Source organism: Melanerpes formicivorus, unplaced genomic scaffold (genome assembly GCF_026170545.1).
Source record: "Melanerpes formicivorus ecotype bairdi unplaced genomic scaffold, bMelFor1.0.p_v2 SCAF_212, whole genome shotgun sequence".
NCBI lineage: Eukaryota > Metazoa > Chordata > Aves > Piciformes > Picidae > Melanerpes > Melanerpes formicivorus.
The window spans coordinates 9,445-149,051 of record NW_027142564.1 but is presented as its reverse complement, the minus strand read 5'-3'; the positions used below and the strand labels follow the sequence as shown (position 1 = coordinate 149,051).

At 52.5% G+C, this 139,607-nt stretch overlaps 8 protein-coding genes across 8 annotated transcripts in view; 3 read left to right on the top strand and 5 right to left on the bottom strand.

The window, feature by feature from the left end:
• LOC137457938 (olfactory receptor 14A16-like) overlaps positions 1-544 on the bottom strand; it is a 933-nt gene extending 389 nt beyond the window's left edge. The window contains exon 1 of the mRNA XM_068169689.1: positions 1-544. This exon is cut by the window's left edge and continues 389 nt beyond it. Coding sequence (XP_068025790.1) covers positions 1-544 — 544 coding nt within the window.
• A 15,420-nt stretch (positions 545-15,964) lies between these two features.
• LOC137457940 (olfactory receptor 14A16-like) lies at positions 15,965-16,897 on the bottom strand. Its single transcript, XM_068169690.1, has one exon. It carries the CDS (start codon positions 16,895-16,897, stop codon positions 15,965-15,967), a length of 933 nt encoding a protein of 310 aa, XP_068025791.1.
• Positions 16,898-25,494: 8,597 nt separating this feature from the next.
• Positions 25,495-129,995, bottom strand: LOC137457937 (zinc finger protein 252-like; the record flags this gene model as incomplete). The annotated part of the gene is made up of 2 exons (XM_068169688.1): positions 25,495-26,604; positions 129,596-129,995. Coding segments are annotated over 2 exons (1,392 nt in total), but the record flags the coding sequence as incomplete, so codon positions are not given.
• Positions 57,020-58,018, top strand: LOC137457946 (olfactory receptor 14A16-like). Its single transcript, XM_068169695.1, has one exon. The coding sequence runs from the start codon at positions 57,086-57,088 to the stop codon at positions 58,016-58,018; it is 933 nt and encodes a 310-aa protein (XP_068025796.1). The 5' UTR covers positions 57,020-57,085.
• On the bottom strand, positions 66,985-67,887 carry LOC137457943 (olfactory receptor 14A16-like; the record flags this gene model as incomplete). The annotated part of the gene is made up of 1 exon (XM_068169693.1): positions 66,985-67,887. A coding segment is annotated over exon 1 (903 nt), but the record flags the coding sequence as incomplete, so codon positions are not given.
• Positions 98,431-99,342, top strand: LOC137457941 (olfactory receptor 14J1-like; the record flags this gene model as incomplete). Its single annotated transcript, XM_068169691.1, has 1 exon — positions 98,431-99,342. A coding segment is annotated over exon 1 (912 nt), but the record flags the coding sequence as incomplete, so codon positions are not given.
• On the bottom strand, positions 117,671-124,932 carry LOC137457948 (olfactory receptor 14A16-like). Its single transcript, XM_068169698.1, has 2 exons — positions 124,918-124,932; positions 117,671-118,612 (listed from the first exon to the last, which is right to left on the bottom strand). The coding sequence occupies exon 2, from the start codon at positions 118,601-118,603 to the stop codon at positions 117,671-117,673; it is 933 nt and encodes a 310-aa protein (XP_068025799.1). The 5' UTR covers positions 118,604-118,612; positions 124,918-124,932.
• Positions 129,996-133,707: 3,712 nt separating the features above from the next.
• Positions 133,708-136,413, top strand: LOC137457950 (endothelial zinc finger protein induced by tumor necrosis factor alpha-like). The gene is made up of 3 exons (XM_068169700.1): positions 133,708-133,721; positions 134,693-134,782; positions 135,928-136,413. The coding sequence occupies exons 1-3, from the start codon at positions 133,708-133,710 to the stop codon at positions 136,409-136,411; spliced, it is 588 nt and encodes a 195-aa protein (XP_068025801.1). The 3' UTR covers positions 136,412-136,413.
• The last annotated feature ends 3,194 nt before the right edge of the window (positions 136,414-139,607 follow it).

Sequence of the window (139,607 nt, the reverse complement as noted above, 5' to 3'; positions counted from 1 at the left end):
TCTGGGGGATTTCACAGAAGAACTTGTTCACAGCATTGCCCTGGCAGAGGGGCAGGGAAAATGTATTGGCTGTGTGCAGCAGAGCATAGAGAAAGCCACAGCCCCAGGCAGCTGCTGCCATGTGGAGACAAACTCTGCTGCCCAGGAGGGTCTCATAGTGCAGGGGTCTGCAGATGGCAACGTAGCGATCATAGGACATGGTGGTGAGGAGAAAATACTCTGCTGACATTAGAAATATGAAAAAGAACAGTTGGAGAACACATCCTGCATAGGAGATCTCCCTGGTGTCCATGAGGAAATTGTCCATGGATTTTGGCACAGTGGTGGAGATGGCACCCAGGTCAAGGAGGGCAAGGTTGAGGAGGAAGAAGTACATGGGGGTGTGGAGGTGGTGGTCCCAGGCTATGGTGGTGATGATGAGGCCATTGCCCAGCAGGGCAGCCAGGTAGATGGCCAGGAAGAGGCAGAAGTGCAGGAGCTGCAGCTGCCTTGTGCCTGGGAATGGCAGGAGGAGGAAGTGAGTGATGGAGCTGCTGTTGGCCATCTGCTGCCTCTGGCCATGGAGACCTGTGCAAGGAGGGAAAGGCAGTGACAAGTTAGGGCACACTTCTCTCAGGCTCATCATAACCTCCCTCCCTGAGCTGCATGAAGAGTGGATCAGCTCAGTCCCATCACAACCAACCCATGTCAGAGTTCATCACAGCTTCAAATGCAGCAGGGAGACAGAATTTTGCCATGAAGATTTCCTCTGGTGTCAGAACAGAAAGTGACCAACAGCCCAATCCCAGGGAACAAGAGTCCCATTGTGGTGGATTGAAATTTCCCCCCAGCATTATCTTTGCCAGAGAAGCTCAGTTAGAAGCAAATGAAGCTGTATTGACAAGCAAGAGCTACACTCTACAATGGAATGCAATGAACAGGTACAGAACATACAGGAGTGACAATTGACCAAATGACACAACCCCTTCCAGGTCAGAGACCAGGGAAGCTGTTCCACTGCCCCTAAACCCTAACCCCCTGTTCCAAGAGAGAAAGGAGGAGTGGAGAGAGAAAAAAGCCAGCCAAAGCAGGTCATCTCTCCTGAGCGAAGCAAAACAGCTGAGATCAGAAGGGAGAGAATTGTTATGGCACAGCTCCTCTGGTTCCAGATATTTATCCAATGAATCTGTTTAGAATACTCTTTTCTTTTCCTTTTTTCACCCAATAGTGATCTATATATTTTGTTTCTACTTTTCTGCTCAAAATCTGTAACCTAATTTTCAAGGCATTGCCTAAAGCCACCACACCCATGGAGAGGTGGAGAAAGAGGGAGCAGGCCTGCAGTGCTGCAGAGACAGTGAAGGGAAGAGAGAAAGGCAGAGGGGCTGGGGGTGAAGCCTTCTCCTTACCCAGCTCTGCTCACTGCTGCTCACAGGATGGAACTGAAGGGCTTTGGTCCTCCTTCTGTGTTCACACTCCAGGAGCCTTCAGCTGAACATCAGCTGCCGAGATGGAGATGCCTCCAGGATCTATGGCTGCAGTGACCTGCACCCACAGACTTACCAAGTCTGTGACTGCAGTGACTTCTCCTCTAGTGAGCTCTCAGCTACCCTCCCAGTCCTGGCCACCTTGAAGCTCTCTCTGCCTTCCTCATCTCCCTGAGATCCTCTGGCAGTGTCCTCAGCCCTTCTGTGCTGTGCAGAGGAGCTGCTCCTGGCCAGAGCTGTCTCCTGAAGTGCTTTCTGCTTGCCAGCAGATCCCTCCGACCCAGGAGCCTGGCCTGGCTCAGCACAAAAGGACCAGCCAAAGGCATTTAATGGAGCCCTCTGGTGGCTGTGTTTCCAAGTCCACGAACCTCAGAGACTGAGAAGCTGATGAAACCTCTCCAGAATTGAAAGTCAGATTCAGACTCTGAACTTCATTCTACTGTTAATGGGTCCCAGTTAAGCACACTGGGGAAGTTTCCCCAGGGTCTGGTTAGAGCAGAAGGAGACAGTGGATGCAAGGGAAGCATTACTGGAGGCACTAAAGCATCTCCAGGCTCGGGTGAGAGCAGAGAACTGAGGCAGTGCTGACAGGTCAGGACGAGCAGCTAAAGGTGGCTCTGCTGCTGAGGAAACCTGGAGGGGATTCATTGATCTAAAGGGCCAAGCCCTGACCCCAGCCCCTGGCAAGACAGATCCTGTCCCTCACCTCTGGCTCAGGTCTCTGATTCACCCTGTGAAATAATTTTTATCAGATGCTTTGGGCAATAAATTCCTCTCCAATTATCTGCAGAAACCTTGGCAATAATTAGAGGTTCAGCAGTATTTAATGAGCCCCATGGAGTATTTGGGGCTGATTACATCATCCTTAGGTAGTGCCAGGAGACTCTGCCAAGGTACTGCCAAGAAGCCTCTCAAGAAGTCCAAGGCAGAAGAAAACTCCAAAGTACCTTGAAGCACTGATTGGCCTCACTGAGGCTTGTTACTGACAAAGGCTCCTCAGGGACTCATTAGAGCAGCTTGTTAGAGGCCATGATTGCAGGGAGACAAAGGCAAAGTACAGGGGAGAAAAACTTGCCTTTGGTCTAGGAAGCAGAAAGGCCAAGCCCTGAGCACTGCCCTTGGACTAGAAGAACCTCAAAGCCAAGTTTCTCCTCACAGGCTTTGGTGGCAGAGGCAACTGCTAAAGCCAAGGGGACAAAGACCTTGGTCCTGTTGGGCCTCGGAGCCTTGCCAGAGCCCTTGGCCATCCCTACTGCAGTCTCTCCTACACTATCCCATGCCTGCAGCTCTTTCCCTTCAGGCTGCTGATACAAATCTTGCTTCTCCTCCCAGTTCTCCCCCTGCCATTTCCATCCCTTCCCTGAGCCTTCTCAGCTCTGCCTGCCATTTCCTGACACATCTGGATGGCCTCATGCATAGCAGCTTTGCCCTTTGAGGGACATTTCTTTGGCCTCATCTTCACTCTGAACCTTTCAAGCTGCACTTTGTGAAGCTTTTGGTCTCTTCCCACTCCCCAGAAGAGCTCCATCCTCTCTGAAACGACTCTTCAGCCATGTGCACACTGCTATGGCAGTGCCCTGAGCCTCCATTCAGCAGGCTGATGCAACCCAGGTCCGTCAGCCTCTCCACTGAGATGTCAATCCCCATCCTGGCAGATCTCCTCTGTAGTCTCTGAAGTTCCTCCCTTCCCTGTCAAACTGCAGAACCCCACACCTAGACACCAAGCATACAGATGTGGCCACAACAGTGAGGAGCCTGGGGGAGGACTACTCCTGTGTCTGGGTGGCCACAGTCCTCCTGCCACAGCCCAGCTGCAGTTGGCCTTCTTCCCTGTGTGAAGGGTCTGCTCTATCCCAGGGTATTTGGAATGCTTCCTTCCAGATGCTGTGGTGCCTTTCTGACTGAGGATGAGACACAACAGAACGTCCAGGTCCAAAGAACAGGCAGAGAGTTTTTACTGGGGTGGGGCACAGTCTGTCCAGGAGTGGGAAAGGGGATATAGGTTGCGTGGGGAAGAGACAGAGATGAGTGGTTGGAAGGCTGCAGGTGGGCACAATCTGTACTGGGAAGGAGTCCTGTTATGGCTGTTATTAATATTTAATAGTTGGCTGTTGGTGACAGAGAATGGAGTCAATATGGATGACCAATATGATCAAGTATTTTTCGTTTATTAAGGGAGCTTCTCCAGTTTATATAGACTCGGAGAGCATCGTTGGCATCGCTTCATTGGTTCCCCACGCGTGACCACACATCGTACTGTTATAGATTATTGGTCAAACTACTAATAACACGCGAGGCTGTTGATGCAGGTGTGTGTCCTGTTATTCCCAGACAACTCTGTGTTTATAGCTACCAGTGCCCTGCTTTGGTTACATGCTGCAGGCACAGCACTCTTTTGCTACACTGCTAGCCACTTCTGCACTTACACTGAGCATGGCCTACCACCATGTCAGGCTCTAAGCCTATACTGACAGATTGCTAACACTGCTAATTGCTATGATTGCCTCAAATCCTCCTTTTTGTTTTTGTGAGCAATCTGGTCATGGGAGTTGTTCCCATCCCATACAAGATACTCTTTGCATACACAGAAGCAAGCGAGTTAAAGCTAAGCTGTATAGCAAAAGCAAGAGTTCTGTAGCACAGCATATCTAACAGACTGGTGTAACCCATACAAGGCACAAAGCTTAAGTTGAACTAGTTACAATGTTCTAACAGAGTTGGCATAACACATGGTCAAAGATAACAAACCTTGTAAGGAAGAACTTAGATCTTAACAGTTCCGATCTTTACATTTCACTCTTCTTAATGACACAGAAGACTTTATGCCTGAACACATTGCACACAGAGATTAAGACACAAATCCAATCCTCAGCACTGTCTTCTACAATCTGCTTTAAGGGTATGTTGCATCTTTATTTTTCTAGGATAGTCAATAATAATGAATTGTTTAATGTTAGCAAGATTTTCTTTAATCTGTAAAGGTAGATCTGGCCAGGCTCTAGCTTCACAGACAGAAAACTTGCAGGCAAACAGCAAGAGCAAAAGAGCTTCATTGCTTTGCCCAATATAAAATTACACATGATAATGTGTTTTTGCTCATCCTAGTAATGCTGATCTTTTGATGCTTTGTTTTTGCTGAGGAAAGGTACATATAAAATGACAACTTGAGAACACAATATGCTTTAACCATTCATTTTTTGGTGACATATCTAAAATCCCCCCTTTTTTTTGTTGTTGTGGTTGGTTTTAAGCTAAAATGTAAATGCATGTTATAATTCATTTTGATTTTCCCTTTAACTATGTAAAATTATGGCAAGCTGGTGAGGTAACACACAAATCCATATGAACATTTTCTCTAATCACACAACAATCAAGCAATCGTAACATTCAGTCCTAATTCAGAAGGATTTCTTTAGTAAATTCTTCTGATTGGTGCCTTTGATCTGAGATTATCATAACAGTTACTGTGATCGATGTTCGACTGCATGGGAAATGCTGTTCGTTCATATTCTTCATTCTTCTGCTGTTGTTTATTGTGATGATTGCAGTTGACATGGGGTAGTTATTTCTTGCTGGTGTCACTAAATGCCCTGAGCTATAAAATATGCATTGTCTTGTTTCAATTTTTGGTGTAATTTTTGTTTATTTGTCCTTGATATAATTAAATTATTATTATTATTATTATTATTATTATTATTATTATTATTATTATTATTATTATTATTATTATTTTGGTTTTTTTTAATTCTTATGTTAATTTTTGTTCTATTTTTATTTTTAACTGTTTTTAGTATTTATTAATTTTATTTTTTAAAAAATATTTTTAAAATTAATTTTATTTGAATCCAATTTTTTATTTAGTTTTAATTTTTTAAATTATTTTTTAATATTTTAGACTATTTTTTATTTTCATTATTTTTTCCTTTTTTTGTATGTTTGTTGTATTTAATCTAGTTTTTAAATTGTAATTTTTTATTTCAAATATTTTTACAATTTTATTAATTTTTAAAAAATATTTAAAATTTTTTGCAAAATCTAATTTTTAATTTTTATGTTTTTTATTTTATTTTTATGTAATTTTTAATTTTTACTGTTGTTTTATTTATTTATGTTTAAACTCTAATTTTATTTTTTAATTTTAAGCTCATTATTTTTATTTATTTTTCTTGATTGTTATATAATCTATTTTTAAATTAATTTTTAATTTTCAATTATTATTTTTCAATTGTTTTTTATTTTAGTATTAATTTTTTTAATTTAATTTTTTTCCTTATTTTCCATTTTAAATTTTGGTTTTGATTTTTTTTTTGTTTTAATATACTAGTCTTTATCTTAATAATCCTTATTTCTTTGCTATGAATCCTTATGTTTTTTGTTAATAGTTATTTTTTGTTAGTAATTCTTATGTTTTTGGTTTGTTGTTGTTTTTTATGATTTTGTTAATTTTTAATTTTCTTTCTTTCTTTTTTTAAATTTTTTTAAAAGTATTTTTTGTTATTTTGTACTTTAGTTTTGAATCTAATTTTTTTGTTATTTTGTTTTTTTTATTGTACTTTTTGTATATGTGATTTTTTTGTTCTTGTGTTATATATTTGTTTATGTTTCTTAATTTTTGTGGGCTTTTATTTTACAATTTTTGTTATACTGTTTTGTATATTTTTTTCAAAATAGTTTTCTTTTTAAAAAAATTTTTCTAGTTTACATTTTTAAAAATTTTTATCTAGTCAATGTCTAAGAAGGAAATAGAAAGATGTTACATTAGCTAAGGAATACTTTTAAAAATGAATACCTATTTACTGCAAACCTTAACTATGTTACATGGAGCTCCTTTGAAATGCCATGGCAGACAACTAAGAAGGTTCGAACCAAAAGAAAATCTTACAATGTGAACTCATTGCTCAGTAGGTATACCTTGCTGCAATTACTATGTACTAAGTACCTGTAAATACCAAATGCTTACTATTCATTATGCTTACTAGGAAAGCTTAGCAAAACTCTAAATAACAAATCTCTGAAAGACATTACAATCAGAAATGATTAAATTAGCACTGTTGCTTTAAATCAGAGCAGAGCTTTGGTTGGCAAGAGTCAGAAAATCAGATAATCCTCCCTTTTCTAGGGGTGGGGGTAGGGGTGGGTTGAGGGTGGCTAGCAAGGTGTGCCCTAGTTGCTATTGTTTCCATATGAGGGTCTTAACGACTTGCAGCTTATCTTGTCTGAGCAACCACTGCTCCACCCATACTTGAGTATCTGTTTTCCATTTTAATTTTAGGGTTGGTTGCTGACCAGTAGCCGATACATAAAAGGAACAGTAGTGAGTTTTGCTCCTAGCTAACTTAAGTCATCTCAGTCCAACAGAGCAACTGGAAGGGTTAACACATACGGTCTTACAGTGATTGATTTGCCACTGGCTCTTTGCTAACCTTTTAAACCCATGACTTCAGAATTTGCCATGAGCAATGGCTAGTGACCATTCCATTTATGACAAGGTATAATAATGACATCATCTCCAGTATCCACAATCATTGACAATTGTATAGTTTGTCCAGAAGGGTGTCTGACAGTTGCAGTCTGTTCCAGTTTTCCCTTTTGGATTTCTAGGGCCAATAAGATATTAGGCATAGTGGTGGAACCAGAGCCTTCTTGCCCTCAGATCCTGTTAGAAGTTTTAGGCACTCAGGACTCAGATGGTATTAGCTGAGCAATTTCTGTCCCAACAGGAATGCTAACAGGAGGGGTAATCATATAGAGCATAATTTTCATAGCCCAGTCTTAATCAGAATGTGTTGAACCAGGAGTTACAAGGATGCCCTGTCTAGAGGTAGACAATCTGCCAATTAACAGAGCACAGAGTCTGTGACCCAGAGGACCGAGCTGATAGGACTCGACAACGTTTTGTGGATTCACGAGTGATATCCACTGCTCTTGACAGGTCTGCTCCGCCCTGCCAGAGGTGGCTGCGAGGTGGGGGGGGGGGTGTGTGGGGCGTCCAAGCACCCGGGTTTGGTGTTGTCGCGGGGGGATGTACTTGCTCTGCGGGAGCAATTTCCCTGCCTATGACAATCTGGAGTAAAATGATTAGGTCTGTGACAGTGAGCGCAGCACTTTCCAGTCTGTGCAGCATTCAGGCACTTTGATTTAAGGCACCCAGGTTTCCAGAAGTATGATGTTTTCCACCCAGGTTGTTTCCCTTGTGCGGTAGTCATACTGGTGGTTTCAGGACTGCTTCTATGGCCGTGGCTAGATACATTGCTGTTTATCGATGCGTCATTCATTCTGTTGTCATGAGACAGTGGAACCTGTTGATAAAATACTAAGAACCTGTTTAGTTTCTTCATTAACACTGTCAAATGCCAGAACATCCAGTATTTGTACCTTCATATCGTGAGTCAAATCTGGATTAGTATTGAATGCCATATGTAAGGTATTGACAAAGGAACCAAGTGGAGCTGTTAGACCCTGCTGAGTAGTGAGAAGCGCAGGATCAGATTTATTGTCCTGGATTCTTGACCATTGTTTGATCACTATATCCTAAGTTAGTTGTAAAGCCTTATCAGAAAGTTGCAATTGTTGATATCACAGTGTAACTAAGGTTGGAAGAGACCTCGAGGATCATCGAGTCCAACCTATCAACACAGACACCATGACTAGACCATGGCACCAAGCGCCACGTCCAATCTCCTCTTGAACACCTCCAGGGATGGGGACTCCACCACCTCCCTGGGCAGCCCATTCCGATGACGAACAACTCGCTCGGTGAAGAGTTCTCTCCTCACCTCGAGTCTAAACCTCCCCTGGCACAGCTTGAGACTGTGTCCCCTTGTTCTGGTGCTGGTTGCCTGGGAGAAGAGACCAACCCCTTCCTGGCTACAACCACCCCTCAGGTAGTTACAGTATCACAGTATCACTTAGGTTGGAAAGGACCTCGAGTCCAACCTATCAACACAGACCCCATGACTAGACCATGGCACCAAGTGCCACGTCCAATCTCCCCTTGAACGCCTCCAGGGTCGATGACTCAACCACTTCCCTGGGCAACCCGTTCCAATGATGAATGACTCGCTCGGTGAAGAACTTCCTCCTCACCTCGAGTCTAAACCTCCCCTGGCGCAGCTTGAGACTGTGTCCTCTTGTTCTGGTGCTGGTTGCCTGGGAGAAGAGGCCAACCCCTTCCTGGCTACAACCACCCTTCAGGTAGTTGTAGAGGGCAATGAGGTCACCCCTGAGCCTCCTCTTCTCCAGGCTAAACAATCCCAGCTCCCTCAACCTCTCCTCATAGGGCTTGTGTTCAAGGCCTCTCACCAGCCTTGTTGCCCTTCTCTGGACACGTTCAAGTGTTTCAATGTCCTTCTTAAACTGAGGGTCCCAGAACTGGACACAGTACTCAAGGTGCGGCCTAACCAGAGCAGAGTACAGGGGCACTATGACCTCCCTGCTCCTGCTGGCCACACTATTCCTAATGCAGGCCAGGATGCTATTGGCCCTCCTGGCCACCTGGGCACACTGCTGGCTCATGTTCAGGTGGCTGTCGATCAGCACACCCAGGTCCCTCTCTGTTTGGGAGCTCTCCAGCCACTCTGACCCCAGCCTATAGCTCTGCATGGGATTGCCGTAGCCAAAGTGCAGCACTCGGCACTTGGACTTGTTGAATGCCATCCCATTGGACTCTGCCCATCTGACCAGTCGGTCGAGGTCCCTCTGCAGAGCCTTTCTACCCTCTAACTGACTAACATCTGCCCCTAACTTTGTGTCATCTGCAAACTTACTGATGACTGACTCTACCCCTTCATCCAGATCATCGATGAAGATGTTGAAGAGGACAGGGCCCAGCACTGATCCCTGGGGGACACCACTGGTGACTGGCCTCCAGCTGGATGTGGCACCATTCACAACCACTCTCTGGGCCCGGCTCTCCAGCCAGTTCCTAACCCAGCACAGAGTGTAATGGTCCAATCCATGGGCTGACAGCTTAGTCAGCAGTTTGCTGTGGGGGACGGTGTCAAAGGCCTTGCTGAAGTCCAGGTAGACCACATCCACAGGCCTCCCCACATCCACCAGGCGGGTCACCTGATCATAGAAAGAGATCAGGTTGGAGAGGCAGGATCTGCCCTTCCTGAATCCATGTTGGCTGGGCCTGAGCCCTTGGCCATCCTTCAGGTGCGCAGTTATTGCCGCCAGGATAATCTGCTCCATCACTTTCCCTGGCACTGAGGTCAGGCTGACCGGCCTGGAGTTTCCAGGTTCCTCCATCCGACCCTTCTTGTGGATGGGGACCACGTTGGCCAGTTTCCAGTCATCTGGGACCTCACCGGTGAGCCAGGACTGGAGGAAAATGATGGAGAGTGGCCTAGCTAGCACATCTGCCAGCTCTCTCAGCACCCTAGGATGGATCCCATCTGGTCCCATGGACTTGTGAATATCCAAGTGGCTCAGCAGGTCCCGAACTAACTCCTCATGGATTTCCAGGGTATTACTCTGCTCCCCGACCCCAACGCCCAGCTCCGGAGACCACTCGTCCTGAACTCCTGCCTTGCTGTTAAACATTGAGACAAAGAAGGTGTTCAGCACCTCAGCTTTATCCTCATCCTCAGTAACTGTGTTCCCCTCCAGGTCCACCAGGGAGTTCAGGTTCTTCCTGCCCCTCTTCTTATTGTTAATATATTTATAAAAATGCTTTTTATTGTCTTTGACTGAGGTGGCCAGCTTCAGTTCCAGCTGGGCCTTAGCCTCCCTAATTTTATTCCTACATAATCTAACAGCTTCCTTGAACATACCTCGAGAAGCCTTCCCCTCCTTCCAAAGGTGATACAGCCTCTTCTTCCCCCTTAAATCCTCCAGGAGCTGCTTGCTCATCCAGGCCGGTCGCCTTCCCCGCCGGCTCGCCTTCCGGCACATGGGAACCGCCAATTCCTGTGCCTTCAAGAGCTCCTGTTTGAAGTAGGTCCAACCCTCCTGGACCCCTTGGTTCTTAAGGGCTGCTACCCAGGAAACTTTAGGAATAAGTTGCTTAAACAAGTTAAAGTTTGCTCTCCGATGTCCAAAGTGAGGGTTCTGTTACTGCTCCTCCTTATTTCCCTGCATCTTGAAAACTTCACTAGCTCATGGTCGCAACTGGCCATTGGGATGTGCTGCCCAGGGGGGTGGTGGAGTCATCATCTCTGGAGGTGTTTAAGAAGAGACTGGATGAGGCACTTGGTGCCATCCTTTAGTTGATTAGATGGTGTTGGGTGATAGGTTGGACTCAATGATCTTGAAGGTCTTTTCCAACCTAATTAATTCTATTCTATTCTATTCTATTCTATTCTATTCTATTCTATTCTATTCTATTCTCTCATGAAAAGAGATCTGCCCTGGTCACTGGTGGTCCTGCTGCAGTGTGGGAAAGCACCAAAGGTGGAAGGCTGCTGTGTGGAATCACCAAAGCTGTTGAGGGAGAAGGTGAATGAAATCAGTATGCAGAGCTGAAAGCATCCAACTGGCTTTAGACATCACTGAGTGTCAGGGACTGAGCTGAACCTGCTGCAGTTATTCACACCATGCTGCATTGTGCTTAGGATATCTTATGTTACATTAAACTCTTCTCTCTTTGTCTCAGCCTTGAGCTTTGTCTATTGCACTTCCCCTCACTTGTGTGTTGGGGCAGCCCGCAGGTTAGCCCTTATGCTAAACCACTGCACCTTGGCAACTGCAAACTGGTTAATGGTGAAGGGCTGCTATGATCCAACCTTTTCATCTGCTCCTCACTCTCATGAAATGCTGACTGGCTGCTAAATTATAATCAGGTCATAACTTGTTGGGTTTGACACATCCTTGCAGAGAGGCAACCTGCTGAGAGAGAGCTTGTGCTGAACAGATGGTTCCAGAGGGCTTGGATTGCTGATGGAACTTTCTCAGGCTTGGCTTTGCTTTGCTTCCAAACAGTATCAGTTCTTCTGTGGAATTCTCTAAGGAGAGCAGGGAGGAGCTGGTGCCATGGAGCTGTGAGCTCCAGCTACAGAGTAGTGGAGAAGTCTGATGCAAGGAGCAGTGATGTAAGGCCCAAGTGGGCAATGGAGAGGTTGGGAGGGTGAGGAGAAAATTTGTGCATTGAGTGTCTGAGCTGCAGGGACAGACTGCTGGGGCGGTGTTACTTGATGAATTCTCACCTCTGCTCTAGACTGAAAAGTGATCAAATACTTACCTTTGACATAACCAAATGAGCTTTATTAGGTGCACTTGGAAATCTTGATGAAAATTAGAGACACAAATAGCTTCTCTGGGCACTTGGGGCTCATTACATGAACCTCAGATACTGAGAGAAGACTGAAGAAACTGCTCAAGAACTCAGAAGCAAAAGCTAACGTACCTTGAAGCACTGATTGGCCTCACTGAGGGTTGTTAGTGACAAAGCCTCTCCAGGGACTCGTTAGAGCAGCTCACTGCAGGCCATGAGTGCAGCAAGACAAAGGCACAGCTCAAGTGAGAAAATCTTTGGTTTGGTTTCTGGAGCACAAAGGCCAAGCCCTGACCAGAGCTCCTGGGTAGGGAGATCCTGTCCCTCATGTGTGGGTCAAGGCTCTTCTGGTGCACTTGGGTCTGGAGTTTGTGATTCTGAGTGGGGAATGGCAGCCCCCAACCTTCCTGGGGCTGTGCAAGGAGGCAGTGAGGACAGTGCCTCAGGACAGTGTCTCCTCCCAGGCCTTGGTGGCAGATGATTGCCATAGCCAAGGGAGCAGAGCCTATGTTTCTCCTGATGAATACCAGCCTTGAGAGTGTCCTTTGCCATCTCCACCACAGGTTGTCCTATGCTGACCCACAACTGCTTCTGCTTCGTTGAAGTCTGTAGACACTCATTTCACTTCCCCACCCTGGCATTTCCATATCTTCACTGACTTCTATCCACACTCACACTCTGCTCCTTGGAACACAAAGAGGACTGATCCCAGACTCCTGGAGAACTTCTGGTACCACAGCATTACCCTTTCAGTGAGGTTTCTTACTCCTCATGGTCAGTCTTCATGCACCCTCTGGCAGTTTTCAAGTCTTCTGCTGATTTGGACCCCCATGGAAATTTCCACCATCTGGGAAAGAACCCTTCAAGCAGGCACCCAACCCATCAGCCTTCCTGTGGCCTCACCATGAGCTCCCCAGGCTGCTGGCCTTGCAGCTTCTCAGATAGACCTTCTCAGATAGTCCTGCTTTGGCAGGGGGGTTGGACCTGATGATCTTTTGGGGTCCCTTCCAACCTCTAATGTACTGTGACACTGTGATAGACACCACCAAGCCCTGTGCCTGCTGCTGTCCTATCATGGACTCAGGCAGCAGAGACACAGCAACCAAAACCTGAGTCCCTTCCTGCAGTGAGCCCAGGCCCTTTGGCAGAGGGCATCTCACCATCCCTGTGCCAGCCAGGTGCCTTCTGCTGGCCTAGCAGAGATGCTGCCAGGTGGGAGCTGAAAAACAAATCTGCCAGCCAGGAGCCCAGGGCTGTCCTGTCAGCTCCTGCAGACACAACTGACCTCACAGCCTCTTTCCCAGACATGTTCCTGCTGTTGGCCAATCCCCTCCCCAGGAAGAAGTGACCTCACAGCACCTTCAGAGCCTTTGGCTTCCTACTGAATTGAGTTTCTGAGACACAACTGACCACATGATGCTATAGCCAACCACCACCCTCCTTGTGGCCAGAGCCTGAGCAGATCAAAGTTTCATCAAATCCATTTGGCAGATTTCCTACTTGGGGTTTGTGTGCAGAAAACTTCCTCACAGGAGCTGCTGGCTCTGTCCTGGTGCATTTGTGGTGGAGAACAGTGCACATCATGTTGGACAACAATCCAGCCAAAGGCAGTGTTAAGCAGATGAGGCCTCTCAAAGGCTCTCCCAAGCTGGGCCTCATCCCCAAACAAGCTGCAAAGGCTCTGGGTCAGATAGGGCAGGGAGTTGATGCAGACACTGCACAGTGCTGGCCCAAAAGCTTGCCCTGAGGGATGCCACTGGGAAGTGGCTGCCAGGAGGACTCTGCCCTGGTGACATTTAGCATCCAGGCTTGTATTAGACACACTGTGGCCATCAGGGACAGGGAGGTGATCATCCCCCTGTATTCAGCACTGGTGAGGCCACACCTTGAGTACTATGTTCAGTTCTGGGCTCCTCACTACAGGAGGGACATTGAGGTCCTGGAATGAATCCAGAGAAGGACCATGAGGCTGGTGAAGGGCCTCAAGCACACAGCCTATGAGGATCATCTGAGGGAGATGGGATTGTTCAGTCTGGATAAGAGGAGGCTGAGGGGTGACCTCATTGCTCTCTACAGCTCTCTGAAGGGAGGTTGGAGCGAGGAGGGGGCAGGCTCTTCTCCTTGATGACAAGTAAGAGGACCAAGGGAAATGGTTCCAAGCTGTACCAGGGGAGGTCCAGGCATAGGAAATATTTCTTCACTGAAAGGATTCTCAAATATTGGAATGGTCTGCCCAGGGCAGTGGTGGAGTCACCATCCCTGAGGGTGTTCAAGCGGTGTTTGAACCTTCAGCTTAGGGACATGGTTTAGTGTTGATCCTTCAGTGCTGGGCCAAGGGTTGGGCTGGATGATCTTTGAGATCTCTTCCAACCAGGTTGTTATGAAGGCAAAAACTGTGAGTTTATTGTCAACACAAAAAAATTACAAGTTTGAACATGGGCTGGGAAAAACTGTTTGGAGAGATGACCCAAAATGTGCAAACTGCCAGTGGAACAAAGTAAAGATCTCCCATGGACACCTAGGCTATGTGTTCCCCAAGGGAGACTTTCCAGGCTGCCAAGCTGCTTTTGTGTGGAGAGGGAGAGAAGCAAGCAAAGGCAGCAGGCAAACAGGCAGCCAGCAGCCCAGCAAGCCTCTCTCCATAGCAGAACTCCTTTTATGTCCCTGCCAGTCAGAGCTGGGGTCAGTTTCTGAATGAACTGGAAGGGTGAGTCCCAGACTGAGGGGCACCAGCAAGCCTGGCTCAAGGTCTGGCAGGGCTCTGCCCTGGAGTGGGAGCAGTTTGCACCTGCCACAGACAGATGGATTCTGGGATTCTGGGCTTGATCCAGCAGCTGGCTTCCCACCAACCACCTCACCCATTCCTTCAGTCCTGCTGTAACTAGATTGGCTCTTTGCCCTGTGCTTCTTCTTGGCTTTCTTGAAGATGCCTTTTCCAAGGAGCCAGAACCTCTCTGATGGCTCTGTGCACATTTCAGGGCACAGCACAGAAAGGGAAACATGAACAGACAGCAACATTTGCAATGAGCCTGTGCAGGATACTTGAGATGAATCTCACTGGGGCAGAGGGGTTTGTTCTGGAGAACAGAAACATCAGGGCTGTGTCAGATGTCCACACCTGAACTGGCCTCAAGGACTCCTAATGCACACCAGGATGCTCAGAGAGGATGTCTTTCACCATCACTCAATACAGGACTTGCACTGCAGCAGTCAGAGAGTCTCCCTGGCTTCTTGCTACTACTGCCAAAGGCTGGGAGGCTCCTCAGCTCTCCAGTGGCATGGAAGCTTAAGGGAATGTGTGATGGTGTTTGTGCTTACTCAGGTTCCTCTCACCTCACATGCATGCTTACATCTCATCTGTGCAATGCAAACAGGCACTGCTGACCTGCTGATTCTATGTCCTCCTATGGAGGGACAAAGAACCTCTCCAAGCTGTGGTGAGAGGTCACTGCTGGAAATGGTGGTTGTGAGGGACTAGTCCAGGATGACTGCACTGGGACAGCTTCCCCAGGGTTTTCAGTGAACACAGGCACAGATCAGACCCTCCTCTGCTGGTCATTCAGCTCTCTTTTTGGGTGGCCCGGCTGTGTGAGGACAATGCTGTGTGCCCCATACCTGCACACTTCCACACTTCAGCTGTTCCCTGGTGTTGTCATCTGTGGGACAGTATCTTGGCCATGCTCTTGAGGGAAAATCTGAAAGAATACCTAGGCCTTCAGACTCTGCCCTGAGCAGATCGCCTGTCTTTGTGGAACTGCTCTTTTGGAGGACAGAAGTGTCAGAGAAGTTCCTATGGCATTTCCCTGCCTGTGGTCATAGGACTGAAAACATACTATGTTTTCATGAGCAAGCTGCCAGAGAACCATGAGCAAGCTGCCAGAGCACTCAGGCCTTAAACCAACACAAGGTTTCTGAAGGAGGGTGAGGAAGTGGAAAGAGAACAGCCCTGGGAAAACAAGTGCTGGTGCTCCCTGGAACTGCTGCTGTGCTGGGACTCCTATCCTCCAACTCTGCACACTAAACCTTTTCCTAAATATCCAGAATTATCTTGGGGATGACCTCTGGAAAAAAAAAAAAAAGGTTACTGAAAGGCCCTTTATTTTGTTTAAACAAAGAAGGAGCAGAGGTCCTGTTACAAAAACTCTTAGAAAAGCAGAATGAATTAGGAAGGGGATGATGATGTAATAAATAGTTAAAATCCACCATCACCACCAAAAACTCCAGCAGCCAGGCTGGGCCCGCACTGAGTGACATCAGAACTGCTCTGCAGGAGAAGACAAAGAGTTTATTGCTTCTGAAGGCATCCAGGGATCAGTTGGCTTAGGGCAGCCTTAAGCTCCTGGTTCCTGAGGCTGTAGATAAGAGGGTTCACTGCTGGAGGCACCACTGAGTACAGAACTGACACCACCAGGTCCAGGGATGGGGATGAGATGGAGGGGGGCTTCAGGTAGGCAAAGATGCCAGTGGTCATAAACAGGGAGACTACAGCCAGGTGAGGGAGGCAGGTGGCAAAGGCTTTGTGACGTCCCTGCTGAGAGGGGATCCTCAGCACTACCCTGAAGATCTGCACATAGGACACCACAATGAACACAAAACATCCCACAAATGGAAAAGCACTAAAAGCACTAAGCCAAAGTTCCCTGAGGTAGGATGTGGAGCAGGAGAGCTTGAGGATTGGGGGAATTTCACAGAAGAACTGCTCCACAGCATTGCCCTGGCAGAGGGGCAGGGAAAATGTGTTGGCTGTGTGCAGCAGAGCATTGAGAAAGCCACAGGTCCAGGCAGCTGCTGCCAGGTGGATACAAACTCTGCTGCCCAGGAGGGTCTCATAGTGCAGGGGTCTGCAGATGGCAACATAGCGATCGTAGGACATGGTGGTGAGGAGAGAAAACTCTGCTGAAAGGAAAAAGGAAAAGAAAAAGAGTTGAGAAGCACATCCTGCATAGGAGATGTCCCTGGTGTCCCAGAGGAAATTTGCCATGGATTTGGGAAGAGTGGTAGAGATGGAACTGAGATCTAGGAAGGAAAGGTTGAGGAGGAAGAAGTACATGGGGGTGTGGAGGTGGTGGTCACAGGCTATGGTGGTGATGATGAGGCTGTTACCCAGGAGGGCAGCCAGGTAGATGGCCAGGAAGAGCCAGAAGTGCAGGAGCTGCAACTGCCTTGAGCCTGTGAATGCCAGGAGAAGGAAGTGGGTGATGGAGCTGCTGTTGGACATTGTCTCTGGGCATGGAGGACTGTTGAAAGAGGAGAAGACATCACACAGGTTAGGACACAATTACTTGAGACAATTCCATGGCTATTTCCCAGAAAATTCTCTCAGAATTACTTCTCTTTGGTGGAACTTTGTACACTCCCAGCTTCACAGCTTTGAAGTCATCCCAGCAGAAGGCAGCTGTCTTGTACTGTGAATCTGATGGTACACATAGGGAGCTCTATTCCGGAGCACCTCCTGCTCCTGCTCCTCTGTAGAAGAGAGATCCCAGAAGCTGTGGGATGTAGCAGCTTTACAAGCTGTAGGAACTGCAAATCCCTTGTCCTGCACCAGTGACTCACCACATCCAGGACTGTGAAGGTTTCTCCTCTTTGAGCTCTCAACACTCTCCCAGTCCTGGCTTCTCTGAAGCTCTCTCTGCCTTTCTTGTCTCCCTGAGATCCTCTGGCAGTGGCCCCAGCCCTGCTATGCTGTGCAGAGGAGCTGCTCCTGGGCAGAGCTGTCTCTCTTCAGTGCTGCCCATTTGGCAGTAGCTCCCTCCAGCCCAGGAGCCTGGACCAGATCAACAGCAGAAGACCAGCCCAAGGCATTTTAATGACTCCTCTGGTGGCTTTGGTATGGAGTCCCTAAACCTCAGTGACTGAGAAGAAGCTGCAGAAAACTCTTGGGAGGTCAGATGCAAACTACCAAGTTTGCTGGAGTGTTAATGGGTCCCACTGAGGACCATGACTGACAAAGCCTCTCCTCGTTAGAGCAGAAAACCAGAAGCAAGAACAACAACAGGGAGCTCTAGACATTGTCAAGGTTGCTCTGATGCTGAGCAAACCTGGATGGGTTTTGTCAAGCCAAAGGGCCAAGCCCTGGCCCCCAGCCCCTGGGAAGGGAGATCCTGTCCCTCACACATGGCTCAGGGCTTTGCTTTGTTTTGGCTGGATATTAACAAGTGACTCTCTGCTTTTCTCCTTTCTTCTCTTGCCCCTTGTAAGGGGGGGGAGGGGGGGGGAAGGAGGGAGAAGCTGTTGGCAACCCCCTGGTTTTGTCCAGAGGGGTTCTTGTGTTTATAAATTGTAAATATATGTAAATAATGTATATTTTGTACATGTTCATTGCATTGCATATTTTAGATTGTAGTTTTGCTTGTAAATACAGCTTCATTTGCTTTTAACTGAACTGGTCTAATTGATGTTGGAGAGAATTTTCAACCCACCACAGTTAGCCTTGCTTCCCACAGAGGAGGGAGGATGAGAGTTTTGCAGTGGGGCACTCATTCACAACATCATTCATTCCCTTATTCTCCTCTCTGTGCTGACTGGGTCCCTAGCAGGCTTACTGCTGCTTATGGACATTTGTGCTCCTGTGTCTATCACAAACCTTACACAATCTCTGCAAGGTCCCACTGGAATTTCTGTAATGGGCTTGAGACAGTTATTGGAGAGCCACTGCCATGACATTACCTTGCCAGGGGGGGTTGCTCACTGCCCTTCCCAGGGATACATGTTTTTTGTCAAGTATTGCTGTAAGCTGGTAAGGTCCTCGTGTGGAGCAGCAAGCACAAGTTCCTCTCCGACTCACTGCTTGCTTGCTATCTGATTCCTGCTGGCAGGGTGCAGTGGTTTGAACCACATAATCTGTATATTCCCCACTATCAGAATTCATGACTACTGCATTTGTGGCTGTGCACTTATGTCCCTGGAAAGGGGGAACTGGTCACACACTGTTTTTTTTCTGGTCCTTGAGCGGGCTGCTGCCTTTTGGCCTGTAACAGGATTCAGATGAGTATTCCTTTCCCTTTTCCTTCTGTTCTCTATTCATACTGGTATAATCTGATACCTTTGCAGCAGGGCAGAAAAATGTTCTGTGTAAATCAACTGAAAACCTTTCCTTTGCCTTTTTTTCCCTCTCCCTTTCTTATCTCCTGGTAAGGGGAGAGGAGAGAGTAGATGGGAGGGGGAGTGGGGAGAGAGCAGCAGAATTTAGCCCTTGTGCTAAGCCAGGAGTGGGGAGGGAGCAGCAGCATTTAGCCCTTGTGCTAAGCCAGGAGTGGGGAGCGAGCAGCGGAATTTAGCCCTTGTACTAAGCCAGGAGTGGGGAGGGAGCAGTGGAATTTAGCCCTTGTGCTAAGTCATTACTTTCCTTTGGCAACCAATGTGGGGCACAAAGCTGATGTCTTTATTAAGACAGCTGGACTTCAGCAAGAGAGTGCCAGGATGAAGTACACAAAGAATATGCTTCCCTTCATGCTAAGACATTTACTTTCCTGGCTCCAATACCTCTTCTGATGGCATTATATAAGCTCTCATACAAGCTCTCAAGCATTTTTTGGTTTTGCATGCCCTTTGATGACTGTGGTTTCTTTCATGATGCTTCATGGTTGCTTTCATGATGATGTATTTGTCACCCTGATGAAATGGCTTAAGGTTATCCTGATACTGAGTCTTCTGCTTGCTGTTTTGGTTTGGTGTAAGTGGATTACTGCACTGGTTATTTGGTTAGTCTGGTTTCTGCATACTGTGTCGTCATTTATAGGTAGTCTTACCCAACTGATGAATGGAACAGAAGAGGACATTTATTCACCTTTAGAGGGTTTCAGTTATTATTGGGACACCAACACCAGACTGCTTCTGATGCAGTGCCTCTTAAATATGTGCTTGGTCTTGGTCACAATATCACAAATTTTTTCTAAGAATGCTGTTTGGAGAATAACTGTGAGTGGCAGGGTATGTGGGAAAGTCTGGGCTAGTGTTTGAGCTTCTGGTCACCTCCAGTGTTTTGGAACTTCAGTCCTGAGCCATTGCAAAACCCTGGTGCGCTGATGAAATGTTTGATAAAAGGACCACAGTGTCATAGTATCACCAAGGTTGGAAGAGACCTCAAAGATCATCAAATCCAACCTGTCAACACAGACCTCATGACTAGACCATGGCACCAAGTGCCACGTCTAATCCCCTCTTGAACACCTTCAGGGACAGTGACTCCACCACCTCCCTGGGCAGCACATTCCAATGACGAATGACTCTCTCAGTGAAGAACTTTCTCCTCACCTCCAGCCTAAACTTCCCCTGGTGCAGCTTGAGACTGTGTCCTCTTGTTCTGGTGCTGGCTGCTAGAGAAAAGAGACCAACTCCCTCCTGGCTACAATCCCCCTTCAGGTAGTTGTAGACAGCAATGAGGTCACCCCTGAGCCTCCTCTTCTCCAGGCTAAACAATCCCAGCTCCCTCAGCCTCTCCTCATAGGCCTTGTGCTCAAGGCCTCTCCCCAGCCTTGTTGCCCTTCTCTGGACATGTTCAAGTGTCTCGATGTCCTTCTTAAACTGAGGGGCCCAGAACTGGACACAGGACTCAAGGTGCGGCCTAATCAATGCAGAGTACAGAGGCACAATGACTTCCCTGCTCCTGCTGGCCACGTTATTCTTGATACAGGCCAGGATGCCATTGGCCTTCTTGGCTACTATTCTATTCTATTCTATTCTATTCTATTCTATTCTATTCTATTCTATTCTATTCTATTCTATTCTATTCTATTCTATCAGGTGTACCTCGCCTTATCTTAGACATATAGCACATCTATAATCTCCAATATAATTAACTACTCGTTATCAGGTGTACCTCGCCTTATCTTAGACGTATAGCACATCCATAATGTCCGGCGAATCAGGGAGCGTCACCAGCATAAAGGCAGACAGATTAATCTCACAGAGACTAATCCAATAGCCACCATTAGTGGCACTGACAAGCAGGAGCATCTCCACAGTCCTTAAAAGCAAAATGTCTTCTTGATGGTGCAAGTGAGAGTCATAATGAATAATTGGTCGAGGCAAACATTCGGGGTCACCATTTGTAATAGTTTAGATGTTTTAATTACTTCGAACAATGCTTCCAGGACAGGATGTAAGCAGGCAAAGACGTTTATTATGTTGCACAGCAAGGTTCTCTGGTCTATCAGCAGGCACAGGTGTCCCATCTCAACTGGTCATTCTCTACTGGCATGCCTGTCATTAAGGCATTGTGGTGGTTTGAGCCTTAACTGGGGCTTAAAAGCTCAGATGGGGGCAAGGCTGAGAATCCTCTTCCCCAACAGAGAGAGCAAATCCACATAGAAATAATTTGGGTTCAGCTTGGAAGTAAAGAGGCAAAGGATTTTTCTTTAAACAGTATATATATTTATATTTATGTAACAATGACAGGCAGGGTTCAGAAGGGTAAGGAACAAGGATGGATGGGAGAAGGAGAGGAAAAGGAAAAAAAAAATGATGAGATACAGAACCAGTCCTTTGCAGAGTATGGAAACAGCAGGAAAGAGAGCAATGCCTGCAATTCTCCTCCATCTTATACCCCTGCTGGACAAGGAGGGGGAAGTGGAACAGACCAAGTTAGTTTCCCAGGGGAGGAAACACACCCCCCCAGGGAGGGCAAAAAAACTCTCAGGAGCCCTCCTCCCCTGTTTTTTTCCAGGATGGGCATAGCCCAACACAGGCTGACAATAGGTCAAAACAACAAAACAATGTTTTAACACATCCCACCAAATGCTGCCCAGCTTCTCTCAAAGACAAAACATAGCTCTCTCTAATTCAAGCAAAGGCAAATCTTCCCTATAGTCTTCTCAAGCTAACCAAAACCAGCCCTCTTCCCACAACCAACCCTTTTTTCCCCTGCACTTCTCTTTTCTCGGGCACCAACCCATTTTTCCTATGTGCTTTTTTCTCTCGGGCATCATCAACCATCTTTTTTCCTGCAAGTCTTTTTCCTCGGGCACCAACCCTTTTATTCTCTGCTCTTGTTTTCTTTCAAGCAACAACACATTTTCCTCTGTACTTCTTTATTCTCAGGCACCAACCATTTTTTCCTCTGTCGTTCTTTTTCCTTGGGCACCAACCATTTTGCTCTCTGCTCTTGCTATCTTTCGAGCACCAACACATTTTTCTGCGTACTTCTTTTTTTCTTGGGCACCAACCATTTTTCCCTCTGCACTTCTTTTCTCTCAGGCACCAACCCTTTTATTCCCTGTGCTTCTATTCTCTTGGGCACCAACCCCTTTTTCTCTGCACTTCTTTTTTATTGCACACCAAACATTTTTTCCTCTACTATCTTTTTTCTCAGGCAGCAACCCTTTTTCCTCTGTGCCTCCTTTCTCTCTGGCACCAACCCCTTTATTCCCTGCACTTCTCTTTTCTCAGGCACCCATTGTTTCTATTCTTTCTGTTTCTTTTTGCTCAGCCACCAACCCTTTTTCCCTCTGCGCTTCTTTTTTCTGGGCACCTCCCCTTTTATTCCCTGCACTTCTTTTTTCTCAGGCACCAACACTTTTTTCTCTATGCTTCTTTTTCTTGGGCACCAACCCTTCTTTCCTCTGGCCTTCTTCTTCCTCAGGCACCAACTCTTTGTTTCCCTGACCTTGGTTTTTCTTTGGGAACCACCCTGGTTTTACTCTGTGCTTCTTTTCTTCTGGGTACCAATCTTTATTTTCTGTGCTGCTTTGTTCTCGGGCACCAATCCTTTGTTCCTCTCATTTTCTTTTTGCTCCGGCACCAACCTTTTTTCCCTCTACACTTCCTTTCCCTTGGGCACCAGCCTTTTCTCCTCTGTGCTTCTTTTTTCTTGGCCACCAATCATTTTTATCTCTACACTTCTTTTCTCTAGGGCACCAACCCTTTTTTCCCCCTTCCCTTTTTTTTTCCCCTCCAGCACCAACACTTATTTCCTCAGCACTTCTTTTCTCCCGGGGGCCAACCCTTTTCTTCTCTGCACTTCTTTTTTCTTGGGCACAGACCCTTTTCTACTCTGCTCCTCTTTTCTCTCAGGCACCAACACTTTTTTTCTCTGAGCTTCTTTTTCCTTTGTGCACCAACCATTTTTCTTCTCTGGGCTTCTTTTCTCTCAGGCACCAGCCCTTTTATTCCCTGCACTTCTTTCTTCTCAGGCAGCAACACTTTTTTCTCTGCCCTTTTTTTTCTTGGGCACCAAACCTTTTGTCCTCTGCCCTTCTTTTCCCTCGGGCACCAACCGTTTCTTCCTCTGTACTTCTGTTTCCTCAGGCACCAACCCTGTTTTCCTCTGCACTTCTTCTCACTCAGGCACCAACCCTTTGTTTCTCTTTGCTTTTTATCTCTTGGGCACAAACACATTTTTTCTCCACACTTCTTTTTCCTTGGGCACCAACAATTTTATTCCCTGTGCTTCTTATTTCTTGGGCACCAACAATTTTGTTCTCTACTCTTGGTTTCTTTCAGGTACCATCACATTTTTCTCTGCACTTCTTTTCTCTCAGGCACCAACCCTGTTTTTCCCTGCACTTCTTTTTTCTTGGCCACCAACTCTTTTTCTCTCTGTGCTTCTTATTTGTCAGGCACAAACTATTTTATTCTCTGCTCTTTTTTTCTCAGGCACCAATAATTTTTTTCCTCTATACTTCTTTTTTCTCATGCAGCAATGCTTTTTTTCTCTGCACTTCTTTTTTCTTGGACACCAAGTCTTTTTTTCCCTGCACTTCTCTTTTCTTGGGCACTGACCCTATAAGTCTCTGCACTTCTTTTTTTGTGGACACCAACCCTTTTTTTCTCTATGCTTCTTTGTTATTAGGCACTAACCCTTTTTCCCTGTGCTGCTTTTCCTCGGGCACCAACCCTTTTTATCTCTGAGAGTTTTATTTTTGTGCACCGACCTTTTTTTGCTCTGTGCTTCTTATTTCTTGGGCACAAGCAATTTTATTCTCTGCTCTTGTTTTCTTTCAGCACCAACACATTTTTCTCTGTACTTCTTTTTTCTTATGCACCATCCCTTTTTTTCTCTGTACTTCTTATTTCTTGGGCACCAACTATTTTATTCTCTGTCCTTTTCCCTCGGGCACTCACACTTTTATTCCCTGCACTTCTCTTTTCTCGGTCACCAACACTTTTATTCTCAGCGCTTCTTTCTTCTCGGGCACTGAACATTTATTTTCTTCATTTCTTTTTTCTCAGGCATCAACCTTTTTTTCTCTTCGCTTTCTATCTCTTTTGCACCAAGACATTTTTCTTCTGCTCTTCTTTTTTCTCAGGCACCAACCCATTTATTCCCTGTGCTTACTTTTTCTTGGGCACCAACCCTGTTATTCTATGCACTTCTTTCTTCTCTGATCCCCTTTTATCTCAGGCACCAACACTTTTATTCTCTGGGCTTTATTCTTGGGCACCAAATCTTTTTTTTCTAGTGCTTCCTGCGCTTCTTTATTCTCAGGCACCAACCCTTTTTTCCTCTGCCCTTCGTTTTGCTCAGGCACCAACCCTTTTGTTCTGTCCACTTGAATAGAATAGAATAGAATAGAATAGAATAGAATAGACCAGGTTGGAAGAGACCATCAAGATCATCACATCCAACCCATCATCCAACACCATCAAATCAACTAAACCATGGCACCAAGCACCCCATCAAGTCCCCTCCTAAACACCCCCAATGATGGCAACTCCACCACCTCCCCAGGCAGCACATTCCAATGGGCAATTACTCTCTCTATGAAGAACTTCTTCCTAACATCCAGTCTAAAGCTCGCTGGTGTATCTTGAGACTGTGTCCTCCTGTTCTGGTGCTGGTTGCCTGGGAGAAGAGACCAGCCCCCACCTATCTACCACCTCCCTTCAGGTAGTTGTAGACAGCAATAAGGTCTCCCCTGAGCCTCCTCTTCTCCAGGCTAAGCAACCCCAGCTCCCTCAGCTTCTCCTCATAGGGCTTGTACTCCAAACCCCTCCCCAGCTTTGCTGCCCTTCTTTGGACACATTCCAGCAAGTCAACATTCTTCCTAAACTGAGGGGCCCAGGACTGGACACAGGATTCAAGGTGTGGCCTAACCAGTGCAGTGTACAGGGGCAGAATGACCTCCCTGCTCCTGCTGGCCACACTGTTCCTGATACAGGCCAGGATGCCATTGGCCTTCTTGGCCACCTAGGTGCACAGCTGGCTCATGTTCAGCCTACTATCAACCAGTATCGCCAAGGATGCTTTCTGTCTGGCTGATCTCCAGCCACTCTGACCACAGCCTGTAGCACTGCATGGGGTTGTTGTGGCCAAAGAGCAGCACCTGGCACAGAGAGCCTTGGCCTCCAACCAGATGGAGGGGAGAAACAAATTGGTTTGTTGGACTGCACAGAACCAATGGCCTGGCAAGTTGAAGCCATGAGAGGATAAAGCTTTAGTAGATACAGGTGCCCAGAGTGCTCTAACACCATCAAACCATGAGGGGTGGAACCCATCTGTGTTTCTGGTGTGACAGGAGGATCCCCACACCTGGATGTGTTGGAAGCTGAGTACTGGGATGCAAGCCACAGTTTGCTTTCACTTGGAGGCATGGAAGGAGTCACTGGACTCGATTGCCCCAGAGCTGGAAACACAGCCCCAGCATTTGCAGCAGGAATATCTGAAATAAAAGCAAACAGACAGGATTTGGGCAACTTTTGGGTTTTATTGAGACAATTGGTCAATGGACAGAGGATTTCTTACCCCAGGGAGACACAAAGCATTGGGGAAGAACCAGACAGACCCTGGCAAAGCCCTGCCCAGCTCCACTGGGAGGTCCAGCTGTGCAGACTCAGCACTGTAATTGTTCTCATTAGCAATAATTGGTGTTCCGAAGGGCAGGAGGTGTTTGTTGCTGCTGGTGTCCTCAGTCCCTGAGAAGTGCGAAGGAAAATGGGATGATTTTGGTTCTGGAAAGGCCTTCTCAGAGGGGTCAGGATTACCCAACAGATTCTAGGTGGATTTACGCCTCCCCTCCAGTGCAGGCTGCTCTCTGGTGTGGGTGCAGCGGTGATGGTTGAGGGATCGCTTCTCGCTGAAGCTCTTACCGCAATCACCACAAGTGAAAGGCTTCTCACCAGTGTGGGCGCGGCAGTGAGCAATGAGATGGCTCCTCTGGCTGAAGCTCTTCCCACAATTAGCACAGGTGAAAGACTTCTCACCGGTGTGGGTGCGGTGGTGGCGAATGAGAGCGCCCCTACGGCTGAAGGCCTGACCGCACGCAGCACAGCTGAACAACTTCTCGCCAGTGTGCACACCACGGTGCTCCGTGAGAGCTCGCTTGTTGGTGAAGCTCTTGCCGCAGTCAGTACAGCTGTAGGGCTTCTCACCATTATGGATGAGTTGGTGCTGGATGTATCGAGTACTCGTGGTGAAGCTCTTGCCGCACTCAGCACAGGGGAACAGATGCTCTCCAGTGTGGTTGCGGCGATGGATGGTGAGAGTGGAGTTGCGTTTGAAGCTCTTGCCGCAGTCCCTGCAGGTAAAGGCCTTCTCACTGGTGTGGGTGAGGTGGTGTTGCCTAAGGTGAGCGAGCTGTCTGAAGCGCTTGCCACAGCTGTCACAAGAGAAGGGCTTCTCTCCAGTGTGAGTGAGGCAGTGCTGAGTGAGTTGGCCGCGCAGGGTAAAGTGCTGACCGCAGTCTACACAGATGAAAGGTTTCTGTCCAGTGTGGGTGTGGCGGTGCTGGGTGAGAGCGCCGAACCGGGTGAAGCTCCGGCCGCAGTCAGCACAGGTGAACGGTTTCTCTCTAGTGTGGGTGTGGCGGTGATGGGTGAGATGACCGCGCTGGGTGAAGCTCTGACCACAGTCCACACAGAAGAACGGCTTCTCTCCAGTGTGGGTGCGGCGGTGCCGAGTGAGATGGCCGAGCTGGGTGAAGCTCTGGCCGCAGTCAGCACAGGTGAAAGGTTTCTCTCCACTGTGGGTGCGGCGGTGCTGATGAGCTCGGAGTTCCAGCGGAACCTCTTGCCACAGTCACCACAAACGAAGGGCCGGGTGCCAGGCTGCGGGCAGTGGTGCTTCACTAGCTCTGAGCCACCTGGGAAGCTCTGCCCACACTCAGGGCACTGATTCAGCTCTTTGGGTGACACTGAGGGACCTGCTCTGGCTTCATCCTCCTCCATACATTCCTCCCTCTCATCCTGGTCACCTTCATCATCATCATTATCCTCTTCATAGTTGTCATTCTCAGCATCATCCTCCATCTTCACCTCTTTTTCCTCCTCATCCTCCTCCACCTTGGGACTGCATATTGGCTTCTCCAACTTGATCTCTGGGTGCTGCTTCTCCTCCCAGCTCTTGTCTGGGTCCTTCTGTGAGGCCATACTGTGGCAGGAAGGGGTCACAGCTCTGCAATAGGGAAGATGGAAGCACCTGAGCCCAGGACCTCAAACTCTCAGATCCTGCCTGGGTCATGACACTCCCTGACTCCCAACACCCAGCTGGAGGAGAGAATGCAGAGGGGACCTCAAACCTTCAGTTTCTGCCTCAGTTTGGGCACAGACCTCTAATACCTGTGCTGAGACCCCAGGTTCCTGTGATCAGTGCCCTGAGGTACCCTGGGACTTACAAGTGGTCTTGTCCTACTCTCCTCAAGCCTGGTGGCATTGGAAGGGTGGTTCCTGGCCCAGGCCCTGGCCTTTGATCTCCCCTGGCTCAGACAATGGAGGCAGCAGCACTGACCAATGAAAGACCAAAGCACCTTCAACCTTCTCCCACCACCATCCACACCCCAAGCCCAAACATCACCTCCTGCTCACAACACACTCCCAGCAGCCTGGAGCATTCCTCAGCTCCCACAACACCTGATGTGCCTCAGAGCTCCTGGAGAGCTGAAATATGCTGCACAGGAGGAGGTGGCAGAGGCTGGGAGCTGCCCTGGGGGCCTAGGATCCTGCTGTTTCCCCACTCTGGGTTTCTTACCTGTTGGGCTGCTCCAAGGGGCAGATCTGCAAACTGTGCTCTTCCACAGCACACAGGGGCAGGGATAATGGAGAGAGGACTCAGCCCCTGACAGAGAGAAGCAAAGGGCTCAGAGGAGAGCACTGACCTGCAAGGGATGGCTCAGAACTGCCCAGGACCAGGCAGCACAGCTCAGCCCTGCTGGGGCCAGCTCCCAAGCCCAGCAGCACAGCCACAGCACACAGCCAGGGCTGATCAAGATGGGAGGCCTCAACAAGTGCAGACTCAGCTCCTTGCCCAGCACACAGTCCCTAGAACACAGCTGCAGGCCAGCAGCACAACACAGCTGCCTCTACACAGCCTCTTCCAGGCCTTGCCTAAAGCTTCTTCACACTGCCTGCCAAGGGCTCTGATGTCTGCAGCTGAATTTGACAGTACATCTAGCTCAGGACCCAGTTCTCCTGCCTGGCCTTGTCCCCACCACACCCACACTGTGCTCACCTTTGACCTGCACACACCTCTCTGCGGCCCACTCCCCAAGAGAAGATCACAGCAGCCCTCAGGACACACACAAAGGGAGCTTCATGACCTCTGGAGATACAGCAAAGGGGGAAGGGACTTGGGCAGCTTTTTGCTAAACCTCTTCAGCCCTCACTGGGATGCTGGAGGAGTCTCTGGCTCCTGCCCAAACCTCATACCTCCAGCACCCTTCACACACCTGCAGCCCAAAGAGACTCACTGGAAAGGGTTTGGCTTCCTTCTCTCCCTGACCATTTCTCTCAGCTTGCTCTTTGCAGATCTCCTGGAGCTGCCACTCCACATCTCCAAGAGAAAATGAGGTTGGATGGGAGGGCACAGTGCCCATGGGCTGCTGTTCATCTCCCAGCTGACACAGGCAGAGCTGCAGCACAATTCATTCCTTTCACCTCCTCAAATGCTGCCAGATTCTGCCATTTCCTGCACACACATTTGCCACCTGGGCCCTGGATCCTTTCCCCTTTTTTGGGGGACAAGGCCTAATTCCTGCCGGACCACTCCCAGGCCCTTCCCTCATTCCCAGCACATCCATGGCCCTGCTGCCTTGGCTGTCCCATGGCCCTGGGTCCCTCATCTCTACTGCCACTGCAGCTGGAAGGGTGGAGTGGGAAATGCTGTGGCTGAGGAAGCATCTAAGGAACTGGGCTGGAAGCAGCAGCACAAGAATGGAAGGGGCCTGAGACTAAAGGCTGGGATCAGCTGGAGGCCTGAAAGAACAGCACCAAGCCAAGGGGGGGTTACAGATGAGGGCTGGGGAGGGACCCTGCAGACACCTCAGCTAGCAACTGATGAGAGGAAGGGGGACAGAGAGGGAGTGAGACCTCAGGTGACTCCTGCCATGGGGGATGGCTGGGCTGTGTGGCTAGGAGCCCTGAGTGCCAGCTTGGGCTGTGCTGGATGTCAGGAGGGGTCAGGGCAGGAGGGTCCTGAGCCAGGCAGGGTTTGGGGCTTGGAGCTTCTGGGGTCAGCTGCTGCCAGCACCATTGGAGGTAGGAGCCAGGCAGAGTCACACAGCTGCTGAACTAAGCCCTCCCACCCCCTGCAGCCTTCACCCTCCATCTCTCCATCCAGTGCTCCATCTCCACTCACTTGCTGCCCTCTCAGAGTCCCCAGGGCCCCACCAAGTCTCCAGGGGCTGATCTACACAGCCAGTAGGGCCCAACAGAAGCCCCTGGATGACAGCATGGAGGAGAATCCCTGTGGTGGGTGGAAGGCACTGGGATGTCTTATACCAGAGAGTAGAGAACTCAGAAGGGACAGCAGAGTCCAGAGGGACACCACAAAGTGTCATCTAGCTTAGTTCATTCCCACAAGGCCTGCACTCAATCTCCACAAAGGAACAGCAGAGGATCTCCAATCTCCTTTGCCCTTCCTCTCTGCTCCCAGCAACAGCTTCTGGGATCTCTCTCTGCAGAGGAGCTTTGAGGCCTTGGCAATGCTGCCAGCTGCAGCCTGCAGCAGCCTGGCTCACCTGGGAGCTGCCTACCAGAATCTGTAACTGCAGCTCTTGGGTATGGGGGGAGGAGGGGCAGAGAGGCATGGGGGAGGGGGAAGGCATTTGGGGCCTGGGGTTCTGGCCTGCTTTGGTGGAGCTCTGGAGGAAGCTTTGGCCTAGGGAGGTTGCTTGGCTCCCGTGGCCCAGGCACACTATGGATTGTTGTGGATTGGATGCTTTGCACTGTAGGATGCAGCTCTGAACAGCACAGCCATGGAAACTGCCCAATTCTATCCAACCCTCTGGCCACAGCTTGGCATCAACTCCTTTCACAAGGCTCAGAGAGAGCCTCTCTGCCTCCTGAAACCTAAGGCAATACCCTGCAGAACAAGTTGGAGGAGCTCAAGGGGACAAGCTGCAGAGGGGGCCCAGGGCAACCTCCTGAGCTTCAACAAGAGCAAGGGCAGGGTCCTGCCCCTGGCCTGGCACAATCCTCACAATCAGGACAGCCTGGGGGAGGAGGGGATAGGAAGCAGCCCTGCAGAAAAGCACTGGGGGGTGCTGCTGGACAAGAAGCTGGACAGGAACAGACAGGGGGAGCCTGCAGCCCACAAGGCCAAGGCCAGCCTGGGCTGCACCAAAAGCAGCAGGGCCAGAGATGGACAGAGGCCATCCTGGCACTTGGCTCTGCTCTGCTGAGACTTCACCTGCAGCACTGCAGCCAGCTCTGGAGCCCTCAACACAGGAAGGACAGGGACCTGATGGAGAGGACACAGAGGAGGGACACAAAAATGATCAGGGGCTTGGAGCAGCTCTGCTACCAGGACAGGCTGAGGGAGCTGGGGGTGATCAGCCTGGAGAGGAGAAGAGAAGGCTCTGGGGAGACCTAAGAGTGACCTTTTGGTACCTGAAGGGGACTACAAGAAGGCTGCAGAGGGACTCTTTGAAGCCATTGCCTCTGGTCCTGTCCCTGCAGGCTTATGCAAACTAGAGCAGAGCAGATTGAGATTGGAGGTGAGGAACAAGTTCTGCACCAGGAGGCTGCTGGAACACTGCAACAGGTTGCCCAGGGAGGGGCTTGAGGTCCCAGCCCTGGAGAGGTTCAAGGTCAGGCTGGACAGGGCTCTGGGCAACCTGAGCTAGTGCAGAATGTCCCTGATGACTGCAGAGGGGCTTGGACTGCAGCACCTTTGCAGCTCCCTCCCAACTCAAACCACTCTAGGATTCTAGGAGTCTAAGTGCAGCCTCCAGGGAGAGCAGGAAAAAGATGAGGCAGAGGAGGACAAGGAAGAGGACAAGGAGGAGGAGAACCAAAATCCCTTCCAAACTCCTCCCAAACTCTGCCAAATTCCTGGAAAGCTCTTCCAGCTCTGCAGAGTTCATTCTGAAGAGAGCTGAGGGAGTTGCTAGGCTCAGGGATGTCTTGCACACTCTGCACAAATGCTCCAGAAGCTTTCCAAGTGCCCTCAAAACCAGCAGCACAGCTCTGCTGCCACACAATGCCAGGCTGCAAGGGACCCCAAGGCTCAGCTGCTCCAACCTTGCCAGCTGACACTGCACTGGAAAGGAGCTGGCCCAGCCCCCTGCCAAGCTGAGCCTTCCAACTCTGCCCTGCAGGGCAATCCACCGCTGCCCAGGGGAGAGGATTCCAATGGCTGACTGGCAGGGAAAAGCTTTTGCCTCTGCAGGGCACTGTGCCACTTCAGCTCAACTCTTGCAGCAGCTCTTTGAGATCTGCCTTTGGAGCACCACAAACACTGAAGCATTGCAGTGCAAAGCAGCTCAGCTTCAACTTCCAACTGCCTGAACTCTCACATTTTAAATTCAAGGCAGGGGCCAAGCTCACACCCAGCCCCCAAGCTCACACCCAGCCCCCAAGCTCACAAACCAGCAACTAAGTTCAGAGTCAGCTCCCAAGCACAAGAATCCAGATCAGAAATGCAGAACCAGACCCCAAACTCAAGAACCAGCTCCTAAGTTCACATCCAGGCCCCAAGCTCAAGAACCCAGATCAATAGTGCAGACTCAGCTCCCAGCTCAAGAACCAGCCCCAAGCTCCACAACCAGCAACTAAGGTCAGAACCAGCCCCCAAGATCCAGAACCAGTAACTAAGGTCAGAACCACTTCCCAAGCTCAAGAGCCAGCCCCCATGAGCTCAAGAGCCAGCAACTAAGGTCAGAACCCTTTTCCAAGCTAACACCCAGTCCCCAAGCTCAAAAGCAGATCCTGAGCTCCTGAACAGGCAGCTAAGATCAGAACCACTTCCCTAGCTCAAGAAATAGCTCCAGGCTCTGAGCCAGCTCCCAAGCTCATAACCAGCCCCCAAGCTCAAGAACCCAGATCAAAAGTGCGGAACCAGCTCCCAGCTCAGACCCAACTCCCAAACTCAAGAATCACCAACTAAGCTCACACCCAGCCCCCAAGCTCAAGAACCAGCTTGCAAGCTCCCAAGCCAGCAAGTGAGGTCAGAACCCCTATCCAAGCTCAAGAACCAGCCCCCAAGCTCCAGAGCCAGTGACTAAGGTCAGAACCACATCCTAAGCTCAAGAACCAGCCCCTGACCTCAGAGACAGGCTCTGAACTCAATAACCACACCCCAAGCCCAGAGCCAGCAACTAAGGTAGAATCCTTTTCCAAGCTCGCACCCAGCAACTAAGCTCAGAAGCAGATCCTGAGCTCAAGAACAGGCAACTAAGGTCAGAACACTTCCCAAGTTCCCACCCAGGCCCCAAGCTCCAGAGCCAGCAACTAAGAACAGAACGGCTTCCCAAGATCAAGAACCAGCTCCCATGCTCAGGAACCAGCCCCCAAGATCAAGAACCAGTTTCAGAGAATGCTTTGGGCTGGAAGGGACCCCAAAGAGCAGACAGCTCCAACCCCCTGCCATGCCCACAGACACCTTCCACCACACCAGGCTGCTCAAGCCCTCATCCAACCTCACCCTCAGCACCTCCAGGGAGGGGGCAGCCAGCACCTCCCTGCCCAACCTGCTCCAGGCTCTCACCACCCCCACTCCAAACTATTGCCTCCCAAGCTCCACTCCAAATCTGCCCTCCTCAACCTTCAATCCAGTCCCCCTCAGCCCATCACTCCCAGCCCCTCACAAAAGTCCCTCCCCAGCTCTCCTGCAGCCCCCAGCACCTACCACAAGGCTGCTCCAACCTCTCCCCACAGCCTTCTCCTCTCCAGCCTCAACAGGCACAACTCTCACAGCCAACCCCCACAGGGGAACTGCCACAGCCCTCCCACCACCCCCATGGCCTCCTCTGCACCCCCTCCAACAGCTCAACCTCCTGCCCCTCTTGGGGGCACCACAGCTGCACACAGCACTCCAGCTGGCAGCACACAATGCTGCCAGCACAAAAACCATTGCAGCAAAAGCCTCAAGCTGTGCTCAGCTGCCAAAACCAAAGGGACCTCAACTTGGCTACAAGAGAAAGGACCAAACTCAGCCAAGACACTGATCCAACACCCAAGGCTGCACAAAACAACCATCAGCAGAAGCTCCTCCTGCCCTGAGCCTTTCTGTGCTCAGGAGGCCTGCAGAGAAACTGAGAATCACTCTGCAACCCCCCAGGGAATCTTTGTGCCTCAAGAGCTTGCAGAGCACAGAGGCCTTGGATGCCACCACCCCCAGCACAGCCAAACCGCCCCACAGCTGACACCAGCCCCAGGCGCTCCCAAGCTCAGGCTCAGCACAGCACCCACGCCTGACACCCCCACGGCACCCAGCACACAGCCTGCCCACAGCTCCCCCCCGCGCCTGGCCCTCAGCCCAGCCGCTGCCCTTCAGCACAGCAGCCACCCGGCACCTGCCAGCTACCACACTGCCCACAGACATGCTAGAACTCCTATGTTCAGACTCAGAGTGAAGTACAATTATAGAATCAACCAGGTTGGAAAAGACCTCAGAGATCATCAAGTCCAACCTATTACCTAACACCTCCTGACAACTAAACCATGGCTTCAAGTGCCACATCCAATCCTCTTTTGAACACTTCCAGGGATGGTGACTCCACCACCTCCCTGGGCAGCACATTCCAATGGCTAATGACTCTTTCTGTGAAGAACTTTCCCCTCACCTCCAGCCTAAACCTCCCCTGGCACAGCTTGAGACTGTGTCCTCTTGTTCTGGTGCTGCTTGCCTGGGAGAAGAGACCAACCCCCACCTGTCTACAACCTCCCTTCAGGTAGTTGTAGAGAGCAAAAAGGTCTCCCTTGAGCCTCCTCTTCTCCAGGCTAAACAACCCCAGCTCCCTCAGCCTCTCCTCGTAGGGCTTGTGCTGGAGACCTCTCCCCAGCCTCCTTGCCCTTCTCTGGACACATTCAAGCGTCTCAATGTCCTTCTTAAATTGAGGAGCCCAGCACTGGACACAGTACTCGAGGTGTGACCTAACCAGTGCTGAGTACAGGGGCAGAATAACTTCCTTGCTCCTGCCAGCCACACTATTGCTGATGCAGGCCAGGATGCCATTGGCCTTCTTGGCCACCTGGGTACACTGTAGTGAAGTTTCACAAGTAGTAAAATTTCAAGCCAGAAGCCTAACATTTTTAACTATATGACAGAGCAACAGCCCAGAAATTTACATTTCAAGAGCCCTCTGGACATCACTTAAAACATTTTGGCAACAGTCTATCAAGTGGACCTTAAGAACATGAAAAATATTCTTAGGAAGCAGCTAAAGGGTAATTGAGAACATCTTTGCAAGCAATTTTAGAGGACTAGTACAAACTTAATGGCTATACTTTGTCATACTAAAATAACAACATTCCAGGTAAAAGGTATCATAAAATCATGACTTTGTTTTCAATATGCAATTAAAAAAATATATTTGCTGTAGTACACACACAGCAGGTGCAGCTCCAGCACCATCCACACACACATGCAGCATAAAGAGCCTCAACTCAAAGGGTTTTTTGTTGCCTTCTCTCCCTGCCCCTTTCTCTCTGCAGTTCTCCTGGAGCTGCCACCCCACATCCCCAAAGTGAAGATGAGGTTGGATGGGAGGGCACAGTGCCCAGGGGCTGCTGCTCATCTCCCAGCTGCCACATGCAGAGCTGCAGCACAATTCACTCCTTTGGTCCCCTGCAGTGCTGCCAGGTTCTGGCACTTCCTGCACACACAGCTTCCAGCTGGGCACTGGAGCCCTTCCCCTTTGGTGGGGGACAAGGCCTAACTCCTGCCTGACCACCCCCAGGCCCTTCCCTCATTCCCAGCCCATCCCTGGCCCTGGAGTCTTTGCTGTCCTGTGGCCCTGGGAGGGGAAAAAATTGTGGGGGCTGAGGAAGCCTCTAAGGGACCTGGGCTGGAAGCAGGAGCACAAGAATGGAAGGGCCCCGAGGCTAAAGGCTGGGATCAGCTGGAGGGCTCAAGCCAAGGGAGAGGCTTACAGAGGAGGGGTGGGGAGGGACCCTGCAGCCCCCTCACACAGCAGCTGATGAAGGGGGGCACAGAGAGGGAGTGAGAGCTCAGGTGACTCCTGCCCTGGGGTGTGGGGTGAGGTGTAAGGAGTGGTCTGAAGAGCATCATCTGCCTCATCACTGACATCAGGAACCAGGACACAGCCAGGGAATAGCCTGAGCACAGCCAAAGCATAACCTGGGCACAGCCTGGGCATAGCCAAAGCATAACCTGGGCACAGCCTGAGCACAGCCAAAGCATAACCTGGGCACAGCCTGGTTACAGCCAAAGCATAACCTGGGCACAGCCTGAGCACAGCCAAAGCATAACCTGGGCACAGCCTGGTTACAGCCAAAGCATAACCTGGGCACTGCCTGGGCACAGCCTGGGTGCAGCCAGGGCATAGCCTGGGCTCCCCCCTGAGCCTGGCCCACAGCCCAGGCACTGTCCTTCAGCACAGCAGCTGCCAGCAAAAAGGCTCCAACCCCCCAGAGCCCCCCGCAGAGAAGCCTCTGCTGCAGCCCAGCCCCCACGCTGCCCACGACCCCTGCTGGCCAAAGCAGCCCCCACAAGGCAGCAGTGAGCAGGGGAGAGGGGGGCCAGGGACAGCTCCTGCAGAGCACCAATAGCTCCTGCTGCAACACAGCAGCAACCAGAGGGAGTCTGCAGCTGGCCGAGCAGGGGGATTCAGCAGCACAAGGAACCCCACCGAGCCCCCACCTCAACCCCACCCGCGGCCCCGCAACCGCACAGACCCCTCCCAGAACAGCACAGACGATGCCCAGCGACCCTGCACACCTCTGCCCTAGCCCACAGCCCCCCCACGACCACCCCAAACATCGCAGACACCCACAGCCGCACAGAGGTCCCCACAATCACAACGTTCCCCTCCCCCAACCGCACAGACCCCAAACGCCAAGCTTGCAGAGCTCCCCCGGACCCCACAGACCCACCCCCACCCCGTACCCCACTGATCTCCCCCGGATCCCATGGACCCCCAACCACATATCCCCAGAAGCCCCCAACCAAACCCCACCGATTCCCCCTAGATCCCCGCAGAGGCTCCCCCCCCTCCCCAGCCCCACCGACCCCTGCCCCACAAACCCCTGCCCCAACCCAAGCGACCCTCCCGACCCCTCGCAGCTCCCCAGAGAGCATTCCCTGATCGCCATCCCACGACTCCCAACTCAGCCCCAGAGACTCCCTCACCACACCTGGACCCCGGGACAAGGGCAAAGCAGAGCAGCAGAAGGAGGAGGAGGAAGAGCTCAGCGCACAGGGAGCCGCCGGCCCCGGCAGGCTGCTGGCGAGCAGAGAGCGCTGCGAGGGAGACCCCGGCCCGGCCCCGCCGGCTGCTGCGGCCACGTGGGACGGGGAGCGGAAGCAGGGAGCAGTCTGGAACGGAAGCCCCGCCCACGGCCGGGCAGCCGCAGCCAATGAGAGGCGGCGGGAGCGCGGCAGCTCCTCCCCCTGGGCGCTGCCGAGGCCCAGCCAGGAGCTGCCCCTGCCGGCCGCGGCCGCCATTGGTGCTGCCCCGTGGGGAGCGGCAGCGGGGCCGGAGCGCGGGAGAAGTGCCGGAGGTGCTGGCGGGCGAGCGGCAGCTGCCGGCTGGTGAGCTGCGGCGGGGCGGGAGGGGCTGAGGGGGCCGGGGAGCGCTGAGGGCGGCGGCAGCGCAGCGGGGAAGGCTCTGGCTGCGTGGGGCTGCCGGGGGCGTGTGTGGAGTTGGGGGTCGGGAGGGGCGCGGGGGGCAGGGGGCTCCGTGGGGCTGGGGCAGGCTCGGGGAGGGTGAGGAATTGTTCTGTTTGGCTTTGGCCAGGGGCAGGGGGGTGCCGGCGGGGCTGGGGGCCGCGGGGTTGGCTCCTGAAGCTCTTGGCTGTTTGCAGTCTGTGCTGTGCAGGATGTGCATTGGGACAGCAATGGGGGGGGGCGGTGAGGTGTCAGAGAGCGGCCGGGAGGCACGGGGTCCAGAGTGCAACTCTCATCCCAGCCCTGCTGCCCGCACTCAGCACCAGGCGGGGCTGGCACTGGCACTGGGGGTGGAGCACAGCCCTGGGAGGAGAGGCTGAGGCAGCTCTGGGGTTGCTGAGCCTGGAGAAGAGGAGGCTCAGGGCAGACCTCATTGCTGTCTGCAACTCCCTGAAGGGAGGCTGTAGCCAGGCGGGGGTTGGTCTCTTCTCCCAGGCAAGCAGCACCCGAACAAGAGGACACAGTCTCAAGCTGTGCCAGGGGAGGTTTAGGCTGGATGTTAGGAAGAAGTTCTTCATAGAGAGAGAGGTTGGCCATGGGAATGTGCTGCCCAGGGAGGTGGTGGAGTCTCCATCCCTGGAGGTGCTTAGGAAGAGCCTGGATGAGGCACTTGGTGCCATGGTTTAGTTGATCAGATGGTGCTGGGAGAGAGCTTGGACTTGATGATCTCAAAGGGCTCTTCCAACCTGGTTAATCCTCTCCTCTCCCCCCCTCCTCTCCCCCCTCCTCTCCCCCCTCCTCTCCCCCCTCCTCTCCCCCCTCCTCTCCCCCCTCCTCTCCCCCCTCCTCTCCCCCCTCCTCTCCCCCCTCCTCTCCCCCCTCCTCTCCCCCCTCCTCTCCCCCCTCCTCTCCCCCCCTCCTCTCCCCCCTCCTCTCCCCCCTCCTCTCCCCCCTCCTCTCCCCCCTCCTCTCCCCCCTCCTCTCCCCCCTCCTCTCCCCCCTCCTCTCCCCCCTCCTCTCCCCCCTCCTCTCCCCCCTCCTCTCCCCCCTCCTCTCCCCCCTCCTCTCCCCCCTCCTCTCCCCCCTCCTCTCCCCCCTCCTCTCCCCCCTCCTCTCCCCCCTCCTCTCCCCCCTCCTCTCCCCCCTCCTCTCCCCCCTCCTCTCCCCCCTCCTCTCCCCCCTCCTCTCCCCCCTCCTCTCCCCCCTCCTCTCCCCCCTCCTCTCCCCCCTCCTCTCCCCCCTCCTCTCCCCCCTCCTCTCCCCCCTCCTCTCCCCCCTCCTCTCCCCCCTCCTCTCCCCCCTCCTCTCCCCCCTCCTCTCCCCCCTCCTCTCCCCCCTCCTCTCCCCCCTCCTCTCCCCCCTCCTCTCCCCCCTCCTCTCCCCCCTCCTCTCCCCCCTCCTCTCCCCCCTCCTCTCCCCCCTCCTCTCCCCCCTCCTCTCCCCCCTCCTCTCCCCCCTCCTCTCCCCCCTCCTCTCCCCCCTCCTCTCCCCCCTCCTCTCCCCCCTCCAACCAGGAGAGCCAACAGCTGCCACCTGCCCCAGGGAGAGATGAGGGAGCAGAGGGGAGGAGCTGGCTCTGCATTCTGCTTCCAGGGCAGCTGCAGGGATTATGGGATGGCAGAACAATTCACCATGGCCTCTGCCCACCCTCTGGCCACTGCCCAGCCCCTTGCTGCTCTCTGGCACTGCTGGAGGAATCATCTCTCTGGTCCTCAGCCCACAGCAAAATACTATTGACCAAAGGAGCTCCTCAGCTCTGGCACAGTGCCAGGGTCAGGGCATGGCTGACCTGCACCTGAAAGGTCTTCTCCAGCCACAGGCACTCTCTGATTCTTACTCCTTTAGGCTGGGAAGGGCCAGGCCTGGAAAAACATCCAGCTGGCTGTCAAGAAGGTGGTGCCAGGCTCTCTGGAATGGTGTCCTGGGACAGGACAAGGGGCAATGGATGCAGGCTGGGACACAGCAAGCTCCACCTCACCATGAGGAGAAACTTCTTGGCTGGAAGGGTGCTGGAGCCCTGCAGCAGGCTGCCCAGAGAGGCCCTGCAGTGCCCCTTGCCGGAGAGCTTCCAGAGCCAGCCGGATGCGTTCCTGTGGGACCTGCCCCAGGGGATCCTGTTCTGGCAGGGGGATTGAACCTCCTCTCCAGAGCTCCTTTCCAGCCCCTACCATCCCAGCAGTCTATGAGGCAATGACCCCAAGCTGTCTGACACCAAGCTGTGTGGTGCAGCAGACAGGCTGGAGGGAAGGGATCCATCCAGAGGGAGCTGGACAGGCTGGAGAGGTGGGCACAAGCCAACCTCAGGAGGTTCAACAAGAGCAAGGGCAGGGTCCTGCAGCTGGGTCAAGGCAATCCCAGGCACAAATCCAGGCTGGGCAGGGACTGGCTGGAAAGCAGCCCTGAGGAGAGAGCCTTGGGGGTGCTGGGGGAGGAGAAGCTCACCAGGAGCTCTCAGTGTGCACTTGCAGCCTGCAAAGCCAATCAGCTCCTGGGCTGCAGCAGGAGAAGTGTGGCCAGCAGGGCAAGGGAGGTGATCCTCCCCCTCTGCTCAGCTCTGGGGAGACCCCACCTGGAGTACTGCCTCCAGTTCTGGAGCCCCTATGACAAGAGGGATGTGGAGGTGCTGGAAGGTGTCCAGAGCAGGACCAGGAGGATGAGCAGAGGGCTGGAGCTGCTCTGCTGTGAGGACAGACTGAAGGAGTTGGGGCTGTTCAGTCTGGAGAAGGCTCTGAGGTGACCTCATTGTGGCCTTCCAGTATCTGAAGGGGGCTACAGGAAGGCTGGGGAGGGACTGCTCAGGATCTCAGGCAGTGATAGGACTAGGGGGAATGGAATGAAGCTGGAGGTGGGGAGATTCAGGCTGGAGGTGAGGAGGAAGTTCTTCCCCATGAGAGTGGTGAAGCCCTGGAATGGGTTGTCCAGGGAGGTGGTTGGGGCCCTGTCCCTGGAGGTGTTTAAGCCCAGGCTGGATGAGGCTCTGGCCAGGCTGATCTAGTGTGGGGTGTCCCTGCCCATGGCAGGGGGGTTGGAACTAGATGATCCTTGTGGTCCCTTCCAACCCTGACTGATACTATGATGCTATGACCACAGCCATGGGCTGGACCTAGTCAGTGCTGAGCAGCAGATATTTGTCTCCCTCACCTCCCTGCCAAGGCAAAGCACAGAGCTCCCAGAACCGATTCTATGGTTGCTCATGGAAACATTTGAAACCCAGGGTGGCTATAACTCAGCTGGAGTTTTAATGCTCACCTTAGTGTTTGTTAGGTGTGTTCTTGTTGGTTTGGGTTTTTTTTTCCCCTGGTCTGTATTTTCTAAGCCTTTCAATGTTCACCAGACAAACCCTGATGGTGGTGGCACTTCAGGTGATTTCTGACTGCATCTTCTGCCACATAAACAGCAAGAAATTAAGGAGTGAGCAAGGTGCAGACAACATGAAGTGGGAGTGTTGATCTGCTGCAGGGTAGGAAGCCTCTGCAGAGAGGTCTGGAGAGGTTGGGCTGCTGGGCTAAGGTCAGTTCCAGAAGGTTTCAGAAGGCCAAGCACTGGCTCTTGTGCCAGCATCACAACAACCCCGTGAAGGCTGCAGGCTTGGGGCAGCGTGGCTGGAAACTGCCCAGCAGAAAAGGGCCTGGGGGTGTTGGCAGACAGCCAGCTGAGCATGAGCCAGTGTGCACCCAGGTGGTGAAGAAGACCTCCACCACCCTGGCCTGGATCAGAAGGGCTGTGACCAGCAGGAAGTGATTGTCTCTCTGGCCCCAGCACTGGTGAGACTGCATCTCAAGTGCTGTGTTTGGCTTTGGGCATCACAGTATGAGAAAGTCACTGAGGTGCTGGAGCAGGGAGAGAGAAGGGCAGCAAAGCTGGTGAGGAGATTGGAGAGCAGGTCTGGTGAGGAGAGGCTGAGGGACCTGGGATTGCTTATTGTGAAGAAGAGAAGGATGAGAGGAGACCTCATTGATCTCTACATGGACCTGAAAGGAGATCAGAGTGAGGCCAATATTGGCCTCTTCTCCCAAGTAACCAATGACAGGACAAGAGGAAATGCCCTGAAATTGTACCAGGGGAGATTTAGGTTGGAGAGGAGGAAAAATCTCTTTGCTTCAAGAGTGCTCAGGCATTGGAGCAGGCTGCTCAGGGGGGTGGGAGAGTCACTGTCCCTGGATGTATTCAAGACATGAGTAGAGGTGGCACTCTGGGCCATGGTCTGGTGGTCATGGAGATGTGGGTAGAAGGTTGGACTTGATGAGCTTGGAGGTCTTTTCCAACCTTAGGGAGTCTGTCTGTGAAACCCTGTGGCAAACCAGCAGCACTCAGGGGCTGAGAACACAACTCCCATTGGGATACATCCCCAGGGCTCAAGTCTCCTCCTAAGGCAGCTCTGAACCCTCAGCTGCAGTTCAAAGGCTCTGCTTCAAGCAGGGCAATGTTCCTCCTGCCCACAGCTGCCAGCTGAATTTGGGGGTTTCCCAACCCAAACTCTTCTCTGATTGGATCAACTCTGCCAGGAGCAGCAGGTTCCACAGTCCTGATGCTTCACCTCTCAAACCCCCCAAATTCTATAGCTGCAGCTCAAGGGAGCTGACAGCTTTGTGCCTCTGGATTCCTGTTTCAGCACTTGGAGAACATTTTAACATTTTCCAAACTATTAGAACCTCCTAAACCTCCCTAAAGATGCTTTAAAAGCTCTGTTTGAGGACTTGAGGATTTGAAGGAGTTTTCTTGGGCACTCAAAATGCTTTGTAAAAAAATGGCTTAAAAATGATCCAAATCTCTCTGAAGATCATTCAAAGGGCCTGAAAAGAATCAAAATCTTGTAGAAAAACATTAAAAATGGCCAAAAAATAATCAAAATGTCTTCAAAACTCACTAAAAGGACCTGGAATGAGTAAAGATACTTCAAAAATCATTGAAAGGGCCTGGGGATAATGACAATACCTCAAAAATCATTAGAAAACCCTAAAAATGGTCTAAATATCTCCCAAAAAAATAATTAAAAAGGCCTGAAAATGATCAAAATGTCTTCAGTAATCATGAAAAAGGAGATGAAAATACTCAAACTATCCTCAGAAGTCATTCAAAATGCCTGAGGCTAAGCAAAGTCTCCCCAAAACCCATTAAAATCAGCCCAAAATGAGGAAAATAGCTTCAAAAGGAACGAAAAGGGGCTGGAAATAATCCACAGAGCTTCGGGAAATGATTCAAAGTGCCAAAACGAATCCAAACCAATTCCAGAACCTCATCCCCATGGCTGCCAAGCTCCTGCAAACTGATTCTGCAGAGCTCTCAGCCAGGCTCTGGCTTCTTGCAGTCTCCAACATCCTTCCGAAATGCTGCAAAAGGCTGAAAACTGCCGGAAAAGTCCTCAGCACCTGCTGGAAACTCTGGAAGGCGACAGAAAAACTCTTCCCGAGCCGTTCAGATCCCCTGGAGCTGCCCCAAGCCCCCTCGGGAGGCATCGAAATCTCTTTGCAAGAGTTTGGGAGAGGCTGGGAGGAGGTTTTGGGTTCCCAACCCTGCAGAGAATCCTCAGCGAAAAAACTCCTCCGAAGCTCTCGGAGCTCCTGGAAACCTCAGCGCAACCTTTCCGAGCTGAGCCAAAGCTCCTGGGAGCTGTGCGCAGCTGCTGGGTCAGAGCTGTTGCGGAGCTGCTGTGCCCCAGCCCTGCCCCCGCAGCGCAGCTCAGCCCAGACGGCGCCGCCCTGGCTGAGAGCTGCACCTCCCGGCATGCCCCGCGCGGAGCCAGGGCCGCAGCTCCCCGCTGGGACTTGGAGGCGTGGTTGGGGTAATCCGGCGTCTGTGATTGGCTGCGGCTGCCCGTCCGTGGGCGGGGCTTCCCCTGCGGCCCCAGCCCCCGCCTGGGCTGGGTTGCAACGTGGGCGGTTCGGGGCCTCCATTGCATTGCTCTCTGCTCGCCCGGGCTGCCAGGAGGCTGCAGGGGACGGCAGTCGGCAGCTGCCTCTGCTCCGAGCTCTTCCTCCTTCCTCTTCCTGCTGCTGTGCGCCCCTTTGTCCTGGGCTGTGGGGTAGGTGTGGGCAGGCGCGGGGCAGAGTGGGGGCTGCTGGGGTGGGGATCCCTTGGGGCTTGGGGGAGCGGCTGGTGGGGTTGGCATTGGGCTGCGGTGGGGCTGAGGGCTGTGTCCTGGAGCTGGGCTTGAGGAGGGCTCGGTGAGGTGTGGGGCTGGTGTGGGTGGGGCTGTGGGGGGTGGTTGTTGGGGGCTGTGGAGTTGTGGGGGCGTGTGTGAGGTTGGGTGGGGGCTTGGGGTCGGAGAGGGGCGTGTGAGGGGCTGGTGAGGAGCCCGTGGGGCTGTGTGGGTTTGGGGGTAGGAGTTGGTGGTGGTGGGGGAGGCTGTGTGTGGGTGTGGTGTGGGTCGGGGTGGTGAGGCTTGGAGTGGGGAGTGGTGGGGTGGTGCGAGGGGGTGGGTGCGGTTGTGGGGAGCTGTGTGTGGGTCTGGGTCGGGGTGGGTGTGTTTGGGGGTTCGTTGTGGTGCTGTGGTGCTGCCTCCCCCTGGTGGGGGCAGCTGCAGGCCCCCTTTGGCTGCTGCTGTGTTGCAGGCGGAGCCATTGGTGGGCTGCAGGGGCTGTCCCTGGCCCTGTGTCCCTGTGTCCCTGTGCTGGGGCCTGGGCTGGCAGCAGAGCTGAGGTGGCAGCGGCGCTGTGGGGGCTGCTGTGTGCAGGAGAGGTGGTGGTGAGCGTGGGGTGTGGCACTGGGCTTGTGTGCCCAGTGTGCCCAGCTTGCCCCTTTGGCTACTTGCAGCTGGCAGTGGTGCCCTGCCCCCAGCCAAGCCCGGTGGGTGCCCAGCAGCACCTTGGCAGCCTGGCTGGGAGCCTGGGGTGGTGCTGAGCTCTCTGCTGGTCATTCTCTGCCCTCTCTTTGCCTTCTCCCCTCTCTCCTCAGCTGCTCTCAGCCCTGCACAAGCTGCAGGACACCTCCTTGAGCGCTGCCCTTGCTGGGGGGGTCCAAGGAAGAGTCCAGGGGAGTCCAGCAGTGGCTTGGTGCTGGACTCAGCTTGGCTTGGCCATAGAGCACCTCAGAGCCTGGCCTGGCCTGGTCTGTGAGCCCAGGGCTTGGGGCTGGGGTGGCCTCCTGGGCAGGAGCCCCCATTTGGAGAGAAAGGCTACTGGTGAGAGGAGGCCAGGAGGTGGGGGGGGTACCCCCAGGGCAATGGGGTCCCCAACTTGGGTGGCACTGGAGGAGTGCCCAGCTGGAGTGGGGAGGGAAGAACAGGAGGGTCCCCAAATGTTGCTGCCCCCCAAGTCTTCTTGCCCCCAGGTCAGGCAGGGTCCCAAATGGCACTGCCATGGGCCCAGCCCCCCAGAATCCCTCTACAGTCCCCCCCAGTGCTGGGTCCTTGGGGGTGGGGGAGTCCTTTCCTGCTGCCTGGGTGTTGGGGACCATTGTTGGTTCCTTTGGGATAGCTTTGGGGTGCAGGGAGGTAACTGAGGGTGCCAGGGAGGCATTTTGAGCTCTCAGGCTGCTGTTGTGGTTTCCCTGGGGGCATTTTGGGCTCCTCCTGCTTGTGGCAGGGTGCAGCATGGGCTGCCTGGGGTGGCACAGGGAGCTGGGGGAGGCTGCTTAGGGGGTTCAGGGCTTTATTCCCCCCCAGACTGCCAATGCCTGGAGCTGGCTGTGCTGGGCCAGCAGCCAGGGGTGCTCCTGCCTCAGCCCTTGGGCTGGCAGCACAATGCCTGCCCCTGGTGCTGGGCCTTCTGCAGAGCTGGGCAGAGAGCTTAAGGAGGTGTCAGAATCACCCCAAACCCACAGCCCCCCTGCACAGAACACTCCTCCCACCCCTCCCAGACTGTGTTTGCTGGCTGCCAGCTTCTGCTTCAGCTTCTCCCCCTTAACCTTGAGCCTTTTGTTGTCCTGGCTGGAGGGGGAGGATCCACCCCCAGCCCCTCCTGCAGCTGCTGTTGGGTGGGGGCACAGCTGGGGACTCATCAGGGCCTGTGGTGCCTGGGTGGCTCCTGCCCTACCCAGTGTGCCAGGGTCAGCCAGGCCCCATCAAACCCCCAAACATTCCAGAGCCCCAGAACCCCCCAGCCCCCCCCCAGCCCCAGTGGATTCTAATCCCAGCCACAGCTTTCCCCCATGAGCTCCAAAGGATCCTGATTGCAACTCTTAGCCCCCAGGGATCCAATCCCACAGCCCCCATCAGAACCCCACAGATTGCCCCTCCCAACCCAGATTGACCACCCCCAACCCCACAAACCTCCCCAGAAACCTACAGCCCCCCCACAACTGCCCAGCCCCCATCCCATAACCTTACAGAGTGCTGCTGTACCCCACAGACACCACCAGCAGAACCCCAGCAGCTCCCAAGCCAAGCCCCAGGGGCTCCTCCCAATCTCCCCCCAGAGCTTCCTCCAGACCCACTGACCCCCAACCCCACAAACCCTTCCCCAACCCCGGGAATACTCCTTGCCCCTCAACCCCACAGGCAGCCTCACAGACCCCACCCCAAACCCCAGCCCAGGGCAAAACCCATCCCTAGAGGTTCCTGGTCCCAGGATCTGCCTCAGCCTCAGGGCTCTGTGCATTCCAGCTGAGTTTCTGAGCAGTTCTGAAGGGATTTGGTGACTTCTGAAGATGTTTTGGAGGAGTTTTGAAGATGTTTGGATGATTTTTCAGGCATATTTGAAGAGTTTTGAGAACACAAAACCTCCTTCAAACCTCCCCAAGGATCTTAGCAGTGAGATTTCAAAGGCTCTCTGGGTGCTATTAGGAACTTCTGGGAGGTTGGAGTGGCCAGCAGAGAGGTGTGCAGGGCAGAGCTGAGCACAGAGTGGGTGTGGTGGGGGCAGGGCCAGGGAGGAGAGCTGGGACCAGAGCAAGATCTGCTGGCAAATGCAGCTGCAGGCAGCAGAGGCCTGGGCAGGCAGTGGGAGGAAGCTTTAGGCAAGGCCTGGGAGAGGCTGTGTGGAGGCAGCTGTGTTGTGGTGCTGGCCTGCAGCTGTGTGCTGGGGGCTGTGTGCTGGGCAAGGAGCTGAGTCTGCACTTGTTGAGGCCTCCCCTCTTGAGCAGCCCTGGCTGTGTGCTGTGGCTGTGCTGCTGGGCTTGGGAGCTGCCCCCAGCAAGGCTGAGCTGTACTGCCTGATCCTGGGCAGTGCTGAACCATCCCTTGCAGGTCTGTGCTCTCCTCTGAGCCCTTTGCTTCTCTCTGTCAGGGGCTGAGTCCTCACTCTGTCATCCCTGCCCCTGTGTGCTGTGGAAGAGCAGAGTTTGCAGATCTGTCCCTTGGAGCAGCCCAACAGGTAAGAAACCCAGAGTGGGGAAACAGCAGGGCCCCAGCCCCCAGGGCAGCTCCCAGCCTCTGCCACCTCCACCTGTGCAGCATATTTCAGCTCTCCAGGACCTCTGAGGCACATCAGGTGTTGTGGGAGCTGAGGAATGCTCCAGGCTGCTGGGGGTGAGTTGTGAGGAGGAGGTGATGTTTGGGCTTGGGGTGTGGATGGTGGTGGGAGAAGGTTGAAGGTTGTTTGGTCTTTCCTTGTTCAGTACTGCTGCCTCCATTGTCTGAGCCAGGGGAGATCAAAGGACAGGGCCTGGACCAGGAACCACCCTTCCAATGCCACCAGGCTTGAGGAGAGTAGGACAAGACCACTTGTAAGTCCCAGGGTACCTCAGGGCACTGATCACAGGAACCTGGGGTCTCAGCACAGGTATTAGAGGTTTGTGCCCACACTGTGGCAGAAACTGAAGGTTTGAGGTCTCCTCTGCATTCTCTCCCCCAGCTGGGTGTTGGAAGTCAGGGAGTGTCATGACCCAGGCAGGATCTGAGGGTTTGAGATCCTGGGCTCAGGTGCTTCCATCTTCCCTATTGCAGAGCTGTGACCCCTTCCTGCCACAGTATGGCCTCACAGAAGGACCCAGACAAGAGCTGGGAGGAGAAGCAGCACCCAGAGATCAAGTTGGAGAAGCCAATGTGCAGTGCCAAGGTAGAGGAGGATGGGGAGGAAAAAGAGGACAAGATGGAGGATGATGCTGAGAATGACAACTATGAAGAGGAGGATAATGATGGTGATGAAGGTGACCAGGATGAGGGGGAGGAATGTATGGAGGAGGATGAAGCCAGAGCAGGTCCCTCAGTGTCACCCAAAGAGCTGAATCAGTGCCTTGAGTGTGGGCAGAGCTTCCCAGGTAGCTCAGAGCTAGTGCAGCACCACTGCCCACAGCCTGGCACCCGGCCCTTCGTTTGTGGTGACTGTGGCAAGAGGTTCCGCCGGAATTCTGAGCTCAGCCAGCACTGCCGCACCCACACCGGAGAGAAACCTTTCACCTGTGCTGACTGCAAACAGAGCTTCACCCAGCGCTCTACTCTCGCCCGGCACCGCCACACCCACACTGAAGAGAGGCCCTTCTCTTGTGACAGCTGTAGCAAGCGGTACAGGCAGATCTCTACTCTTAGGCAACACCACCTCACCCACACCAGTGAGAAGGCCTTCAGCTGCAGGGACTGCGGCAAGAGCTTTCAACACAGCTCCACTCTCACCATCCATCGCCGCATCCACACTGGAGAGCATCTGTTCCCCTGTGCTGAGTGCGGCAAGAGCTTCACCACGAGTACCACATTAATCCAACACCAACTCATCCACAGCGTTGACCAACCATACAGCTGTGCGTACTGCGGCAAGAGCTTCACCCAGGTGTCAGACCTCACAGTGCACCACCTGTGCTGACTGCGGGAAGAGCTTCGGGCTACTCCATCCTCTGACTTGTCACCGCCGCACCCACACTGGTGAGAAGCCGTTCACTTGTGCTGCCTGCGGAAGGAGCTTCACCCAGAAAGGGCACCTCAACAGGCACCGCTGCATCCACACCAGACAGCAGCCTGCACTGGAGGGGAGGCCGAAATCCACCTAGAATCTGTTGGGTAATCATGACCCTTCTGAGAGGGCCTTTCCAGAACCACAATCATCTCTTTTTCCTTTGCGCTTCTAAGGGACTGGGGACACCAGCATCAACAAACACCTCCTGGCCTTCTGAACACCAATTATTGCTAATGAGAACAATTACAGTGCTGAGTTGGCACAGCTGGAGCGCCCAGTGGAGCTGGGCAGGGCTTTGCCAGGGTCTGTCTGGTTCTTCCCCAATGCTTTCTATCTCCCTGGGGTAAGAAATCCTCTTTCCATTGACCAATTGTCTTAATAAAACTCAAAAGTTACCCAAATCCTGTCAGTTTGCTTTTATTTCAGATATCCCTGCCTCAATGCCCAAATTTTGGGGGCATTTGCTCCCAAGGGATGGTGTGGAGCTGTGTGCCCAGTTCAGGGAGGGGACAATGAGGTTCTCAGAGGAGTCTTCAGGGGCATCCCAGAGGCATTCTGCAGGGGCTTTCAGGTGATATTAGGTGTTTGGGATTTGGATGGTCCTAGGACTGACTTTTGGGATCTTTGGAGGGTGTAGGGGGAAGTTGATGGAGATCTTTGGAAGAACTCAGAAAGCTTCTGTTGGCTTTCCACTCTGGGGCTGGAACAGGTTGAAGAGCTGAGAAGAGGTTAAGCTGCCTGTTCCCCCCAAAACAGAAGGGAGGGAAAAATGGCACACACAGGAACCAAAAAACCTTCTGGGTTGAGATAAGGACTTGAGATAAGAACAAAAGAGTTGAATCCAAATGAGATCCCATAATGCACACTGACCTGAGGCTGTTTGCAGAAAGAAGCACAGCAGTGAGCAGCAGCAGCCAGTAGTTGAAACCCTGCAGCCCTCCCCCTCAGCAAAGAGCCAGCACCTGAGAGCCAGAACCCAAGAGCAGCAACCAGAACAGGAAGCCTCTTATGTTGCCATCTGAACTTCAAGCCCTGTAGTCCTTTGCTCCAGCCAGCACTGTCCCTGTGAAGGTGGCATGAGGCAGGATGGTGTGGAGTAATGGCAGCAAACTTTCAACTTAACCTTTGATATTCCCAAGCCCTCATTCTGTGCCATCTGCACCATGCCCAGCAGCAATCAGCAGCACACCTCAGGCACTGTCCATTCTCACTCCACAGGAGGTCGCTTTGCAGTACCCAGAGGGCTGCTCACTGCAGGTGCTCTGCAGCTCCACTCTGTTCCAGCACAGTCTGGATCAGTCCATGCCCAGTCCAAATGCTGCAAATGCTGGGGCTGTGTTTCCAGCTCTGGGGCAGTCTGAGACCAGTGACTCCTTCCATGCCTCCAAGTGAAAGCAAACTGTGGCTTGCATCCCAGTACTCAGCTTCCAACACATCCAGGTGTGGGGATCCTCCTGACACACCAGAAACACAGATGGGTTCCACCCCTTGTGGTTTGATGGTGTCAGAGCACTCTGGGCACCTGTATCTACTAAAGCTTTATTCTCTCATGGGTTCAACTTGCCAAGCCATTGGTTCTGTACAGTCCAACAAACCAATTTGTCTCTCCCTTCCATCTGGTTGGAGGCAGAGCCCCTCTAATTCTGCCTTGGGTCCCTTGCATCTTGTGAAGATGCTTTGGCAGTCCCTTCAGGAGGACCAGAAGCAGTTTCAACTTCCCTGCTCTTCTTAGCCCATTTCCCACTGGAAACTGAGGCAGCATCTCTAGGGGGACAATTCCCCTGTAAGTCACAGACTCCTGCAGCCAGGACTGGATTGGGTTTTCCTTTCCACTTCCTCATGTGCTCCCCATGGTCACACAAGTAAAGCAGAGGGTGTGCTGTGCCTCCCAGATTCTCTCCCTTGGACAGGGGAGCAGCTGCTCCTCATGGCTGAAACACAGGACTGTACAGGTGGGGAACAAAAACTTCTTCTGGAGCTGATGGAACTCCTGGGTCAGTTCCTTCACAGCTGAAACACAGGCCTGGACAGAGGAGCAGAGATTTCCTTTACCTTGCTGGGGTCTGCTGCTTGTTTCATCCACTGTTTCTCCTTGGTCATCTTCCAAAGCCAGAGATAAGAACCAAGCCAGCAGCCCAGGCTCTTCCTCTTGTTCCCATGGGGACCCTGATCCCTCCTGGTCCTTTGCAGGATCAGCTGCTTTCCTTGTAGGCTTCTTTTTCCCTACAGGGGTAGCTGATCCTGGCACAGGCTGCTTCTATGATGCAGCTGCCATGCCTGTGGCACTGTCTGTAGGTCCAGAGACCTTCTCTTGCCCCTGAGCCCTCTGCACAGAGATGAGAAGGGCTCGAGAGGCATGGGCCAGGCCCAAGCACATTGCAGTGATTTCTGTCTCTCAGGAACTCCCAGGCTGACAACAGACTTTCCCCAAACCTTTCCCCAGCTGGGGAGGATTTTGCACTTGCTCAGGGCTGAAATTCCAAAGCACCAGAGGTGACCACCAGCCTAAGAATTTGCCCCTTCCCTCCCCCACCCCCTGCCACTCCTCAGTATCCAGCATCTGGGCAGATCTCACAGTGGTTTCCTTGGGAGTGTCCTGGATGAAACCAGAGCAAGCTGCCCAGCAGTGGACAGCACAGCTCTGAGCCATTGCCCTAAGCTAACACTCAGCACCAGCAGCAGCACAAACAGGACTACAGCTCATCAGGCCCCCAAAAACAAATCCATCAACAATGTGAACACACCACAGGAAAGAAAACTTCTGTCAAACTCTCTTGACAAGCCTCAAGCCCTAATTGAATCCTCTTCTTATCTCTTTGTTACCACAATCCTTTTGTCTCCTGCCAAAATCTGTCCTCATTAAGGCAGCTGCTTTCCTGCCCCACAATGGGCTCCAGAAAAAGAATATAATGGGTTCATCTGAACCAGCAGCTTAAACTCTCTGCCTCCCCCAACACAGAACTCAGGGGAAAAGAACACCACACAAACCCGCTTTGTGTTGATACAGAAACAAATGAGGGAAGAGTTTCCTTAGCAAATCAGATCATCAGAATACAAAAGTACAGTGACCTCAGCCTGTGTGCAGAAAAGGCACAGTGGAAAGCAGCAGCAAGCAGAAGCAAGCAAGGCAAAAGCCCAAAGCAGGGAGCTGCTCCCCTATCCCTCCCTGTCCCACTGCCATCCTAGCAGAGCAGCCAACACCCAAAAAATCCCAGAACCCAGAAGCAGCAACTGGAACAGGGAGGCTCCCATGCTGCAACCTGAACTTCAAGCCCCATCATCCTTTGCTCCAGCCAGCACTTTCATTTCTGAGGCTGCCATGGCTGCAGCATGGTCTGGATAACAGCAGCAGAGTCAACTCAACCCATGACAATCAGGAGTCCCTCAAGTGAAATGGAAAGAGCCTCTCAGCTTCTGTGAACAACTTACACTGCTTTGAAGGCAGCTGGACTTGCCACATGGATGCATTAGCTGAGAGCCCAGAAGAGCCCAAAGGGGGCAGTGGAAGGTGACTTCAGAAGGATCCTTGAAGATGAAGCTCAGACTTCATGATTTATAGCTGGAGCCTTGGTATTTCCTGCTGGGATCTCCTTTGGATTCAGAGCCCTGTGACAATTCACAGGGTCACAGGATGTTAGGGTTTGGGAGGGACCTCTGGAGATCTCTGAGTCCCCCTGCCAGAACAGGACCATAGAATCCAGTGCAGGTCTCACAGGAACACATCCAGACAGGGCTGGCAAGTCTCCAGAGAAGGAGACTCCACAACCTCTCTGGGCAGCCTGTTCCAGGGCTCTGTCACCCTTACAGTAAAGAAGTTCTTCCTGCTGTTGAAGTGGAACTTCCTGTGCTGCAGTTTCCATCCATTGCATTTGTCCTATCCCAGGGCACAAGTGAGCAGAGGCTCTCCCTGTCCCTTCCTTTCTGACCCCCAGCCCTCAGATATTGATAGACATTGATCCTATGCCCACTCAGTCTTCTCCTCTCCAGATTAAACAGCCCCAGGCCTCTCAGCCTCTCCTCATCAGGCAGTGCTGCAGTCCCTTCAGCATCCTCACAGCTTCTGCAGCAGATCCCTGTCCCTCTTGACCTGGGGAGCCCAGAACTGGATGCAATATTCCAGGTGGGGCCTCCCGAGGGCAGAGTAGAGTGGGAGGAGAACCTCCCTGGATCTGCTGGCTACACTCTTCCAAATGCACCCCAGCATCCCATTGGCCTTCTTGGCCACCAGGGCACATTGCTGTCCCATGCAGAACTTGCTGCCCACCAGAACTCCCAGGTCCTCCATGGGGCTGCTCTCGAACTATTTGTTCCCTTGAGTGCTGTAGGGTTCACATTGCTCTCGACATTGCATGGTGCAGATCACCTCTAGTGAATCTGAGGCTCCCCAGAAATTGCCACTGGGTTCCTCTTAATCACATGGATCCTGTCCAAGCAGGCACTAGTGCAGGAGAAGGAACAGCAGGCTGGAGAGAAGGAGAAAGGGAACTGAAAATCTCATCACCTGAATCTAGAAAGAAAGCCCTTGGTAGCAAATGTCCATTCTGGATGGACACAGAACACAACACAGAGCTGATGAGAGCAACTGCTGGGAGTGCACCAAGTGCCCTGAGAACCCTAAGGAAGGGCTGGAGGGGGGAGGGCATTCACTGGAATTCCAATACCTGATAATACCTCTTGGACATACTGAGAATCACAGAATTGTCAGGGTTGGAAGGGACCTCAAGGATCATCCAGCTCCAACCCCCCTGCCATGGTCAGGGGCACCTCACACCAGAGCAGGTTGCTCACAGCCACATCCACAGCCTTAAAACCCTCCAGGGATGAGACTTCCACCAGCTCCCTGGGCAACCTGTGCCAGTGTCTCTCCATCCTCATGGGGAAGAATTTCTTCCTAACATCCAATCTCAATCTCACCGCTTCAAGTCTTGCTCCATTCCCCCATGGAGCAAGTCCTATCCCTACCAACACCCTAAATAGTCCTTCCCCAGCTTTCTTATAGCCTCCTTTAGATACTGGAAGACCACAAGGAGGACTCCTTGGAGCCTTCTCTTCTCCAGACTGAACAGCCCCAATTCTCTCAGTCTGTCCTCATAGCAGAGCAGCTCCAGCCCTCTGCTCATCCCCATGGCCCTTCTCTGGATGCCTTCCAGCCCCTACAGATCCTTCTTGTAATAGATGCTGCAGAACAGGACACAGAGCTCCAGGTGGGGTCTGACCAGGGTGGAGCAGAGTGGGATAATCACCTCCCTGGCCCTGCTGGCCACATTGCTCTTGATGCAGCCCAGGATACAATTGGCTCTCTGGGCTGCAGGTGCACACTGGTGGATCCTGTTGAGCTTGTGGATGAACACTTCTCTTAAGTATAATCCAGAATTAGAAGCAGAGGATGGGGATGGAAGAGGCTCCTGATCCAAAGAAGAGACATTCCAAATGTGTCCAGAGATGCAACCTAACTGATTAGCAAACATTGACTGCCTGAAGTCAAGGCACCTCTGTGGGAAGAACACTCAGGCTGTGCATCCATCCAGGCTGTTGCCATCCCATAATGAGGAATAAATACACAGGGTGGGAAGCACCAGGAGGAAAGGGAAAGTCTTGGAGATGTGGCAGTAAAGGCAGGAAAAGATTAACCCTCAGCTGGTCAGGAATCTGTGCCCCTGGGGCAGTGCTCCCAAATACAACTGTGGCTGATCAGTGAGAGACTCCAAGTTGGGTCCAAGGAGATGTGAAATGGCACAAATGAAACAATGCTGCAAAGGAAAGGGCCTCTGCTTGGCACAGCTTTGCCTGATGCTTTCTGCCTTGGTTAGGAGAAAGTGAAGCAGAAAAGGCCATGGTGAAGATCTCTGCTCTCCCAGTCCTCTGGAATAGGACTGCAGGTGCAGGATCAGCTTCCCAGGGAGGAGTGAAACAGGTTGCAGAAATAGCTGCTCAGGAGGGAATGGCTCCAGGCATGGTCTTTGCTTCACAAGGAGGAGTGGGCACAACACTGAACACAAGCTGTTGTGTTTCCATGGATGAGAGAGGAAGGACATCCATAGACATGGGTGAGAGATGGGAACAAAGCAGGATTGTGCAGGAAGGAGGAGCCAGCACAAGTTCTGCCCCATGAGGGTAGTGGAACACTGGAACAGGTTGCCCGGGGAGGGGGTTGGGGTCCCATCCCTGAAGAGATTTAAGGTGAGGCTTGACAGGGCTCTGGGCAACCTGATGTAGTTGAGGCTGTCCCTGGGAAGGTTGGACAAGATAACCTTTGGAGGTCTCTTCCAGCCCAGCCCATTCTGTGATCAGTGAGATATGGGAACCAAGCAGACTCTGCATGAAGTGCAAAAGGAAGACACCACCTGGGGCTTCTCAGAGCTCTGGGCCTGGCTATGGTTGTGGATTCCTGCCTTGGGCTTCAGTCTCAAGCAGTTGGTTGGAGCAATAACCCTGAGCTTGTTCCCTTTTGTTTGCATGGCTGTTAGAGTGCAGGGCATGTGTGAGTGCTGGTCTGCTTGAGGGAGCAGAACAGGGGACAGCAAGGACCTCTCTGGGAAGAGCTGGGGCAAATGTCACCTTCAAGAGCAGGCCCTAAGCCTCTGTCTTCTCCAAAGCTCCCATTGCAAGGACCAGGCCTAAGGCCTGTCTGCAGTTCATAGAGCAACACTGAACAAGACTTTACTGAGGTTCTTTTCCCTTCTTTCTGTTGCTTTTGGGAGACTCTTGAGTTTCTCATTCCATCAGCAGGGCAGGAGATGTTCTCCTCACCTTTCACTGCATGTTTTGAAATCTCTTGGGTTTGTCACCAGGCATTGGTTTGGTCACCAGCTGTGTTCAGACTTTTCCTTTCACCTTCTAATTGCAGAAACAGAGAATCAGCCAGGTTGGAAAATACCTCCGAGATCAAGTCCAATCTATTACCCAACACCCTCTGACACTTAAACCATGGCTCCAAGTGCCACATCCAATATTTTATGAACACTCCAGGGACAGTGACTCCACCCTCCCTGGGCAGCGCATCCCAGTGGCCAATTCCTCTTTCTGGGAAGAACTTTCCCTCACCTCCAGCCAAAACTTCCCCTGGTGCAGCCAACTATAAAACTGTAACAGGACTCTTTCCCAGTACAGATTGTGCCCACAACCAGGAAAGGCTACACCACCTGAAGCCCTCTAACCACTCCTCTAGGACTCCTCCCAGTACAAACCATATCCCCTTACCCACTCCCTGAGAGACTGGGCCCCATCACAGTACAAACTATCTGACTGTTCTTCAGAGATGGAGTTTCTGGTGTGTCCTATCCCCAGTCAGAAAGGCACCACAGCATCTGGGAGGAACCATTCCAAATGCACTGGGGTCAAGCAAACCCTGCACACAGGGAAGAAGGCCAACTGCAGCTGGGCTGTGGCAGGAAGTATGGCCACACAGACTCAGATGTTGTCCTCCCCCAGACTCAGCACTGCTGTGGCCACATCTGGACACTTGGTGTCTGGCTTTGGGAATGTCCAGACTGAAGGAATGGAGAGGAACTGCAGAGGCTGCAGAGGAGATCTACTATGATGGGGTTGACATCACTGTGGAGAGCCTGAGAGACCTGGGCTGCATCAGCCTGCTGAATGGAGGATCAGGGCACTGCCAGAGCAATGTGCACATGGCTGAAAGGTGAATTCAGAGAGGATAGAGATCTTCTGGGGAGTGGGAAGAGAACAAAACCTCCACACAGTGCAGCTTGGAAGGTTCAGAGTGGAGATGAGGCCAAAGAAATGTCCCTCAAAGGGCAGAGCTGCTATGCATGAGGCCATCCAGAGGTGTCAGGAAATGGCAGGGAAAGCTGAGACAGCTCAAGGAAGGGATGGAAATGTCAGGGGGAGAGCTGGCTGGGGAAGCAAGGTTGGTGTCAGCAACCTGAAGGGAAAGAGCTGCAGGCATGGGACAGTGTAGGAGAGGCTGCAGCAGGGATGGCCAAGGGCTCTGGCAAGGATGAGAGGCCCAACAGGACCAAGGCCTTTGTGCCATTGGCTCTGGCAGTTGGCTCTGCCACCAAGGCCTGTGAGGAGAAACTTGGCTTTGAGGCTTTGAGATTCTTCTATTGCAAGGGCAGTGGTCAGGGCTTGGCCTTTCTGCTTCACAGACCAAAGGCAAGTTTTTCTCCCCTGTACTTTGCCTTTGTCTCCCTGCAATCCTGGCCTCTAACAAGCTGCTCTAACGAGTCCCTGGGGAGCCTTTGTAAGTAACAAGCCTCAGTGAGGCCAATCAGTGCTTCAAGGTACTTTGGAGTTTTCTTCTGACTTGGACTTCTTGAGAGGTTTCTTGGCAGTAGCTTGGCAGAGTCTCCTGGCAGTACCTAAGGATGATGTAATCAGCCCCAAATACTCCATGGGGCTCATTAAATATTGCTGAAACTCTAATTATTGCCAAGGTTTCTGCAGCTAATTGGAGAGGTTTTTATTGCACAAAGCATCTGATCAAAAGTATTTTTAAAGGTACATTTCATTACTTTTCAGAGGCAAACCACAGTAAAACCTGACAAGGTCCCACCCTGGTCACTGCTCATCCTCACTCCCCACTGCACCCAGCAGAGCCCTGAGCAACAGGTGAGGGATGGGATCTGCCTTGCCAGGTGCTGGAGGTCAGGGCTTGGCCCTTTGGATCAATGAAACCCCTCCAGGTTTCCTCAGGAGCAGTGCCACCTTTAGCTGCTTGTCCTGAACTGTCAGCACTGCCTCAGTTCTCTGCTCTCACCACAGCCTGGAGATGCTTCAGTGCCTCCAGTGATGCTTCCCTTGCTTCCTAACCAGACCCTGGGGATACTTTCCCAGTATGGTTCCCTGGGACCCATTAACAGTAGAAGAAACTTCAGAGTTTGAAGCTGATTTTGACTTCTGGAGAGGTTTCATCAGCTTCTCAGTCTCTGAAGTTCATGGACTTGGCAGCAAAGCCACCAGAGGGCTCCTTTAAATGCTTTGGGCTGGTCCTGAGCTGCTGAGCTGGGCCAGGCTCCTGGACTGCAGGGAGATGCTGGCAAGCAGGCAGTGCTGCAGGACAAAGCTCTGGCCAGGAGCAGCTCCTCTGCACAGCACAGCACAGCAGGGCTGAGGACACTGCCAGAAGATCTCAGGGAGATGAAGAAGGCAGAGAGAGCTTCAAGGTGGCCAGAACTGGGAGGATGACTGAGAGCTCACAGGAGAAGTCAATGCATTCACTGACACAGTGAGGCTGTGGGTGCAGGACACTGCAGCTGTAGATCCTGGAGGCATCTCCATCTCGGCAGTGGACGCTCAGCTGAAGGCTCCTGGAGTGTGCACACAGAAGGAGGACCAAAGCCCTTCAGTTCCATCCTGTGAGCAGCAGTGAGCTTAGCCGGGTAAGGAGAACTCTTCACCCCCAGCCCCTCTGCCTTTCTCTCTTCCCTTCACTGTCTCTGCAGCACTGCAGAGCTGCTGCCTGTTTCATCACCTCTCCATGGGACATTCTTTTGATGGGTTTGGGCTGTTGGTCATTTTCTGTTCTGACTCCAGAGGAATCTTCATGGCAATTCTGGGTCCCTGCTGCATTTGAAGCTGTGATGAACCATCGGTGGTTGGTAGTGACGGGACTGAGCTGATCCATTTTTCATGCAGCTCAAGGACAGAGGTTACAATGAGGCTGAGAGAAGTGTGCCCTAACTTGTCACTGCCTTTCCCTCCTTGCACAGGTCTCCATGGCCAGAGGCAGCAGATGGCCAACAGCAGCTCCATCACCCACTTCCTCCTCCTGCCATTCCCAGGCACAAGGCAGCTGCAGCTCCTGCACTTCTGCCTCTTCCTGGCCACCTACCTGGCTGCCCTGATGGGCAATGGCCTCATCATCACCACCATAGCCTGGGACCACCACCTCCACACCCCCATGTACTTCTTCCTCCTCAACCTCGCTCTCACTGACCTGGGTGCCATCTCCACCACTGTTCCTAAATCCATGGCAAATTCCCTGAGGAACATCAGAGACATCTCCTATTCAGGGTGTGCTGCTCAGCTATTTTTCTTTCTCTTTTTCATTTCAGCAGAGTATTTTCTCCTCACCACCATGTCCTACGATCGCTATGTTGCCATCTGCAGACCCCTGCACTATGAGACCCTTCTGGGCAGCAGAGTTTGTCTCCACATGGCAGCAGCTGTCTGGGCCTGTGGGGCTCTCTATGCTCTGCTGCACACAGTTAATACATTTTCCCTGCCCCTCTGCCAGGGCAATGCTGTGCACCAGTTCTTCTGTGAAATGCCCCAGATCCTCAAGCTCTCCTGCTCCTCATCCTACCTCAGGGAATTTTGGCTTATTCTGCTCAGTGCCTGTTTATTATTTGTCTGTTTTGTGTTCATTGTGGTGTCCTATGTGCAGATCTTCAGGGCAGTGCTGAGGATCCCCTCTCAGCAGGGACGCCACAAAGCCTTTGCCACCTGCCTCCCTCACCTGGCTGTGGTCTCCCTTTTTCTAACCACTGCCATCTTTGCAAACCTGAAGCCTTCCTCCATCTCTTCCCCATCCCTGGATCTGGTGGTGTCAGTTCTGTACTCAGTGGTACCTCCAGCAATGAACCCTCTCATCTACAGCCTGAGGAACCAGGAGCTCAAGGCTGCCCTGAGCAAACAGATCCCTGGATGCTTTCAGAAACAATAAACTCTTTGTCGTCTCCTGCAGAGCAGTTCTGATGTCACTCACAGCTTGGTTTCTCTCTTTTTGGCTGCTGCTGGTGATGTTCCCCTTGTGAGAATGTTGTTTCCCCACCAGAGTGCTTCTTCAGACCATTTCTGATTCAGTGCTGTGACCCAGAGGCTGCAGACATGAGAGGCTGTGCTCCCTGGGTGTGCAACATGGAAGGAAAAATTCTTCCCATCTAGAAATTCATAGCAGAGTCAGAGGAGTCTTGTAAAACTTTATTTGAATAAAGGCAGAGTCCACAGGACAGCTCCCTGTGGGGGTCTCTCTCATTGCTGAAGGCACAGCTCCCCTTTTATACTACATTTCTGGGCACAAACCTCCCTCTCCCTTTCCCCACTGTCTCAGGTGCTCAGGATTTAGTCTTTCCCAAAACCCCTGCTAGATGTCCCCCTTCACATGAACCGTCCCTGCTTCATACATCCTATGCTCATTTAAATTAGGTTCTCCACTTCTCTGGGTGCAGAAGTTAACATTCAGTAGTCTGTTAAGCCTGTGCTCTGGCCTAAAAGTTCAGCAGTTCAGGCTGTGTTCAGTGTCTGCTATCTTGGGACAGACCCCTACTGATTGACAGCAAGGTTCAAGGGAAGGGACTTAGCAGAGGCCCCTTTGTGATTTGCATACACATAGAGAAGGTGAACTGCCTGGTTCCTCCCTTTCTCTTCCAACTCCCTCTTAGCCAATTCTTCCTTTGTAAAGACACTCCCTCCTTTTGATCCCATCAACCCCTCCTCTCCTTGCTTTAATAATTGTCTTCACAATATTCATTCATCATTAACTTAATCCTTTCCTCTTGGCTCATTTCTGATGTTGGTCTTATTTGCAGATACATCATACTGCTCTTTTTTATAGCCATTTCTGGCTCACTTCATATGGCTACAACCTGCACCTGCCTGACTGCAGGATGGATAAGCCATACAAACCAGGGTATCAGACATGGTAGAAAGATTAGAGCTGCTGTTGCACAAAGAGAGAAGAATGACACTCGTTTGACCCATGGCCCACCAGGCAACCAAGGCAATGTGTCCCATTCCAGTCCTTTCCAGGTATGGACTGGTCCATGAGCTGTTTCCCTGCTGTTGGTGGCTATATTTATTGCTGCCTCCCCATTGGCCTCAATCTTTAGGCACCAATCAGATGTATTAAACTTTCCACATCCACCTCCTTCCTCAGCTAATAGAAAGTCTGGAGAGTCCATTTTGGTGCATAGCCTCTCACACCTGAGTTTGGTGTTTGGCTAATAGCACAAAGTACTACTGCAAAGTAAAAGTACAAAATAACAACAATAATGATAATAATAAAAAAACAAATTATAAAAAAGAAAGAAAAAATATTTAATATAAAAAACAATTTAACATAATAATAATTTTAAAAAACCCAAACAAATAAACCCCATAAGGATTACTAACAAAAAATAACTATTAACAAAAAGCATAAGGATTAGTAGCAAAGTAAAAGTTTACAAAAATTTAAAATGAAAAATAAGGACAAAATATTAAATACAAAAAAGATTAAAAAGAAAATAAAAAGGGAAAAAATAAAATAAAATAAAAAAGGAAAAAATAAAATAAAATAGTAATTAAAAAATTTGATTATAAAATAACTTTAAAAATTAATTAATACAAGATTAAAGTATGTTAAATAAAATGCAAGAAAAATTAAAAGCTATAAAAAAATCAATAAATAAAAGTAGATTTAAAAGAAAAATAAAATTACCTAAAAAATTATTAAAAGTTATAGACCAAAAAATACAGATAACAACAAAAGAAAAAATATTTAAAAGGCATATTAAAAACATTAATTACATTTAAAAATTAGATTTTAAAAATTAAAATTAAAATAATTAAAATTAAAAAATAAAATTAAAATAACATTCAAAAATAACATAAAAATAAGAATAATATAAAAAAAAATTTAAAATGTTAAAAAATTATAAAACCAAAACAAAATAAAATTAAAAAATTAAATATTAGATTACATTAAAAAATTAATATATTTTTTAATTTATTAATATTTTAAAATTGAAATAAAATATTAGAATTTTTTTTAAAAGATTAAATAAAACAAACATACAAAAATAATTAAAATATTTTCTAAATAAGATCAAAATTAATAAATTTTAAAAATTGGATTAAAAATTAAAATTAAGAAAAAATGCTTTAAAAAATAAAATACTTAAAATTAAAATTAAAAATAGAAATTAAATTAAAAAATAAAAATAATAAAATTCAAAAATTAAAAAAATAGTTTAAAAATCTATCAAGAAAAAATCAACAAAACAAAAGAGAGGATGTATATTTTATAGCTAAGGGGGTTTAGTGATAGCAGCAAGAAATGTCTACCCCATGCCAACTGCAATCATCGCAATGAACAACGGCAGAGGAATCAAGGCCATGAGCACACAGCATTTCCCATGCAGTCGAACATCGATCACAACAACTGCTATGGTAATCTGGGATCAAAAGCATCACTCAGAAGAATGCACCACAGCACCGTGTGAATTAGGACTGGCTGTTATGATTGTTTAATTGTTGTGTGACTAGAGAAAATGTTCCTATGGATTTCTGTGTCACCTCACCAGTTTGCCTTAGTTTTAAATAGTTAATGGGAGAGTAAAATTTCCTTATAACACAACATGCATTCTCATTTTAGGTTAAAAACAAAGAAAGAAAGAAAAGGCCTAGACCATGAAGTAGCCCAGGGTAAGCCAGGGATGGATCAGGACAGAGAGAAATAGAGAACTGAGAAGTGTCCTTGGTGTGCTGCACCCTTGCTCTCCCAGCCTTGCACTGCTCTCCCTATGGCTTGGGGGTTTGTCACCTCCTGCCAGCTCAGTGCATCTGTGCTTGGATCACAGCCAACAGGGAGCTGAGAGAAAACTTTGGAGGTCAAAATCTTCAGGGTCTGTGCAAGTGGCAACAGATCCCAGGATGATTCAGCATCCAAGGTTCTCCAGATCAGAGAAACCCCTGATGGAAGTCAATGATCTCCCCCTCTAAAAACAGTGACCCTAAAGCCAGAGCCTTGGAGCTCTCCTGGATCACAGCAGCTGTGTCCAGCATCTCCCCCACTCAGACATCTCTCAGGCACAACCTGCACCAAGGGCCAGCAGCAAGTCAGACTTCTCCAGGCTCAGTTCTTTTGTCCTAAGAATGCCAAAGCTTTGCAAGGGTTTGCCCTGAGCTCCAGCAGAAGGAAACCAAACTCCAGGGCAGCCTCTCTGCCATCCTCCTCACCATCTGTCTTTGGACAGACACCTTTGCTGTCACCAGGGGCAAGGTTTCTATTTTGCACTGGACCCAGCCAGCTCTGTCCCTATGTTTGTGTGCTTTGTGGTTGCCTCCAGGCACTGCCATAGAAATAGATTTGAATTCAGGATCCCTTGCAGTCAGTCAGGGTCAGCTTTGTCCTTATCCACTCTGTCATTCAGAGGCTCTTGGATTAGAACACATTCTGCTGAATCACTTTGTAAGCCCCAGGTGGGCAGTGACAGCAATGGGGAGGTTGGAAAGGGTGAGGAGCAAAGTTGTCCACTCAATGTCAGCCCTGAAGGACAGATGTTCCTGCAAGTGCAGATGTCCTGCTGAGACAGCCTGGGTCAGTGTCACTTGGGGAATTATCATCTCTGCTCTGAACTGAAATGGAGTAAAATATTTTATCTTTGGCATAAAATAATTGAGCTTTGTGAGGTGCACTTTGAAATCCTGAAGAGGATTGCAGAGACACAAACATCTCCTTAGGGCACTTGGGACTCATTGCAGGAACCTCAGGTACTGAGAGAAGACTGAAGAAACTTCTCCAGAAGTCAGAAGGAAAACACAAAGTGCCTTGAAGCACTGATTGGCCCCAGTGAGGGGCATTACCAACAAAGCCTCCCAAGGGCTCCTTAGAGAGCTCAGTGGAGGCCATGATTGCAGCAAACAAAGGCAAAGTGCAGGAGAGCAAACTCTGGGTTTGGTTTATGGAGCAGAAAGGCTAAGCCCTGACCACAGTGCCTGGGCAGGCAGATGCTGCCCCTCATGTATGGGTCAAGGCTCCTCAGGTGCTGTGGGGTGTAGGGTTTGTGATGCTGAGAGAAGGACAAGAGGATGGCAGTCCCCAGCCTTCCTGGGGGTGTTTAAGGAAGCACTGAGGACCCCCTGGTGCCTTAGGAAGTCTCCTCACAGGCCTTGGTTGTGGATGACTGCCATAGCCAAGAAGGCAAAGCCTTGGGTTCACCTGATGACTTCCAGCCTTGCCAGTGATCATTGCCATCCCCACCACAGGTTGTCCTACACTGTCCCCCACACTGGGTTTGGTTTCTGCAGCAGAAAGGCCAAGCCCTGACCACAGAGCCTGGGCAGTCAGATGCAGAGTGGCTCAAGCTAAAGTTTGACCTCCTTGGCCTTGGTGGCAGAGGCAATTGCTATAGACAGGAGGAGAAAGACTTCATTCCTACTCAGGTTTCATCCTTGCAGGTGGTGCTACACTGCCCCATGCCTGCAGCTCTTTCCCTTCATGCTCTTGACACCCATCTTGCTTTCTAGCAGCTCTCACTATGACATTTCTGTACCCTCCCTGCTCTGTCTGTTCTCCATGGCCATTTCTTGAAACACAGAGCCAGGGCCTCTAGGACCACAAGGATCCCCTTTGAGTTTCCTTTCTTTCTCCTCAACTCTTTTATACTCTCAAGGGCAAGAAAGGATCTGCCTGGCCTCAAACCACCTCAGAACATCTCCACTCTGGACCCTAAAATTTGCACTCTATGGAGGTTGTCTTCCTGTCCCACAGTCACTGGAAGCTGCATCATTCCCAGATTTCAAGCATGTGCCCACTGCATCTGTAGTGCCCTGAGCTTGGACTTCACCAGGTTCCAGAAGCCCCAGTCCCTCAGGCTCTCCGCCCCAGTCCCTCAGGCTCTCCACCCCAGTCCTTGCTGATATCTTCTGAAACTTCTCAGTCTCTTCAAAAGTCCTTCAGAGCCAAAGTCCCAAAGCCAGACACCAAGAATCCAGATGTGGTCACAGCAGGGCTGAGTGCAGGGGAAGACAACTTCTGTGTCTGGGTGGCCACACTCCTCCTGCCACAGCACAGCTGCACTTGGCCTTCTGCACTCTGCTCAGCCTCTGCTCCATCCCAGGCCTTTGGCAATGGTTGCTGCCAGAGGCCTTTCTGCCTGAGCACAAAGCAGAACCTCCAGCTGTAAAGCAACAGCCAATGCACCTCCCTGCTGCTTCCTCTCAGCTTGGCAGGCACAAGGGATGGCACAGTCCCCAGCCCAGCCCTGGGCTTGCTGCTGGCCAATGACACAAAGGGATTGGAGTTTGCAGTGACCTCACACTCACCTCAAGGCCATGTGGCTCCTCCTGCCCTAGGAGCTTCTCAGCCATCCCTAATGTTCCAATGCTGGTCCAAGGCCTCAGCCTGCTTGTGGCCTGGCAACTGAGCAGGCACAGGATACCTCTCCAGAGCCTTCCAAGGCACGTCCCTGCTGCTGCCTTTCATCTTCTCCTGCAGCCAAAGCCAAGCCCTGTCCCTGATGCTGTCCCTTCAGGCAATCAGGTGGCAGGGAGGTGACCCAGTTCCAGGGCTCTTCCTGCAGGGGCCACCAGGAGCTTAGGGACAGGGAGTCACACAAGTCCCTTGCACATCACATGCCTTCTGCTGGCCTGCTGTGGACTCTGGCAGCTGGGAGGCCAAAAGCACAGAGCCCAGCCAGGAGTCAGGGGCTGCCCTCTCATCTGCTGCAGCAAGTGACCGCCCAGTCCCTTTCCTGCCCTCTTCCTTCTGCTGCTCTATCAGCTGCTGAGCCAGCAGTGACCTCCCAGCCCCTGCCCAGCCTTGTGCCTGCTGCTGTGCAGGAGATCCTGAGGCACAGCTGAGCTGCCCACGGTATTGCCACCCATCTCCACCCTGTGTCCATGAGCTGCTCAGACACAGTTCACCTCCTGCTCCTCTCCCATGGCCATGAGGCTGCTCTGTTTGCTCACAGGCCTGCCAGGGGCCAAGCAGAATCACTCAAGTGTGAGAGGGGATACCAAAGAGGGGTCAGAGCATAGGAAGGAGGTTTGGGACTGAAGTGTTCAGGGGCGGGCTGAGGCCTCAGGGATACCTTTGAGTGCTGAGGCTCAGGCTAAGGCTTAGGAGTGGCTTTGGTGTCCTGATGAGTGTCCTGGGCAATGCTCAGGTAAGGACAACCTTAGAGGGGTAGTGGCTGGTGTGGGGATGGGCTGAGGGCAAGGAGTAGATGCCAAGGGTAAAGGCTGGGGCCAGGGTGAGCAATGATGGCAAAATCATGGTTAGGGCTAGGTTTGAGAGAGGCTGAGCTTGGAGGGGTGAGATGAGGCCTGAGCTCTTATGAGATAGAGATGGGGACTGGGTTCAGGGGAGGAGCAGAGGGTAGGGGTAGGGTTGGTGGGGACAGCTTAGAGAGAGTGTAAGAGGTCCAGGTTGTACTAGGAGGGGATGGAGCTTAGTACTGTAAGGGTACCCACTCTTTGTTGTGAGGAGACAGTGGATCAAGCTCGTACTGGGAATGAGGCCAGTAGGTACTGAGGGAGGCTAAAGGAATCCAATTTGTACTGGGAAGGAGCTGATTTTGTACTGGGAGGAAGCCAGTGGATGCAGTTTGTACAGGGACAAGGTCCAGTATCTACAGGTAGGAGATAGGATGATGCAGTTTGTGTGGGATATGGCCCAGCCTGTACTGGGAGGACTTAAATCACAGAATATGAGGGGTTGGAAGCGACCTCCAGAGATCACCCAGTCCAACCCCACAGCCAGAGCAGGATCCCCCAGGACAGGTCACACAGCAACACATCCAGGCAGGTTTGAAAGTCTCCAGAGAGGAAGACTCCACAACCTCTCTGGCAGCCTGCTCCAGGGCTCCAGAACCCTCACAGAACAGAGGAGTCTCTTCATACTAGAGGTGGAACCTCCTGTGTTTCATCTTGCATCCATTGCTCCTTGTCCTGTCACTGGGCATCACTGCCAAGAGCCTGTCACCTTCCTCTGACCACCCCCTCTGATATTGATAGCCATTGATCTGATCCCCTCTCAGGCTTCTCCTGTGAAGCCCCAGGGCTCTCAGTCTTTCCTCACAGCAGAGATGTTCAAGTCCCTTCATCATCCTCATAGTCTCTGTTGGACTCCCTCCAGCAGATCTCTGTCTCTCTTGACCTGGGGAGCCCCAAACTGCAGGGATCCAGTTTGGACAGGAAGGGGCCAGGCTGTACTGGGGCAGGATTAGGGTTTCAGAGTGTATGGGGACAAGGCCCAGTGTTACTGGGAGAGGCCATGGGGTGAGCTTTTACTGGGAGGTGTAAAAGATTTTTCTAGGGGGCACCAAGGGCTGCTGTTAGTACTGGAAGTGGGCCCAGTCAGTACTGGGTTGGAACTAGAGTACAGAGTGAACATGTGGAGGGATGCAGTAGGTACTGGGAAGGCACCAGGGAATCCACTTTGTACTGGAATGGGACCCAGAGTGTACTGGGATGGAGCAAGATGATCCAGATTGTGCTGGGATGAAGCCATGTCTGCTCTGGGAGGGGACCAGGGGATTCAGCTTGTTTTGGACCAAGGCCCAGTCTGTACTGGGAGAGCTCAGAGAGGTTCAGTTTGTACCTGGAGGGGGCCCCAGTCTGAACTGGGAGGGCATCAGGGGTCCTGGTCTGCACTGGGATGGAATCAGGGTTTCAGGAGATGCACTTTGTACTGGGATGAGACTCAGACTGTGCTGGGAGATGGCAATGGGATCCCATTTGTACCAGGGTCAGGCCACAGCTGCACTGGGATCAGGATATCCATTTTGTGCTGTGCTGGGTACAGATGGGACTCGGGGGGGGTCCAAGGGATGCACTTTGTAGTGGCACAGGAAACTGTATGGGAGATGGGAAAGTGATGCAGTTTGTCCTGGGATAAGACCACATCTGAGCTGGGAGGGGTTCAGAAGATGCAGTTTGTACTGAGATGTGACCAGGTCTGTACTAGAAGGGGCTCTAAGGATCCAAATTGTGCTATGCAGGGACCAGAATGTCCTAGAATGTGGTCAGGAAATGCAGCCTGCACTGGAACAGGGCCCAGGCTGTACTGGGAGGGCATGAAGGTCCGCAGTTTGCATTGGGATGGATGCAGATGGTACTGGGAAGGAAGCCAGGGGATTCATTCTGTGCTTGGATGGGACCCAGGATGCAGTGCTAGAGGACAGTAGGATGCAGTTTGGACTGGGATGAGGCCACATCTGTACTGGGAAGGGGTTAAAGGACCCATGTTTGGACTGAGTCTCTACTGGAAGGGAGTCAGGGTATCCAGATTGGACACTGAGGAGGTGCAGTCTGTAATGGGAGAGGGTTGGGATATGAAGGCATGAGGAGAACTCCTGTTCTGATGGCAGTGCTGCTCTGGAGCACAGCTCTGTCCTACAAGCAGCCCTGGACTCTCCCTGCCTGCAGTCCCAGCACTGCCACACAGCAGCACAGTGCCCAAGCTGCCAGAGCACTCAAGCATTGCCCCAGCACAGAGGCTCAGCAGGAGAGGGTGGAAGGGAAGAAAGAGCAGCTGAGGACAGCCCAAGCTCTGGGGCTGCCTGGCACTGCTGCTGTGCTGGGACTCTGCCCCTCCACCTCTGCACACAGGCACTGTCCTGCAGCTCCACAGAAGCCTTGGAGGAAGGAACTCAGGCAAACAACTCCCTGCAGGGTCCTTTATTGTGTTGAACACACAGGGACCACAGCTCCTGATGTCTGCAGCCTCTGGGTCACACCAGACAGGACAACACTGAAGTAGAAATAGTCTGAAAAAAGACATTTGTGTGGGTACAACAACATTCTCACAAGGGGAACAGCACCAGCAGCAGCCAGAACTCCAGCAGCCAGGCTGGGCCTGCACTAAGTGACATCAGAACTGCTCTGCAGAAGAGTTTACTGCTTCTGAAAGCATCCATTGATCAGTTTGCTCAGGGCAGCCTTGAGGTCCTGGTTCCTCAGGCTGTAGATGAGAGGGTTCACTGCTGGAGGCACCACTGAGTACAGAACTGACACCACCAGGTCCAGGGATGGGGAGGAGATGGAGGAGGGCTTCAGGTAGGCAAAGAAGCCAGTGCTGAGCAACAGGGAGACCACAGCCAGGTGAGGGAGGCAGGTGGCAAAGGCTTTGTGGCGTCCCTGCTGAGAGGGGATCCTCAACACTGCCCTGAAGATCTGCACATAGGACACCACAATCAACACAAAACAGACAAAGACTAAACAGACACTGGCCACAATAAGCCAAAGTTCCCTGAGGTAGGATGTGGAGCAGGAGAGCTTGAGGATCTGGGGGATTTCACAGAAGAACTGGTTCACAGCATTGCCCTTGCAGAGAGGCAGGGAAAATGTATTGGCTGTGTGCAGCAGAGCATAGAGAAAGCCACAGGCCCAGGCAGCTGCTGCCAGGTGGGCACAAACTCTGCTGCCCAGGAGGGTCTCATAGTGCAGGGGTCTGCAGATGGCAACGTAGCGATCGTAGGACATGGTGGTGAGGAGAAAATACTCTGCTGAAATGAAAAAGAGAAAGAAAAATAGCTGAGCAACACATCCTGCATAGGAGATGTCCCTGGTGTCCCTCAGGGAATTGTCCATGGATTTGGGCACAGTGGTGGAGATGGCACCCAGGTCAAGGAGGGCGAGGTTGAGGAGGAAGAAGTACATGGGGGTGTGGAGGTGGTGGTCCCAGGCTATGGTGGTGATGATGAGGCCATTGCCCAGCAGGGCAGCCAGGTAGATGGCCAGGAAGAGCCAGAAGTGCAGGAGCTGCAGCTGCCTTGTGCCTGGGAATGGCAAGAGGAGGAAGTGGGTGATGGAGCTGCTGTTGGCCATCTGCTGCCTCTGGCCATGGAGACCTGTCCAAGGAGGGAAAGGCAATGACAAGTTAGGGCACACTTCTCTCAGCCTCATTGTAACCCCTGTCCCTAAGCTGCATGAGGAATGGATCAGCTCAGTCCCATCACTACCAACCCATGGCAGAGTTCATCACAGCTTCAAATGCAGAAGGGACCAAGCATTGCCAGGAAGATTCCTCTGGAGTCAGAACAGAAAATTACCAACAGCCCAATCCCAGGGAATGAGAGTCCCATGGAGAGGTGGAGAAACAGGGACCAGGCCTGCAGTGCTGCAGAGACGCTGAAGGGAAGAGAGAAAGGCAGAGGGGCTGGGGGTGAAGCCATCTCCTTACCCAGCTCTGCTCACTGCTGCTCTCAGGATGGAACTGAAGGGCTTTGATCCTCCTTCTGTGTGCACACTCCAGGAGCCTTCAGCTGAGCATCAGCTGCTGAGATGGAGATGCCTCCAGGAGCTACAGCTGCAGTGTCCTGCACCCACAGTCTCACTGTGTCTGTGACCGCATTGACTTCTCCTCAAGTGAGCTTTCTGCATCCTTCCAGTCCTGGCCACCTTGAAGCTCTCTCTGCCTTCCTCATCTCCATGAGATCCTCTGGCAGTGTACTCAGCCCTGCTGTGCTGTGCAGAGAAGATGCTCCTGGCCAGAGCTGTCTCCTTCAGCACTGCCTGCTTGCCAGCAGCTCCTTCCAGCCCAGGAGTGCGGCCCAATTGGGCAGCAGAAGTCCAGCCCAAGGACTTTTAATAACTCCTCTGGTAGCTTTTGGTGCCCTGTAAACCTGAGGGACTGAGAGGAAGCTGATGAAACCTCTCCAGAAGTCTAAGTCAGACTCAAACTCTGAAGTTTCTTCTACTCTTAATGGGTCCCAGTGAAGCATACTGGGAAAGGGTCCCCAGGGTTTGGTTAGAGCAGAAGGAGAGAGTGGATGCAAGGGAAGCTTCACTGGAGGCACTGAAGCATCTTCAGGCTCTGGTAAGAGCAGAGAACTGAGGCAGTGCTGACAGGTCAGGACAAGCAGCTCAAGGTGGCTCTGCTGCTGAGGAAACCTGGAGGGGTTTCATAGATCCAAATGGCTAAGCCCTGACCCCCAGCCCCTGACAAGGCAGATCCTGTCCCTCACCTGTGGCTCTGGGCTCTGCTGGTAGCAGTGGGGCGTGAGGGTGAGCAGTGACCAGGGTAGGACCTTGTCAGGTTTTGCTATGGTTTGCTTGCAAAGAGACAACTCCTGCTGAAAAGGAATGAAATGTCCCTTTAAAAATACTTTTTATCAGATGCTTTGTGCAATAAAAACCTCTCCAATTAGCTGCAGAAACCTTGGCAATAATTAGAGGTTCAGCAGTATTTAATGAGCCCCATGGAGTATTTGAGTCTGATTACATCATTCTTAGGTACTGCCAGGAGACTCTGCCAAGCTACTGCCAAGAAGCCTCTCAAGAAGTCCAAGGCAGAAGAAAACTCCAAAGTACCTTGAAGCACTGATTGGCCTCACTGAGGCTTGTTACTGACAAAGGCTCCCCAGGGACTCATCAGAGCAGCTTGTTAGAGGCCAGGATTGCAGGGAGACAAAGGCAAAGTACAGGGCAGAAAAACTTGCCTTTGGTCTGTGAAGCAGAAAGGCCAAGCCCTGACCACTGCCCTTGGTCTAGAAGAACCTCAAAGCCTCAAAGCAAAGTTTCTCCTCACAGGCCTTGGTGGCAGAGGCAACTGCCAGAGCCAAGGGCACAAAGACCTTGGTCCTGTTGGGCCTCTCAGCCTTGCCAGAGCCCTTGGCCATCCCTACTGCAGCCTCTCTTACACTGTCCCATGCCTGCAGCTCTTTCCCTTCAATATCTGGGATGAATGCACAAACAGATTTTAGAAGATGAATTAAGTCTACACAGCCTCTGAAGTGCAAACCCAAACCAATGTCTTGTGACATTGAGGGTGCAGGATATTATGGGTATGAAATAGGCTGTTTCCTGTGTCCACCTTATGCAGGTGGACCCTCTGGACACAGGAGGTGTAGCTTATGTGGCAGGAATAGAAGGCACCCAGCCTCCACTGCCACAGAAGGTGAAGGGAAAAGTCTGAACACAGCTGGTGACAAAACCAATGTCTTGTGACAAAGCCAAGAGATTCCAAAACAGGCAGTGACAGGTGAGGAGAACTTCTCCTGGCTAGCTGATGGAAGGGAAAACTCAAGGTTCTCCAAACCAACAACAGGAAGAAGGGACTCAGAGAACTGGAAAAACTCAACAGCTAAGGCTGTGCAGTGTTGGTGGCTGAGAAAAAAGATGACACCAAGATGTGCTCAAGCACCAGCCCTCAGCAGAGGCCTCTTGATTCATACACACCATGGCTTATATATTTTTCTTTCTGTGTCCATATGCCCTTTGTACTTAAGTTTAGGCTTGGTGTCCAGGCACCTCTCTCCCCCTTTTGGTAGCCTGGGGAGTTCTCTCTGTTTCTTCCTTTGTTGTTCACAGACTTTCTTTCCTGGAGTTGTTTCCATTCGTGATTCAAGGGCAGAGCTCTGCTTAGTTCAAGGTTAAAGCTGCCCATGGCCACCTGCTTTATCTACAATTCCTCCTTTTTGCCCAGGGCTCATTATCTTCTGCAGGGCCCTTTGCAGGCATGAGAATGAACAGGGCACTGCCAACATCAGGATTAATCCAATCAGCAATATTCACAACCCAGTTTGTAATACTCTTATGTCTATGTTTAGAATGATCACTTCAGTGTGTACTACACAGACCATCAAATTCTGCCCAGCCCTGACCCTGAGCTGATAACAAAGAACCAACAGCAGCTCGATTTTGCAGGCTGGCATGGCTGACACTGTCCTCATCAGTGGCTCATTCAAGCAAGACTTTTGATGTTTCCTTGTCTTGTTTTGCAACCCAAGATGCCAGTTCCCTTAGCTGAGCTGGTGCTTTGCTGTAGCAATTTGAAGCAAGATTACCCTGGCTGCTGTGTGTTCAGCTTTGTTCTTCATACCTCCATGATCATCTCATTCAGCTCTTAGGCTAAGCCTGCATGGCTTTAAGGCAAAGTGAGTGTGATTAAAGATCATATTACTAGATCAGCTCCAGATCTATGCTGCAGGTGCACACAGCTTTCTGCTTGTAAGGTCCCTGAAATATCTAATTCTTGAAGCTCTAATGAGGCCGAGAACAAATTATCATCCCACATGTTCTGGTTCTCAAAACACCTTACTGGTGTGTTACAATTTAATCTTGACAGGCATTTAAATTCCAGGTTTGATTTACTGCATGCAGCAGTGCTGCCCAAATGTTTTGCTATCCCATGGAGTTAGTTGGTGTGGGCTGAGGGCGTTGTTTCCATTGATCATGCTCTTCAGTAGGCCAAACACAACAAGCAGAGACCCACTGGACCCTGGCACCTGTGGAAACACAAGCATAGCCATGGCCCCAGGTCACAAGATCCCAGGGGCCTTCCCAATCCAGGGTCTGTAAATTGCCGACCTACACTGGGGCCTTTTCTGCCAAAGGATTGCTCACAGACTGCAATGACAAGAAATGAGTTACTATGGCAGGGTTCATACCACTCAGAGAGATGGTTAAATAATTCAGGGTATAGACAGCTTTCCACAGCCTGCTGTGTGGTGTCTCCCCCAACATTCCCTGTGGTGGTGAGAGAAAGTTCAGTTCTCCCCCCCACAGAGAAACCACGGCTATCTCAGTTGGAGAAGCAAAAATGAATATAAGCTGTATTTACAATCAGGATGAGATGCAGTGAATATATATGCAATATACAGGATTTACAATATATACAGAAATATACAGCAAAGAACATAACAGAGAAAACCTTTCCCTCCTCCAACGAGGAGGGTCTCCCCAACTATCCCCCCTTCTACCCATTCCTCCCTTTTGTCCCAGAAAGGGTTAGAGAGACAAAAGGTAATTATTAGGGAGGAAATTCTGTTGGCTCAAAGCCTATGCAAGAATTAGTTTCTTATCTGGTTAGTTGAAGGTCAGCACCCACCAGCACAGACAGAGCACAGCTGTGCAGAGTGTTATAGATGACTCCAGGTAAAAGTTTTTGGTAACAGTTTTATTGGCACTAAAAGATCATAAAAAGGTAATAAAAGGCAATAAAAGGCAAGCAAAGCAGCGTGCTGGGCTGGAGAGGGGACAAAACTCCACCTCCACAGCAGCCTTACAATAGCTTTCTTTATCTTACATAGTTACATCATCTACATAAACAAACTTATGCTAAATGGAAGGCAGGCATATGATAATGAGTCTTAGAATAGGTGGTCAAATCCCTTCAAGGGTCAAAGCATCCACTTTCACCCATGCTCAGCTGTCCAGGCTTCTTATCTGAAGAAAACAAATTCCTAGTTCTGAATGTTTATCTTTAAGACAGCTCCTTCTCAGCCGTGATGTCTCCAATTAACCAGACAGCATCCTTGCAAGTCTGCAAGATATGTTTCTTTCCCTTTACTTTCAAAACAGGCCTCACAAGATCCTGACCCTTAATCCCAGTGCACTCTAAGTCTTATAATTTTAACATAAATCACCAGTATATTCATCACACACTCATGCAGAATCTGCTTGGTTCCCATATCTCACTGATCATAGAATAGGCTGGGCTGGAAGGGACCTCCAAAGGTTTTCTTGTCCAACCTTCCCAGGGACATCCTCAACTAGATCAGGTTACCCAGAGCCCTGTCAAGCCTCACCTTGAAGATCTCCAGGGATGGGACCCCAACTACCTCCCTGGGCATCCTGTTCCAGTGTTCCACTACCCTCATGGGGCAGAACTTGTGCTGGCTCCTCCTTCCTGCACTATCCTGCTTTGTTCCCATCTCTCACCCATGTCTGTGCATGTCCTTCCTCTCTGATCCATGGAAACACAACAGCTTGTGTTCAGTGCTGTGCCCACTCCTCATTCTGAGGCAAAGACCATGCCTGGAGCCATTTCCTCCTGAGCAGCTATTTCTGCAACCTGTTTGCCTCCTCCCTGGGAAGCTGATCCTGCACCTGCAGTCCTATTGCAGAGGACTCGGAGAGCAGAGGTCTTCACCATGGCCTTTTCTTCTTCACTTTCTCCTGAGCAAGGCAGAAACCATCAAGCTAAGCTGTGCCAAGCAGAGGCCCTTTCCTTTGCAGCATTGTTTCATTTGTGCCATTTCACATCTCCTTGGACCCAACTTGGAGTCTCTCACTGATCAGCCACAGTTGTATTTGGGAGCACTGCCCCAGGTGCACAGATTCCTGACCAGCTGAGGGGTAATATTTTCCTGCCTTTTCTACCACATCATCAATACTTTCCCTTCCTCCTGGTGCTGCCCACCCTGTGTGTTTGTTCCTTATTATTGGATGGGGACAGCCTGGATGGATGCACACCCTGAGTGTTTTTCCCACAGCGGTGCCTTGACTTCAGGCAGTCAACATTTGCTAATCAGTTAGGTTGCATCTCTGGACACATTTGGAATGTCTCTTCCTTGGATCAGGAGCCTCTTCCATCCCCATCCTGTGCTTCTAATTCTGGATTATCCTTAAGGGAAGTGTTCATCCACAAGCTCAACAGGAGCCACCAGTGTGCACTTGCAGCCCAGAGAGCCAACTGTATCCTGGGCTACAGCAAGAGAAAGGTGGCCAGCAGGGCCAGGGAGGTGATTCTCCCACTCTGCTCCACCCTGATGAGACCACACCTGGAGCTCTGTGTCCAGTTCTGAAGCACCTATTACGAGAAGGATCTGTAGGGGCTGGAAGGTGTCCAGAGAAGGACCATGAGGATGAGTAGAGGGCTGGAGCTGCTCTGCTATGAGGACAGACTGAGGGAGTTGGGGCTGTTCAGTCTGGAGAAGAGAAGGCTCCAAGGATTCCTTCTTGTGGCCTTCCAGTACCTGAAGGAGGCTATAAGAAAGCAGGGGAAGGACTTTTTAAGGTGTTGGGTAGGGATAGGACTTGCTCCTTGGGGGAATGGAGCAAAACTAGAAGTGGGGAGATTCAGATTGGATGTTAGGAAGAAATTCTTCCCCATGAGGGTGGAGAGACACTGGCACAGGTTGCCCAGGGAGGTGGTGGAAGTCTCATCCCTGGAGGTTTTGAAGGCCAGGCTGGATGTGACTCTGAGCAACCTGCTCTGGTGCGAGGTGTCCCTGCCCATGGCAGGGGGCTTGGAGCTGCATGATCTTTGAGGTCCCTTCCAACCCTGACAATTCTGTGATTCTCAGTATGTCCAAGAGGTATTGTCAGGTATTGGAATTCCAGTGAATGCCCTCCCCCCTCCAGCCCTTCCTTAGGGTTCTCAGGGCTGTTGGTGCACCCCCAGCAGTTGCTCTCATCAGCTCTCTGTGTTGTGTTCTGTGTCCATCCAGAATGGACATTTGCTACCAAGGGCTTTCTTTCTAGATTCAGGTGATGAGATTTTCAGTTCCCTTTCTCCTTCTCTTCACTCTGGCGTTCCTTCTCCTGCACTAGTGCCTGCTGGGACAGGATCCATGTGATTAAGAGGAATCCACTGGCAATTTCTGGGGAGCCTCAGATTCACTAGAGGTGATCTGCACCATGCAATGTCCAGAGCAATGTGAACACTACAGCACTCAAGGGAACAAATAGTTAGAGAGCAGCCCCATGGAGGGCCTGGGAGTTCTGGTGGGCAGCAAGTTCTGCATGGGACAGCAATGTGCCCTGGTGGCCAAGAAGGCCAATGGGATGCTGGGGTGCATTTGGAAGAGTGTGGCCAGCAGATCCAGGGAGGTTCTCCTCCCCCTCTACTCTGCCCTGGGGAGGCCCCACCTGGAATATTGCATCCAGTTCTGGGCTCCCCAGTTCAAGAGGGACAGGGACCTGCTGCAGAGGCTGTGAGAATGCTGAAGGGACTGCAGCACTGCCTGATGAGGAGAGGCTGAGAGGTCTGGGGCTGTTTAATCTGGAGGGGAGAAGGCTGAGAGGTCATCTGATCTATGTTTATCAATATCTGAGGGCTGGGGGTCAGGAAGCAAGTGGCAGGGACAGCCTCTGCTCACTTGTGCCCTGGGATAGGACAAGGAGCAATGGATGGAAACTGCAGCACAGGAAGTTCCACTTCAACAGGAGGAAGAACTTCTTTAATGTATGGGTGACAGAGCCCTGGAACAGGCTGCCCAGAGAGGTTGTGGAGTCTCCTTCTCTAGAGACTTGCCAGCCCTGTCTGGATGTGTTCCTGTGAGACCTGCACTGGATTCTATGGTCCTGTTCTGGCAGGGGGACTCAGAGATCTCCAGAGGTCCCTCCCAACCCCTAACATCCTGTTATCTGTGACCCTGTGAATTGTCACAGGGATCTGAATCCAAAGGAGATCCCAGCAGGAAATACCAAGGCTCCAGCTACAAATCATGAAGTCTGTCTGAACTTCATCTTCAAGGATCCTTCTGAAGTCACCTTCCACTGCCCCCTTGGACTCTTCTGGGCTCTCAGCTAATGCATCCATGTGGCAAGTCCAGCTGCCTTCAAAGCAGTGTAAGTTGTTCACAGAAGCTGAGAGGCTCTTTCCATTTTGCTTGGAGGGGCTCCTGATTGTCATGGGTTGAGTTGACTCTGCTGCTGTTATCCAGACCATGCTGCAGCCATGCCAGCCTCAGAAATGAAAGTGCTGGCTGGAGCAAAGGATGATGGGGCTTGAAGTTCAGATTGCAGCATGGGAGCCTCCCTGTTCTGGTTGCTGCTTCTGGGATTTTTTGGGTGTTGGCTGCTCCTCTGGGATGGCAGTGGGACAGGGAGGGGTAAGGGAGAAGCTCCCTGCTTTGGGCTTTTGCCTTGCTTGCTGCTGCTTGCTGCTGCTTTCCACTGTGCCTTTTCTGCACACAGGCTGAGGTCACTGTACTTTTGCATTCTGATGATCTGATTTGCTCAGGACACTCTTCTCTCATTTGTTTCTGTGTCAACAGAATGAGGTTTTGTGTGGTGTTCTTTTCCCCTCAGTTCTGTGTTGGGGCAGGCAGAGAGGTTAGGCTGCTGGTTCAGCTGTACCCAGTACATACCTTTTCTGGAGCCCAATGTGGGGCAGGAAAGCAGCTGCCTTAATGAGGGCAGATTTTGGCAGGAGACAAAAGGATTGAGCTAACAAAGAGATAAGAGGATTGAATTAAGGTTTGAGGCTTGTCAACAGAGTTTGACAGAAGTTTTCTTTCCTGTGGTGTGTTCACTATGGTGATGGATTTGCTTTCAGGGGGCTGATGAGCTGCAGTCCTGTTAGTGCTGCTGATGGTGCTGAGTGTTAGCTTAGGGCAATGGTTCAGAGCTGTGCTGTCCACTGCTGGGCAGCTTGCTCTGGTTTCATCCAGAGCAATACAGGACACTCCCAAGGAAATCACTGTGAGATCTGCCCAGATGCTGGATGCTGATGAGTGGCAGGGGGTGGGGGAGGGAAGGGGCAAATTCTTAGGCTGGTGGTCACCTCTGGTGCTTTGGAATTTCAGCCCTGAGCAAGTGCAAAATCCTCCCCAGATGGGGAAAGGTTTGGGAAAAGTCTGTTGTCAGCCTGGGAGTTCCTGAGAGACAGAAATCACTGCAATGTGCCTGGGCCTGGCCCATGCCTCTTGAGCCCTTCTCATCTCTGTGCAGAGGGCTCAGGGGCAAGAGAAGGTCTCTGGACCTACAGACAGTGCCACAGGCATGGCAGCTGTGTCAGAGAATCAGCCTGTTCCAGGATCAGCTACTCCTGAACGGAAAAAGAATCCTACAAGGAAAGCAGCTGATCCTGCAAAGGACCAGGAGGGATCAGGGTCCCCATGGGAACAAGAGAAAGAGCCAGGGCTGCTGGCTTGGTATGGCTTATCTCACGCCTTGGAAGATGACCAAGGACAAACAGTGGATGAAACGAGCAGCAGGCCCCAGCAAGGCAAAGGAGATCTCTCCTCCTCTGTCCAGGCCTGTGTTTCAGCTGTGAAGGAACTGTCCCAGGAGTTCCATCAGGTCCAGAAGATGCTTTTATTCCCCACCTGTACAGTCCTGTGTTTCAGCCATGAGGAGCAGCTGCTCCCCTGTCCAAGGGAGAGAATCTGGGAGGCACACAGCACAGCACACCCTCTGCTTTACTTGTGTGACCATGGGGAGGATGTGAGGAAGTGGAAAGGAAAACCCAATCCAGTCCTGGCTGCAGGAGTCTGTGACTTACAAGGGAATTGTCCCCCCAGAGATGCTGCCTCAGTTTCCAGTGGGAAATGGCCTAAGAAGAGCAGGGAAGCTGAAACTGCTTCTGGTCCTCCTGAAGGGACTGCCAAAGCATCTTCACAAGATGCAAGGGACCCAAGACAGAATTAGAGGGGCTCTGCCTCCAACCAGATGGAAGGGAGAGACAAATTGGTTTGTTGGACTGTACAGAACCAATGGCCTGGCAAGTTGAAGCCATGAGAGGATAAAGCTTTAGTAGATACAGGTGCCCAGAGTGCTCTGACACCATCAAACCACAAGGGGTGGAACCCATCTGTGTTTCTGGTGTGACAGGAGGATCCCCACACCTGGATGTGTTGGAAGCTGAGTACTGGGATGCAAGCCACAATTTCCTTTCACTTGGAGGCATGGAAGGAGTCACTGGACTCACACTGCCCCAGAGGTGGAAACACAGCCCCAGCATTTGCAGCATTTGGACTGGGCATGGACTGATCCAGACTGTGCTGGAACAGAGTGGAGCTGCAGAGCACCTGCAGTGAGCAGCCCTCTGGGTACTGCAAAGCAACCTCCTGTGGAGTGAGAATGGACAGTGCCTGAGGTGTGCTGCTGATTGCTGCTGGGCATGGTGCAGGTGGCACAGAATGAGGGCTTGGGAATGTCAAAGGTTAAGCTGGAAATTTGCTGCCATTACTCCACACCATCCTGCCTCATGCCACCTTCACAGGGACAGTGCTGCCTGGAGCAAAGGACTACAGGGCTTGAAGTTCAGATGGCAACATGAGAGGCTTCCTGTTCTGGTTGCTGCTGTTGGGTTCTGGCTCTCAGGTGCTGGCTTTTTGCTGAGGGGGAGGGCTGAAGGGGTTTAACTCCTGGCTGCTGCTGCTCACTGCTGTGCTTCTTTCTGCAAACAGCCTCAGGTCAGTGTGCATTATGGGATCTCTTTTGGGTTCAACTCTTTTGTTCTTATCTCAAGTCCTTATCTCAACCCAGAGGGGTTTTTTGGTTCCTCTGTGTGTTATTTTTCCCTCACTTCTGTTTTGGGGGGAACAGGCAGCTTAATCTCTTCTCAGCTCTTCAACCTGTTCCAGCTTCAGAGTGGAAAGCCAACAGAAGCTTTCTGAGTTCTTCCAAAGATCTCCATGAGCTTCCCCCTACACCCTCCAAAGATCCCAAAAGTCACTCCTAGGACCATCCAAATCCCAAACACCTAAGATCACCTGAAAGCCCCTGCAGAATGCCTCTGAGATGCCCCTCAAGACTCCTGTGAGCGCCTCATTGTCCCCTCGCTGAACTGGGCACACAGCTCCACCCCATCCCTTGGGAGCAAATGCCCCCAAAATTAAGTCATTGAGGCAGAGATATCTGAAATAAAAGCAAACAGACAGGATTTGGGTAACTTTTGGGGTTTATTGAGACAATTGGTCAATGGACAGATGATTTCCAACCCCAGGGAGACACAAAGCATTGGGAAGAACCAGACAGACCCTGGCAAAGCCCTGCCCAGCTCCACTGGGAGCTCCAGCTGTGCCGACTCAACACTGTAATTGTTCTCATTAGCAATAATTGGTGTTCAGAAGGGCAGGAGGTGTTTGTTGCTTCTGGTACCCCCAGTCCCTGAGAACTGCAAAGTAAAAAGGGATGATTTTGGTGCTGGAAAGACCTTCTCAGAAGGATCATGATTACTCCACAGATTCTAGGTGGATTTATGCCTCCCCTCCAGTGCAGACTGCTCTCTGGTGTGGATGTAGCGGTGCTTCTTGAAGCTTTTGGTGTCTCCAGTCCTTGAGGCTGTGGGAGTCTACGGTGTTGGGGGTGTTCGGGGGGGGGCTGTGGGGTAGGCCAGATGTGTGCAGGGTCGGTGAGCGTCGTCTGTGCTGTTCTGGGAGGGGTCTGTGCGGGTGCGGGGCCGCGGGTGGGGTTGGGGTGGGGGTCTGTGGGGTTCCTTGTGCTGCTGCCTCCCCCTGGTGGGGGCAGCTGCAGGCCCCCTTTGGCTGCTGCTGTGTTGCAGGCGGAGCCATTGGTGGGCTGCAGGGGCTGTCCCTGGCCCTGTGTCCCTGTGTCCCTGTGCTGGGGGCTGGGCTGGCAGCAGAGCTGAGGTGGCAGCGGCGCTGTGGGGGCTGCTGTGTGCAGGAGAGGTGGTGGTGAGCGTGGGGTGTGGCTTGCAGCAGAGGCTGCTGTGAGGGTGTGTGGGGGAGCCCTGGGGGTTTGGAGGCTTTGTGCTGGCAGGTGCCGGGCGGCTGCTGTGCTGAAGGGCAGCGGCTGGGCTGAGGGCCAGGCGCGGGGGGGAGCTGTGGGCAGGCTGTGTGCTGGGTGCCGTGGGGGTGTCAGGCGTGGGTGCTGTGCTGAGCCTGAGCTTGGGAGCGCCTGGGGCTGGTGTCAGCTGTGGGGCGGTTTGGCTGTGCTGGGGGTGGTGGCATCCAAGGCCTCTGTGCTCTGCAAGCTCTTGAGGCACAAAGATTCCCTGGGGGGTTGCAGAGTGATTCTCAGTTTCTCTGCAGGCCTCCTGAGCACAGAAAGGCTCAGGGCAGGAGGAGCTTTTGCTGTGTGGCTGCAGGCTGAGAGCTGTGCAGAGCTTTTGGCAGCTGTGCTGGCAGGAAGCATGGTCAGAAGCAGACTGCTCTGCTGCAGCTGCTCTGCCCCTGGGGAAATGCTTGCTGGCAGGCAACCAAATGAGGCTGAGCTGTTGAGTGTCTGCTTGTGGCTGAGGAACTGCATTGACTTGGACTGAAAGGTTTGGCTTGGGCTGGGGGCAGCCTGTTGTTGATGGTTTTGTTGGTTAGAAGTCCTGCAGCTTCCTTGGAGGAGCTTCAGCAGCAGCCAAAGCAATTCCCTTGCTGCTCTTTGCTGTGCACTGAGCTGGGAAGGGAAGGAAATGATTGCTGCAAGTGAGCAAAGCAATTGCAGTGCTCTGCAAGTCTCAGCACTGCTGTGTCCAGCAGGGCCAGGGCAGGGATTGTCCTCCTGTCCTGGGCCCTGGGGAGGCCACCCCTGGAATGCTGGGGTCAGTTTTGGGCCCCTGACTCCAAGAAGGACTTTGAGGGTCTGGAGCAGGTGCAGAGAAGGGCAAGAAAGGTGTGGAAGGGTTTGGAGAGCAGGGCTGAGAGGAGCAGGTGAGGGAGCTGTGGGTGTTTAGTGTGGAGAAGAGGAGGCTGAGGGGAGACCTCTTGGCCTCTGGAGCTCCCTCAAGGAGGCTGCAGTGAGGTGGGGGTTGGGCTCTTGTGCCTAGTCTCAGGTGGCAGAAGGAGAGGAAGTGTCCTGAAATTGTGTCAGGGGAGGCTTAGGTTGGAGAGGAGGAGGAATGAGTTTGGTGGCAGAGTGGTCAGGGCCTGGCAGAGGCTGCCCAGGGAGGCAGTGGAGTGGCCATGGCTGGAGGTGTTGCAGCCAGGTGTGGCCATGGGGCCATGGTTTGGTGTCCCTGGTGGTGTTGGGGCTGGCAGTTGGCCTGAGTGCTGAGAGAGGTCTTTTGCAGGCCAGGCAATTGTGTGGCTGTGTGAGGAAGCTGCCCCAGAGCAAATGCATCTTAGGTGCTGGAGGTGCTGGGAAGAATGGGAAATGGGAGAGAGTCCTGTGGGGAGGGGAAAGGTTTGGGGTTTGCCTCTGGGCTCCTAGTCTGCCCTTGGAAGTGCCTGGGATTCTTGCAAGCAGTGCTGTCAGCTGGAGCCTTCTGGGGTCAGTTGGTGGTGTGCTGAGAGGGCCCAAGGGAGGTGAGGCTTGGGAAGAGAAGTGGTGAGCAGGAAGCTTGTTGGGGTGTGGGTGGCCAAGGGGTGTGGGTGTGGCTGAGAGGTGTGGAGTGCAGGAGAGCCTTCAAGGCCTTGTGGTGTTGCTGGAGCTGTGGGCTGAGGAAGTGCTGCTGGCAGGCAAGGGCTTGAAGGAGGTTGAAAGTCAAGTGGTGTGGATGGCTTGGTGTGGGGCAGTGTTTGGCTTCTTGTGGGCAAGTGAAGCTTTCCTTGTGCAGGAGGAGAGTGAGAGCCTGGGCTTTGCAATCCCTGGGGCCCTGGAGCCCTTCTGGAGTGGTTTTCTTCTGCAGAGCTTTGCAGCCCAGCTGCAGGTCTGCTGTTGCTGGAAGCTGTTGCTGGTTGTTTTGTGCAGCCTTGGGTGTTGGCTCAGTGTCTTGGCTGAGTTTGGTCCTTCCTCTTGTGGCTAAGTTCAGCTCCCCTTGGTTTTGGCAGCTGAGCACAGCTTGAGGCTTTTTGCTGCAGTGGTTTTTGTGCTGGCAGCATTGTGTGCTGCCAGCTGGAGTGCTGTGTGCAGCTGTGGTGCCCCCAGGAGGGGCAGGAGGTTGAGCTGTTGGAGGGGGTGTGTAGGAGGCCCTGGGGGTGGTGGGAGGGCTGTGGCAGCTCCCCTGTGGGGGTTGGCTGTGAGAGTTGTGCCTGTTGAGGCTGTGGGGAGAGGTTGGAGCAGCCTTGTAGTAGCTGCTGGGGGCTGCAGGAGAGCTGGGGAAGGACTTTTGTGAGGGGCTGGGAGTGATGGGCTGAGGGGGACTGGATTGAAGGTTGAGGATGGCAGATTTGGAGTGGGGCTTGGGAGGCAATAGTTTGGAGTGGGGGTGGTGAGAGCCTGGAGCAGGTTGGGCAGGGAGGTGCTGGCTGCCCCCTCCCTGGAGGTGCTGAGGGTGAGGTTGGATGAGGGCTTGAGCAGCCTGGTGTGGTGGAAGGTGTCTGTGGGCATGGCAGGGGGTTGGAGCTGTCTGATGTTTGAGTTGCCTTCCAGCCCAAAGCATTCTCTGAATGCTTCAATTTGGACACTTAGCAGAACTGCAATGAAGGGAACTTGAAATAAGGAAAGTTGTGAAACTGGTTCTTGATCTTGGGGGCTGGCTCCTGAGCATGGGAGCTGGGTCTTGATCTTGGGAAGTGGTTCTCACCCTAGTTGCTGGCTCTGGGCTTGGGGTGTGGTTCCTGACCTCAGGGCCTGTCTCTGAGGTCAGGGCTTGGTTCCTGAGCTTGTAAATGACTCTAACCTTGGTTGCTGGCTCTGGAGCTTGGTTCTAGCCTTTGTTGCTGGTTCTGGAGCATAGGGGCTGGCTCTTGAACTTGAGGGCTGGCTGTGAGCTTGGGAATTGTTCTGACCTTAGTTGCTGCTTCTTGAGCTTGGGAAGTGGTTCTGACCTTAGTTGCTGGCTCTGAGCTTGGGAGCTGAGTCTGCACTTTTGGTTTAGGTTGCTTGGGGGCTGGTTCTGGAGCTTGGGGGCTGGCTGTGAGCTTGGGAAGTGCTCTGACCTTAGTTGCTGGCTCTGAGCTCAGGGGCAGGCTCTTGAGCTTGGGAAGTGGTTCTGATTTTATTTTCTGGCTCTTGAGCTTGGGGTCTGGGTGTGAGCTTGGAAAGGGGTTTTGAGCTTAGTTGCTGGCTCTGGGCTTGGGGTGTGGTTCTTGACCTCAGGGCCTGTCTCTGAGGTCAGGAGCTGGTTCTTGAGCTTGGGGGCTGGTTATGAGCTTAAGGGCTGTCTCTGAGCTTGGAAAGTAGTTCTGACCTTACTGGCTGGCTCTTGAGCTTGTGGGGGCTGGCTCTGGAGCTTGGTTCTGACCTTTGTTGCTGGTACTGGAGCCTGGGGGCTGATTCCTGAGCTTGGAAAGGGTTTTGACCTTAGGTGCTGGCTTGGGAGCTGTTTCTTGAGCTTGGGGGCTGGGTGTGAGCTTGGGAAGTGGTTGTGATCTTAGTTGCTGGTTCTGAGCTTGGGAGCTGAGTCTGCACTTTTGATCTAGGTTCTGAAGCTTGGGGGCTGGTTCTTGAGCTTAGGAAGTGGTTCTGACCTTAGTTGCTGGTTCTGGAGCTTAGGGGCTGGCTCTTGAAATTGGGGGCTGGCTCTGAGCTTGGGAAGTGGTTCTGAGCTTGGGGCTGGCTCTGACCTTAGCTGCTGGTTCTTGAGCTTGGGGCCTGGATGTGAACTTAAGAGGTGGCTCTGAGCTTGGAAAGCAGTTCTGACCTTAGCTGCTGGCTCTGGAGCTTGGGGTCTGGGTGTGAGCTTGGGAAGGGTTCTGACCTTAGTTGCTGGCTCTGGGCTTGGGGTCTGGTTCTTGATCTCAGGGACTGTCTGTGAGGTCAGGGGCTGGTTCTTGAGCTTGGTAACCTTAGTTGCAGGCTTGGGAGTTGAGTCTGCACTTTTGATCTAGGTTCTGGACCTTAGTGGCTGGCTCTTGAGCTTGGGGGCTGGCTCTTGAGCTTGGAATGTGGTTCTGACCTTATTTGCTTATTATTGTGGTTATTATTGTGGTTCTGACCTTATTTGGAGACTTGATGGGTACTTGGTGCCGTGGGTTAGCTGTTTGGGTGGGTTGGATTGGTTGATGGGTCTTGAAGGTCTCTTCCAACGTGGTTTGGTTTGGTTTGGTTTGCTGGCTTGTGAGCTTGGGGCTGGGTGTGAGCTCTGGAGGGGGCTCTCAGCTTGGGAAGTGTTCTGACCTTAATTGCTGGTTCTTGAGCTCAGGGGCTGGCTCTGAGCTTGGGAAGTGTTCTGATCTTAGCTGCTGGTTCTTGAGCTTGGGGCCTGGATGTGAACTTAGGAGCTGGCTCTGAGTTTGGGGGCTGGCTCTGCATTTCTGATCTGCATTCTTGTGCTTGGGAGCTGACTCTGACCTTAGTTGCTGGTTCTTGAGCTTGGGGGCTGGGTGTGAGCCTGGCCTCTGCCTTGAATTTAAAATGTGAGAGTTCAGCCAGTTGGAAGTTGAAGCTGAGCTGCTTTGCACTGCAGTGCTTCAGAGTTTGTGGTGCTCCAAAGGCAGATCTCAAAGAGCTGCTGCAAGAGTTGAGCTGAAGTGGCACAGTGCCCTGCAGAGGCAAAAGCTTTTCCCTGCCAGTCAGCCATTGGAATCATCTCCCCAGGGCAGTGGTGGATTGCCCTGCAGGGCAGAGTTGGAAGGCTCAGCTTGGCAGGGGGCTGGGCCAGCTCCTTTCCAGGCCAGTGTCAGCTGGCAAGGTTGGAGCAGCTGAGCCTTGGGGTCCCTTGCAGCCTGGCATTGTGTGGCAGCAGAGCTGTGCTGCTGGTTTTGAGGGCACTTGGAAAGCTTCTGGAGCATTTGTGCCGAGTGTGCAAGACATCCCTGAGCCTAGCAACTCCCTCAGCTCTCTTCAGAATGAACTCTGCAGAGCTGGAAGAGCTTTCCAGGAATTTGGCAGAGTTTGGGAGGAGTTTGGAAGGGATTTTGGTTCTCCTCCTCCTTGTCCTCTTCCTTGTCCTCCTCTGCCTCATCTTTTTCCTGCTCTCCCTGGAGGTTGCACTTAGACTCCTAGAATCCTATGGTGGTTTGGGTTGGCAGGGAGCTGCAAAGGTGCTGCAGTCCAAGCCCCTCTGCAGTCAGCAGGGACATCCTGCACTAGCTCAGGTTGCCCAGAGCCCTGTCCGGCCTCACCTTGAACCTCTCCAGGGCTGGGACCTCAACCTTCTCCTTGGGCAACCTGTTGCAGAGTTCCAGCAGCCTCCTGGTGCAGAACTTGTTCCTCACCTCCCATCTCAATCTGCTCTGCTCTGGTTTGCAAAGCCTGCAGGGACAGGACCAGAGGCAATGGCTTCAAAGAGTCCCTCTGCAGCCTTCTTGTAGTCCCCTTCAGGTACCAGAAGGTCACTCTTAGGTCTCCCCAGAGTCTTCTCCTTTGCAGGCTGATCACCCCCAGCTCCCTCAGCCTGTCCTGGTAGCAGAGCTGCTCCAAGCCCCTGATCATTTTTGTGTCCCTCCTCTGGGCCCTCTCCATCAGGTCCATGTTCTTCCTGTGCTGAGGGCTCCAGAGCTGGCTGCAGTGCTGCAGGTGAAGTCTCAGCAGAGCAGAGCCGAGTGCCAGGATGGCCTCTGTCCATCTGTGGCCCTGCTGCTTATGGTGCAGCCCAGGCTGCCCTTGGCCTTGTGGGCTGCAGGCTCCCCCTGTCTGTTCCTGTCCAGCTTCTTGTCCAGCAGCACCCCCCAGTGCTTTTCTGCAGGGCTGCTTCCTATCCCCTCCTCCCCCAGCCTGTCCTGATTGTGAGGATTGTGCCAGGCCAGGGGCAGGACCCTGCCCTTGCTCTTGTTGAAGCTCAGGAGGTTGCCCTGGGCCCCCTCTGCAGCTTGTCCCCTTGAGCTCCTCCAACTTGTTCTGCAGGGTATTGTCTTAGGTTTCAGGAGGCAGAGAAGCTCTCTTTGAGCCTTGTGAAAGGAGTTGATGCCAAGCTGTGGCCAGAGGGTTGGATAGAATTGGGCAGTTTCCATGGCTGTGCTGTTCAGAGCTGCATCCTACAGTGCAAAGCATCCAATCCACAACAATCCATAGTGTGCCTGGGCCACGGGAGCCAAGCAACCTCCCTAGGCCAAAGCTTCCTCCAGAGCTCCACCAAAGCAGGCCAGAACCCCAGGCCCCAAATGCCTTCCCCCTCCCCCATGCCTCTCTGCCCCTCCTCCCCCATACCCAAGAGATGCAGTTACAGAGTCTGGTAGGCAGCTCCCAGGTGAGCCAGGCCGCTGCAGGCCGCAGTTGGCAGCATTGCCAAGGCCTCAAAGCTCCTCTGCAGAGAGAGATCCCAGAAGCTGTTCCTGGGAGCAGAGAGGAAGGGTAAAGGAGGTTGGAGATCCTGTGCTGTTCCTTTGTAGAGAGTGAGTGCAGGCCTTGTGGGGATGAACTAAGCTAGATGACACTTTGTGGTGTCACTCTGGACTCTGCTGTCCCTTCTGGAGGTCTCTACTCTCTGGTGTAAGACATCCCAGTGCCTTCCACCCACCACAGGGATTCTCCTCCATGCTCTCATCCAGAGGCTTCTGTTGGGCCCTGTTGGCTGTGTAGGTCAGCCCTGGTGATGCTGTGGGACCCTGGGGACTCTGAGAGGGCAGCAAGTGAGTGGAGATGGAGCAATGGATGGAGAGATGGAGGGTGAAGGCTGCAGGGGGTGGGAGGGCTTAGTTCAGCAGCTGTGTGGCTCTGCCTGGCTCCTACCTCCAATGGTGCTGGCAGCAGCTGACCCCTGAAGCTCAAAGCTGCTAACCCTGCCTGGCTCAGGACAGTCCCCTGTCCCCTCCTGACATCCAGCACAGCCCAAGCAGGCACTCAGGGCTCCTAGCCACACAGCCCAGCCATCCCCCAAGGCAGGAGTCACCTGAGGTCTCACTCCCTCTCTGTCCCCCTTCCTCTCATCAGTTGCTGCCTGAGGTGTCTGCAGGGTCCCTCCCCAGCCCTCATCTGTAACCCCCCTTGGCTTGGTGCTGTTGTTTCAGCCCTCCAGCTGATCCCAGCCTTTAGTCTCAGGCCCCTTCCATTCTTGTGCTGCTGCTTCCAGCCCAGTTCCTTAGATGCTTCCTCAGCCACAGCATTTCCCACTCCACCCTTCCAGCTGCAGTGGTAGTGGAGGTGGGGGACACAGGGCCATGGGATAGCCAAGGTAGTAGGGACATGGATGAGCTGGGAATGAGGGAAAGGCCTGAGAATGGTCAGGCAGGAATTAGGCCTTGTCCCCCCAAAAAGGGGAGAGGATGCAGGGCCCAGGTGGCAAATGTGTGTGCAGGAAATGGCAGAATCTGGCAGCATTTGAGGAGGTGAAAGCAGTGAATTGTGCTGCAGCTCTGCCTGTGTCAGCTGGGAGATGAACAGCAGCCCATGGGCACTGTGCCCTCCCACCAAACCTCCTTTTCTCTTGGGGATGTGGAGTGGCAGCTCCAGGGAACTGCAAAGAGCAAGCTGAGAGAAATGGTCAGGGAGAGAAGGAAGCCAAACCCTTTCCAGTGAGTCTCTTTGGGCTGCAGGTGTGTGAAGGGTGCTGGAGGTGTGAGGCTTGGGCTGGAGCAAGAGACTCTCCAGCATCCCAGTGAGGGCTGAAGAGGTTTAGCAAGAAGCTGCCCAAGTCCCTTCCCCCTTTGCTGCATCTGGAGAAAGCATGAAGCTCCCTTTGTGTGTGTCCTGAGGGGTGCTGTGATCTTCTGTTGGGGAGTGGGCAGCAGAGAGGTGTGTGCAGGTCAAAGGTGAGCACAGAGTGTGTGGGGTGGCGACAGGGCCAGGGAGGAGAGCTGGGACCAGAGCATGATCTGCTGTCAAAGGCAGCTGCAGTCAGCAGAGGCCTGGGCAGGCAGTGGGAGGAAGCTTTAGGCAAGGCCTGGAAGAGGCTGTGTGGAGGCAGCTGTGTTGTGGTGCTGGCCTGCAGCTGTGTGCTGGGCTTGGGAGCTGAGCCTGCACTTAGTCTCATAGTCTCATAGTATCAGTCAGGGTTGGAAGGGACCACAAGGATCATCTACTTCCAACCCCCCTGCCATGGGCAGGGACACCCCACACTAGATCAGCCTGGCCAGAGCCTCATTCAGCCTGGGCTTAAACACCTCCAGGAATGGGGCCTCAACCACCTCCCTGGAGAACCCATTTCAGGGCTTCACCACTCTCATGGGGAAGAACCTCCTCCTCACATCCGGACTCAACCTTGTTGAGGTCTCCCATCTTGATCAGCCCTGGCTGTGTGTTGTGGCTGTGCTGCTGGGCTTGGGAGCTGCCCCCAGCAAGGCTGAGCTGTGCTGCCTGGTCCTGGGCAGTGCTGAGTCATCCTTTGCAGATCAGTGCTCTCCCCTGAGCCCTTTGCTTCTCTCTGTCAGGGGCTGAGTGGTCTCTCAATCATCCCTGCCCCTGTGTGCTGTGGAAGAGCAGAATTTTCAGTCCTGCCCCTTGGAGCAGCCCAAGAGGTAAGAAACCCAGAGTGGGTTAACAGCAGGACCCCAGCCCCAAGGGCAGCTCCCAGCCTCCACCTCCTCCTGTGCAGCATATTTCACCTCTCCAGGAGCTCTGAGGCACATCAGGTGTTGTGGGAGTTGAGGAATGCTCCAGGCTGCTGGGAGTGTGTTGTGAGCAGGAGGTGATGTTTGGGGGTTGGGATCTGGAAGGTGGTGGGAGAAGGTTGGAGGTGGTTTGTTTTTCCTTGGTCAGTGCTGCTGCCTCCATTGTCTGAGCCAGGGGAGATCAAAGGACAGGGGCTGGACCAGGAACCACCCTGCCATGGCCACCAGGGTCGAGCAGAGTAGGACAAGACCATGTGTAAGTCTCAGGGTACCTCAGGGCACTGATCACAGGAACCTGGGGTCTCAGCACAGGTATTAGAGGTCTGTGCCCACACTGTGGCAGAAACTGAAGGTTTGAGGTCCCCTCTGCATTCTCTTCTCCAGCTGGGTGTTGGGAGTCAGGGAGTGTCATGACCCAGGCAGGATCTGAGGGTTTGAGGTCCTGGGCTCAGGTGCTTCCATCTTCCCTATTGCAGAGCTGTGACCCCTCCCTCCCACAGTATGGCCTCACAGAAGGACCCAGACAAGAGCTGGGAGGAGAAGCAGCACCCAGAGATCAAGTTGGAGAAGCCAATGTGCAGTCCCAAGGGAGAGGAGGATGGGGAGGAAAAAGAGGAGAAGATGGAGGATGATGCTGAGAATGACAACTATGAAGAGGAGGATAATGATGATGAAGGTGAGCAGGATGAGGGGAAGGAATGTATGGAGGAGGATGAAGCCAGAGCAGGTCCCTCAGTGTCACCCAAAGAGCTGAATCAGTGCTCTGAGTGTGGGCAGAGCTTCCCAGGTAGGTCAGAGCTAGTGAAGCACCTCTGCCCACAACCTGGCTCCCAGCCCTTCGTTTGTGGTGACTGTGGCAAGAGGTTCCGCTGGAACTCTGGGCTCATCCGGCACCGCCGCACCCACACTGGAGAGAAACCGGTCGCCTGTGCTGACTGCGGCCGGAGCTTCACCCAGCGCGGCAATCTCACCCGGCACCGCCGCACCCACACTGGTGAGAAACCTTTCATCTGTGTAGCCTGCGGTCAGCGCTTTACCCTGCGCCGCCAACTCACCCAGCACTGCCTCACTCACACTGGAGAGAAGCCCTTCTCTTGTGACAGCTGTGGCAAGCGCTTCAGACAGCTCTCTGATCTTAGGCAACACCACCTCACCCACACCAGTGAGAAGGCCTTCACCTGCAGGGACTGCGGCAAGACCTTCAAACACAGCTCCACTCTCACCATCCATCGCCGCATCCACACTAGAGAGCATCTGTTCCCCTGTGCTGAGTGCGGCAAGACGTTCACCAGGAGTACTCCATACATCCAGCACCAACTCATCCACAGCGGTGAGAAACCGTACAGCTGTGTTGACTGTGGCAAGAGCTTCACCCAGGCTGCAGGCCTCATAGATCACCGTCGCGTGCACATTGGCGATAAGTCTTTCAGCTGTGCTGAGTGTGGCCAGGCCTTCAGACACAGGAGCACTCTAGCTGAGCACCACCGCACCCACACCGGTGCGAAACCTTTCACCTGTGCTGCCTGTGGGAAGAGCTTCAGACGGAGCCAACGTCTCACTCGGCACCGCCGCACCCACACTGGTGAGATGCCCTTCACTTGCGGCGACTGTGGTAAGAGCTTCACCCAGAAGCGATCCCTCAGCAATCACCACTGCACCCACAACTGAGAGCAGCCTGCACTGGAGGGGAGGCATAAATCCACCTAAAATCTGTTGGGTAATCGTGACCCATCTTTGAGGGCCTTTCCAGCATCAAAATCATCTCTTTTTCCTTTGCAGTTCTCAGGGACTGGGGACACCAGCAGCAACAAACACCTCCTGCCCTTCTTAACACCAATTATTGCTAATGAGAACAATTACAGTGCTCAGTTGGCACAGCTGGAGCTCCCAGTGGATCTCAGCAGGGCTTTGCCAGAGTCTATCTGGTTCTTCCCCAGGGTCTGTCTGGTTTTTCCCCAATGCTTTGTGTCTCCCTGGGGTAAGAAATCCTCTCTGTATATTCACCAATCATGTCAATAAAACCCAAAAGTTACCCAAATCCTGTCTGTTTGCTTTTATTTCAGATATCTCTGCCTCAATGCCTGAATTTTGGGGGCATTTGCTGCCAAGGGATGGGGTGGAGCTGTGTGCCCAGTTCAGGGAGGGGAAAATGAGGCTCTCAGAAAAGTCTTGAGGGACATCTCAGAGGCATTCTTCTGGGGCTTTCAGGTGATCTTAGGTGTTTGGGATTTGGATGGTCCTAGGACTGACTTTTGGAATCTTTGGAAGGTGTAGGGGCAAGCTCATGGAGATCTTTGGAAGAACTCAGAAAGCTTCTGTTGGCTTTCCACTCTGGGGCTGGAACAGGTTGAAGAGCTGAGAAGAGGTTAAGCTGCCTGTGCCCCCCAAAACAGAAGGGAGGGAAAAATAACACACACAGGAACCAAAAAACCCTCTGGTTTGAGGTAAGGACTTGAGATAAGATGAAAAGAGTTGAATCCAAAGGAGATCCCATAATGCACACTGACCTGAGGCTGTTTGCAGAAAGAAGCACAGCAGTGAGCAGCAGCAGCCAGGAGTAAAACTCCTGCAGCCCTCCCCCTCAGCAAAGAGCCAGCATCTGAGAGCCAGAACCCAACAGCAGCAACCAGAACAGGAAGCCTCTCATGTTGCCATCTGAACTTCAAGCCCTGTAGTACTTTGCTCCAGCCAGCACTGTCCCTGTGAAGGTGGCATGAGGCAGGATGGTGTGGAGTAATGGCAGCAAATTTCCAGCTTAACCTTTGACATTCCCAAGCCCTCATTCTGTGCCACCTGCACCATGCCCAGCAGCAATCAGCAGCACACCTCAGGCACTGTCCATTCTCACTCCACAGGAGGTTGCTTTGCAGTACACAGAGGGCTGCTCACTGCAGGTGCTCTGCAGCTCCACTCTGTTCCAGCACAGTCTGCATCAGTCCATGCCCAGTCCAAATGCTGCAAATGCTGGGGCTGTGTTTCCACCTCTGGGGCAGTGTGAGTCCAGTGACTCCTTCCATGCCTCCAAGTGAAAGCAAACTGTGGCTTGCATCCCAGTACTCAGCTTCCAACACATCCAGGTGTGGGGATCCTCCTGTCACACCAGAAACACAGATGGGTTCCACCCCTTGTGGTTTGATGGTGTCAGAGCACTCTGGGCACCTGTATCTACTAAAGCTTTATCCTCTCATGGGTTCAACTTGCCAGGCCATTGGTTCTGTACAGTCCAACAAACCAATTGGTCTCTCCCCTCCATCTGGTTGGAGGCAGAGCCCCTCTAATTCTGTCTTGGGTCCCTTGCATCTTGTGAAGATGCTTTGGGAGTCCCTTCAGGAGGACTAGAAGCAGTTTCAACTTCCCTGCTCTTCTTAGGCCATTTCCCACTGGAAACTGAGGCAGCATCTCTAGGGGGATGATTCCCTTGTAAGTCACAGACTCCTGCAGCCAGGACTGGATTGGGTTTTCCTTTCCACTTCCTCATGTGCTCCCCATGGTCACACAAGTAAAGCAGAGGGTGTGCTGTGCTGTGTGCCTCCCAGATTCTCTCCCTTGGACAGGGGAGCAGCTGCTCCTCATGGCTGAAACACAGGACTGTACAGGTGGGGAATAAAAGCTTCTTCTGGAGCCGATGGAAATCCTGGGACAGTTCCTTCACAGCTGAAACACAGGCCTGGACAGAGGAGCAGAGATTTCCTTTGCCTTGCTGGGGCCTGCTGCTTGTTTCATCCACTGTTTGTCCTTGGCCATCTTCCAAAGCCAGAGATAAGAACCAAGCCAGCAGCCCAGGTTCTTTCTCTTGTTCCCATGGGGACCCTGATCCCTCCTGGTCCTTTGCAGGATCAGCTGCTTTCCTTGTAGGCTTCTTTTTCCCTACAGGAGTGTTGTAGATGTGCCCTGGGGAATGAGCAGCAAGGATATCAATGAATAGATATATTGGTAGTCTATTGATATACAAACTATGCAGCAGGGGATTTAGTTTCTATTCACAGGCAGCAGTATTGGGTTGGTGGAACCACCTCTGCAGAACGTTTGTGCCTGGGCACTTCAGACGAACCAAATGAGTTCTAGAATTTAGAGTTGAAACTGATTGGAGAAGCAGTGGGGGAGGGGTTGGTCAGTGACCAGCAAACCCTCAACCCAGGACAGTTTCAGCACTCCCTGAACCCAAATTCTATAAAGCAAAGGTTTGGCTTCCTCACGAGCTGAGAACCTCATGAAATCTTTCCTTGGTGATGTGTTTAGAGTCCTGACAGCGCGGCACGGCTGTGCCCTCATGAGGAACTGGAGAACGGCGCCGACCGCGTGGCTGTGCCGCGGGGTTGCTGCTTCTCCCAGAGCACAAAGGTCCTGGAGCCTCCCAGGGGAAGCTTCAGAGGCTTTTGCCGCTGGCTCCACGAAGCGCAGCACCTGGCAAAGGTTCCCCGCTCTGGGGGCTGTAGCGCTTCAGGACCGGTGGTGCACAGGGGCTGCCATGGTTTCCTCCCGTGGCGATGGCTCATGCGGCAGTTGACCCCACGCTCCACGGCACTGCCCCCAGCCGGGCAACAGTGGCAATGTGCAGCGAGGCCTTCTGGAGCTGCTTCAAGTCCCGGGCGAGGCGGACCGTAGCGGCACAGAGACGCACGCAGGCATAGGCACGGACACCAGCGTGGGGGGCACTTGTTTACCAAACAACTCCTATTTACCATTTGCCCCAAAGAATACTGCTCCAGTCAGCACCCACTGCTAACACAATAATTAACCAATCAGCTGATACTTTGCCAAATGAGCATAAGCACACTCCGCAAACAGGGTAAACAAACATGTAGCCTGGGCCTTGTTTGCCACAGGGGTGAGAACATGCCCAGGCAGATTGTTGACCTGGACTCAGTGCTGCCAAGGTGTCCCCCCCCCCAACTCCAGAAGGGAGGGGGGACAAAGGGGGTTTGAGTCAGACACACAGAAGCATGTTCTGGTAATATTTGGGCCACAATCCTGGTCATAAGCACCATTCACTACGAGGGGCAGCTGATCCTGGCACAGGCTGCTTCTCTGACACAGCTGCCATGCCTGTGGCACTGTCTGTAGGTCCAGAGACCTTCTCTTGCCCCTGAGCCCTCTGCACAGAGATGAGAAGGGCTCGAGAGGCATGGGCCAGGCCCAAGCACATTGCAGTGATTTCTGTCTCTCAGGAACTCCCAGGCTGACAACAGACTTTTCCCAAACCTTTCCCCAGCTGGGGAGGATTTTGCACTTGCTCAGGGGTGAAATTCCAAAGCACCAGAGGTGACCACCAGCCTAAGAATTTGCCCCTTCTCTCCCCCACCCCCTGCCACTCCTCAGTATCCAGTATCTGGGCAGATCTCACAGTGTTTTCCTAGGGAGTGTCCTGTATTGCTCTGGATGAAACCAGAGCAAGCTGCCCAGCAGTGGACAGCACAGCTCTGAGCCATTGCCCTAAGCTAACACCCAGCACCATCAGCACCACAAACAGGACTGAAGTTCATCAGCCCCCCAAAAGCAAATCCATCAACATAGTGAACACACCACACCTGTTGAAGTGGAACCTCCTGTGCTGCAGTTTCCATCCATTGCCCATTATCCTCTCCCAGGGCACAAGTGAGCAGAGGCTGTCCCTGCCAGTGGGTTCCTCTTAACCACATGGATCCTGTCCCAGCAGGTAGTAGTGCAGGAGAAGGAACAGCAGAATGAAGAGAAGGAGAAGGGAACTGAAAATCTCATCACCTGAATCTAGAAAGAAAGCCCTTGGTAGCAAATGTCCTTTCTGGATGGACACAGAACACAACACAGAGAGTTGATGAGAGCAACTGCTGGGTGTGCACCAACTGCCCTGAGACCCCTAAGGAAGGGCTGGAGGGGGGAGGGCATTCACTGGAATTCCAATACCTGATAATACCTCTTGGACATACTGAGAATCACAGAATTGTTAGGATTGGAAGGGACCTCAAGGATCATCCAGCTCCAACCCCCCTGCCATGGGCAGGGACACCTCACACCAGATCAGGTTGTGCACAGCCACATCCAGCCTGGCCTTAAAAGCACCCAGGGATGAGAATTCCACCACCTCCCTGGGCAACCTGTGCCAGTGTCTCACCACCCTCATGGGGAAGAATTTCTTCCTAACATCCAATCTGAATCTCCCCACTTCTAGTTTTGCTCCATTCTCCCCCAATCCTATCCCTACCCAACACCCTAAATAGTCCCTCCCCAGCTTTCTTGTAGCCTCCTTCAGATACTGGAAGGCCACAAGAAGGACTCCTTGGAGCCTTCTCTTCTCTAGTCTGAACAGCCCCAACTCCCTCAGTCTGTCGTCATAGCAGAGCAGCTCCAGCCCTCTGCTTATCCTCGTGGCCCTACTCTGGACACCTTCCTGCCCCTCCAGATCCTTCTTGTAACAGATGCTCCAGAACTGGACACAGTGCTCCAGGTGGGGTCTCACCAGGGTGGAACAGAGTGGGAGAATCACCTCCCTGGCCCTGCTGGCCACATTTCTCTTGCTGCAGCCCAGGATACAATTGGGTCTCTGGGCTGCAAGTGCACACTGGTTGCTCCTGTTCAGCTTGCAAATGAACACTTCCCTTAAGGATAATCCAGAATTAGAAGCACAAGATGGGGATGGAAGAGGCCCCTGATGCAAAGAAGAGAGATTCCAAATGTGTCCAGAGATATGGGAACAAAGCAGGATTGTGCAGGAAGTGGGAGCCAGCACAAGTTCTGCACCATGAGAGTAGTGGAGCACTGGAACAGGTTGCCCAGGGAGGGGGTTGGGGTCCTATCCCTGGATATATTCAAGGTGAGGCTTGACAGGGCTCTGGGAAACCTAATGTATTGGGGATGTCCCTGGGAAGGTTGGAGAAGGTAACCTTTGGAGGTCCCTTCCAGCCCAGCCCATTCTATGATCAGTGAGATATGGGAACCAAGCAGATTCTGCATGAAGTGCAAAAGGAAGACACCACCTGGGGCTTCTCAGAGCTCTGGGCCTGGCTATGGTTGTGGATTCCTGCCTTGGGCTTCAGTCTCAAGAAGTTGGTTGGAGCAATAACCCTGAGCTTGTTCCCCTTTGTTTGCATGGCTGTTAGAGTGCAGGGCATGTGTGAGTGCTGGTCTGCTTGAGGGAACAGAACAGGGGACAGCAAGGACCTCTCTGGGAAGAGCTGGGGCAAATGTTGCCTTCAAGAGCAGGCCCTAAGCCTCTGTATTCTAAGCTCCCATTTCAAGGACCAGGCCTAAGGCCTGTCTGCATTTCATAGAGCAATACTGAGCAAGACTTTCCTGAGGTTCTTTTCCCTATTCCAAATGCCCTGGGATGGAAAAAACCCTGCACACAGGGAAGAAGGCCAACTGCAGATGGGTTGTGGCAGGAGAAAAGTGGCCAGACACAGGAATTGTCCTCCCCCAGACTCAACACTGCTGTGGCCACATCTGGATTCCTGGTATCTGGGTGCAGAGTTCAGAAGTCCAAAGGGGAAGCCAGGAAGTGGGGAGGCTGCAGAGGAGATCTGGCAGGATGGGGGTTGACATCTCTGTGGAGAGGCTGAGGAACCTGGGCTGCTTCAGCCTGCTGAATGGAGGCTCAGGGCACTGCCATAGCAGTGTGCACATGGCTGAAGGGTGGTTTCAGAGAGGATGGAGCTCTTCTGGAGAGTGGAAAGAGACCAAAACCTTCAGAAAGTGCAGTTTGGAAGGTTCAGAGTGGAGAGGAGGCCAAAGAAATGTCCCTCAAAGGGCAGAGCTGCTATGCATGAGGCCATCCAGAGATATCAGGAAATGGCAGGGAGAGCTGAGACAGCTCAGGGAAGGGATGTAAATAGCAGGGGCAGAGCTGGATGGGGAAGCAGGATTGGTGTCAGCAGACTGAAGGGAAAGAGCTGCAGGCATGGGACAGTGCAGGACAGGCTGCAGTAGGGATGGCCAAGGGCTCTGGCGAGGCTGAGAGGCTCAACAGGGCCAAGTTCTTTGTGCCCTTGGATCTGGCAGTTGCCTCTACCACCAAGACCTGTGAGGAGAAACTTGGCTTTGAGACTTTGAGGTTGTTCTATTGCTAGGGCAGTGGTCAGGGCTTGGCCTTTCTGCTTCCTAGAGCAAAGTAAAGTTTTCTCCCTTGTACTTTGCCTTTGTCTCCCTGCAATCCTGGCCTCTAACAAGCTGCTCTAAGGAGTCCCTGGGGAGCCTTTGTCAGTAACAAGCCTCAGTGAGGCCAATCAGTGCTTCAAGGTACTTTGGAGTTTTCTTCTGCCTTGGACTTCTTGAGAGGCTTCTTGGCAGTACCTTGGCAGAGTCTCCTGGCAGTACCTAAGGATGATGCAATCAGCCCCAAATACTCCATGGGGCTCATTAAATACTGCTGAACCTCTCATTATTGCCAAGATTTCTGCAGCTAATTGGAGAGGTTTTTATTGCACAAAGCATCTGATAAAAATTATATTTAAAGGTACATTTCATTCCTTATCAGCAGGAGTTGTCTCTTTGGAAGCAAATCACAGCAAAACCTGACAAGATCCTACCCTGGTCACTGCCCACCCTCACTCCCCACTGCCCCCAGCAGAGCCCTGAGCCCTGAGCTGTGAAGTGAGGGACAGGATTTGCCTTGCCAGTGGCTGAGGGTCAGGGCTTGGTCCTTTGGATCAGTGAAACCCCTCCAGGTTTACTCAGCAGCAGAGCCACCTTGAGCTGCTTGTCCTGACCTGTCAGCACTGCCTCAGTTCTCTGCTCTCACCACAGCCTGGAGATGCTTCAGTGCCTCCTGTGATGCTTCCCGTGCGTCCACTCTCTCCTGCTCTAACCAGACCCTGGGGACCCTTTCCCAGTATGCTTCACTGGGACCCATTAAGAGTAGAAGAAACTTCAGAGTTTGAATCTGACTTTGACTTCTGGAGAGGTTTCATCAGCTTCTCAGTCTCTGAGGTTCATGGACTCAGCACCAAAGCCACCAGAGGGCTTCTATAAATGCCTTGGGCTGGTTCTGTTGTGCTGAGCCAGGCCAGGCTCCTGGGCTGGAAGGTGCTGCTGGCGAGGAGGCAGCACTACAGAGAGACAGCTCTGGCCAGGAGCAGCTCCTCTGCACAGCACAGCAGGACTGAAGACACTGCCAGAGGGTCTCGGGGAGATGAAGAAGGCAGAGAGAGCTTCGAGGTGGCCAGAACTGAGAGGGTGACTGAGAGCTCACTGGAGAAGTCACTGCACTCTGACACAGTGAGGCTGTGGGTGCAGGGCGGTTCAGGTGCAGTTCTGGGAGGCATCTCCTAAAGCTGGCACAGCCACAGCTCATGCTGGCTGTGGGGAGAAGGTGTGGGTGGCAGGAGTCACCCCTGGCAGTGCAGAGCAGGGCAGGGTGGGGCAGGGCCCTTCTTCTATGGAGAGGCTGCTGTGTGGGTCAGGGATTCTCATAGATGCAGCTCATCACCAGGGAACTTCCAAAGGGATGCTTCAAGGACAAGGTCCAAGCAGGGTCTGCTCTAAAGAGAGAAGAGTTCCTGAGGCTGTGTTTGCAGTTTCCTATTCTGAGGACAAGAGCAAGTGAGGAGTGAAAGAGAGGTAGCAAAGGACCATCCAAGTCCTTGAAATTGGGTAGGTGTATCTTGGAGTGGTCAGGAGGCGTGCAGGGAGCTTCCTAAAGAGCCTTCAGCCTCTGCCTGTGGACAGCAGCAGCACCCTGGCTGCACTCATCAGGATGCCTCCAGCCAGTGCCCTGCAAACAGGCAGCTTTCTGTAGGTGAGTGCAGAGGGGCTGGGCTGGGCTGTGTGAGCAGGGCAAATCCATCACCCAGCACACTCCTGCCAGGGTGAGAACCTCCAGGCAGCAGGGATCTGATCAGGGAAGGAAACTGAACCCAGCAATGTTGTGGGAGGGAGCACTCAGACATCTCCATCTGGTCCCCTCCAGGCCAGACCCTTCCTCTGAGCACAGCCCTAGGCCTCTTCTTCCCACCCCACCACCTAAAAGCCTCTGCCCTCAGGGTCATGGGCTCCAAGGTGTGAAGCACCTCCTCTGCAGCCAGAGCTCCAGCAGAGGCAGAGCTGCCACAGGAGAGGGAATGCCATTGGGTGTTGCAATGAGCCCTGAGTGTGCTGGGCTGGAAGTGTGGTGCTGAGACCTTGAGAGAGGCTGAGACACTGAGTGGTCTGTGGGGGATCCCTCTGTCCTCAGCAGGGTCTGGTGGCTTTTCAGGGGGACAGGGGAGTGTGATCACCTCCAGCTCAGCAGGGCACAAGCCCAGAGAAGTGGGGAAGTGGCAGCAGGGCCAGAACAGCTCCCCTCACTCTGCTCTGAGCCACAGGCAGCTTCTTGCCTTGCAGGCTTCTGCTCTCTCTGTTCCCCCTGAGGGCAGCAGAAATGCTGTGTGTGAGAGCTTGTGACAGCCATGACCACTCTGGGGGTGAGATGTGGTCAGCTGGAGTGCAAAAGCCTAAAACATTCAGGAACTGCCTTTTTCTACCCTCCTTAGCACTGGGAGATGCTGAGAAGCCTTTCTGCTTTGGGACTCTTCCATCTGAAAGTGGACACCAGACCTTGCTGCTGCCTCCAGCATTCCCCTGCTGCAGAGCAGGACTGATTCAGCAGCAGGAAGCAGGAAGAGTCTCTGCTCTTCTCTGCATGCTCAGCCAGCACAAAAGAGTCCACCACAAAAGAGGCTGAGAAATGGCTTTGGTTGTTCTCCATTGACTTGTGACTGACTTTGCCTTTTGGCTACTCCACCTTGCACAAAGGGCACAAATGTCCAACAGCAGCTCCATCACCCACTTCCTCCTCCTGCCATTCTCAGGCACAAGGCAGCTGCAGCTCCTGCACTTCTGCCTCTTCCTGGCCATCTACCTAGCTGCCCTGCTGGGCAATGGCCTCATCATCACCACCATAGCCTGGGACCACCACCTCCACACCCCTATGTACTTCTTCCTCCTCAACCTTGCCCTTCTTGACCTGGGTGCCATCTCCACCACGGTGCCCAAATCCATGGACAATTCCCTGTGGGACACCAGGGACATCTCCTATGCAGGATGTGTTGTGCAGGTGGTCTTCTATGTATTCCTAATTTCATCAGAGTATTTTCTCCTCACCACCATGTCCTATGATCGCTATGTTGCCATCTGCAGACCCCTGCACTATGAGACCCTCCTGGGCAGCAGAGTTTGTCTCCACATGGCAGTAGCTGTCTGGGCCTGTGGGGTTCTGTTTGCTCTGCTGCACACAGCCAATACATTTTCCCTGCCCCTCTGCCAGGGCAATGCTGTTCACCAGTTCTTCTGTGAAATCCCCCAGATCCTCAAGCTCTCCTGCTCCACATCCTACCGCAGGGAACTTTGGCTTATCGTGTTTGGTGTTTGTTTCTTCTTTGTCTGTTTTGTGTTCATTGTGGTGTCCTATGTGCAGATCTTCAGGGCAGTGCTGAGGATGCCCTCTCAGCAGGGACGCCACAAAGCCTTTGCCACCTGCCTCCCTCACCTGGCTGTGGTCTCCCTGTTTACTGGTACCTCTTTTTTTGCCTACTTGAAGCCCCCCCCATTCTCTTCCCTATCCCTGGACCTAATTGTGTCAGTTCTGTACTCAGTGGTGCCTCCAGCAGTCAACCCTCTCATCTACAGCCTGAGGAACCATGAGCTGAAGGCTGCCCTCAGCCAACTGATCACTGGATGCTTTCAGAAGCAATAAACTCTTTGTCTTCTCCTGCAGAGCAGTTCTGGTGTCACTCAGTGCAGCCTGGCTTCAATATTTTTCTGGTGGTGGTGGATTTTTATTTTATAATGTTGTCAGCCCAGTTCTAATTTATTCTTTGTTTTGTTTTTCTGAGCTCCTTTTTTGTTTAAATAATAAAGAGAAGTGTTAGTAACTTTTTTTTCCTGAGACCTTTCCTCCAAACCTTTTCTGAAGTTTCAGAGGCAGTTTGCTGTCAAGAAGTACAGCAGTAAATAGTCCCAGCACAGCAGCATGTAAGAGACCAAATCTTGTCTCTCTTGATGTGAATCAAGAATGGAAACATCACCTTTGCTCCCAGACAGAAATGTGCAATGGACAGACCCTCTGGGTAAGGACTCTGTGCAATGTGCACATTCAAGATCATCCCTACCCATCAGATCCCCCAGAAAGGAAGGATGTTGAAAAGGAGAATGGGTCAGCCCCTGATGGGTATTGTGTGTATGGGCAGGTAGAAGGGGAAGGAGGGGACCCCTGCAAGCACACAAAGAATACACAGGAGGCAGCAGACCAGGAGCAACCCTCTCTCCCTGTGCTAAGTTCTCCCTGATACAGCTCATGGAGCTGAAGACACCACATGCTAGAGGCTGCCCTCCCTCCCCTCCTCCTTCAGGGAAGACAGTACAAGCCAACAAGAATGACATCTCCTCCAAGCCAAAGCAGCAGCACCCTTACTCCCACCCAAACCATCTTGGGGGGTGGGGGGTGTGCTAATATAATTCCTTTCCCCTTCTCTCTCTCTCTCTCCATTTCTTCCTTCTCTCTCTCCCTTCTTCTGTTCCATTCATTTTATTCTGTTAATAAGCAGCCTGGCTGTTGATAATTTGGCCTCCTTTGTGCTTCTAATTTCATAACTCAGGAATATTCCAAGGGGGCTGAGTCTCTTTCGCCCTTCAGACCGAGACCCAGGACCAGTGCTCTCAGGGAGCAGCAATGCTTGGTCTTCATAGACTGCTCTCTTTCCACTCCCACACTCCACTTCTGATCCCTTGTGTTGGTCTAAGGCCTAGAAGCTTGGTCAGGGCTTTGCAATGTGGCAGTCTGTGATCACAGGCAGGGACAGGCCATGTGCCCATGCACCTGCTCTCCACAAGAACAGTTCCACACAGACAGGTGATCTGCTTAGGGCAGTGTCTGAAGCCTTAGGTCTTCTTCCAAAGTTTCCTTCAAGAACATGCCCAAGAAATTGTCCAACAGATGCAAACAGCAGGGAACAGCTAAAGTGTGTGAGTGTGCAGGGCTAGGGCACACAGCAGTGTCCTCACATAGCTAGGCCTCCTGCAAGTGACCTGAAGGATGAGCAGAGAAGGGTCTGGACTGTGTCTGTCTTCACTGGACACCCTGGGGAAGCTGTCCCAGGGCAGTCATCCTAGACTGGGCTTCACAACCACTGTTTCCAGCAGCAGCCTCACACCTCAGCTTGCATAGACTCTTTGTCCTTCCAGAAGAGGATATGGCCTCAGGAGGTCAGCAGTGCCTGTTTGCATTGTGCAGATGAGATGTCAGCAGATGAGCTGAGGTGAACCTGAGTGAGCACAAACACCATCAGCTATTGCTGGGGGTGCCAAGGCACTGGAGCTTTGAGGACGGTCCCAGCATCTGGCAGGGACAGCAGGAGGCCAGGGAGACTTTCTGACTGCTGCAGGGCAGGGCCTGTGTGAGTGATGGGGAAAGACTCTGTCTCTGAACATCCCACACTCCGTTAGGGTCTGTTAGGCTAGCTCCCATGTGAACACCTGACAGAGCTGGGACATTGCTGTGTGTCACTCCAGAACAAACCCTACTGGCCCAGGGAGATTCATCTCAGATGACTTGGGCAGGCTCCTGTCTGCTCACATCACCCTTGCTGGACTGTGCCCTGAGATGTGCACAGAGCCATACCAGAGGTTCTGAGCTCCTTGGTGAAGGCCTCTCCAAGAACACAAAAAATGAGGGTGGGGAACATTGCAGGCTGGTCACCCTCAGCACAGTCCCTGGGAAGGTGAAGGCTCAAACACCTCTGCAGCCATTTGCAGGCCCTTGCAGGACAAGAGAGGTGTTGCTGAACCCATATGAGCAGGGGCAAGAAGGGGATGTTTTGTGCCTGGACATTAGCCAGGGCTTTGCCATAGTCCCCTATAGCCTCTTTAGAGCCAGACTGGTGAGAGCTGGAGTGCAGAAATGGGTGAGGTGGTGGCTGGGTGGTGAATGAAGCCCAAATGTCACAAGGGTAAAGTCCTCCTGTCAAACACTTCCCAGTGGCATCCCTCAGGGCAAGCCCTTGGGCCAGCACTGGGGAATGTCTTCATGAATTCCCTGCACCATGTGACCCAGGGCCTTTGCAGCTCCTCTGGAGATGAAGCCAACCTGGGCAGAGCCCTTGAAAGAACTCATCTGCTTAACCCTGCCCTGACCAGGATCATTGGACAAGAGGATGTGCAGGAGTCTGCTGCCCAACTGCAACAGGACAGAGCCAGCAGCTTCTCCACTCAAACCCTTGGCAGGAATTCTCCCAGATGGATCTGGTGAAACTTTGATCTGCTCAGGCTCTGGCCACAAGGAGGCTGAGGGCTGAGTGTGCAATCCTGTGCTCAGTTGTGTCTCAGGAACTCACCATTCAGTAGGAAGCCCAGGACTGGGAAGGGGGAGGTGAGGCCACTTCTGCCTCCTGAGAGGATTGGCCAACAGCAGGAACACAGCTGGGAAAGGGACTGTGAGGTCAGCTGTGTCTGCAGGAGCTGATAGGGCAGCCCTGGGCTCATGGCTGGCAGATGGGCACAGTGATCTGGGAGATGCCCTCTGCCAAAGGGCCTGGGCTGACTGCAGGAAGGGGCTGATGGGTTGGTTGCTGTGTCTCTGCTGCCTGAGTACCTGATGGGACAGCAGCAGGCACAGGGCTTGGTGCTGTCTCTGCAAGAAACTGCAAGGCCAGCAGCCTTGGGAGCTCCTGGTGAGGTAGGAAAGAGCAGGAGAGAGGAACACTGCCAGATGGTGCAGCCTGGCAGGTGGAGACTGGCCATGAGGAGCAAGAAACCTCTCTCAAAGGGTAGTGCTGTGGCCTGAGAAGATCTCCAGAAGGAGTCTGGGATCAGCCCTTCTCTTTGTGTCCCAAGGAGCAGAGTGTGAGTGTGGGGAGGTGTCAGTGAAGGCCTGGAAAGGCCAAGGTGGGGAAGTGAGATGAGTGTCTGCAGCCTGCAGGGCAGGAGAAGCAGCTGTGAGACAGTGCAGGACAAAGCTGTGGTAGAGCTGGCAAAGGGCAATGGCAGTGGTGGGAGTGATGAAGAGAAGCCGAGGCTGTGCCCTCTTGACTCTGGCAATTCTTTGTCCCCAAGACCTGTGAGGAGATGTTGTCCTAAGGCACTGGGAGGGCCTCACTGCCTCTTTTCACAGCCCCAGGAAGGCTGGGGACTGTCAGGCCCTTGTCCTCCACTGAGCATCACAAACCCTACAGGGATCCTAAAGGAAGGCTGGAGAGGGACTTTTCATGAGGGTGTCTGGTGACAGGACAGGAGGGAAAGGTTTGAAGGTGAGGAAAAGGAGGTTTAGACTGGGTCTCAGGAAGAAAGTTCTTCAGTATGAGGGTTGTGGGACTCTGGAATAGGCTGCCCAGGTAGGATGCCCTCTCCTGAGGGTGTTGAAGGCCAGGCTGGGTGAGGCCTTGAGCAGCTGAGTCTATTGGAGAGGCATCCCTGCCTATGGCAGGGAGGTTGGAGCAGAGGAGCTCTGAGGTCTCTTCCAACCTAGGCCATGCTATGCTGCTATGAAACCCACCCCCCACCCCCACTGCACCTGAAGAGCCTTGACCCACACATGTGGGACAGGATCTGCCTGCCCAGGGGCTGTGCTCAGGCCTTGGCCTTTGTGCTGCAGAAACCAGAGCCAGAGTTTGCTCTCCTGCACTTTGCCTTTGTCTGCTGCAATCACAGCCTCTCCTGAGCTGCTCTAACGAGTCCCTGGGGAGGCTTTGGCAGTAACAAGCCTCAGTGGGGCCAATCAATGCTTCAAGGTACTTTGTGTTTTGCTTCTTGCTTCCTGCACAGTTTCTTCACTCTTCTCTCAGTACCTGAGGTTCATGGAATGATTCCCAAGTGCCCTAAGGAGCTCTTTGTGTCTTTGTTGTTCACTTCCAGATTTCCAAGTGCACCTCACAAAGCTCAGATTTTGATGGTAAACTCTTTGATTCTTTCTCAGATGAGGACAGAGCTGACAGCAGCATCCACCAAGCCAGAATGATGCAAGGTGTCTGCTCAGGAGGTCTGGACTGGGAGGAGAAGCTGTCCTTTGAGGGCTGACACTGAGTGGACAACTTTGCTCCTCACCCTCCCCAACCTCCCCACTGCTGTCCCTGCCCACCTGGGCCTTCCATCCCTGCTCCTTGCATCAGACTTCTCCACTGCTCTCTGCAGCTGGAGCTCACAGCTCCATGGCACCAGCTGCCCCCTGCTCTCCTTAGAGAGCTGCCTGCACACAGCCACAGAAGAATTGTTGCTCTTTGGAAGCAAAGCAAAGCCAAGGCTGAGAAAGTTGCCTCAGCAATCCAGGCTCTCTGGAATCATCTGCTCAGCACCAGCTGTCTCTCAGCACCTTGCCTGTCCACAAGGCTGAGGCAAAGCCAACAAGTTCTGCCATGGCTGTGATTTCTCAGCCAGTCAAGAGTTCTTGAGAGTGAGAAGCAGAGGAAAAGGTTGGATCCTAGCAGCCCTTCCTCATGAATCAATCCTGAATTCAAATCTCTTTCTATGGCTGTGCCTGGAGAGAAGCACCAAGCACACAGGCACAGGGACAGAGCTGGCTGCCTCCAGTGGAATGTAGAGCCCCCAGACGTGATAGCAAAGGTGTCTGTCCAAAGACACAGAGAGGTGGAGAGGTGGTTGGCAGAGAGGCTGCCCTGGAGTTCAGTTTCTTCCTTCTGGAGCTCAGGGCAAACACTCACAAAGCTTCAACATTCTCAGAGGATGATACCTGAGCCTGGAGAAGTCTGACTTGGTGCTGGCCCTTGGTGCAGGTTGTGCCTGAGAGCTGTCTTAGTGGGGGAGATGCTGGACACAGCTGCTGTGATGTAGGAGAGCTCCAAGTCTCTGGCTTCAGGGTCACTGTTTTTAGAGGTGGAGATCATTGACTTCCATCAGGTGTTTCTCTGATCTGGAGAACCTTGGATGCTGAATCATCCTGGGATCTTTTGTCACTTGCACAGAACCTGAAGTTTTTGACCTCCATAGTTTTCTATCCCCTCCCTGTTGGTTTTGATCCAAGCACAGATGCATTGAGCTGCCAGGGGGTGACCAACCCCCAAGCCATAGGGAGAGAAGTGCAAAGCTGGGAGAGCCCTGCTCATGTCAGTCCTCTCCTCTGAGCCCTTTGCTTCTGTCTGCCTGGGGTCATGTCCTTCTCTTCTCATCAGCCCTGCTTCTTTGTGCTGGGGAGGAGCAACGTTTGCAGATCTGCTCCTTGGAACAGGCCAGAAGGTAAAGAACCCAACTTTGGGACAGCAGCAAGATCCCAGGCTCCAGCTGACCCCTGAGCATCTCTCAACCCTCTCCAGACCCTCCTCCCAAACCACACTTCACCACTTGTGGAGCACTGAGAGTCATTGGCTGTGATGGGAATTTAGGAGTTCACCTCCCTGAGCTCCAGGTAGTCAGGTATCAGTTGCATGGCCAGAGGGGCATGGTTGGGATGGCTACATCCTGGAGGTGTCAGCCCCATCAGCACTACAACCAGGGGACTCAGCACAGGAGTTAGGGCTCTGATCCCTCCATTGCAAGAAGTCACACACAGTGTTCCTTCTTCTCAGCCACTTGGTCCCCAAGGATTTGCCCAAGAGCCCAGGGGTGACCATTCCTCTCAGCAGCATGGCCTCCCAGAAGGACCTGGACGAGATCTTGAAAGAGAAGAATCACCTGAAGAATAATTTGGAGGAGCCAAAGCTCAGCCTTGAGGAATAGTAGAAGTGGTTGATGAAGACATGGATGAGGGCAGCAAGGATGAAGTATATGAAGATTAGGAGGAGGAAGAGGGCAATAATTATGAGGTGGACAAAGGGGATGATGTAGAAGAGAAGGATGATATGTAATAGGAGAAGAATAAAGAGAAGGAGGAGGAAGATGAAGAGGAGGAAGAGGACAAACCCATATCAGCCTCTCTGTGCCACCCAAGCAGCCACATCAGTGCCCTGAGAGTGGGCAAAGCTTCCCACCCAGCTTGGAGCTTCTGAAGCCTCACTGCCCCCAGCCCAGTGCCCAGCCCTCTGTCAGTGGTGACTACGGCAACAACTTCACCCTCAGCTCCAACCTCATCCAGCACTGCGGTGTCCACAGACAGAAGCAGCTGCACCTCTGAGCTGCCTGAGGCAAGGGCTCCACCGACATGGCCATCCTCAGCCAGCACCGCTGCACCCACGCTGGTGCCAGCCCTTCCCCTGCACAGGCTGCAGCAAGGGCTTCAGCTGCAGCTCCTCCCTCACCTGACATATTCACCCCCGTGCCGGTGACCAGCGTGCCCCAGGGGACACAGCAATACACCGACCCTGGCACTGCCAGGCCAAACGTGACCCCCCTGGTGTGGGGCCTTCTTGGGTAGGCCTTTTACCCCTTCTTTCCTCAGAAGCAAATGTGCCTCTGCTCTTCTCAACACCAGCCAGTGCTGAGGGGAGTAATGACAATGCTGAGTCAGCACAGCCACTGCCACCCCTGCAGCTGGGTTGGGATTTGGCTGTTTGTTCCTCAACACTTTGGGTTTCCTAGAGGTAAAAGAAAAACCTCATCCCAAGGATAATGCCTAATTAGAATGGAAACCCCAACCCTAATAAAGTATTGTCTCTTGCTGCTTTTTCTTTGACATTTCTTTCCCGAAAGGCCACTTTTGGGGACATTTCTTCCCCAGGGCCAGGGATGAAGCCAAGTGCCCACTTCAGGGAGGTGTCCTTGAGGGGTCCTGGGAGGGTCTTGAAAGTGGAGTGAGGAACTCAAACTCAGTGCCTCCTATAGCCATTCAGCAGTATCCTTCACTAACCTGCATGGACATGGAATGATGGCTCCAAAATGTAGCTGTGCTGAAATGGTTAACCATGGTCCTCATCTAGGACTCAGTAACACACACATGTTAGAAGGATAAAATCTTATTTGATAGACAAAGTCCTTCCATGTCTTGGTCTTTGCTGCCATCTCCTCTCCTTTTAACAACATTGCTGTCCCCATGTCTTCTTTCTTGTATTGTTCCTGTTGGTCCTCTGCCAATCCCACAGAACTGTCCTTCTCTTGTTAGTGAGGCCCAGGGGTGTGAGAACCCAGCCTGCTTTCCAGACTCAGGCTTATTTTTCTCTGTCTAGAGCTGCCATCTGCTGCTCTATCTCCATTTGCTCTCCCAAGCTCCAGGTTTACTTTCTTGATGTCAGAAAGCTAAGCTCTGAACCAGTGGGAGAGTTTCTAACAGTTAGTGAGAAAGTTAAGAAGTCTCCTTCCTTCAGATGTCCTGCTGAGTGTTCTGGGAAGGGCTGAGGTGAGGGCCAGTTCTGAGAGGCAGAGTTTAGGTTGTGGCTGGGTTGAGGCCTGGGGTTAACACCCAAGGGTCAATGCCAAGGGTAAAGGCTGGAGGCAGGATGAGCAATGGGGGCAGAGTCAGTGTCAGGAGTGGGTTTGGGAGGGGCTGAGCTGTAAGGGGTGAGGTGAGGGCTTGGCTCAGCTCCACTGCATTGGAGCAGGGGACTGAGTAGAGAGGATGGGAGGGGCCCAGGCTGTACTGGGAGTGCAACCTAGGATCCAGCCTGTACTGAGAGGTGATAAAAGCATTCAGTCTGTAATGGGAGGTGTGTCAGTTTCAATTCAGACCCCGAGGAGACCCCCACACAGTGGCGGAGGGCTGGGTGGGGAGGGAGGGATATACTTCCATGCCAAGGAGCCCTGCACCCATGCCTGGTGAAGGAAGACAATGATCCCCTGATGAGAAGCAAGCTGCAGGGCTGGCCAGGAATGGATCTTGATCAGATTCCTGATGTTGTCTTTTTGTCTTGTCTCTCTTGGCTTGAATGCTGCTCACTGGACAGTCACTGGAAAATGAGAAAGGCTCCAGCAGAAGTTTCCAACCTACCACAGCCTGGGACTGCAGACACAGTGCTGTTAGGTCTGCCCTATGAACTGTCTCCAGCTAAGGCAGCAGCTGAGCCGACCACAGATTCAAATGCAGGAGGAGTGTGGTTCACAGCTGCATCCACCCACTGTATGGGGTGCAAATAGCAACAGAAAGCTGCAGTGCTGGAGCCTGGTACTGGGAAGACTGTGACAGAGGAAGGTGGTGCACAGGTAGAAGCATTGCCTTGCACTCATGCTGGCAGCAGAGAATGGTGCCACTGCTATTCACACTGATTCCTGTGCAGCCTACAAGGGTGCCACTGAATGGATGGGTCAGGGGGAATCTAATCAATCTGGAGAGCTGGAGACTGGCAATGGTTCTGAGAAATAGGTCAGTCAAGACCCTCAAAGGTAGGATGGGTCAAAGGCCCTGCACAGAAGGGAAGAGCTGCTGCAAAATGAAACCAGCAGGCAGCTCACCCAGCAAAAATTCCTGTGGTGAACAATGAAGGGAAAGATTGAGCAAGATTGGCTGAGTGGCTGCACATCAGAAGAGGCCACCCAGGGAAGGCCAACCTCTATTCTGAGTGTCAGCCTCAAGGATAGTCAGTTTGAAACAATTCTTATATCTTACCCACAATGTTGGGTAAGGCTTAAGGCCAACCACCCAAACCAAGTCTCTACTCAACACTCCAGACACAAGAAGACTCTGTGGAGCCCCTGGCAAATTGATTATGTTGGCCCTTTGAAGACCTCTCCTGGGAAAAGTTATATCCTGGTAGGAGCAGAAGTGGTTTCAGGATGAACCATGGCCACAGCTCTCAGTACTGCCACAGGAGCTCAAAGGGTTGAAACTCTGGAGAAATGGTTCAGCATTCTACCTATGCCTGAGTGTGTTCAAAGTGCCAATGGATCACACTTCACAGTGAGCACAGTGCAAGACTGGGTGCAAGGAGAATGAATTAAAGGAATGTTCCATAGCCCATATTATCCTCAGGCTAATGGTGTAGCTGAACAGACCAATGGTCTTCTTACAAGACATGCTGATAGCTCAAGGCACAGATGGGCTCATGGTTGGCACAAGCAGTTTTTACTGTCAGCAGCTGATGAGGAATATATCGAAGCCCCAAAATTCAAACATTTAGTCCCATGGAACTAGTGATGGCTACTGCCCATGGACCTGATGGACAGAGGAGTGAATCCCTACCACAGATATAGACAGCCCAACCTGTACTAGTAAAGCTACTGTCCATGGGCACTGTGCTCATGATATTGGCAAAACCCAGAGGCTTCTATGCCTGGGAAGCCTTGGATGGGATTGGGATTGGGCAGGGACAGCAATGGGGAGGCTGGGGAGGGTGAGGAGCAAAGTTGTCCATTCAGTGTCAGACCTGAAGGACAGATTTCCCTGCAAGTGCAGATGTCCTGGTGAGACAGCCTGGGTCAGTGTCACTTGGGGAATTATCATCTCTGCTCTGAACTGAAAGCTAACAGAATATTCTACCTCTGATATGAAATAAATAATAAAGGAGCTTTGTGAGGAGCACTTTGAAATCCTGAAGAAAACCACAAAGACACAAATAGCTCTTAGGGCACTTGGGGATCATTGCCTGAGCCTCACACACTGAGAGGAGACTGAAGGAATCTGCTCAAGAAATCAGAAGAAAAACAAAGAGTGCCTTGAAGTATTAATTGGCCTCACTGAGGGCCATTAGCAACAAAGCCTCCAAGGGGTGGTTAGAGAAGCTCAATGAAGGTCATGATTGAAGGCAGACAAAGGCAAAGTGCAGCTGAACAAACCCTGGCCTTGGTTTCTGAAAGAGAAAGGCCAAGCTCTGACCTTCAGGCCTTGGAAACGCAGATCCTGAGAGCCTCCAACTAAAACTTCCTCTCAGCAGCCATGGTGGCAGAAGCTGCTGCCAGAAGGAAGAGGATCAAGACCTTGTCCCTGTTGAGCCTTTCAGCCCTGCCAGAGCCCTTGGCCATCCCTCCTGCAGGCTGTGCTACACTGTCCCATGCCTGCAGCTCTTTCCCTTCAGGCTGTTGAGATCCATCTGGCTTCCCCAGCCATCTCTCCCCCTCACATTTCCACACCTTCACTCAGGCCTCTTCACTCTTGCTCCTGTTCCTTGACACACAAAGGCAGACATGGGCTGTCAAGACTCCTTCTGGATCACCTCTTGCACCACAGCACTATAGACGACGGAGATTGGAATCAATACGGCTGACCAATATGATCGAGTATTGCTCCTTTATCGTTCCAGTGTTGCAGGCCGATGGTGCAGGCCTGAGGTGGGAGTATAACACAGTAAAGTGTAGAAGAAGAAGAGACAGGAAAGGCAGAAGTGCGTAGCAAGGCAACTGCTACAACTTATATAAACTCGGCGTGCCCTGTTGGCATAGCTCCATTGGTTCCCTCTGAGTGACCACACATTGCACTATTATAGATTATTGGTGCAACTACTAATGACACACAAGGTTTGTTGATGCAGGTACATGTCCTGTTGTTCCAAGATAACTTTCCATGTTTTTAGCTACCAGTGTCTTGTTTTAGTTACATGCTGCAGGCACAGCACTGTTTTGCTCCACTGCTAGCTGGCTCTGCATTTATGCTGAGCATGGCCTACCACCATGTCAGGCTCTAGGCCTGCACTGCCAGATTGCTCACACTGCTCGTCGCTGGCATTGCCACACAGGGGTCTGTGCCACTTTGTTCCCTTTGTTCCCCTCATGAAAGGAGGGGGAACTTGTTCACGTGCTGGGACAGGTTTCAATATCTGAGCATAATTCTGGGCATAATGTGCCTTCACCCCATAAGGGCATGGAGTGAGTGGGAGATCATCCTGTTTTCAGCCTTGATGGAGTTAATTTTCTTCACAACAGCTCCTCTGGTGCTGTGGTTTGGATTTGTGACCAAGCCAGTGCTGATGGCAGACTCTGTCCTCACTGCATGGATCAGTTGGGGAGACACCAGTGGCAACTCTGTGTACGATGTACACCACTTGCCCATTCCTCTCTTCCTCCTTCTTGCAGTAAGGACACTCACCATGGCCCAAGCAAAAGCTCCTGGAGACCAGGTGCTGCTTGGATCCACTGGAAGTGCTGAAACACCACAGAACAAGGCAGGCTAAGCTCTCTCTTGTTTTCCATGGAAATGAAAGGTACAGCAAAGCTGACTGGGGCTGGGGCAGCTCTCCTCAGGTGGCTCAACTGCAATCCATGGCAGAAGAGCAAATACAGACTGGATGCAGGGAGTCAATGGATCTATTCACCAGGAACCAAATTAAATGAGACTCTTCTACACCCATTTTACCAACCCAGAGCACAAAGATTGTAACACAACAGCCCAACCAAATTCAGGTTGCTGGTGTAACTTCACCCTGACCAAACCCATAATTGGGTTTTGTATTTGGGGTTCCATGGACAGTCCTAAAAACAATCCCCATGCACCCCACAGGACTCTGTGCACAGAGACCATGTACATGGATCCTGATATAGGCTGGGCAGGGACTGGCTTGAGAGCAACCATGAAGAAAAGGCCTTGGGGGTGCTGGTGGATGAGAAGCTCAACAGGAGCCAACAGTGAGCACTTGAAGCCCAGAGAGACAAACAGAGCCTGGGCTGCATCCTGTAGATCCATGGTGATCAATGACATAGTTTGCAATAGAACCAATCAATTTGAACCCAAAAAGGGAGTGGTAATGAAATATTGAGATGGCCTTCCTGTCTGTGTGAGGCCCTGGAGGTGATGAGATGTGCAACCAAATCACATGAGAAAGGATGGGAGGGAAAAAGAACCAAGTGCTGCATCCTTGAAGCAGCTGGGAAAGGCAAGTGGGGAGAAGAGCCCCTGTTCAAATCAAGATGCAACAGGGAGCTGAGTGGGGATAGGCTGTGGGAAAGGGGAATTGTAACATTCACCTATACCTGAAGAAGGAGCCACAGGCTCTGCAGGTCTGGGCCCCTTGGCTCCCCTTGCAGCCCTGGTCCTGCTCTCAACTGCTCTGTTAGTTTGTCTCTCAGCTCATGGTGCTGCAACCAGCTGGGCCTGCACCACAATATTTATCACAGTTCTGGAACACCACCACAGCAATCAGTTCAGTTTCTGTCTGTGTGATGTCTCTGTAATCATTGGCTGTGATTGGAAATTCTCTGTGCCAATAACTCCTCACCAGGATGTGTCTTTGCTCACATGTTGTATGGTTAGCTACAACCTGCACCCATTGGAAAGAATTTCACTACAATCCAACAACTCCTCCAGCACCCTGATTCCATCAGCCTGCTACAACAACTGGAGAAGCAGGACAAAAGTCTCTGCCCAGAGTCCACCATGACACTGAACAAATCCATTGAGTGCTAAAAGTAATCAAGAGGAGTGGAGAGCACTGCTGGTGGGAAGTGCTGTTTGGATGGTGTCCAGCAGCAGCTGGGACACTGCCCCTGGTGTCACAGCCACTGTGATTTTCCTGCCTGCTCTGCTCTCTGCTTGCTGTTCCACATTGGTTTGTAGTTAGAGTTAGGAGGATGGCCAAGCAAGTCACACTGCTGCAGACATTTCCCATCATCAGTGTTTCTTGTGTGATTTGTGTCACTGAATGGCATTGAAAAGGACTCTGCAGGCTAAGGAACCACCAAATTTCCTTCCCATTTTGATTGGATGATGACATTCTCTGTTGAGAGACACAGAGACAAGAGGCAACCACACAGCCACTCTCTGGCTGAGAGAAATGCACTCAAGCCACAGAGCAGATTGTGCTGGCACAGTTGCCCTGTCATAGGGAACCTACTCAAGACCTGGTGGGATTCCCCCTTCCCCCTTTCCTAGGCCATGAACTAGACCAGGGTAAGCCAGGGATGGATCAGGACAGAGAGAAACAGAGCACTGAGAGGTGTCCTTGGTGTGCTGCACCCTTGCTCTCCCAGCCTTGCACTGCTGTCCCTGTGGCTTGGGGGTTGGTCACCTCCTGCCAGCTCAGTGCATCTGTGCTCGGATCACAGCCAACAGGGAGCTGATAGAAAACTCTGAAAGTCAAAAGCTTCAGGGTCTGTGCAAGTGGCAAAAGATCCCAGGATGATTCAGCATCCAAGGTTCTCCAGCTAAGAGAAACACCTGATGAAAGTCAAGGATCTCCCCCTCTAAAAACAGTGACCCTAAAGTCAGAGTCTTGGAGCTCTCCTGGATCACAGCAGCTTTGTCCAGCATCTCCCCCACTCAGACATCTCTCAGGCACAACCCGCACCAAGGGCCAGCACCAAGTCAGACTTCTCCAGGCTGAGTTCTCATCCTGTGAGAATGTTGAAGCTTTGTGAGTGTGTGCCCTGAGCTCCAGTCACCAGGGTCAAGGTTTCTATCTTGCACTGGACCCAGCCAGCTCTGTCCCTGTGTTTGTGTGCTTTGTGGTTGCATCCAGGCACAGCCATAGAAATAGATTTGAATCCAGGATCCCTTGCAGCCAGTCAGGGTCAGCCTTGTCCTTATCCACTCTGTCATTTGGTGGCTGAAAAAAATAAATAATAAAGGAGCTTTGTGAGGAGCACTTTGAAATCTTGAAGAAAACTACAGAGACACAAATAGCTCTTAGGACACTTGGGAATCATTGCCTGAGCCTCACACACTGAGAGGAGACTGAAGGAATCTGCTCAAGAAGTCAGAAGCATAACAAAAATTCCTTCAAGTATTAATTGGCCTCACTGAGGGCTGTTAGCAACAAAGCCTCCCAGGGGTGGTTAGAGAAGCTCAATGGAGGCCGTGATTGAAGGCAGACAAAGGCAAAGTGCAGCTGAACAAACTCTGGCCTTGGTTTAGGCAAGAGAAAGGCCAAGCTCTGACCCTCAGGCCTTGGAAAGGCAGATCCTGAGAGCCTCCAACTAAAACTTCCTCTCAGCAGCCATGGTGGCAGAAGCTGCTGCCAGAAGGAACAGGATCAAGACCTTGTCCCTGTTGAGCCTTTCATCCCTGCCAGAGCCCTTGGCCATCCCTCCTGCAGGCTGTGCTACCCTGTCCAATGCATGAAGCTCTTTCCCTTCAGGCTGTTGACATCCATCTGGCTTCCTCAGCCAGCTCTCCCCCTGACATTTCCACACCTTCACTCAGGGCACTCCACTCTTGCTGCCTGTTCCTTGACACACAAAGGATCTCCAGACTCCTTCTGGGTCACCACTTGCACCACAGCTCTACACTTTGAGTGACATTTCTTTGTCCTGGCCTCCACTCTGAACCTTTAAGTTGTACTTTCTGAAGGCTTCCTTCTGTGGCCACAACCAAAAAAAGCTCCATCACCTGACACCCCCCTTCAAGCAGGTGCACATCACCCCTGAGCCTTCCCTTCACCAGGCTAAAGAAGCTCAGCAGCTTGGGGTTCTAGATAGAGACTCCAAACTCCATCCAGGCAGATCTCCTAGGTAGGTTCCACAGTACCTCTCCATTCCTCCAGACTAAGGAACTCCACAGCCAGACACCAATATTGCAGATGTGGTCACAGCAGTGCTGAGTGCATGGGGAGGACAACCTCTGTGTCTGGGTGGCCACACTCCTCCTACCACAGCCCAGCTGCACTTGGCCTTCTACACTCTGCTGAGCCTCTGCTCCATCCCAGGCCAGTGCCCAGGCTTTTCTGCCTGGGCACTGAGCAGAGTCTCCATCTCCAAAGCAACAGCCAAGGCACCTCCCTGCTGCTGCCTTTCTGCTTGGCAGGCACAAAGGATGGCACAGTCCCCAGCCTAGCTCTGGGCCTGCTGCTGGCCAATGATACAAAGGGATTGGAATTTGCAGTGACCTCACACTCACCTCCTGACCATGTGCCTCCTCCTGCCCTAGGAGCTTCTCAGCCATCCCTGATGTCCCAATGCTGGCACAAGGCCTCAGTCTGCATGTGGCCTGGCAGCTCACAGGCACAAGAAACCTTTCCCTGGCCTGCCAAGGCAGGTCCCTGCTGCTGCCTTTCAGCTTCTCCAGCAGCCACAGCCAAGCCCTGTCCCTGCTGCTGTCCCATCAGGCCCTCAGGTGGCAGGGAGGTGACAAACCAGCTCCAAGGCTATTCCTGCAGGGGCTGCCAGATGCTTAGGGACAGGGAGTCACACAAGTCCCTTGTCCACCACATGCCTTCTGCTGGCCTGCTGGGGACTCTGGCAGCTGGGAGGCCAAAAGCACATAGGCCAGCCAGGAGCCAGGGGCTGCCCTCTCAGCTGCTGCAGCAAGAAGTGACCTCCCAGTCCCTTTCCTGCCCTCTCCCTGCTGCTGCCCTCTCAGCTGCTGAGCCAGCAGTGACCTCCCAGCCCCTGTCCATCCTCGTGCCTGCTGCTGTGCAGGAGATCCTGAGGCAGAGCTGAGCTGCCCATGGCATTGCCACCCATCTGCTCCTGGTGTCCATGACCTTCTAAGCCACAGTTCACCTCCTACTCCTCTTCCTCTGGCAGCTCCCAGCCCCTGCCCTGTGCCAGGTGCCAAACACGGTCATTCAGGGGTGGGAGGGGATGCAGGTGAGGGTCAGAGCACAGGAAGTCTGAACTGGGAGCCTCACCTTGAATATCTCCAGGAAGAGGCCTCAATCACCTCCCTGGGACACCTGTTCCAGTGTTCCACCACCCTCATAGTGAAGGAGTTCTTCCTCATATCCAGTTTGAATCTACTTTTCTCTAGTTTGATGCCATTGCCTCTCATCCTGTCCCTGCAGGCCTCTGCAAACAGTCCCTCTCCATCCTTCTTGTATCCCTATTCAGGTACTAGAAGGCTGCTATTAGGTCTCCCCAGAGCCTCCTCTTCTCCAGGCTGAACACCCCCAGTTCCCTCAGCCTGTCCTCATAGCAGAGCTGCTGCAAGCCCCTGATCATTTCTGTGTCCCTCCTGTGGATCTGCTCCATCAGCTCCATGTCCTTCATGTGTTGAGGGCTTCAGGGGAGGTCTTACCAGAGCAAAGTGGCAGGATCCTCTCTCTCCATTTCTGGCCATGCTGCTTAGCATACAGCCCAGGCTCCCATTGGCCTTCTGAGATGCAAGCTCACACTGCCTGTTCCTGTCCAGCTTCTCCCCCACCAGCACCCCCAAGACCTTCTTTTCAGGGCTGCTTTCTAACACCTCCTCTCCCAGCCTGTATTGATAGTGAGGATTGTTCCAGCCCAGCTGCAGGACCCTGCTCTTGCTCTTGGTGAACCTCATGAGGGTCACCTGGGCACCACCTCTCCAGCCTGTCCAGATCCCTCTGGATGCCATCCTGTCCCTCTGGCATCTCAACAGCACCACTCAGCTTGGTGCCATCTGCACACTTGCTGATGGTGTCTCCATCCCTCTGTCTATAGCACTGATAAAAGTATTAAACAGCACAGCATGGGATGAGTGGAATCAGTTTTTACTGGGACAAGGTCTGGGCTGTACTTGGAGATGTTAATGAAACCCACTTTGAAATGGGAGATGGCCCAGACTGGACTCTGGTGTGATTAGGGTATGGAGTTGTGACTGTAACAGGGCCCAGCCTGTGGTGGGAGGATATTAAGGACCTCAATATGTACTGGGATGAGTCCCAGACTGTATTGGGATGTGTCCAGGGGACTGAGGTTGTACTGGGATGGTTCCCAGTCTGCCTGGGGCATGGTTAAGGTATACAGTGGTTCCAGTCTTGTCCTGGGAGGGGTTCAGGTGGTGCAGCTTTTCCTGGAAGCAGGCACAGTCTGTCCTGGGAAGGAGTCCTGCTCTCTGGTTTGCAGTGGGAGCGAAGCACTTGGTACTTGGAGGGGGTCAGAGCTTCAACTTTGCTGTGGGATGAGACCCTGTCTGTACTGGGAGGAGATCAGGAGATGCAGTTTGCACTGGGCAGGTCCCCAGTCTGTACTGGGTGATGCCATGGGATCTATTTCCTCTGGGATAGGTCTTGGACTACACTGGGCTGGGATCAGGGCACCAGTTTGTCTTGGACAGGGCCTAGTCTGTACTGGGAGGGAGTCAGGAGATGCAGTTTGTACTGGGAGTGGGCCCAGTCTGTACTGGATTGGAACCAGAGTACACAGTTAACATGTGGAGGGATGCATTAGGAACTGGGAAGGGGTCCAAGGGATGCACTTTGTAGTGGCACAGGAAACTCTATGGGAGATGGCAAAGAGATGCAATTTGTATTGGGATAAGAGCACATCTGAGCTGGGAAGGGTTCAGGAAATGCAGCTTGTACTGAGATGTGACCAGGTCTGTACTGGGAGGGGATAAATGGTTCCCAACTGTACTATGTGGGGACCAGACTGTCCTGGAATGTGCCCAGGGAACACAGCTTGTACTGGAACAGGGCCCAGGCAGCACTGTAAGGGCATAAGGGGATTCACTTTTTATTGGGACAAGGCCTAATGTGTACCTGGAGGGATGAAAGGGATCCGGTTTGTACTGGAACAGAGCCCGGACTGTACTGGGAGGGCATGAGGGTGTGAAGTTTGTACTGGGATGGATGCATTCAGTACTGGGAAAGGAGACAGGATAAATTCTGTGCTGGGATGGGACCCAGGCTGCAGTGCTAGAGGACAGTAGGATCCAGTTTGGACTGGGATGAGGCCACATCTGTACTGGGAAGGGGTTAAAGGAACCATGTTTGGACTGAGTCTATAATGGAAGGGGGTGAGGGTATCCAATATGAACTCTGAGGAGGTGCAGTCTGTAATGGGAGTGGCTTAGGGTTTGAAGGCCTAAGATGACCTCCTGTTCTGATGGCAGTGTTGCTCTGGAGCACAGCTCTGTCCCACAAGTAGCCCTGGCCTCTCCCTGCCTACAGTCCCAGCACTGCCACCCAGCAGCACAGTGCCCAAGCTGCCAGAGCACTCAGGCCTTGCCCCAGCACAGAGGCTCAGCAGGAGAGGGTGGAAGGGAAGAAAGGACAGCTGAGGACAGCCCAAGCTCTGGGTCTTGCTGGCACTGCTGCTGTGCTGGGACCCTGCCCCTCCACCTCTGCACACAGGCACTGCCCTGCAGCTCCACAGAAACCTTGGAGGAAGGAATTCAGACAAACAACTCCCTGCAGGGTCCTTTATTGTGTTGATCACACAGGGAACACAGTTCCTCATGTCTGCAGCCTCTGTGTCACAGCAGACAGGACAACACTGAAGCAGAAATGGTCTGAAGAAAGACATTTGTGTGGGAACAACATTCTCCTAAGGGGAACAGCACCAGCAGCAGCCAGAACTCCAGCAGCCAGGCTGGGCCTGCATTGAGTGACATCAAAACTGCTCTGCAGGAGAAGACAAAGAGTTTATTGCTTCTGAAAACATCCAGGGATCAGTTGGCTGAGGGCAGCCTTCAACTCCTGGTTCCTCAGGCTGTAGATGAGAGGATTCACTGCTGGAGGCACCACTGAGTACAGAACTGACACCACAAGATCCAGGGATGGGGAGGAGATGGAGGGAGGCTTCAGGTAGGCAAAGATGGCAGTGCTGAGAAAGAGGGAGACCACAGCCAGGTGAGGCAGGCAGGTGGCAAAGGCTTTGTGGCGTCCCTGCTGAGAGGGGATCCTCAGCACTGCCCTGAAGATCTGCACATAGGACACCACAATGAACACAAAACAGACAAAGAATAAACAGGCACCGACCACAATAAGCCAAAGTTCCCTGAGGTAGGATGTGGAGCAGGAGAGCTTGAGGATCTGGGGGACTTCACAGAAGAACTGATCCACAGCATTGCCCTGGCAGAGGGGCAGGGAAAATGTATTGGCTGTGTGCAGCAGAGCATTGAGAGCCCCACAGGCCCAGGCGGCTCCTGCCATGTGGAGACAAACTCTGCTGCCCAGGAGGGTCTCATAGTGCAGGGGTCTGCAGATGGCAACGTAGCGATCGTAGGACATGGTGGTGAGGAGAAAATACTCTGTGTCCATCAAGAATAACACAAGTAAGACCTGAGCAGCACATCCTGCATAGGAGATGTCCCTGGTGTTCCATAGGGAGTTAGCCATGGACTTGGGCATGGTGGTGGAGATGGTACCCAGGTCAAGCACAGCAAGGTTGAGGAGGAAGAAGTACATGGGGGTGTGGAGGTGGTGGTGCCAGGCTATGGTGGTGATGATGAGGCCATTGCCCAGCAGGGCAGCCAGGTAGATGGCCAGGAAGAGGCAGAAGTGCAGGAGCTGCAGCTGCCTTGTGCCTGGGAATGGCAGGAGGAGGAAGTGGGTGATGGAGCTGCTGTTGGCCATCTGCTGCCTCTGGCCATGGAGACCTGTGCAAGGAGGGAAAGGCAGTGACAGTTTAGGGCACACTTCTCTCAGCCTCATTTCAATCTCCCTTCCTGAGCTGCATGAGGAATGGATCAGCTTAGTCCCATCACTACAAACCCATGGCAGAGTTCATCACAGCTTCAAACACAGCAGGGACCCAGAATTGTCATGAAGATTCCTCTGGAGTCAGAACAGAAAGTGACCAACAGCCCAATCCCAGGGAACAAGAATCTCATGGTGAGGTGGAGAAACAGGGACCAGCTCTGCAGTGCTGCAGAGACAGTGAAGGGAAGAGATAAAGGAAGAGGGGCTGGGGGTGAAGCCTTCTCCTTACCCAGCTCTGCTCACTGCAGCTCACAGGATGGAACTGAAGGGCTTTGGTCCTCCTTCTGTGTGCACACTCCAGGAGCCTTCAGCTGAGCATCAGCTGCTGAGATGGAGATGCTTCCAGGTGCTACAGCTGCAGTGTCCTGCACCCACAGCCTCACTGTATCAGTGACTGCAGTGACTTCTCCTCCAGAAAGCTCTCAATCATTATCCCAGTCCTGTCCAGCTTGAAGCTCTCTCTGCCTACTGCATCTCCCTGAGATCCTCTGGCAGTGTCCTCAGCCCTCCTGTGCTGTGCAGAGAAGATGCTCCTGGACAGAGCTGTCTCTGCAGTGCTGCCTGCTTGCCAGCAGCTTACTCCACCCCAGGGGCCTCACCCAGCTCAGCACAAGAGGACCAACCCAAGGCATTTAAAGGATCCCTCTGATGGCTTTGGTGCCAAGTCCATGAACCTCAGAGACTGAGAAGCTGATGAAACCTCTCCAGAAGTCAGTCAGATTCAAACTCTGAAGTTTCTTCTACTGTTAATGGGTCCCAGTGAAGCATACTGGGAAAGGGTCCCCAGGGTCTGGTTAGAGCAGGACAGAGTGGATGCAAGGGAAACATCACTGAAGGCACTGAAGCATCTCCAGGCTGTGGTGAGAGCAGAGAACTGAGGCAGTGCTGACAGGTCAGGACAAGCAGCTCAAGGTGTCTCTGCTGCTGAGGAAACCTGGAGGGATTTCCTTGATCCAAAGGGCCAAGCCCTGACCCCCAGCCTCTGCAAGGCAGATCCTGTCCCTCACCTGTGGCTCTGGGCTCTGCTGGATGCAGTGGGGAGTGAGGGTGAGCTGTGAGCAGGGTAGGACCTTGTCAGGTTTTGCTGTGGTTTGATTGCAAAGAGACAACTCCTGCTGAAAAGGAATGAAATGTACCTTTAAAAGTACTTTTTATCAGATGCTTTGTGCAATAAAAACCTCTCCAATTAGCTGCAGAAACCTTGGCAATAATGAGAGGTTCAGCAGTATTTAATGAGCCCCATGGAGTATTTGGGGCTGATTACATGATGCTCAGGTACTGCCAGGAGACTCTGCCAAGGCACTGCCAAGAAGCCTCTCAAGAAGTCCAAGTCAGAAGCAAACTCCAAAGTACCTTGAAGCACTGATTGGCCTCACTGAGGCTTGTTACTGACAAAGGCTCCCCAGGGACTCGTTAGAGCAGCTTGTTAGAGGCCAGGATTGCAGGGAGACAAAGGCAAAGTACAAGGGAGAAAAACTTGCCTTTGGTCTAGGCAGCAGAAAGGCCAAGCCCTGACCACTGCCCTTGGAATAGAAGAACCTCAAAGCCTCAAAGCCAAGTTTCTCCTCACAGGCCTTGGTGGCAGAGGCAAGTGCCAGAGCCAAGGGGAAAAAGGCCTTCGTACTGTTGGTCCTCTCAGCCTTGATAGAACCCTTGGCCACCCCTACTGCACCCTGTCCTACACTGTCCCATGCCTGCAGCTCTTTCCCTTCAGGCTGCTGACACCAATCTTTCTTCCCCTCCCAGCTCTCCCCCTGCCATTTCCATCCCTACCCTGAGCTGTCTCATATCTCTTCGCTATTTCCTGACACCTCTGGATGGCCTCATGCATAGCTGCTCTGCCCTTTGAGGGACATTTCTTTAGCCTCATCTCCACTCTGAACCTTCCAAGCTGCACTGTGTGGAGGTTTTGGTCTCTTCCCACACCCCAGGAGAGCTCCATCCTCTCTGAAACCACCCTTCAGCCATGTGCACACTGCTCTGGCAGTGCCCTGAGCCTCCATTCAGCAGGCTGAAGCAGCCCAGGCCCCTCAGCCTCTCCAGAGAGATGTGAAATCCCATCCTGGCAGATCTCCTCTGCAGCCTCCCCAGTTCTTCCCTTCTCCATAAGACTGCAGAACCCCACACTCTGACACCAAGAATCCAGATTTGGCCACAGCAGTGCTGAGTGCAGGTGAGAAAAGTTCTTGTGTCTGGGTGGCCACACTCCTCCTGCCACAGCCCAGCTGCAGTTGGTCTTCTTCACTGTGTGAAGAGTTTACTCTATCCCAGGGCACATGGAATCACAGTATCACAGTATCACCAAGGTTGGAAGAGATCTCAAAAATCATCAAGTCCAACCTCTCACCCAAGACCTCATGACTAGACCATGGCACCGAGTGCCACATCCAGTCCCATCTTGAACACATCCAGGGATGGTGACTCCACCACCTCCATGGGCAGCACATCCCAATGGCAAATGACTCTCTTGGTGAAGAACTTTCTCTTTACCTCGAGCCTAAACTTCCCCTGGTACAGCTTGAGACTGTGTCCTCTTGTTCTGGTGCTGGTTGCCTGAGAGAAAAGACCAAACCCCTCCGGGCTACAACCACCCTTCATGTAGTTGTAGAGGGCAATGAGGTCTCCCCTGAGCCTCCTCTTCTCCAGGCTAAACAACCCAGCTCCCTCAGCCTCTCCTCATAGGGCTGTGCTCAAGGCCTCTCCCCAGCCTTGTTGCCCTTCTCTGGACACTCTCAAGCGTCTCAATGTCCTTCTTAAGCTGAGGGGCTCAATGCCTTTCTGACTGGGAATAGGACACACCAGAGCATCGAGCTCCAAAGAACACACAGACAGTGTGAACTGGGATGGGGCTTAGCCTGTCAGGGAGTGGGAAAGGGGATTTAGATTATACTGGGAGGAGTCCCAGAAGAGGTGTTGGAGCGCTTCAGGTGGTGTAGCCTTTTCTGGGAGTGAGCAGAATCTGTACTGGAAAGGAGTCCTGTTGTGGTTGCTATTAATAGTTAATAATTGGGTTCACCAGGGGAAGTTTAGGCTGGAGGTGAGGAGAAAGTTCTTCCAAGAAAGAGGAATTGGCCACTGGAATGTGCTGCCCAGGGAGGTGGTGGAGTCACTGTCCCTGGAGATGTTCACAAAAAGATTGGATGTGGCACTTGGAGCCATGGTTTAGCTGTCAGGGGTGTTTGGTGGTAGGTTGGACTTGATGATCTCTGAGGTCTTTTCCATCCTGGCTGATTCTGTGTTTCTGTGATTACAAGGTGAAGAGAAAAGTTTGAACAGAGCTGTTTGACCAAACCAATGTCTGGTGACAAACCCAAGAGATTCCAAAACATGTAGTGAAAGGTGAGGAGAACATCTCCTGCCCAGATGAAGGAATGAGAAACTCAAGAGTCTCAAAAAGGCAACAGAAAGAAGGGAAAAGAACCTCAGGAAAGTCTTGCTCAGTATTGCTCTATGAAATGCAGACAGGCCTTAGGCCGGGTCCTTGCAATGGGAGCTTAGGAGAATACAGAGGCTTAGGGCCTGCTCTTGAAGGTGACCTTTGCCCCAGCTCTTCCCAGAGAGGTCCTTGCTGTCCCCTGTTCTGCTCCCTCAAGCAGACCAGCACTCACACATGCCCTGCACTATAACAGTCATGCAAGCAAAGGGGAACAAGCTCAGGGTTATTGCTCCAACCAACTTCTTGAGACTGAAGCCCAAGGCAGGAATCCACAACCGTAGCCAGGCCCAGAGCTCTGAGAAGCCCCAGGTGGTGTCTTCCTTTTGCACTTCATGCAGAATCTGCTTGGTTCCCATATCTCATTGATCATAGAATGGGCTGGGCTGGAAGGGACCGCCAAATGTTATCTTGTCCAACCTTCCCAGGGACATCCTCAACTAGATCAGGTTACCCAGAGCCCTGTCAAGCCTCACCTTCAATATCTCCAGGGATGGCATCCCAACCCCCTCCCTGGACAACCTGTTCCAGTGTTCCACTACCCTCATGGTGCAGAACTTGTGCTGGCTCCTCCTTCCTGCACAATCCTGCTTTGTTCCCATCTCTCACCCATGTCTATGGATCTCCTTCCTCTCTGATCCATGGAAACACAACAGCTTGTGTTCAGTGCTGTGCCCACTACTCCTTCTGAAGCAAAGACCATGCCTGGAGCCATTCCCTCCTGAGCAGCTCTTTCTGCAACCTGTTTCATTCCTCCCTGGGAAGCTGATCCTGCAGCAGCAGTCCTAGTCCAGAGGACTGGGAGAGCAGAGATCTTCACCATGGCCTTTTCTGCTTCACTTTCTCCTGAGCAAGGCAGAAAGCATCAGGCCAAGCTGTGCCAAGCAGAGGCCCTTTCCTTTGCAGCATTGTTTCATTTGTGCCATTTCACATCTCCTTGGACCCAACTTGGAGTCTCTCACTGATCAGCCACAGTTGTATTTGGGAGCACTGCCCCAGGGGCACAGATTCCTGACCAGCTGAGGGTTAATCTTTCCCTGCCTTTACTGCCACATCTCCAAGACTTTCCCTTTCCTCCTGGTGCTGCCCACCCTGTGTGTTTGTTCCTTATTACGGGATGGCGACAGCCTGGATGGATGCACACCCTGAGTGTTTTTCCCACAGAGGTGCCTTGACTTCAGGCAGTCAATGTTTGCTAATCAGTTAGGTTGCATCTCTGGACACATTTGGAATCTCTCTTCTCTGGATCAGGAGCCCCTTCCATCCCCATACTGTGGTTCTAATTCTGGATTATCCTTAAGGGAAGTGTTCATCCACAAGCTCAACAGGAGCCACCAGTGTGCACTTGCAGCCCAGAGAGCCAATTGTATCCTGGGCTGCAGCAAGAGAAATGTGGCCAGCAGGGCCAGGGAGGTGATTCTCCCACTCTGCTCCACCCTGATGAGACCACACCTGGAGCTTTCTGTCCTGTTCTGGAGCATCTATTACAAGAAGGACCTGGATGTGCTGGAAGGTGTCCAGAGAAGGGCCATGAGGATGAGCAGAGGACTGGAGATGCTCTGCTATGAGGAAAGACTGAAGGAGTTGGGGCTGTTCAGTCTGGAGAGGAGAAGGCTCCGAGGATTCCTCCTTGTGGCCTTCCAGTACCTGAAGGAGGCTATAAGAAAGCAGGGGAAGGACTTTTTAAGGTGTTGGGTAGGGATAGGACTGGGGGGAAATGGAGCAAAACTAGAAGTGGGGAGATTCAGATTGGATGTTAGGAAGAAGTTCTTCCCCATGAGGGTGGAGAGACACTGGCACAGGTTGCCCAGGCAGGTGGTGGAAGTCATCCCTGGAGGCTTTGAAGGCCAGGCTGGATGTGGCTGTGAGCAGCCTGCTCTGGTGTGAGGTATCCCTGCCCATGGCAGGGGCCTTGGAACTGAATGATCCTTGAGGTCCCTTCCAACCCTGACAATTCTGTGATTCTCAGGATGTCCAAGAGGTATTATCAGGTATTGGAATTCCAGTGAATGCCCTCCCCCCTCCAGCCCTTCCTTAGGGTTCTCAGGGCAGTTGGTGCACCCCCAGCAGTTGCTCTCATCAGCTCTCTGTGTTGTGTTCTATGTCAATCCAGAATGGACATTTGCTACCAAGGGCTTTCTTTCTAGATTCAGGTGATGAGATTTTCAGTTCCCTTTCTCCTTCTCTTCAGCCTGCTGTTCCTTCTCCTGCACTAGTGCCTGCTGGGACAGGATCCATGTGATTAAGAGGAACCCACTGGCAATTTCTGGGGAGCCTCAAATTCTCTGGAGGTGATCTGCACCATGCAATGTCCAGAGCAATGTGAACCCTACAACACTCAAGGGAACAAATAGTTAGAGAGCAGCCCCATGGAGGACCTGGGAGTTCTGGTGGGCAGCAAGTTCTGCATGGGCAGCAGTGTGCCCTTGCGGCCAGGAAGGCCAGTGGGGTCCTGGGGTGCATTTGGAAGAGTGTGGCCAGCAGATCCAGGGAGGTTCTCCTCCCCCTCTACTCTGCCCTGGTGAGGCCCCACCTGGAATATTACATCCAGTTCTGGGTTCAAAAGGGACAGGGATGTGCTGCAGAGGCTGTGAGGATGCTCAAGGGACTGGAGTACTGCCTGATGAGGATAGGATGAGAGTCCAGGGGCTGTTTAGTCTGCAGAAGAGAAGTCTGAGATGGCATCTGATCAATGCCTATCAATATGTGAGAGCTGGGGGTGAGGAAGCAAGAGGCAGGGACAGCCTCTGCTCACTTGAGCCCTGGGAGAGGATAAGGGGCAATGGATGGAAACTGCAGCACAGGAAGTTCCACTTCAACAGGTGTGGTGTGTTCACTATCATAGTATCATTCAGGGTTGGAAGGGACCACAAGGAGCATCCAACCCGCCTGCCATGGGCAGGGACACCCCACACTGGATCAGGCTGGACAGAGCCTCATCCAGCCTGCTCTTAAACACCTCCAGGGACGGGGCCTCGACCACCTCCCTGGACAACCCATTCCAGGGTTTCACCACTCTCATGGGGAAGAACTTCCTCCTCACATCTAGCCTGAATCTCCCCACCTCCAGCTTCATTCCATTCCCCCTAGTCCTATCACTACCTGAGATCCTGAGAAGTCCTTCCCCAGCCTTCCTGTAGGCCCCCTTCAGATACTTGAAGGCCACAATTAGGTCACCTGGGAGCCTTCTCTTCTGCAGACTGAACAGCCCCAACTCCTTCAGTCTGTCCTCATAGGAGAGGTGCTCCAGCCCTCTGATCATCCTTGTGGCCCTTCTCTGGACACCTTCCAGCACCTCCACATCCCTCTTGTCATAGGGGCTCCAGAACTGGACACAGTACTCCAGGTGGGGTCTCCCCAGAGCTGAGCAGAGGGGGAGGATCACCTCCCTCGACCTGCTAGCCACACTTCTCCTGATGCAGCCCAGGATCTGATTGGCTTTGCGGGCTGCAAGTGCACACTGAGAGCTCCTGTTGAGCTTCTTGTCCACCAGCACCCCCAAGTCTCTCTCCTCAGGGCTGCTTTCCAGCCAGTCACTGCCCAGCCTGCATTTGTGCCTGGGATTGCCTCGACCCAGATGCAGGACGCGGCACTTGCTGTGTTGATGGATTTGCTTTCGGGGGGCTGATGAGTTTCAGTCCTGTTTGTGCTGCTGATGGTGCTGGGTGTTAGCTTAGGGCAATGGCTCAGAGCTGTGCTGTCCACTGCTGGGCAGCTTGCTCTGGTTCCATCCAGAGCAATACAGGACACTCCCTAGGAAAACACTGTGAGATCTGCCCAGATACTCGATACTGAGGAGTGGCAGGGGGTGGGAGAGGGAAGGGGCAAATTCTTAGACTGGTGGTCACCTCTGGTGCTTTGGAATTTCAGCCCTGAGCAAGTGCAAAATCCTCCCCAGCTGGGGAAAGGTTTGGGAAAAGTCTGTTGTCAGCCTGGGAGTTCCTGAGAGACAGAAATCACTGCAATGTGCTTGGGCCTGGCCCATGCCTCTCAAGCTCTTCTCATCTCTGTGCAGAGGGCTCAAAGGCAAGAGAAGGTCTCTGGACCTACAGACAGTGCCACTGGCATGGCAGCTGGGTCAGAGAAGCAGCCTGTGCCAGGATCAGCTGCCCCTCGTAGTGAATGGTGCTTATGACCAGGATTGTGCCCCAAATATTACCAGAACATGCTTCTGTGTGTGTGACTCAAACCCCCTTTGTCCCCCCTCCCTTCTGGAGTTGGGCGGGGGGACCTTGGTACCACTGAGTCCAGGTCAACAATCTGCCTGGGCATGTTTCCACCCCTGTGGCAAACAAGGCCCAGGCTACATGTTTGTTTACCCTGTTTACGGCGTGTGCTTATGCTCATTTGGCAAAGTATCAGCTGATTGGTTAATTATTGTGTTAGCAGTGGGTGCTGACTGGAGCAGTATTCTTTGGGGCAAATGGTAAATAGGAGTTGTTTGGTAAACAAGTGCCCCCCACGCTGGTGTCCGTGCCTATGCCTGCGTGCGTCTCTGTGCCGCTACGGTCCGCCTCGCCCGGGACTTGAAGCAGCTCCAGAAGGCCTCGCTGCACATTGCCACTGTTGCCCGGCTGGGGGCAGTGCCGTGGAGCGTGGGGTCAACTGCCGCATGAGCCATCGCCACGGGAGGAAACCATGGCAGCCCCTGTGCACCACCGGTCCTGAAGCGCTACAGTCCCCAGAGCGGGGAACCTTTGCCAGGTGCTGCGCTTCGTGGAGCCAGCGGCAAAAGCCTCTGAAGCTTCCCCTGGGAGGCTCCAGGACCTTTGTGCTCTGGGAGAAGCAGCAACCCCGCGGCACAGCCACGCGGTCGGCGCCGTTCTCTAGTTCCTCATGAGGGCACAGCCGTGCCGCGCTCTCAGGACTCTAAACACATCACCAAGGAAAGATTTCATGAGGTTCTCAGCTCGTGAGGAAGCCAAACCTTTGCTTTATAGAATTTGGGTTCAGGTAGTGCTGAAACTGTCCTGGGTTGAGGGTTTGCCGGTCACCGACCAACCCCTCCCCCACTGCTTTTCCAATCAGTTTCAACTCTAAATTCTAGAACTCATTTGGTTCCTCTGAAGTGCCCAGGCACAAACGTTCTGCAGAGGTGGTTCCACCAACCCAATACTGCTGCCTGTGAATAGAAACTAAATCCCCTGCTGCATAGTTTGTATATCAATAGACTACCAATGCATCTATTCATTGATATCCTTGCTGCTCATTCCCCAGGGCACATCTACAACACTCCTGTAGGGAGAAAGAAGCCTACAAGGAAAGCAGCTGATCCTGCAAAGGACCAGGAGGGATCAGGGTCCCCAAGGAAACAAGAGAAGGAGCCTGGGCTGCTGGCTTGGTTCTTATCTCTGGCTATGGAAGATGACCAAGGACAAACAGTGGATGAAACAAGCAGCAGGCCCCAGCAAGGCAAAGGAAATCTCTGCTCCTCTGTCCAGGGCTGTGTTTCAGCTGTGAAGGAACTGTCCCAGGAGTTCCATCAGCTCCAGTAGAAGCTTTTATTCCCCACCTGTACAGTCCTGTGTTTCAGCTATGAGGAGCAGCTGCTCCCCTGTCCAAGGGAGAGAATCTGGGAGGCACACAGCACAGCACACCCTCTGCTTTACTTGTGTGACCATGGGGAGGACATGAGGAAGTGGAAGGGAAAACCCAATCCAGTCCTGGCTGCAGGAGTCTGTGACTTACAGGGGAATTGTCCCCGCAGAGATACTGCCTCAGTTTCCAGTGGGAAATGACCTAAGAAGAGCAGGGAAGCTGAAACTGCTTCTGGTCCTCCTGAAGGGACTCCCAAAGCATCTTCACAAGATACAAGGGACCCAAGGCAGAATTAGAGGGGCTCTGCCTGCAACCAGATGGAAGGGAGAGACAAATTGGTTTGTTGGACCACACAGAACCAATGGTCTGGCAAGCTGAACCCATGAGAGGACAAAGCTTTAGTAGATACAGGTGCCCAGAGTGCTCTGACACCATCAAACCACAAGGGGTGGAACCCATCTGTGTTTCTGGTGCGACAGGAGGATCCCCACACCTGGATGTGTTGGAAGCTGAGTACTGGGATGCAAGCCACAGTTTGCTTTCACTTGGAGGCATGGAAGGAGTCACTGGACTCGATTGTCCCAGAGGTGGCCCTCTGGGTACTGCAAAGCAACCTCCTGTGGAGTGAGAATGGACAGTGCCTGAGGTGTGCTGCTGATTGCTGCTGGGCATGGTGCAGGTGGCACAGAATGAGGGCTTGGGAATATCAAAGGTTAAGCTGAAAGTTTGCTGCCATTACTCCATCCTGCCTCATGCCACCTTCACAGGGACAGTGCTGGCTGGAGCAAAGTACTACAGGGCTTGAAGTTCAGATGGCAACATGAGAGGCTTCCTGTTCTGTTTGCTGCTGTTGGGTTCTGGCTCTCAAATGCTGGCTCTTTGCTGAGGGGGAGGGCTGAAGGGATTTAACTCCTGGCTGCTGCTGCTTACTGCTGTGCTTCTTTCTGCAAACAGCCTCAGGTCAGTGTGCATTATGGGATGTCCTTTGGATTCAACTCTTTTGGTCTTATCTCAAGTCCTTATCCCAACCCTGAGGGTTTTTTGGTTCCTGTGTCTGTTATTTTTCCCTCACTTCTGTTTTGGGGGGGAACAGGCAGCTTAACCTCTTCTCAGCTCTTCAACCTGTTCCAGCCCCAGAGTGGAAAGCTAACAGAAGCTTTCTGAGTTCTTCCAAAGATCTCCATCAGCTTCCCCCTACACCCTCCGAAGATCCCAAGAGTCAGTCCTAGGACCATCCAAATGCCAAACACCTAAGATCACCTGAAAGCCCCTGCAGAATGCCTCTGAGATGCTCCTCAAGACTCCTCTGAGAACCTCATTTTCCCCTCCCTGAACTGGGCACACAGCTCCACCCCATCCCTTGGGAGCAAATGCCCCCAAAATTCAGGCATTGTGGCAGGGATATCTGAAATACAAGCAAACAGACAGGATTTGGGTAACTTTTGGGTTTTATTGAGACAATTGGTCAACGGACAGAGGATTTCTTACCCCAGGGAGACACAAAGCATAAGAGAAGAACCAGACAGACCGTGGCAAAGCCCTGCCCATCTCCACTGGGAGCTCCAGCTGTGCTGACTCAGGACTGTAACTGTTCTCATTAGCAATAATTGGTGTTCAGAAGGGCAGAAGGTGTTGGTTGCTGCTGGTATCCCCAGTCCCTGAGAATTGCAAAGGAAAAAGGGATGATTTTGGTGCTGGAAAGGCCCTCTCAGAGGGGTCACGATTACCCAACAGATTCTAGGTGGATTTATGCCTCCCCTCCAGTGCAGGCTGCTCTCAGTTGTGGGTGCAGCGGTGCTTGTTGAGGTACCCCTTCTGGGTGAAGCTCATACCTCACTCCGCACAACTGAAAGGTTTCTCACAGGTGTCGGTGCGGCAGTGGCAAATGAGAGAGCTCCTCTTGCTGAAGCTCTTCCTACAGTGACCACAGGTGAACGGCTTCTCACCAATATGGGTGCAGCGGTGACCAACGAGCGTGCCCTGGTGGCGGAAGCTCTTGCCACAATCTGCACAGGTGTAGGGCTTCTCACCAGTGTGGGTGCGGCGGTGAACAATGAGCGTGCCCCTCTGGCTGAAGCTCTTGCCACAGTCAGCACAGATGAACGGCTTCTCTCCAGTGTGGGTGCGGTGGTGCTGAATGAGAGTGCCCCAATGTCGGAATGCCTGGCCGCACTCAGCACAGCTGAAAGACTTTTCGCCGGCGTGCACACGCCGGTGCTCTGTGAGGTGTCCCCTCTGGGTGAAGCTCTTGCCGCAGTCGGTACAGCTGTAAGGTTTCTCACCATTATGGATGAGTCAGTGCTGTATTAATGCAGTACTCGTGGTGAAGTTCTTGCCGCACTCAGCACAGGGGAACAGGGTCCTGCATCTGGGTCGAGGCAATCCCAGGCACAAATACAGGCGGGGCAGTGACTGGCTGGAAAGTAGCCCTGAAGAGAGAGACTTGGGGGTGCTAGTGGACAAAAAGCTCAACATGAGCTCTCAGTGTGCACTTGCAGCCCGCAAAGCCAATCAGATCCTGGGCTGCATCAGGAGAAGTGTGGCTAGCAGGTCGAGGGAGGTGATCCTCCCCCTCTACTCAGCCCTGGTGAGACCCCACCTGGAGTACTGTGTCCAGTTCTGGAGCCCTTATTACAAGAGGGATGTGGAGGTGCTGGAACGTGTCCAGAGAAGGGCCACAAGGATGATCAGAGGGCTGGAGCACCTCTCCTATGAGGACAGACTGAAGGAGTTGGGGCTGTTCAGTCTGCAGAAGAGAAGGCTCCAAGGTGACCTAATTGTCGCCTTCCAGTATCTGAAAGGGGCCTACAGGAAGGCTGGGGAAGGACTTCTCAGGATCTCAGGTAGTGATAGGACTAGGGGGAATGGAATGAAGCTGGAGGTGGGGAGATTCAGGCTAGATGTGAGGAGGAGGTTCTTCACCATGAGAGTGGTGAAACCCTGGAATGCGTTGTCCAGGGAGGTGGTCGAGGCCCCGTCCCTGGGGGTGTTTAAGAGCAGGCTGGATGAGGCTCTGTCCAGCCTGATCTAGTGTGGGGTGTCCCTGCCCATGGCAGGGGGGTTGGAACTAGATGATTCTCGTGGTCCCTTCCAACCCTGAATGAAACTATGAAACTATGAAACCTTGCAATGTTGTTCTGAGCCTGGGGGCTGCATCTGAGCTTGGGATCTGGTTCTGCACTGTTGATCTCAGCCTGAGCTTGGGGGCTGGCTCTGAGATTAGGATGTGGTTCTGAGCTTGGGAAGATGTTCTGAGCATAGGAGCTGGGTGTGAGCTACTCAGCTGGGTGTGAGCTTGGCCCCTGTCTTGAATTTAAAATGTGAGAGTTTAGCCAGTTGGAAGTTGAAGCTGAGCTGCTTTGCACTGCAGTGCTTCAGTGTTTGTGATGCTCCAAAGGCAGATCTCAAAGAGCTGCTGCAAGAGTTGAGCTGAAGTGGCACAGTGCCCTGCAGAGGCAAAAGCTTTTCCCTGCCAGTCAGCCATTGGAATCATCTCCCCAGGGCAGTGGTGGATTGCCCTGCAGGGCAGAGTTGGAAGGCTCAGCTTGGCAGGGGGCTGGGCCAGCTCCTTTCCAGTCCAGTGTCAGCTGGCAAGGTTGGAGCAGCTGAGCCTTGGGGTCCCCTGCAGCCTGGCATTGTGTGGCAGCAGAGCTGTGCTGCTGGTTTTGAGGGCACTTGGAAAGCTTCTGGAGCATTTGTGCAGAGTGTGCAAGACATCCCTGAGCCTAGCAACTCCCTCAGCTCTCTTGAGAATGAACTCTGCAGAGCTGGAAGAGCTTTCCAGGAATTTGGCAGAGGTTTGGAGGAGCTTGGAAGGGATTTTGGTTCTTCTCCTCCTTGTCCTCTTCCTTGTCCTCCTCTGCCTCATCTTTTTCCTCCTCTCCTGGAGACTGCCCTTAGACTCCTAGAATCCTGGAGTGGTTTGGGTTGGGAGGGAGCTGCAAAGGTGCTGCAGTCGAAGCCCCTCTGCAGTCAGCAGGGACATCCTGCACTAGCTCAGGTTGCCCAGAGCCCTGTCCAGCCTGACCTTGAACCTCTCCAGGGCTGGGCCCTCAAGCCCCTCCCTGGGCAACCTGTTGCAGTGTTCCAGCAGCCTCCTGGTGCAGAACTTGTTCCTCACCTCCAATCTCAATCTGCTCTGCTCTAGTTTGAAGCCATTGCCTCTGGTGCTGTCCCTGCAGGCTTTGCAAAGAGTCCCTCTGCAGCCTTCTTGTAGTCCCCTTCAGGTACCAGAAGGTCACTCTTAGGTCTCCCCAGAGTCTTCTCTTCTCCTCTCCAGGTTGATCACCCCCAGCTCCCTCAGCCTGTCCTGGTAGCAGAGCTGCTCCAAGCCCCTGATCATTTTTGTGTCCCTCCTCTGGGCCCTCTCCATCAGGTCCCTGTCCTTCCTGTGTTGAGGGCTCCAGAGCTGGCTGCAGTGCTGCAGGTGAAGTCTCAGCAGAGCAGAGCAAAGTGCCAGGATGGCCTCTGTCCATCTCTGGCCATGCTGCTTTTGGTGCAGCCCAGGCTGCCCTTGGCCTTGTGGGCTGCAGGCTCCCCCTGTCTGTTCCTGTCCAGCCTCTTGTCCAGCAGCCCCCCCAGTCCTTTTCTGCAGGGCTGCTTCCTATCCCCTCCTCCCCCAGCCTGTCCTGATTGTGAGGATTGTGCCAGGCCAGGGGCAGGACCCTGCCCTTGCTCTTGTTGAAGCTCAGGAGGTTGCCCTGGGCCCCCTCTGCAGCTTGTCCCCTTGTGCTCCTCCAACTTGTTCTGCTGGGTATTGCCTTAGGTTTCAGGAGGCAGAGAAGCTCTCTTTGAGCCTTGTGAAAGGAGTTGATGCCAAGCTGTGGCCAGAGGGTTGGATAGAATTGGGCAGTTTCCATGGCTGTGCTGTTCAGAGCTGCATCCTACAGTGCAAAGCATCCAATCCACAACAATCCATAGTGCGCCTGGGCCACGGGAGCCAAGTAACCTCCCTAGGCCAAAGCTTCCTCCAGAGCTCCACCAAAGCAGGCCAGAACCCCAGGCCCCAAATTCCTTCCCCCTCCCGCATGCCTCTCTGCCCCTCCTCCCCCCATACCCAAGAGCTGCAGTTACAGATTCTGGTAGGCAGCTCCCAGGTGAGCCAGGCTGCTGCAGGCCGCAGTTGGCAGCATTGCCAAGGCCTCAAAGCTCCTCTGCAGAGAGAGATCCCAGAAGATGTTGCTGGGAGCAGAGAGGAAGGGCAAAGGAGGTTGGAGATCCTGTGCTGTTCCTTTATAGAGAGTGAGTGCAGGCCTTGTGGGAATGAACTAAGCTAGATGACACTTTGTGGTGTCCCTCTGGACTCTGCTGTCCCTTCTGAAGGTCTCTACTCTCTGGTGTAAGACATCCGAGTGCCTTCCACCCACCACAGGGATTCTCTTCCATGCTCTCATCCAGGGGCTTCTGTTGGGCCCTGATGGCTGTGTAGATCAGCCCTGGTGATGTTGTAGGACCCTGGGGACTCTGAGAGGGCAGCAAGTGAGTGGAGCTGGAGCAATGGATGGAGAGATGGAGGGTGAAGGCTGCAGGGGGTGGGAGGGCTTAGTTCAGCAGCTGTGAGGCTCTGCCTGGCTCCTACCTCCAATGGTGCTGGCAGCAGCTGACCCCAGAAGCTCAAAGTCCCAAATCCTGCCTGGCTCAGGACAGTCCCCTGTCCCCTCCTGACATCCAGCACAGCCCAAGCAGGCACTCAGGGCTCCTGCCCACACAGGCCTGCCATCCCCCATGGCAGGAGTCACCTGAGGTCTCACTTCCTCTCTGTCCCCCTTCCTCTCCTCACATCCTGCCTGAGGTGTCTGCAGGGTCCCTCCCCAGCCCTCATCTGTAAGCCCCCCTTGGCTTGGTGCTGTTCTTTCAGCCCTCCAGCTGATCCCAGCCTTTAGTCTCAGGCCCCTTCCATTCTTGTGCTGCTGCTTTCAGCCCAGTTCCTTAGATGCTTCCTCAGCCACAGCATTTTCCACTCCACCCTTCCAGCTGCAGTGGCAGTGGAGGTGGGGGACACAGGGCCATGGGACAGCCAAGGTAGTAGGGACATGGATGAGCTGGGAATGAGGGAAAGGCCTGGGGATGGTCAGGCAGGAATTAGGCCTTGTCCCCCCAAAAAGGGGAGAGGATGCAGGGCCCAGGTGGCAAATGTGTGTGCAGGGAATGGCAGAATCTGGCAGCATTTTAGGAGGTGAAAGGAGTGAATTGTGCCGCAGCTCTGCCTGTGTCAGCTGGGAGATGAACAACAGCCCATGGGCACTGTGCCCTCCCATCCAACCTCATTTTCTCTTGGGGATGTGGAGTGGCAGCTCCAGGGAACTGCAAAGAGCAAGCTGAGAGAAATGGTCAGGGAGAGAAGGAAGCCAAACCCTTTCCAGTGAGTCCCTTTGGGCTGCAGGTGTGTGAAGGGTGCTGGAGGTGTGAGGTTTGGGCAGGAGCCAGAGACTCCTCCAGCATCTCAATGAGGGCTGAAGAGGTTTAGCAAGAAGCTGAGCAAGTCCCTTCCCCCTTTGATGCACCTCCAGAAAGCATGAAGCTCCCTTTGTGTGTGTCCTGAGGGATGCTGTGGTCTTCTCTTGGGGAGTAAGCAGCAGAGAGGTGTGTTCAGGGCAAAGGTGAGCACAGAGTGAGTGTGATAGGGCTAGGGCTAGGGAGGAGATCTGTGGCCAGAGCAAGATGTGCTGTCAAATGCAGCTGCAGGCAGCAGAGGCCTGGGCAGGCAGTGGGAGGAAGCTTTAGGGAAGGCCTGGGAGAGGCTGTGTGGAGGCAGCTGTGTTGTGGTGCTGGCCTGCAGCTGTGTGCTGGGGGCTGTGTGCTGGGCAAGGAGCTGAGTGTGCACTTGTTGAGGCCTCCCATCTTGATCAGCCCTGGCTGTGTGCTGTGGCTGTGCTGCTGGGCTTGGGAGCTGCCCCCAGCAAGGCTGAGCTGTGCTGCCTGGTCCTGGGCAGTGCTGAGCCATCCCTTGCAGGTCAGTGCTCTCCTCTGAGCCCTTTGTTTCTTTGTGGCAGGAGTTGTATCCCTCTCTCTCCATCATCCCTGCCCCTGTGTGCTGTGGACAAGCAGAGTTTGCAGATCTGCCCCTTGGAGCAGGCCAGCAGGTAAAAAATCCAGAATGGGGCAACAGCAGGACCCCAGCCCCCAGCATCCCAGATTCCCAGGGTAACTCCCATACTCCTCCATCTCCTCCTACCCACCTCATTTCACCCCTCCAGGGGCTCTGAGGCACATCAGGCATTGGAGTTTGGAAACTCCCTAGGCTTGTGGGGTTAGTTGTGTGTCAGGAGGTGGTGTTTGGGATTGGGATTTGGAGGGTGGTGGGAGATTGATGGTGGTTTGGTCTTCCTTGTTCAGTGCTGCTGCCTCCATTGTCTGAGCCAGGGGAGATCAAAGGACAGGGCCTGGGCCGGGAACCACCCTGCCAATGCCACCAGGCTCGAGGAGAGTGGGACAAGACCACTTGTAAGCCCCAGGGTACCTCAGGGCACTGATCATAGGAACCTGGGGTCTCAGCACAGGTATCGGAGGTCTGTGCCCACACTGTGGCAGAAACTGAAGGTTTGAGGTCCCCTCTGCATTCTCTTCTCCAGCTGGGAGTTGGGAGTCAGGGAGTGTCATGACCCAGGCAGGATCTGAGGGTTTGAGGTCCTGGGCTCAGGTGCACCCATCTTCCCTATTGCACAGCTGTGACCCCTCCCTCCCGCAGTATGGCCTCACAGAAGGACCCAGAGAAAAGCTGGGAGGAGAAGCAGCACCCAGAGATCAAGTTGGAGAAGCACATTTGCATTCCCAAGGTAGAGGAGGATGAGAAGGTAGAGGACAAGATGGAGGATGGTGATACTGAGCAGAATGATGACTATGATGATGATGAGTATGGAGAAGAGGATAGCCATGAGGATGAAGGTGATGAGGAAGAGGAGGAAAAGGAATTTGCAGAGGAGGATGAAGCCAGAGCAGGTCCCTCTGTGCCACCCAAGCAGCTGAATCAGTGCCCTGAGTGTGGGCAGAACTTCCCACCTGGCTCAGAGCAGGTGAAGCACCACTGCCCTGACCCTGGCCCCCGGCCCTTCGTCTGTGGTGACTGTGGCAAGAGGTTCAGCAAGAGCTCTCAGCATCTCCAGCATTGCTGCACCCACACCGGTGAGAGGCCATACAGCTGTGCTGAGTGTGGCAAGACCTTCACTCACAGGTCATCTCTCACCCAGCACTACTATGTGCACAGCACTGAGAAGGCCTTCATCTGCAGGGACTGTGGCAAGAAATTCAAACGTCGCTCCAGGCTCACCATCCATCGCCGCATCCACACTGGAGAGCATCTGTTCCCCTGTGCTGAGTGCGGCAAGAGCTTCACCACGAGCACGGATTTCATCCAGCATCAACTCATCCACAGCGGTGAGAGGCCGTATAGCTGTGCCGACTGCGGCAAGAGCTTCAGCCGGAAGGGAAACCTCACACATCACCGTCGTGTGCACACTGGCGAGAAGTCTTTCAGCTGTGATGAGTGCGGCAAGGCCTTCAGACGCAGGAGCACGCTCACTCAGCACCACCGCACCCACACCGGTGAGAAACCTTTCATTTGTGCTGACTGTGGCAGACGCTTTAGCCGGAGCCAATTTCTCATTTGCCACCGCCGCACCCACACCGGTGAGAAGCCATTCACTTGTGCTGATTGCGGTAGGAGCTTCACCAAGAAGCGATCCCTCAGCAATCACCGCTGCACCCACAACTGAGAGCAGCCTGCACTAGAGGGGAGGCATAAATCCGCCTAGAATCTCTTGGGTAATCGTGACCCCTCTGAGAGGGCCTTTCCAGAACCACAATCATCCCTTTTTCCTTTGCCCTTCTCAGGGACTGGGGACACCAGCAGCAACAAACACCTCCTGCCCTTCTGAACACCAATTATTGCTAATGAGAACAATTACAGTGCTGAGTCGGCACAGCTGGAGCTCCCAGTGGAGCTGGGCAGGGCTTTGCCAGGGTCTGTCTGGTTCTTCCCCAATGCTTTGTGTCTCCCTGGGGTAAGAACCTCTCTGTACATTCACCAATCATGTCAATAAAACCCAAAAGTTACCCAAATCCTGTCTGTTTGCTTTTATTTCTGACATTCCTGCCTCAATGCCCAAATTTTGGGGGCATTTGCTCCCAAGGGATGGGGTGGAGCTGTGTGCCCAGTTCAGGGAGGGGAAAATGAGGTTCTCAGAAGAGTCTTGAGGGTCATCTCAGAGGCATTCTTCAGGGGCTTTCAGGTGATCTTAGGTGTTTGGGATTTGGATGGTCCTAGGACTGACTTTTGGCATCTTTGGAGGGTGTAGGGGGAAGCTGATGGAGATCTTTGGAAGAACTCAGAAAGCTTCTGTTGGCTTTCCGCTTGGGCTGGAACAGGAGGAAGAGCTGAGAAGAGGTTAAGCTGCCTGTTCCACCCCAAAACAGAAGTGAGAGAAAAGTAAAACACAGAGGAACCAAAAAACTCTCTGGGTTGAGATAAGGACTTGAGATAAAATCAAAAGAGTTGAATCCAAAGGAGATCCCATAATGCACACTGACCTGAGGCTGTTTGCAGAAAGAAGCACAGCAGTCAGCAGCAGCAGTCAGGAGTTCAACCCCTGCAGCCCTCCCCCTCAGCAAAGAGCCAGCACCTGAGAGCCAGAACCCAACAGCAGCAACCAGAACAGGAAGCCTCCTCTTCTCCAGGCTAAGCAACCTTAGTTTCCCTCAGCTTCTCCTCATAGGGCTTGTACTCCAAACCCCTCCCCAGCTTTGTTGCCCTTCTCTGGACACCTTCCAGAAAAAAAGAAGTGCAGAGGGAAAAAGGGTTGGTGGCTGAGCAAAAAGAAACAGAAAGAATAAAAACAATGGGTGCCTGAGAAACAAGAAGTGCAGGGAATAAAGAGGTTGGTGTCAGAGAAAAAGGAGGCACAGAGAAAAAAGGGTTGCTGCCTGAGGAAAAAAAAAATAGTAGAGGAAAAAATGTTTGGTGTGTGAGAAAAAAGAAGCACAGAGGAAAACAGAGTTGGTGCCCAAGAGAACAGAAGCACAGGGAATAAAAGGGTTGGTGAACGAGAAAAAGGGAGCACAGAGAATAAAAGGGTTGGTGCTCGAGAGAAAAGAAGAGCAGAGGGAAAAATGGCTGGTGCTCAAGAAAAAAGAAGTACACAGAAAAATGTGTTGGTGCTGAAAGAAAACAAGAGCAGAGAATAAAAGGGTTGGTGCCTGAGGAAAAAGACTTGCAGGGAAAAAAAATGGTTGATGCCTGAGAGAAAAAAATCACAGAAAAAATGTGTTGGTGCCCAAGAAAAAAGAAGTGCAGGGGGAAAAAGGGTTGGTTGTGGGAAGAGGGATGTTTTCAGATAGCTTGAGAAGACTATAGGGAAGATTTGCCTTTGCTCAAATTAGAGAGAGCTGTGTTTTGTCTTTGACTCTGAGAGAAGCTGGGCAGCATTTGGTGGGATGTGTTAAAACATTGTTTTGTTGTTTTGACCTATTGTCAGCCTGTGGTGGGCTATGCCCATCCTGGAAAAAAAGAGGGGAGGAGGGCTCCTGAGAGTTTTTTTGCCCTCCCTGGGGGGGTGTGTTTCCTCCCCTGGGAAACTGACTTGGTCTGTTCCACTTCCCCCTCCTTGTCCAGCAGGGGTATAAGATGGAGGAGAATTGCAGGCATTGCTCTCTTTCCTGCTGCTTCCACACTCTGCAAAGGACTGGTTCTGTATCTCATAATTGTTTTTCCTTTTCCTCTCCTTCTCCCATCCATCCTTGTTCCTTACCCTTCTGAACCCTGCCTGCCATTGTTACATAAATATATATATATATATACTGTTTAAAGAAAAATCCTTTGCCTCTTTACTTCCAAGCTGAACCCAAATTATTTCTTGGTGGATTTGCTCTCTCTGTTGGGGAAGGGGATTCTCAGCCTTGCCCCCATCTGAGCTTTTAAGCCCCAGTTAAGGCTCAAACCACCACAACACCTTAATGACAGGCATGCCAGTAGAGAATGACCAATTGAGATGTGACACCTGTGCCTGCTGATAGACCAGAGAACCTTGCTGTGCAACGTAATAAATGTCTTTGCCTGCTTACATCCTGTCCTGGAAACATTGCTCGAGGTAATTAAAACATCTAAACTATTACAAATGGTGACCCCGAACGTTTGCCTTGACCAACTATTCATTATGACTCTCACTTGCACCACCAAGAAGACATTTTGCTTTTAAGGACTGTGGAGATGCTCCTGTTTGTCAGTGCCACTAATGGTGGCTATTGGATTAGTCTCTGTGAGATTAATCTGTCTGCCTTTATGCCGGTGACGTTCCCTGATTCGCCAGACGTTATGGATGTGCTATACGTCTAAGGCAAGGCGAGGTACACCTGATAACGAGTAGTTAATTATATTGGAGATTATAGATGTGCTATATGTCTAAGATAAGGCGAGGTACATCTGATAGAATAGAATAGACTAGACTAGAATAGACCAGGTTGGAAGAGACCTTCAAGATCATCGCGTCCAACCTATCATCCAACGCCACCTAACAAACTAAACCATGCAACCAAGCACCCTGTCAAGTCGCCTCCTGAACACCTCCAATGATGGTGACTCCACCACCTCCTCGGGCAGCCCATTCCAATGGGCAATCACTCTCTCTGTGTAGAACTTCCTCCTAACCTCCAGCCTAAACCTCCCCTGGTGCAGCCTAAGACTGTGTCCTCTTGTTCTGGTGCTGGCTGCCTGGGAGAAGAGACCAACCTCTGCCTGTCTACAACCTGCCTTAAGGTAGTTGTAGACAGCAATAAGATCACCCCTGAGTCTCCTCTTCTCCAGGCTAAGCAACCCCAGCTCCCTCAGTCTTCTCATAGGGCTGTGCTCCAAACCCCTCACCAACTTTGTTGCTCTTCTCTGGACATGTTCCAGCAAGTCAACATCCTTCCTAAACT

Bases quoted from the DNA above. Each gene is read 5' to 3' on its own strand.
- LOC137457948 (XM_068169698.1), bottom strand. From the start codon at position 118,603: ATGGCCAACAGCAGCTCCATCACCCACTTCCTCCTCCTGCCATTCCCA.
- LOC137457940 (XM_068169690.1), bottom strand. From the start codon at position 16,897: ATGTCCAACAGCAGCTCCATCACCCACTTCCTTCTCCTGGCATTCACA.
- LOC137457950 (XM_068169700.1), top strand. The intron at 134,783-135,927 runs GTAAAAAATCCA...CTTCATCTGCAG, and splicing joins CCCTTGGAGCAGGCCAGCAG to GGACTGTGGCAAGAAATTCA.
- LOC137457946 (XM_068169695.1), top strand. From the start codon at position 57,086: ATGGCCAACAGCAGCTCCATCACCCACTTCCTCCTCCTGCCATTCCCA.